At 44.5% G+C, this 122,330-nt stretch overlaps 1 protein-coding gene across 2 annotated transcripts; it reads right to left on the bottom strand.

The window, feature by feature from the left end:
- Positions 1-26,915: 26,915 nt before the first annotated feature.
- GSG1 (germ cell associated 1) lies at positions 26,916-116,239 on the bottom strand. 2 transcript variants are annotated; one of them, XM_069737058.1, is made up of 6 exons: positions 113,691-113,888; positions 107,644-107,956; positions 67,679-67,726; positions 37,769-37,921; positions 28,831-28,942; positions 26,916-28,745 (listed from the first exon to the last, which is right to left on the bottom strand). In XM_069737058.1, exons 1-6 carry the CDS (start codon positions 113,745-113,747, stop codon positions 28,457-28,459), a joined length of 972 nt encoding a protein of 323 aa, XP_069593159.1. In that variant the 5' UTR covers positions 113,748-113,888; the 3' UTR covers positions 26,916-28,456. The 2 variants fall into 2 exon arrangements, with proteins under 2 accessions (XP_069593159.1, XP_069593160.1); XM_069737059.1 differs by lacking the exon at positions 113,691-113,888 and adding an exon at positions 116,160-116,239 and having other exon boundaries at positions 28,316-28,745.
- Between the last annotated feature and the right edge of the window lie 6,091 nt (positions 116,240-122,330).

The raw sequence follows: 122,330 nt of genomic DNA, 5'->3' as shown, positions 1-122,330 counted from the left end.
CCAAAGCGTCCTTCACATGGTCAGCCAGCCCTCTCCAAAATACCGGGATAAGGGCTTTATCCAACCATTCCAGCTCAGATGCTTATGTCTGGAAGTGGACAGCAAAATGGCTGACCATGGACGAACCCTGAGTCAATGCCAGCCATTGGAGCGCCATATCATGGGTGACTTGAGGTCCTAAAAAGACCTGTTTCAGAGTGCTCAAAAACCGAGGAGCACTCTGCACCACATGATCGTCGAGCTCCCACAGCGGCGTAGCCCACTCCAATGCCCTGTCTGACAGCAGAGAAATTATGAATCCCACCTTTGCACGCTCTGTGGGAAAATGTGCAGCCAAGAGCTCGAGGTGTATACCGCACTGGCTCACGAAATCCCTACAGGATTTACTGTCACCAGGGAATTTCTCTGACAGCGGGAGGTGAGATAAGGTCAGAACAGAGATGGCAGTGGGTAAAGCTGCCGCAGCCACGCTAGCAGCCTGAACAGCTATTGCTGGATGTACCCCTGCAATCGCTGTTCGTCCGTTATTACTTAGCCCGACCCTGGCGCTCGTATAATGTTAGGGCTAGAGGAACGCACCAAATAATTAGAGAAAAGGAATAAGGTGTGTTCGCAGCCTGGGGTCCACCGTGCATAGATGGAACCTGCTGCTAAGCAATGACGGACTATATGACGGTACAATGAGAATACACACACAGGTTAGCTTCACCCTGTGTGAAAGAAGCAAACCCTGTTGCGTCACAGGGCCGCAGTACCGCACGTAATGGAAATTATAATAATAAAGTAGCATGAGAGTGCATGCGGTGCCGCACTGACGGACGCCACTAACCACCCAGACTTGGGTTTGGAAAACGCTGTGATAGCGCACGGCACCACACTGGCGGTCACAGCAATAGACCCGGTTTGTGTACTAATGTTGGTAAAGTCGGGCGCTAGATTACAATCATCCTCCTTACGCAAGCATTCAAACACAAGGGAGGGGATGATTAAAGAGCGACGTTCACTCACAACACACACACGTAAAAAAGTGTATACGTGCAGCCATGCGATCCTTTTATAGCTGCAGCAAGTTCAGGACCTTCCTAGAGGACCAATGAGAACTGCTAAAGTAACTGAGCAACTTCAGGACCTTCCTGGAGGACAAATAGGAGCTACTGCAGTATCTGAGCATGTGACCCCAGACCTCCACCGAGAGGTCTTCCTTTGGGCATGCTCAGAAGGGGAAAAGCAGGACTTAGTCCCAGAGACGTCTGCTCGCCGCTGATCAGTACAGGCTGTCCCATGTCCACTATGTGTGCACCGGAGCCTGAAGATCATCCACAATGACGGACATGCGGTGCATCTTTCCAGACCACAGCATGTCAATTTATCTTGCGAGTAATATGCCATGTATGAAAGAAAAAGCGCAGACAGTTTCTTATCTAACAATTTAAGGGAAGATTCACCAGTAATGTAACTCCTCACCTGATGTAAAATATTCACAAGCATATAGTGCCGGCTGCCGCAGATCTACCGGTTGACATGCGACCATAGCTAAATCGCTGAATAGGAAGATTAGTGGGTTATGGTCCACGCTGCCAGCTCAGCCAAATCAGACAAAATGTACAATTGAACAGTGGTTTATTCTACGCACTTCGGAGTGCATATGACTCCTCCTTCAGGATAATACCACAAGAAGGTATTGTGGCAAATTTCCTGAAGAAGGAGTCATATGCACTCCGAAAGGCTTAGAATAAACCACTGTTCAATTGTACATTTTGTCTGATTTGGATGAGCTGGCAGCACGGATCATAACGCACAAATCTTTATATTCAGCAATTTATCTTGTGGAGACGCAGTGAATCCGCACAGTTCAGTGATCGCATGTGGATTTACCTGCGTTAAAAAGGTGGCAGCACTTTGGACGCGGCAGACATGTGCTGAGTCCAAAACGCTGCTGATTGGGAACATACCCTAATTCTGCCATTTCCTGCTGTAGACGGGCACAAGAAATAAGCATATAATCAGATACAAATGGGACAAAAATGTCCACATTTATAGGTGTGTCTTATATTGGCCATGGAGACTATGTATATTTTGCAAAGACAAAGTATAACATTATGTTCATATTAATAGAACATAATTAGAAACGAAGAATAAATGTATCCAGCTAAACTGTTATGATCATACTAATTGCCAGGCCCGGATTTAGGGGTGCCCCAAGGGGCCCGGGCCCTGGGCCACCCACCAAGCGGGGGCCTCCCACCAATATAGGGATAAATATCCCAAAACATGTAAAATACACGTCTTTGTAACATTCATGGCAAACAAAGGCCATGGTGCTCAAGACATGTTCAATGCCTTGTTGGAATTTTTGAAGAGATATGACCTAGACCTGGGAAATTGCCGAGGTCAAGGTTATGACAATGCATCTGCAATGAGTGGCAAATACAACAGCCTGCAAGCCAAAGTGGGAGAGAACTACTTGCATCCTGGATTCCTTGTACGGCAACTCGTCAGGTCTTATTCAGATGACTTGATACAGGAAAGATATATATCTTGGTACCTATTCTCGAAAGCTTGCAATTTGTTACCATCTTTTCAGTTAGCCATTAAAAGCTATCAACCACTGAGGACTCTCAATTCTAAATATTTTTCAGATGACTTGGACATTACATTTATCGATGAACTGTGTCAGTTTGTAACATTTGCCAATTTGTTCACAGACGAGGAGCCAAAAGATATCAGATCTGAACTTTTCATGTACAAGCTTATCATGGAAAAAGGTGTGCAGGACACTTTCCCAAATATTGAGATAGCTCTAAGGATATATCTCATTTTGATGGTAAACTGCAGTGTGGTGAGCGTTCATTGTCAAAACTCAAATTAGCTGAAAACCGATTAAAGACATCCATGAAGCAGGAACAACTTGTAAATTTGGCAATCATGAGCATCGAGTCAGATATGCTGCGTGAATTGTACTTTACTGACATCATTAGTGAGTTTGCAGCACAAAAATCAAGGAAAGTGCCTGGATTGTAAAACATGAATGATTTTACCTGAATTACTCTGCGTAAATGATTTCTGTAAATAAACTTGCATTCGTTTCATTTTGTGTTTTTGCATTACATATTGCAACACCTGGAAAAATGGCCCTCCCTCCAAAATTGTCCCTGGGCCACCCACGTCTTAAATCCGGCCCTGCCAATTGCTAGGTCACGACTGCAAAGAAAGGAAAAAGCAATGGATTATGGGAATCATCCCAGATCCTCCTCCATTAATCTGTGTCTTTCATTTAGTGGTTTGAATCCCTTTTTCATAACTAATTTCCCTAGAGTTTTTTTTAAGGAAACGCCTAATCCCTGGATTACAGATAAGGCCTTGATTTGTTTATTGGAGATTATGCAGTCAAGGTTAGCATGTCTTGAACATGTGCAGGGCCAGGGTGGAGAAGAAACCTGCGCAAGAAGCCTGGCATAGGTTCCAATGAATAGAATTACCCTGAATCACGATCTGCATCATCCGCCATCAGCATTTACTCTAAATGTAAAAAGTAAATGAGTTTTGGTGGCCGCCTGGGATGAATCTATAACCATGTCCGCAGGAGACAAAAAAAAGCTATAAAAACAGAACAGTGTCACGTTAGTATGTCAGCCCATACAGCAGCATTTAAATCCTAAATATGTGCAGATCTTTAGAATTAAAGGTTAAAAAAAACATTAATTATAAGAACAAAATTTGTAAACTGTTTTCCCTCTTGATCCATGAAGACTGAAAGGAGTAATTGGCAGACATAAGGGCTGCAATGTAAACCCTGGCGGAAATCTAACTGGATATGACGGCTTAATGTGGCAGAAGGAGAAGCCAACAGGGGAATTGTGGAGCTCAGAGAAGGGCAGTCGTTTAGGAAAAAGAGTGACTTCAATGGCTTGCAGGATATAAAAAGTGGCCATAGCGGCTCATGAATAGTGTGAGAAATAAGGACATTCCTCGCAGTGTGACATCGGCCTTACAAACAGTGTCCATGACTCTGGATCAGAGTATACCTTCTTATCTTCTCAGTCAGGGGCCACAAGCTATACAAATATCCCTGGGAGACCTTGCTGAGTAAATATATCCCCATGTTCCTAAATATTCCCACACTCTCATTTCCTCTCTTTTACTGGCTGCTAAACAGACCATGGCCTCAACCTGGAGAAAACCAGGATTAGACTTCATAGAAGTAAAGAAGAGGATCTCATGGGATATAGTCAACTCAAATTGTCAGCCATGTTGCCTGATAACATAGACAAAGTCAATCAAATGTGGGCTCCATGGATGGACTACAATAATCATGCCCCTCTGCTCTACCACCGTGACTCGTACAGGCTTCCACAGCCTCGGGTTCTCCTTAATCTCTGCCCTTTCCCGCTAGCTAGGATTCCTTTGCCTCTCACCCCCATGTCCCTCTCCTTCTTTAGCTAAGCCCTCCCCCACCCAGGACACATTTCTCTTATATTGTTTTCTTTTTCCTATAATCAAAATGTTGTACTTTTGTCATTTTCTACTGTTGTTTCTGTGTTTGTTCCAGAACTATCACTAAATATTTATAGTTAAAAAAAAAAAAACCCTGTCCATTGTAACTGCGTACGCTCTTTCTACACACTGCAGAATACGTTGGCACGATTTATAGGAAACAAAGTCAAAGTTAAAGAAAGCAGCATAGCCCATAGATGGGTGTGAAAATAGAAGAAATACTTTCTAATTTTACCTAAACCTTTCTTACCCTGAGGATGTATCCAGAAGCTTTCTGTTCTGCTGAGCAGCAAAGTCTCATGATAGGAACTGGTACAAAACTGCAGCGACAGGAGTGTTCAGCACTAAATACTACTGGAGGAAGGCAATCTGTCATCATGTTTTTGCTGTGTAACCTGAGAACAGCATGATGTAGGGCAGTGTTCCCCAACTTCGGTCCTCAAGAGCCACCAAGAGGTTATATTTTGAGGATTTCCTTAGTATTGCACAGGTTATTGAATACTTGCCTGTCCAGGTGATGCTGTTATCACCTGTGCAACACTAAGGAAGTCCTGAAAACATGACCTGCTGGTGGCTCTTGAGGACCGGAGATGGGGAACACTGATGTAGGGGATGAGACACTGATTCCAGTTGCTAGTTTTCTTGCTGTCATTTTGATAATATCACAGTTTTCTCTGCTGCAGGTCTAGCAGTGCTCAGAATACAGAGCTCTCGTTCGGTGGCCCCATCGGGCCCCGCAATAGGGGATTCGAACTCACGCGCCGACAGGGCCATAGACTATAATGGTGCTGGCAGAGCAAATGTGCACTCCGCTGTGCATCTTTTTTTGGGCTTGTACACCTACTGGAGGCAGACACCAAGATGCAGCACTGAGAGTCCGCCTGCAGAGGGCGTATGTGACGCCCCAAGGTCCTGGTCATCACACTGGCATTGCTTTCCTCATGGGGAGAGTGAAGTCATGCTTGGAAGTGAAGGAAGATCTCTTTTATCAGGTAAACACAAAGCACACAACATGTTCACACTCCAGGCCAGAAGGGGGAGCTCTGAACCCGGATTAAGGGGAACTTGCCTAATATGGACTCTGGCTTGGAGAGAAAGTTAGACAGTTAGTGCCAGACAGCAGACTGAGCAGTCTGACGCAGAGAGACGTGTATGAGGCCGTGCAGCCAGAGTTGCTGCAGCTCCAGGATTGAGAGATACCGAAGGAAGAACAGCAGGGCCGGACTGGGAGTAAAATTCAGCCCTGGCATTTGAAGTTACACAGGCCCACTTGTCACATGGTGACTGTATAATATCTTTGTACACTTGTAAGCAGGGCCAGTTTTAGGCAAAGTGGGGCCCTAGGCAAAGTTTAAAATGGGGCCCCAAATGCTAACATATTGCACATCACACAAAAGCATTTCGGTTGTATTTACATGCGCTGAGTTTGATCGACAATACTGAAGTTGTTCAACGTTTGTTTCCCGGCCTCTTTCCACCAGCTGAGGAATAATAATGGGACAGAACGATCACTAATAGATCACTAACAGATCACCATACAGTATCATGTTATCAGCAGCACATCTACAGTTTACACCTGCGATGTGCTGCTGAGAAGAATGATTTTTGTTCCGGCAAAAACAATATGCATATGCAGCATTTTACTTGTTTAGTAAAACACACCCCATAGTCCTTTATCTATAATATAACGCTGGGAGCGTTACTCTGTCCGAAGCCTTTATAGACTGCACAAGCGCAAGCGCCGGCGCAGTCTGGCCCCCACAGAGTGACGCACGCAGGAGATCGCGGTATGCGTAAACACTGAACGCACACCGCGATCTCCACCGGAGAGTCAGGGACCGCCAGGAGGGTAAGTATATTCACCTTCCCCCGTTCCAGCGCTGCGTGCGGCTCCGTCTCCCGGGTCCTCTGCTGTGGCGTTCCCAGTTCAGAGCATTTCAAAAACCTGACCAGCACATCCAAACATAGACTAAGTGTGAACAGGTGCTGAACCCAGAGTCGCCAACTCTTATATAGTTAAATATATAAGGCAGCACACTGCAGCGCTAAAACATGCAAACTTGAAAACACGAAATTTGAACTGCATTACTGCACTAGAAATATGAAAAATGAGAGCTTTTAGCACATAAAAATGGCCAATTTTATGTGTACCTGGTAGCCCCTTTACGGCATCTCTCTTATACCAGGTCCTACGCTTGCCTTACCTCGCTGAGAATAAACGTCTCCATCTGAATGGGTACATGTTAAACCTCTTCTTAGACTAAAATTCTCTCTCTGTGGAGGGGTATTGGACCTGCTGTAATTAAAACACCTGAAGCTAGGAGGTGGAGTGCACGATCAGAAGGCTAAAGAATACATTTCAAAAACCTGACCGGCACATCCAAACATAGACTAAGTGTGAACAGGTGCTGAACCCAGAGTCGCCAACTCTTATATAGTTAAATAAATAAGGCAGCACACTGCAGCGCTAAAACATGCAAACTTGAAAACACAAAATTTGAACTGCATTACTGCACTAGAAATATGAAAAATGAGAGCATTTAGCGCATAAAAATGGCCAATTTTATGTGTACCTGGTAGCCCCTTTACGGCATCTCTCAGTTCCCAGTTCAGAGGGCGCGATGACGCGCTTAATGCGTGCCGGCGCCGCCCTCTGACTGAACAGTCACAGCCAGAGAACCGGGAAGATGGCGGCGCGCAGCGCTGGAACGGGACAGACAGGTGAGTATAGCAAGTGCTGGGGGCCTGAGCTATCGGTGATATCGGCACCTGACCCCCACAGCGCGCCGGTGTCCCCGCCTGCTCAGGCCCCCAGCACTCGGCGCCCAGCGACGATAGGTGAGTATGGTATTTTTTTTTTTTATATATATGGCAGCATACGGGGCATATATAATGGAGCATCTTATGGGGGGCATATAATACAATGGTGGCTGTTATGATAAGGTAATTCAGTACCACAATGGACATAGAGGTCAGAGCACATACAGTGACCTGACAATAACCCAAAAACATAGAACGAGCTCTGAGACGTGGGAACTCTGCTGACCGCAATCCCTAATCCTCTCCAACCACACTAGAGGCAGCCGTGGATTGCGCCTAACGCTCCCTATGCAACTCGGCACAGCCTGAGAAACTAGCTAGCCTGAAGATAGAAAATAAGCCTACCTTGCCTCAGAGAAATACCCCAAAGGAAAAGGCAGCCCCCACATATAATGACTGTGAGTTAAGATGAAAAGACAAACGTAGAGATGAAATAGATTTAGCAAAGTGAGGCCCGACTTTCTGAACAGAGCGAGGATAGGAAAGGTAACTTTGCGGTCAACACAAAACCCTACAAAAACCACGCAAAGGGGGCAGAAAGACCCTCCGTACCGAACTAACGGCACGGAGGTACACCCTCTGCGTCCCAGAGCTTCCAGCAAGCAGGAAAAAACAAATAGACAAGCTGGACAGAAAAAACAGCAAACAAAATAGCAAAGCAGAACTTAGCTATGCAGAGCAGCAGGCCACAGGAACGATCCAGGAGGAAACAGGTCCAATACTAGAACATTGACTGGAGGCCAGGATCAAAGCACTAGGTGGAGTTAAATAGAGCAGCACCTAACGACTTCACCACATCACCTGAGGAAGGAAACTCAGAAGCCGCAGTACCACTTTCCTCCACCAACGGAAGCTCACAGAGAGAATCAGCCGAAGTACCACTTGTGACCACAGGAGGGAGCTCTGCCACAGAATTCACAACAGTACCCCGGGCGGGGGCGGTTTTGTCACAGAGAAGCTCCGATGGCTCAGTGATGAAGCCATGCGCATTTTTTTCTAGAAAGTTTTCGCCGGCTGAGCGGAATTATGATGTTGGTAATCGGGAACTTTTGGCCATGAAGTGGGCATTTGAGGAGTGGCGTCATTGGCTAGAGGGTGCTAGACATCGTGTGGTAGTCTTGACTGATCACAAAAATTTGATTTACCTTGAGTCTGCCAGGCATCTGAATCCTAGACAGGCTCGTTGGTCACTGTTTTTCTCTCGTTTCAATTTTGTGGTTTCATACCTGCCAGGTTCAAAGAATGTGAAGGCGGATGCTCTTTCTAGGAGTTTTGTGCCTGACTCCCTTGGAAATTCTGAGCCCTCTGGTATCCTTAGGGATGGGGTGATTTTGTCTGCTGTCTCCCCAGACTTGCGACGTGCTTTGCAGGAGTTTCAGGCGGGTAAACCTGATCGTTGTCCGCCTGAGAGACTGTTTGTTCCGGATAATTGGACCAGTAGAGTCATCTCCGAGGTCCATTCTTCTGCGTTGGCAGGTCATCCTGGAATATTTGGTACTAGAGACTTGGTGGCCAGGTCTTTTTGGTGGCCTTCTTTGTCGAGGGATGTGCGTTCTTTTGTGCAGTCTTGTGAGGTTTGTGCTCGGGCTAAGCCTTGCTGTTCTCGGGCCAGTGGATTGTTGTCACCTTTGCCTATCCCTGTCTCTCAAAAAATGTCCGTCATCTGGGTTGTGTGTGATCGCTTTTCTAAAATGGTTCATCTGGTACCCTTGCCTAAGTTACCTTCCTCCTCTGAGTTGGTCCCTCTGTTTTTTCAGAATGTGGTTCGTTTGCATGGGATTCCTGAGAACATCGTTTCTGACAGGGGATCCCAGTTTGTGTCTAGATTTTGGCGGACGTTCTGTGCTAAGATGGGCATTGATTTGTCCTTTTCGTCTGCATTCCATCCTCAGACGAATGGCCAGACTGAACGAACTAATCAGACCTTGGAAACTTATTTAAGGTGTTTTGTTTCTGCTGATCAGGATGACTGGGTTACCTTTTTGCCGCTGGCCGAGTTTGCCCTTAATAATCGGGCTAGTTCTGCTACCTTGGTTTCTCCTTTCTTTTGTAATTCGGGGTTTCATCCTCGTTTTTCCTCTGGTCAGGTGGAACCTTCTGATTGTCCTGGAGTGGACATGGTGGTGGATAGGTTGCATCGGATTTGGAGTCATGTGGTGGACAATTTGAAGTTGTCCCAGGAGAAGGCTCAGCAGTTTGCTAATCGCCGTCGCCGCGTGGGTCCTCGACTTCTGGTTGGGGACTTGGTGTGGTTGTCTTCTCGTTTTGTTCCTATGAAGGTCTCTTCTCCTAAGTTCAAGCCTCGGTTCATCGGTCCCTATAGGATCTTGGAAATTCTTAACCCTGTGTCGTTTCTTTTGGATCTCCCGGCATCGTTTGCTATTCATAATGTGTTCCATCGGTCGTTGTTGCGGAAGTATGAGGTACCTGTTGTTCCTTCGCTTGAGCCTCCTGCTCCAGTGCTGGTGGAGGGAGAATTGGAGTATGTTGTGGAGAAGATCTTGGATTCTCGTGTTTCCAGACGGAAACTCCAGTATTTGGTCAAGTGGAAGGGTTATGGTCAGGAGGATAATTCTTGGGTGGTTGCCTCGGATGTTCATGCTGATGATTTGGTTCGCGCTTTTCATAGGGCTCATCCTGGTCGCCCTGGTGGTTCTCGTGAGGGTTCGGTGACCCCTCCTCAAGGGGGGGGTACTGTTGTGAGTTCTGTTTTTGGGCTCCCTCTGGTGGTTACTGATGGTACTGGGTGACTTGTCTTTCCTGGGTCTCTGGGTTCCACCTGTTCCATCAGGATATGGGAGTTTCCTATTTAACCTGGCTTTGCTGGCATTTCCTCGCCGGTTATCAATGTATCCAGTGTGTCTTGTTACCTCTGCTCCCTGCTCCTAGAACCTTCTGGTCAAGCTAAGTTTGGATTTTCCTGTTTTGGTGTTTTGCTTTATTTGGTTTTTTAGTCCAGCCTGCAGATATGTGATTCTTGCTGCTGGTTGCTCTAGTGGGCTGAAATTGCTCCTCATGTACCATGAGTTGGCACATGAGTTCAAGTAATTTCAGGATGGTTTTTTGAAGGGTTTTTCGCTGACCGCGCAGTTCACTTTCGTATCCTCTGCTATCTAGCTTTAGCGGGCCTCATTTTGCTAGAGGTCTGTGTTTCTTCTAATAGGGGAAGTTAGATCTTCGGCTGGAGCGAGACGTCTAGGATCATCGTAGGCACGTTCCCCGGCTACTTTTATTTGTGTGTTAGGTTCAGGGTCGCGGTCAGCTCAGGTTCCATCGCCCTAGAGCTTGTTTGTATCTGTGCTTGTCCTTTAGTGATCCCCTGCCATTGGGATCATGACAACCCCCCTCTTGAGGAGGGATCACCGAACCCTCACCAGAGCCCCCAGGATGACCAGGATGAGCCATATGAAAGGCACGAACAAGATCAGGAGCATGGACATCAGAGGCAAAGACCCAGGAATTATCTTCCTGAACATAACCCTTCCACTTAACCAGATACTGGAGTTTCCGTCTTGAAACACGAGAATCCAAAATCTTCTCCACAATATACTCCAACTCCCCCTCCACCAAAACCGGGGCAGGAGGATCAACAGATGGAACCATAGGTGCAACGTATCTCCGCAACAATGACCTATGGAATACGTTATGTATGGAAAAAGAATCTGGAAGGGTCAGACGAAAAGACACAGGATTAAGAACCTCAGAAATCCTAAATGGACCAATGAAACGAGGTTTAAACTTAGGAGAGGAAACCTTCATAGGAATATGACGAGAAGATAACCAAACCAAATCCCCAACACGAAGTCGGGGACCCACACAGCGTCTGCGATTAGCGAAACGTTGAGCCTTCTCATGGGACAAGGTCAAATTGTCCACTACATGAGTCCAAATCTGCTGCAACCTGTCCACCACAGTATCCACACCAGGACAGTCCGAAGACTCAACCTGCCCTGAAGAGAAACGAGGATGGAACCCAGAGTTGCAGAAAAACGGCGAAACCAAGGTAGCCGAGCTGGCCCGATTATTAAGGGCGAACTCAGCCAAAGGCAAAAAGGACACCCAGTCATCCTGATCAGCAGAAACAAAGCATCTCAGATATGTTTCCAAGGTCTGATTGGTTCGTTCGGTCTGGCCATTAGTCTGAGGATGGAAAGCCGAGGAAAAAGACAAGTCAATGCCCATCCTACCACAAAAGGCTCGCCAAAACCTCGAAACAAACTGGGAACCTCTGTCAGAAACGATATTCTCTGGAATGCCATGTAAACGAACCACATGCTGGAAGAACAATGGCACCAAATCAGAGGAGGAAGGTAATTTAGACAAGGGTACCAAATGGACCATCTTAGAGAAGCGATCACAGACCACCCAAATGACTGACATCTTTTGAGAGACGGGAAGATCTGAAATAAAATCCATAGAGATATGTGTCCAAGGCCTCTTCGGGACCGGCAAGGGCAAAAGCAACCCACTGGCACGAGAACAGCAGGACTTAGCCCGAGCACAAATCCCACAGGACTGCACAAAAGTACGCACATCCCGCGACAGAGATGGCCACCAAAAGGATCTAGCCACTAACTCTCTGGTACCAAAGATTCCAGGATGACCAGCCAACACCGAACAATGAACCTCAGAGATAACTTTATTCGTCCACCTATCAGGGACAAACAGTTTCTCCGCTGGGCAACGATCAGGTTTATTATCCTGAAATTTTTGCAGCACCCGCCGCAAATCAGGGGAGATGGCAGACACAATTACTCCCTCTTTGAGGATACCCACCGGCTCAGATAAACCCGGAGAGTCGGGCACAAAACTCCTAGACAGAGCATCCGCCTTCACATTTTTAGAGCCCGGAAGGTACGAAATCACAAAGTCAAAACGGGCAAAAAACAGCGACCAACGAGCCTGTCTAGGATTCAACCGCTTGGCAGACTCGAGATAAGTCAAGTTCTTATGATCAGTCAAGACCACCACGCGATGCTTAGCTCCTTCAAGCCAATGACGCCACTCCTCGAATGCCCACTTCATGGCCAGCAACTCTCGATTGCCCACATCATAATTTCGCTCAGCAGGCGAAAACTTCCTGGAAAAGAAGGCGCATGTTTTCATTACCGAGCAATCAGAACTTCTCTGCGACAAAACAGCCCCTGCTCCAATCTCAGAAGCATCAACCTCGACCTGGAATGGAAGCGAAACATCTGGTTGACACAACACAGGGGCAGAAGAAAAACGACGCTTCAACTCTTGAAAAGCTTCCACAGCAGCAGAAGACCAATTGACCACATCAGCACCCTTCTTGGTCAAATCGGTCAATGGTTTAGCAATAATAGAAAAATTGCAGATGAAGCGACGATAAAAATTAGCAAAGCCCAGGAACTTTTGCAGACTTTTCAGACATGTCGGCTGAGTCCAATCATGGATGGCTTGGACCTTGACAGGGTCCACCTCGATAGTAGAAGGGGAAAAGATGAACCCCAAAAATGAAACCTTCTGAACACCAAAGAGACACTTTGATCCCTTCACAAACAAAGAATTAGCACGCAGGACCTGAAACACCGTTCTGACCTGCTTCACATGAGACTCCCAATCATCCGAGAAGATCAAAATGTCATCCAAGTACACAATCAGGAATTTATCCAGGTACTCTCGGAAGATGTCATGCATAAAGGACTGAAACACTCATGGAGCATTGGCAAGTCCGAATGGCATTACTAGATACTCAAAATGGCCCTCGGGCGTATTAAATGCAGTTTTCCATTCATCGCCTCGCTTAATACGCACAAGATTATACGCACCACGAAGATCTATCTTGGTGAACCAACTAGCCCCCTTAATCCGAGCAAACAAATCAGATAACAACGGCAAGGGGTACTGAAATTTAACCGTGATCTTATTTAGAAGGCGGTAATCTATACAAGGTCTCAGCGAACCATCCTTCTTGGCTACAAAAAAGAACCCTGCTCCTAATGGCGACGATGACGGGCGAATATGCCCCTTCTCCAAGGACTCCTTCACATAACTCTGCATAGCGGCGTGCTCAGGCACAGATAAATTAAACAGTCGACCTTTTGGGAATTTACTACCAGGAATCAAATCGATAGCACAATCACAATCCCTATGTGGAGGTAGGGTATCGGACTTGGGCTCATCAAATACATCCCGGTAATCAGACAAGAACTCTGGAACCTCAGAAGTGGTGGATGACGAAATAGTCAGAAATGGGACATCACCATGTACCCCCTGACAACCCCAGCTGGACACAGACATGGATTTCCAATCTAATACTGGATTATGGACTTGTAGCCATGGCAACCCCAACACGACCACATCATGCAGATTATGCAACACCAGAAAGCGAATAACCTCCTGATGTGCAGGAGCCATGCACATGGTCAGCTGGGTCCAGTACTGAGGCTTATTCTTGGCCAAAGGCGTAGCATCAATTCCTCTCAATGGAATAGGACACTGCAAGGGCTCCAAGAAAAACCCACAACGCCTAGCATACTCCAAGTCCATCAAATTCAGGGCAGCGCCTGAATCCACAAATGCCCTGACAGAATAAGATGACAAAGAGCAGATCAAGGTAACGGACAGAAGAAATTTTGACTGTACCGTACCAATGGTGGCAGACCCAGCGAACCACCTAGTGCGCTTAGGACAATCAGAGATAGCATGAGTGGAATCACCACAGTAGAAACACAGCCCATTCAGACGTCTGTGTTCTTGCCGTTCAACTCTGGTCAAAGTCCTATCGCACTGCATAGGCTCAGATTTAAGCTCAGGTAATACCGCCAAATGGTGCACAGATTTACGCTCACGCAAGCGTCGACCGATCTGAATGGCCAAAGACATAGACTCATTCAGACCAGCAGGCATAGGAAATCCCACCATGACATCCTTAAGGGCTTCAGAGAGACCCTTTCTGAAAATAGCTGCGAGCGCACCTTCATTGCATTGAGTGAGTACGGACCACTTTCTAAATTTCTGACAATATACCTCTATCTCATCCTGACCCTGACACAGAGCCAGCAAATGTTTCTCTGCCTGATCCACTGAATTAGGTTCATCGTACAGCAATCCGAGCGCCAGGAAAAACGCATCGATATTACTTAATGCAGGATCTCCTGATGCAAGAGAAAATGCCCAGTCCTGAGGGTCGCCACGTAAAAAAGAAATAATGATCCCAACTTGTTGAACTGGGTCACCAGAGGAGCGAGGTTTCAAAGCCAGAAATAGTTTACAATTATTTTTGAAACTCAGAAATTTAGTTCACTCTCCAAAAAACAAATCAGGAATAGGAATTCTCGATTCTAACATAGAATTCTGAACCACAAAGTCTTGAATATTTTGTACTCTTGCCGTGAGCTGATCCACACATGAAGACAGACCTTTAATGTCCATCGCTACACCTGTGTACTGAACCACCCAAATGTCTAGGGGAAAAAAAAGGCAAAACACAGTGCAGAGAAAAAAAAATGGTCTCAGAACTTCTTTTTTCCCTCTATTGAGAATCATTAGTACTTTTGGCCTCCAGTACTGTTATGATAAGGTAATTCAGTACCACAATGGACATAGAGGTCAGAGCACATACAGTGACCTGACAATAACCCAAAAACATAGAACGAACTCTGAGACATGGGAACTCTGCTGACCGCAATCCCTAATCTTCTCCAACCACACTAGAGGCAGCCGTGGATTGCGCCTAACGCTCCCTATGCAACTCGGCACAGCCTGAGAAACTAGCTAGCCTGAAGATAGAAAATAAGCCTACCTTGCCTCAGAGAAATACCCCAAAGGAAAAGGCAGCCCCCACATATAATGACTGTGAGTTAAGATGAAAAGACAAACGTAGAGATGAAATAGATTTAGCAAAGTGAGGCCCGACTTTCTGAACAGAGCGAGGATAGGAAAGGTAACTTTGCGGTCAACACAAAACCCTACAAAAACCATGCAAAGGGGGCAAAAAGACCCTCCGTACCGAACTAACGGCACAGAGGTACACCCTCTGCGTCCCAGAGCTTCCAGCAAGCAGGAAAAAACAAATAGACAAGCTGGACAGAAAAAACAGCAAACAAAATAGCAAAGCAGAACTTAGCTATGCAGAGCAGCAGGCCACAGGAACGATCCAGGAGGAAACAGGTCCAATACTAGAACATTGACTGGAGGCCAGGATCAAAGCACTAGGTGGAGTTAAATAGAGCAGCACCTAACGACTTCACCACATCACCTGAGGAAGGAAACTCAGAAGCCGCAGTACCACTTTCCTCCACCAACGGAAGCTCACAGAGAGAATCAGCCGAAGTACCACTTGTGACCACAGGAGGGAGCTCTGCCACAGAATTCACAACAGGTGGCGCAGGATGGGAGCAGCACATGACAGAACGGGGGCACAGGATGGCAGCAGCACATGACAGAACGGGCGCAGGATGGCAGCAGCACATGACAGAAGGGGCGCAGGATGGTAGCAGCACATGACAGAACGAAGGCGCAGGATGGGAGCAGCACATGACAGAACGGGGGCGCAGGATGGGAGCAGCACATGACAGAACGGGTGCAGGATGGCAGCAGCACATGACAGAACGGGCGCAGGATGGTAGCAGCACATGACAGAACGGGGGCGCAGGATGGCAGCAGCACATGACAGAATGGGGGCGCAAGATGGGAGCAGCACATGACAGAACAGGGGCGCAAGATGGGAGCAGCACATGACAGAACAGGGGCACAGGATGGCAGCAGCACATGACAGAACGGGCGCAGGATGGGAGCAGCACATGACAGAACAGGGGCGCAGGATGGGAGCAGCACATGACAGAACGGGCGCAGCATGGTAGCAGCACGTGACAGAACGGGGGCGCAGGATGGGAGCAGCACATGACAGAACGGGGGTGCAGGATGGGAGCAGCACATGACAAAACGGGTGCAGGATGGCAGCACCACATGACAGAACGGGCGCAGGATGGTAGCAGCACATGACAGAACGGGGGTGCAGGATGGCAGCAGCGCATGACAGAATGGGGGCGCAAGATGGGAGCAGCACATGACAGAACGGGGACGCAGGATGGGAGCAGCACATGACAGAATGGGGGCGCAGCATGGGAGCAGCACATGACAGAACGGGTGCAGGATGGCAGCAACACATGACAGAACAGGGGCGCAGGATGGCAGCAGCACATGACAGAACGGGCGCAGGATGGTAGCAGCACATGACAGAACGGGGGCGCAGGATGGGAGCAGCACATGACAGAACGGGGGCGCAGGATGGGAACAGCACATGACAGAACGGGTGCAGGATGGCAGCAGCACATGACAGAACGGGCACAGGATGGTTGCAGCACATGACAGAACGGGGGCGCAGGATGGCAGCAGCACATGACAGAATGGGGGTGCAAGATGGGAGCAGCACATGACAGAACAGGGGCGCAAGATGGGAGCAGCACATGACAGAACGGGGGCACAGGATGGCAGCAGAACATGACAGAACAGGCGCAGGATGGTAGCAGCACATGACAGAACGGGGGCGCAGGATGGCAGCAGCACATGACAGAATGGGGGCGCAAGATGGGAGCAGCACATGACAGAACAGGGGCGCAGGATGGGAGCAGCACATGACAGAACAGGGGCGCAAGATGGGAGCAGCACATGAAAGAACGGGGGCACAGGATGGGAGCAGCACATGACAGAACGGGGGCGCAGGATGGGAACAGCACATGACAATGGGCGCACGATGGCAGCAGCACATGACAAAACGGGTGCAGGATGGGAGCAGCACATGACAGAACGGGGGTGCAGGATCGCAGCAGCACATGACAGAACGGGCGCAGGATGGGAGCAGCACATGATAGAACAGGGGCGCAGGATGGGAGCAGCACATGAAAGAATGGGGGCACAGGATGGGAGCAGCACATGACAGAACGGGGGCACAGGATGGGAGCAGCACATGACAGGATGGGAGCAGCAAATGACAGAATGGAGGCGCAGGATGGGTGCAGAACATGTCAGAATGGAGGCGCAAGATGGGTGCAGCACATGTCACAATGGGGGCGCAGGATGGGAGCAGCACATGACAGAATGGGGTGCAGGATGTGTGCAACACATGACAGAATGGGGGCGCAAGATGGGTGCAACACATGGCAGGATGGGGGTGCAGGATGGGTGCAGCACATGACAGGATGGGGACGCAGGATGGAGCAGCACATGTCAGAATGGGGGTGCAGGATGGGTGCAGCACATGTCACAATGGGGGCGCAGGATGGGAGCAGCACATGACAGAATGGGGTGCAGGATGGGTGCAACACATGACAGAATGGGGGAGCAAGATGGGTGCAACACATGGCAGGATGGGGGTGCAGGATGGGTGCAGCACATGACAGGATGGGGACGCAGGATGGAGCAGCACATGTCAGAATGGGGGTGCAGGATGGGAGCAGCACATGTCAGAATGGGGGTGCAGGATGGGTGCAGCACATGTCAGGATGGGGACGCAGGATGGAGCAGCTCATGACAGGATGGGGACACAGGATGGAGCAGCACATACCAGGATGGAGACCATATACCAATATAGATGCTCGCCACCCGGGCGTAGAACGGGTTCAATAGCTAGTATATTATAATGTGCACCACAGTCCTCCATATAGTATAATACACTCTCTATAGTCCTCTATATATTAAAATACACTGCTCAGTCCTCCACATAGTATAATACACTATTCATAGTCCACCATATAGCATAATACACTCCTCATAGTGCTCCATATAGTATAATGCACCGCCATAGTCATCCATGTAGTACAACTCACTTCCCATAGTATAATGCACCCTATAGTTCTTCATATAGTATAACATATTCCCCATAGTCCTCGATACAGTATAATGCAGCCCACATACAGTATAATGCAGCCACCACCCTACAGAGAATAATGCAGCCACCCCAGAGTATAATGTAACCCCCCATAGAATATAATGCAGCCTCCTCATAGTTTAATTCAGCCCCCTCATAGAGTATGATGCAATCACTCTTCATAGAATATAAATATAATACAGCCCCCCATAGAATATAATGTAGCCTTGAATAGAATACAGCCCACCTCCCCATAGAATATAATGCAGCCCCATCAAAGAGTATGATGCAATCATCCCTCATAAAATCTAATACAGCCCCCCTCCCCATAATATATAATGTAGCCCCCTATAGAATATAATGCAGCCCCTCATAGTACATAAGACAGCCCCCCCATAGAATATAATATACCACCCATAGCATATAACACATCCTCCCCCATAGAATATAATATACCCCCGCAATAGTATATACCACAGCCACATAGTATATAACACGGCCTCCCCCATAGAATATAATATACCCCCCCATAGTATATATCTAAGCCCGCATAGCATATAGCACAACCCGCATAGTATATAGCACAGCCTGCATAATATAGCACAGCCCGCGTAGTAGTATACAGCACGCGTAGTAGTATACAGCACAGCCCGTGTAGTAGTATACAGCACTGTGCACACAGTAGTAGATGCAGCACAGCCCACACAGTAGTATACAGCACAGCCCACACAGTATACAGCACAGCCCACACAGTAGTATATACAGCACAGCACACACAGTAGTATATACAGCATAGCCCACACAGTAGTATATACAGCACAGCACACACATTAGTATATACAGCACAGCCCACACAGTAGTATATACAGCACAGCCCACATAGTACTATATACAGCACAGCCCAAATAGTAGTATATACAGCACAGCCCACACAGTAGTATATACAGCACAGCCCACATAGTAGTATATACAGCACAGCCCACACAGTAGTATATACAGCACAGCACACACAGTAGTATATACAGCACAGCCCACACAGTAGTTTATACAGCACAGCCCACATAGTAGTCTATACAGCACAGCCCACATAGTAGTATATACAGCACAGCCCACCCAGTAGTATATACAGCACAGTCCACATAGTAGTATATACAGCACAGCCCACACAGCAGTATACAGAACAGCCCACACAACTGTAACTGAGGTAATGACAGACTAGCACAGCTTACATCTCACATCTCCCCCCCTCCACGATAGTAGCCCCACAATCCAGTAAAAAAAAAAACACTCCTCACCTCTCCTCTTGCCCGCGCTGCTCCCTGCTCCGGTCTCAGCAGCTGCAGTCTGCCCAGGACACAGCAGGTGCGCGATGATATGACATCATCGTGCACCCGCAGTGTCAGAGGCAGAGTGGGGAATGATGGGAGAGGGAGCATCAGCAGATGCTCTCTCCTCCATAATTGCATTAAACTGTAGGGGGTCATAGATGCCGGTATATTTGAATGCGGCGGCGGCACTGTGAGGGGTGAGTGCAGCGGCCCACTACTGGCACCGGCCCTTCTGGCATTTGCCAGAAGAGCCCGATGGCCAGTCCAGCCCTGAAGAACAGTGTTAGTGAGCATGCAGGATAGCAAAGCACTAGAGAGTGACATCTGAGGAGAATAGCAGCATTTGGGCAACCTCCCTGGCTGAGCGCAGATTCCAGTAGCCGGAAGACCAAGTTTGTGTTGGACTCTTAGAGGCACAGCAAAAACCGTATTATAAATCACCTGTCTGCCCTAATACCCAGGAGGCACAGTGGCACATAGATCATGATAGAGACCCTATAAAAAGGCTCAAGTCATACGGGTTTGTGTCCTAACCTTCATGGAGGACAGAGAGAACTGTGAGGACCTTATCAGAAGCCATAGGCAGTAAGGGACTACAACATCACCGTGCTAATAAGAAGGCTTTTAACTCCATCTGGTAAAGGGGACTCTGAATTCACGTCCAAGCCAGCTGGACCCTGCCTGTACCTGTGATCCGGTGCCCTGGACTGTGGATACCTGAAGTCTTCAGTAAACCAGGTAAATAGACTGCAAACCTGTGTCCTCGTTCTTTACTGCACCACTCACCATCCTCATCTATACACTGGGAGCTGTTGTGAATTCTGTGGCAGAGCTCCCTCCTGTGGTCACAAGTGGTACTTCGGCTGATTCTCTCTGTGAGCTTCCGTTGGTGGAGGAGAGTGGTACTGCGGCTTCTGAGTTTCCTTCCTCAGGTGATGTGGTGAAGTCGTTAGGTGCTGCTCTATTTAACTCCACCTAGTGCTTTGATCCTGGCCTCCAGTCAATGTTCTAGTATTGGACCTGTTTCCTCCTGGATCGTTCCTGTGGCTTGCTGCTCTGCATAGCTAAGTTCCGCTTTGTTATTTTGTTTGCTGCTTTTTTCTGTCCAGCTTGCTTATTTGTTTTTTTCTTGCTTGCTGGAAGCTCTGGGACACAGAGGGTGTACCTCCGTGCCGTTAGTTCGGTACGGAGGGTCTTTTTGCCCCTTTGCGTGGTTGTTTGTAGGGTTTTGTGTTGACCGCAAAGTTACCTTTCCTATCCTCGCTCTGTTTAGTAAGTCGGGCCTCACTTTGCTAAATCTATTTCATCTCTACGTCTCTCTTTTCATCTTAACTCACAGTCATTATATGTGGGGGCTGCCTTTTCCTTTGGGGTATTTCTCTGAGGCAAGGTAGGCTTATTTTCTATCTTCAGTCTAGCTAGTTTCTCAGGCTGTGCCGAGTTGCATAGGGAGCGTTAGGCGCAATCCACGGCTGCCTCTAGTGTGGTTGGAGAGGATTAGGGATTGCGGTCAACAGAGTTCCCACGTCTCAGAGCTCGTTCTATGTTTTTGGGTTATTGTCAGATCACTGTATGTGCTCTGACTTCTATGTCCATTGTGGTACTGAATTACCTCATCATAACAGTACTGGAGGCCCAAAGTACTAATGATTCTCAATAGAGGGAAAAAAGAAGTTCTGAGACCATTTTTTTTTCTCTGCACTGTGTTTTGCCTTTTTTTTCCCCTAGACATTTGGGTGGTTCAGTACACAGGTGAAGCGATAAACATTAAAGGTCTGTCTTCATGTGTGGATCAGCTCTCGGCAAGAGTACAAAAGATTCAAGACACTATTGATCAGAAATCTATGTTAGAACCAAGAATTCCCATTCCTGATTTGTTTTTTGGAGATAGAACTAAATTTCTGAGTTTCAAAAATAATTGTAAACTATTTCTGGCCTTGAAACCTCGCTCCTCTGGTGACCCAGTTCAACAAGTTTTGATCATTATTTCTTTTTTACGTGGCGACCCTCAGGACTGGGCATTTTCTCTTGCGCCAGGAGATCCTGCATTAAGTAATATCGATGCGTTTTTCCTGGCGCTCGGATTGCTGTACGATGAACCTAATTCAGTGGATCAGGCAGAGAAGAATTTGCTGGCTCTGTGTCAGGCTCAGGATGATATAGAGGTATATTGTCAGAAATTTAGAAAGTGGTCCGTACTCACTCAGTGGAATGAAGGTGCGCTCGCAGCTATTTTCAGAAAGGGTCTCTCTGAAGCCCTTAAGGATGTCATGGTGGGATTTCCTATGCCTGCTGGTCTGAATGAGTCCATGTCTTTGGCTATTCAGATCGGTCGACGCTTGCGTGAGCGTAAATCTGTGCACCATTTGGCGGCATTATCTGAGTATAAACCTGAGCCTATGCAGTGCGATAGGACTTTGACCAGAGTTGAACGGCAAGAACACAGATGTCAGAATGGGCTGTGTTTCTACTGTGGTGATTCCACTCATGCTATCTCTGATTGTCCTAAGCGCACTAAGCGGTTCGCTTGGTCTGCCACCATTGGTACGGTACAGTCAAAATTTCTTTTGTCCGTTACCTTGATCTGCTCTTTGTCATCTTATTCTGTCATGGCATTTGTGGATTCAGGCGCTGCCCTGAATTTGATGGACTTGGAGTATGCTAGGCGTTGTGGGTTTTTCTTGGAGCCCTTGCAGTGTCCTATTCCATTGAGAGGAATTGATGCAACGCCTTTGGCCAAGAATAAGCCTCAGTACTGGACCCAGCTGACCATGTGCATGGCTCCTGCACATCAGGAGGTTATTCGCTTTCTGGTGTTGCATAATCTGCATGATGTGGTCGTGTTGGGGTTGCCATGGCAACAAGTCCATAATCCAGTATTAGATTGGAAATCCATGTCTGTGTCCAGCTGGGGTTGTCAGGGGGTACATGGTGATGTCCCATTTTTGTCTATTTCGTCATCTACCCCTTCTGAGGTTCCAGAGTTCTTGTCTGATTACCGGGATGTATTTGATGAGCCCAAGTCCGATACCCTACTTCCGCATAGGGGTTGTGATTGTGCTATCGATTTGATTCCTGGTAGTAAATTCCCAAAAGGTCGACTGTTTAATTTATCTGTGCCTGAGCACGCCGCTATGCGGAGTTACGTGAAGGAGTCCTTGGAGAAGGGGCATATTCGCTCGTCATCGTCGCCATTAGCAGCAGGGTTCTTTTTTGTGGCCAAGAAGGATGGTTCGCTGAGACCTTGTATAGATTACCGCCTTCTAAATAAGATCACGGTTAAATTTCAGTACCCCTTGCCGTTGTTATCTGACTTGTTTGCTCGGATTAAGGGGGCTAGTTGGTTCACCAAGATAGATCTTCTTGGTGCGTATAATCTTGTGCGTATTAAGCGAGGCGATGAATGGAATACTGCATTTAATACGCCCGAGGGCCATTTTGAGTATCTAGTAATGCCATTCGGACTTGCCAATGCTCCATCAGTGTTTCTGTCCTTTATGCATGACATCTTCCGAGAGTACCTGGATAAATTCCTGATTGTGTACTTGGATGACATTTTGATCTTCTCGGATGATTGGGAGTCTCATGTGAAGCAGGTCAGAACGGTGTTTCAGGTTCTGCGTGCTAATTCTTTGTTTGTGAAGGGATCAAAGTGTCTCTTTGGTGTTCGGAAGGTTTCATTTTTGGGGTTCATCTTTTCCCCTTCTACTATCGAGATGGACCCTGTTAAGGTCCAAGCCATCCATGATTGGACTCAGCCGACATCTCTGAAAAGTCTGCAAAAGTTCCTGGGTTTTGCTAATTTGTATCGTCGCTTCATCTGCAATTTTTCTAGTATTGCTAAACCATTGACCGATTTGACCAAGAAGGGTGCTGATGTGGTCAATTGGTCTTCTGCTGCTGTGGAAGCTTTTCAAGAGTTGAAGCGTCATTTTTCTTCTGCCCCTGTGTTGTGTCAACCAGATGTTTCGCTTCCATTCCAGGTCGAGGTTGATGATTCTGAGATTGGAGCAGGGGCTGTTTTGTCGCAGAGAAGTTCTGATTGCTCGGTAATGAAAACATGCGCCTTCTTTTCCAGGAAGTTTTCGCCTGCTGAGCGAAATTATGATGTTGGCAATCAAGAGTTGCTGGCCATGAAGTGGACATTCGAGGAGTGGCGTCATTGGCTTGAAGGAGCTAAGCATCGCGTGGTGGTCTTGACTGATCATAAGAACTTGACTTATCTCGAGTCTGCCAAGCGGTTGAATCCTAGACAGGCTCGTTGGTCGCTGTTTTTTGCCCGTTTTGACTTTGTGATTTCGTACCTTCCGGGCTCTAAAAATGTGAAGGCGGATGCTCTGTCTAGGAGTTTTGTGCCCGACTCTCCGGGTTTATCTGAGCCGGCGGGTATTCTCAAAGAGGGAGTAATTGTGTCTACCATCTCCCCTGATTTGCGGCGGGTGCTGCAAAAATTTCACGCTAATAAACCTGATCGTTGCCCAGCGGAGAAACTGCTTGTCCCTGATAGGTGGACGAATAAAGTTATCTCTGAGGTTCATTGTTCGGTGTTGGCTGGTCATCCTGGAATCTTTGGTACCAGAGAGTTAGTGGCTAGATCCTTTTGGTGGCCATCTCTGTCGCGGGATGTGCGTTCTTTTGTGCAGTCCTGTGGGATTTGTGCTCGGGCTAAGCCCTGCTGTTCTCGTGCCAGTGGGTTGCTTTTGCCCTTGCCGGTCCCGAAGAGGCCTTGGACACATATCTCTATGGATTTTATTTCAGATCTTCCCGTCTCTCAAAAAATGTCAGTCATTTGGGTGGTTTGTGATCGCTTCTCTAAGATGGTCCATTTGGTACCCTTGTCTAAATTACCTTCCTCCTCTGATTTGGTGCCATAGTTCTTCCAGCATGTGGTTCGTTTACATGGCATTCCGGAGAATATCGTTTCTGACAGAGGTTCCCAGTTTGTTTCGAGGTTTTGGCGAGCCTTTTGTGCTAGGATGGGCATTGACTTGTCTTTTTCCTCGGCTTTCCATCCTCAGACTAATGGCCAGACCGAACGAACCAATCAGACCTTGGAAACATATCTGAGATGCTTTGTTTCTGCTGATCAGGATGACTGGGTGTCCTTTTTGCCTTTGGCTGAGTTCACCCTTAATAATCGGGCCAGCTCGGCTACCTTGGTTTCGCCGTTTTTCTGCAACTCTGGTTTCCATCCTCGTTTCTCTTCAGGGCAGGTTGAGTCTTCGGACTGTCCTGGTGTGGATACTGTGGTGGACAGGTTGCAGCAGATTTGGACTCATGTAGTGGACAATTTGACCTTGTCCCAGGAGAAGGCTCAACGTTTCGCTAATTGCAGACGCTGTGTGGGTCCCCGACTTCGTGTTGGGGATTTGGTTTGGTTATCTTCTCGTCATATTCCTATGAAGGTTTCCTCTCCTAAGTTTAAACCTCATTTCATTGGTCCGTATAGGATTTCTGAGGTTCTTAATCCTGTGTCTTTTCGTCTGACCCTTCCAGATTCTTTTTCCATTCATAACGTATTCCATAGGTCATTGTTGCGGAGATACGTGGCACCTATGGTTCCATCTGTTGATCCTCCTTCCCCGGTTTTGGTGGAGGGGGAGTTGGAGTATATTGTGGAGAAGATTTTGGATTCTCGTGTTTCAAGACGGAAACTCCAGTATCTGGTTAAGTGGAAGGGTTATGCTCAGGAAGATAATTCCTGGGTCTTTGCCTCTGATGTCCATGCTCCCGATCTTGTTCGTGCCTTTCATATGGCTCATCCTGGTCGTCCTGGGGGCTCTGGTGAGGGTTCGGTGACCCCTCCTCAAGGCAGGGGGTACTGTTGTGAATTCTGTGGCAGAGCTCCCTCCTGTGGTCACAAGTGGTACTTCGGCTGATTCTCTCTGTGAGCTTCCGTTGGTGGAGGAGAGTGGTACTGCGGCTTCTGAGTTTCCTTCCTCAGGTGATGTGGTGAAGTCGTTAGGTGCTGCTCTATTTAACTCCACCTAGTGCTTTGATCCTGGCCTCCAGTCAATGTTCTAGTATTGGACCTGTTTCCTCCTGGATCGTTCCTGTGGCCTGCTGCTCTGCATAGCTAAGTTCCGCTTTGTTATTTTGTTTGCTGCTTTTTTCTGTCCAGCTTGCTTATTTGTTTTTTTCTTGCTTGCTGGAAGCTCTGGGACACAGAGGGTGTACCTCCGTGCCGTTAGTTCGGTACGGAGGGTCTTTTTGCCCCTTTGCGTGGTTGTTTGTAGGGTTTTGTGTTGACCGCAAAGTTACCTTTCCTATCCTCGCTCTGTTTAGTAAGTCGGGCCTCACTTTGCTAAATCTATTTCATCTCTACGTCTGTCTTTTCATCTTAACTCACAGTCATTATATGTGGGGGCTGCATTTTCCTTTGGGGTATTTCTCTGAGGCAAGGTAGGCTTATTTTCTATCTTCAGGCTAGCTAGTTTCTCAGGCTGTGCCGAGTTGCATAGGGAGCGTTAGGCGCAATCCACGGCTGCCTCTAGTGTGGTTGGAGAGGATTAGGGATTGCGGTCAGCAGAGTTCCCACGTCTCAGAGCTCGTTCTATGTTTTTGGGTTATTGTCAGATCACTGTATGTGCTCTGACTTCTATGTCCATTGTGGTACTGAATTACCTCATCATAACAGGGAGCCCTGGGGATGTACTTCACCTGTGGGAAGTTATACCATCTAGCTGCCATAACATCACCCCAGAGGACTCCTTTAAGCAGCGTCAGTCCCCACTGACTGAACACCACAGGTGGCTTCACAAACACAAACTTTATTAAACTCTTAAAAGACCTTTCCCTTTATTTGGGCACCCAGGGCCACAGACCGTTTCGCAGCCACCGTGACATCCCCTTTAAATACTGGACCTGGTACCGAGTACCCCACGGCCCTGGCGGCCGACTCACATACGCCCCAAAAATGATGCACAGCAAACTTCACGTTTGCTCAGCCAGCACGATTATAGTCTATGGCCCTGTCAGCGAATACTTCCAAACCCGTTTTGCAGGGGTGAATTGGGCGTATGCCCCAAAGGGGCCACCGAGAATGTACTAAACTCTATGTGAGAGCACCCTAATAAGCACAAGACACCTAGTACTGTAGCGATCATATACTGCTGATAAAACACTGATTTTATTGAAACAACAGCACACAGCCCAGTAACTGATACATCACTTGGTCATGGTATCTGTACCGACATTATGCTGCTCTTAGATTACATAGTATCTTGTAGAATGTAAGCCCGCAAGGGCAGGGTCCTCGCCCCTCTGTATCAGTCCGTCATTGTTAGTTTGTTTACTGTATGTGATATTTGTAACTTGTATGTAACCCCTTCTCATGTACAGCACCATGGAATCAATGGTGCTATATAAATAAATAATAATAATAATAATAACAACAATCTGCCGACTGATTCAATTTCAATGAGGTAAAGACAAATTTTGGTGATCAAAAAATTGGCAAACTATTTTTTATTATAATGGGCAATGGGATCCAGAAACAGGAAAGTGATAGCACTGGCTGGTTAAAGAAAGGGCTCCTTGTTTTAATAGTTGAAATAGGTATCACCCTATAAAGTGTGATAATGTTGTACATATGTGATAAAGTGGTACAGCTACCTGCGAAATTATAAAGTGCTGTGGAATATTAATAAAAATAATCTTTTTATTCCAAAGTATGTTTTCTATCACATTGAAGAGTATTGTACAACATGAAAAGTCTTATAATAATTAAATGAATTAGACAACGCTTGTTCATATTGAAAAATGAAATGTATAATCAAAGACAAAAGCACATAGACCATACGGAAGAAAATAAGGGGCACAATAGGGATGTAGAGGAAGAAAAAAGTGATTGCCAGGGAGAATTAGGTAAAGACCATTGTAATTAGTAGGGGACTAGGTAGGATCCCAAAGGAGTCAGCTTCGTTCCTAACTACCTTATGTCTGATGTGTCGATTAAAAGAGGAAGACGGAGACGGAGAGGTCTATTTCCACTGACTTGCTACAGGACAACTTGCGGCTGATAAATGAGTAGAAGGAATTTCATGGTGTGTTTACTTATGGGAGGGAGATGAAGCAAAGTTCAAGAGGTATAGTGAAGGTCAATGGGGATTTCCCAATCAAGAACACTTAAGGTAAGGGCTTCCAGAATGATCAGATATTCACAAAAAATGTGGAAAACAGTTCCTATGGATCCATTACATCTCCAACAAGCAGACATATGGTTGGGGTACTTTTCTGAAAAAGTTGAGGGACCACTGCATAAGCAACTTCTATTAGTTCTCTCTGGAAATAAAGTAGATGGAAATCTTGGCCGCTGTTGTCTAGGTTATACTTCAGATGTTATCAAAGTCCGGCACAGAAATTCCTTCTATCTGTTCATGTATTTGTGATGGGTAAGATGTTCCAGTTCAAGTTCAATAGAACATCGTAGATGTCACGTAAGTTCCTGTGTGGAAGTACTAGGTATAGGGACCTGTGCGCCTCTGAAGAGTGGCTGCACATAATGTCTGATTTGGGAATATCATAATCCAATTTTGAATGATGAGTAAAGGAACTGTGTCCCTTCCTCCTGAGTGACCTTGTGGAAGGTGGGTATTCTAGTGGTATCCAGTTATTATTTTGTTCTGCTGTGTTTTAGGAATTAAAATAAAAAAAATACGATAAAATAGAGCCATGTCTTTGTATTCTTATTGCTATTGTTTCTATGAATCCATACAGTGTTAATGAAACACAAGTTATGATTGTCTTATACAGTATTCTCCACACTTATAACTACTTAGCACAGCAGTTTTGGAGAAGAACATGGCTGGTGGATGTAAAGTTCATGAGAGAATTATCTCTATGATCTACTGCAGACTGTCCAGCCCTGTTACATGTAATCCTTATCACAATGCATTCTTCATTTTCACCCATGGTACCTACAGAAATCTTCACTAATCTTATCAGACTTTCCAAAGAGTGTAGCATTCCAACTGATTTTCTAGCAATGTTCTTCCATGGATTCTTCAACATCCTCAAGATCTATTGAATGGTCACGTAGAAGGACTTTCTTTTGAAGTTCAGTGTAGAAGTCCACACTTTCTGACACAGAATGGATAGGTTTGTCTCTATAGAAATCCACCCCTTTGTGATTCAAAAAGCAGCTATGCTCCTTCAAGTTTTGATGAAATGCTTTTTGATTCCTCCTGAATTCCAGGACAGTTTTGGTGTAAGTGTTGAGTGTTGTAACAGCAGAAACCATACAGCAGGTGAAAGAAGCCCATGCAGTGCTAAAATACACAAAAAAGGTTTCTCTTAATTAATTTTAGGAGTATTTATTTAAATAGAAGCATTTTGAATTATTCATGGACTTACTAAAATGCCCAACCATAATCCCATGAATGTGGCCTCCAGTCCTCTGGTCCAAGGCTTACAGTGGCTTGGAAAACCTGAGTGTACATCATGTGTGCCACCATCCCAAGAAGTCCTGCAGAAAATAGAGCTTCTTATTAATTCTGAAAACCTAGATGAATCCTGAGTCTTAATTTTACTAGAGATGAGCGAACATCGTTGGTTCCCTCCTTATTCGGCAAGTTATAGGCCTTACCGAAGAAGCTGCATCGGGAACCTGGATACCTGGACCATTCCCAATAATCAGTAGTTCGGTGCCGCAGCTGCATGTGTAACTGCTGTGTGACAGTCACAACACATACATGGAGAGACTGTTGTGGGCTCTCCATGCATGTGTTGTGACAGTTAAACAGCCGCGAGACATGCAGCTGCAACGCCAATCAGCTGATCACTCAGCGTGCTCCAGGTTGCCGGTTTCCCTCTGCAGCTTATTTGGTAAGCGCTTTAGCTTGCCGAATAAGGAGGGAACCGACGATGTTCGCTCATCTCTATAGGGTGGGCCATTTATATGAATACACCTGAGTGGACCATTTATAAAGTTGGATCCAAAATGGACAACTTCAAAATGGCCGCCTTGGTCATCACCCATCTTGAAAAGTTTCCCCCCTCCCATATACTATTGTGCCACAAACAAGAAGTTGATATCACCAACCATTCCCATTTTATTTTGCTTTATCCATATAAATGGCCCACCCAGATGTATCCATATAAATGGCCCACCCTGTAGAACCGATGATATTCGCTCATCTCTAATCATTACTTATTATTATTATTATCACTATTATCATTATTCAATTGTTTCATGCTACCTGGAGCTTAAAAGCATGATCACTAATGATTCGATCTACGATTAGGATTTTGTCCTGATGAAGAGGTGGTGTAGGACCTGAAATGCGTTGACCTGTAAACCTATACAAATACAATTCTCTTGATTTTATCCCGTCAACGAGCTTTTATCAGTAGAGCATTGAACGACACCTCCATTCTGCTCTCTAATGTTTCATCTAGAGCTTACGGCCACAGCAGCCAATCACTGACTTAGCTTGATGCTGAGGTAGACAGCACAAGACACTCAGTGATTGGCTGTGGCTGTCAAGTGTTGTAGACATGACTGTATTCTCACCCATCCCTTGTAGATTGTGAGCCTTCGCGGGCAGGGTCCTCATTCCTCCTGTACCAGTTATGACTTGTATTGTTTAAGATTATTGTACTTGTTTTTATTATGTATACTGTTGTGAGTTCTGTTTTTGGGCTCCCTCTGGTGGTTACTGATGGTACTGGGTGACTTGTCTTTCCTGGGTCTCTGGGTTCCACCTGTTCCATCAGGATATGGGAGTTTCCTATTTAACCTGGCTTTGCTGGCATTTCCTCGCCGGTTATCAATGTATCCAGTGTGTCTTGTTACCTCTGCTCCCTGCTCCTAGAACCTTCTGGTCAAGCTAAGTTTGGATTTTCCTGTTTTTGTGTTTTGCTTTATTTGGTTTTTAGTCCAGCCTGCAGATATGTGATTCTTTGCTGCTGGTTGCTCTAGTGGGCTGAAATTGCTCCTCATGTACCATGAGTTGGCACATGAGTTCAAGTAATTTCAGGATGGTTTTTTGAAGGGTTTTTCGCTGACCGCGCAGTTCACTTTTGTATCCTCTGCTATCTAGCTTTAGCGGGCCTCATTTTGCTGAAACTGTTTTCATACTGCGTATGTGCTTTCCTCTCATTTCACCGTCATTATATGTGGGGGGCTGCTATTTCTGTGAGGGATTTCTCTGGAGGCAAGAGAGGTCTGTGTTTCTTCTAATAGGGGAAGTTAGATCTTCGGCTGGAGCGAGACGTCTAGGATCATCGTAGGCACGTTCCCCGGCTACTTTTATTTGTGTGTTAGGTTCAGGGTCGCGGTCAGCTCAGGTTCCATCGCCCTAGAGCTTGTTTGTATCTGTGCTTGTCCTTTAGTGATCCCCTGCCATTGGGATCATGACAGTATAACCGGCCCACAAAGTGTTAATTGTATTGGCTGAAGTAGGAGGATAAGTGGTCTGAGGAAGTTTTTTTTTTTTTTCTCTTTCCCTCAGAGTTTGCTGCCTAGCCTTATTGCAGCCTGGCTACTTCCTCCTCCTCTTAATCTTTGAATGGCTCTGATCCCAGCTGTTTATCATGGACGTCCAGAGTTTGGCTTCCAGCCTGAATAATCTTGCCGCTAAGGTTCAAAATATACAGGATTTTGTTGTACATGCTCCTATGTCTGAACCTAGAATTCCTGTCCCAGAGTTTTTTTCTGGAGATAGATCTCGTTTTCTGAATTTTAGGAACAATTGCAAGTTGTTTCTTTCTTTGAAATTTCGCTCCTCTGGAGACCCTGCTCAGCAAGTCAAGATTATTATATCTTTCCTGCGGGGTGACCCTCAGGATTGGGCATTTGCATTGGCACCAGGGGACCCTGCGTTGCTTAATGCGGATGCGTTTTTTCTGGCATTGGATTTGCTCTATGAGGAACCTAACCAAGAGATTCAGGCTGAAAAAGCTTTGTTGGCCCTCTCTCAGGGGCAAGATGAAGCAGAAATTTATTGTCAAAAATTTCGGAAGTGGTCGGTGCTTACTCAGTGGAATGAGTGCGCCCTGGCTGCAAAGTTCAGAGATGGCCTTTCTGATGCCATTAAAGATGTTATGGTGGGGTTCCCTGCGCCTACTGGTCTGAATGAGTCTATGACTATGGCTATTCAGATTGATCGGCGTTTACGGGAGCGCAAACCTGTGCATCATATGGCGGTGTCGTCTGAACCGTCACCTGAGATAATGCAATGTGATAGAATTCAGTCCAGAAGTGAACGGCAAAATTATAGGCGGAAAAAAAGGTTGTGCTTTTATTGTGGTGATTCAGCTCATGTTATATCAGCATGCTCGAAACGCACAAAAAAGGTTGATAAGTCTGTTGCCATTAGTACTTTACAGTCTAAGTTCATTCTGTCTGTGACTCTGATTTGTTCATTATCATCCATTTCCGTCGATGCCTATGTGGATTCAGGCGCTGCCCTGAGTCTTATGGATTGGTCATTTGCCAATCGCTGTGGGTTTAGTCTGGAGCCTCTGGAAGTCCCTATTCCTTTGAAGGGAATTGACTCTACACCTTTGGCTATGAATAAACCTCAGTACTGGACACAAGTGACCATGCGTATGACTCCTGTTCATCAGGAGGTGATTCGCTTCCTGGTACTGTATAATTTGCATGATGTCCTAGTGCTTGGTCTGCCATGGTTACAAACTCATAATCCAGTCCTTGACTGGAAATCAATGTCTGTGTTAAGCTGGGGTTGTCAGGGGGTTCATGATGATGCACCTCCGATTTCTATCGCTTCATCTACTCCTTCTGAGATCCCTGTGTTTTTGTCTGACTATCGGGATGTTTTTGAGGAGCCTAAGCTCAGTTCGCTTCCTCCTCACAGGGATTGCGATTGTGCTATAAATTTGATTCCAGGCAGTAAGTTTCCTAAAGGTCGTTTGTTCAATCTGTCTGTGCCAGAGCATACTGCTATGCGGGATTATGTTAAGGAGTCCTTGGAAAAGGGACATATCCGTCCATCTTTGTCCCCTTTGGGAGCAGGTTTTTTTTTCGTGGCCAAAAAAGATGGTTCCTTGAGGCCTTGTATAGATTATTGTCTTTTGAATAAGATTACCGTAAAATATCAGTATCCTTTGCCATTGTTGACTGATTTGTTTGCTCGCATTAAGGGGGCTAAATGGTTCACTAAGATTGATCTTCGGGGTGCGTATAATCTTATACGAATAAAGCAAGGTGATGAGTGAAAAACCCTTCAAAAAACCATCCTGAAATTACTTGAACTCATGTGCCAACTCATGGTACATGAGGAGCAATTTCAGCCCACTAGAGCAACCAGCAGCAAAGAATCACATATCTGCAGGCTGGACTAAAAACCAAATAAAGCAAAACACAAAAACAGGAAAATCCAAACTTAGCTTGACCAGAAGGTTCTAGGAGCAGGGAGCAGAGGTAACAAGACACACTGGATACATTGATAACCGGCGAGGAAATGCCAGCAAAGCCAGGTTAAATAGGAAACTCCCATATCCTGATGGAACAGGTGGAACCCAGAGACCCAGGAAAGACAAGTCACCCAGTACCATCAGTAACCACCAGAGGGAGCCCAAAAACAGAACTCACAACAGTATACCCCTCCTCACATGTAAAGCGCCATGGAATAAATGGCGCTATAACAATAAATAATAATAATAATAATGACATCACCACTGCAGGCCTTTAAAAAAACAATTGAGGAGCTGCAGAGAGCTAGCACTAAATGGCAGTAGCTTCAGTAAGTACAGCTGGTGAAATAAGTATTTAAGATGTCACCAATTATCTAAGGAAATATATTTCTAAAGGTGCTACTGACATAACCGAAGTCGGTAACAACCCATCCAATCCACACAGACACAGGAATCAAACCCTAGATGCCCTTGAATTAAATTATGTATAATAATGATAAAGAACACGGGGAATAATAGCACACTCTTACTGAAATTTATTGAACACTTTGTAAAAAAGCCTTTGTTGGTGGTGACTAGAGTTGAGCGAACATGCTTGAGTCCTTGCTTATTTAGCAAGCTATTTTGCTTGCCGAATAAGCTGCAGAGGGAACCCTGCTTATTGGATCACGCCGGCTGACAGTCACGACACATGCATGGAGATTATGTTTGTTGGGCTCTCCATGCATGTGTTGATCCTGTCACACAGCCACGGCACATGCAGCTGCGGAGCCGAACAGCTGATCAGCCGGCATGATCCAGGAAGCTGGGTTCCCTCTGCAGCTTATTCAGTAAGCGAAGTAGCTTGCCAAATAAGCAGGGACCCAAGCAAGTTCGCTCAACTCTAGTGGTGATAGCTTGAAGATGCCTCCTGTAAGGAGAAACTAGTCACATGCATTGCTGAGATGTGAATTTGGCCTATTCTTCCACACAAACACTTTTCAAATCCAGAAGGTCCTGTGGTCTATGAACTCTTAGCTTTAGCTCCTTCCATACATTTTCTATTGGATTCAGGTCAGGTGATTGGCTTGGCCATTCTAGCAGCTTTATTTTCTTTCTATAAAATCAAATGGGAATTTCCTTGGCTGTGTGTTTAGAATCATTGTGTTGCTGAAATATCTACCCTTGTTTCATCTTCAACATCCTAGTAGATAGCAGCAGATACTTTTAAGAATGTCTTAGTACATTTTTCTATTCATCCTTCCTTCAATCTTATGAAGTTTTCCAATGCCGTATGCTGAAAAACAGCCTCTTACCATGATATTCCCACCTCCAAACTTCACTGTTGATATGGTGATATGCAGTGTATTCTGGTCTCCAAACATGGTGTGTATTATTGTATCCAAAGAGTTTGATTTTGCTCTCATCTGACCAGACTATATTGTCCCTATATTTCCCAGCTTTATTAAATGTTGTTGAGCAAAATGTAAGCGTGATTGAACATGTCTTTTGTTCAGCAATTGAGTCTTGGTTGGTGAGCATGCGTACAGGTCATGGAGATTGAATGCATTACTTATGGTTTTCTTCAAAAGCAATTGTACCTGATGATTCCAGGTCTTTCTGTAGTTCTCCACAGGAGGTCCTTTGAAGAACTCTTTTGATAATTTTCACTCCTCTGACTGAAATCTTGTAAGGAGCACCTGGTCATAAGCAAAGTAGCTTGCTAAATAAGGCAGGGACTCAAGCAAGTTCGCTCATCTCTAGTGGTTCATGGTGGAACAATGTTCTTTCCACTTCCGGATTATGGCTCCAACAGTGCTCACTGGATTCTTCAGTAGTTTAGACATTCTTCTGTAATCAATGCAATCAGTATGCTTTGCAACAATAAGGTTGCAAAGGTCTTGAGGCAGCTCAATGGTTTTACCCATCATGAGTTGTTTCTTGTGTAGCACTTTGGTAATGAGACATCTTTTTATAGGTTATCAGTTGAACAAGTTGATATTATATTTTACTAAGTGGCAAAATTGCTTTCTAATTAGTGATAGATTTCAGCTGGTGTCATGACTTTTAGCACCTCTATTCTTCATGTGTTCAATCCTTTTTTTCCTGTGCCATTTTTCCTAAATATACATAACTTAATTTATGGACATCTATGGCTTGATTTCTTTGCCTGTGTGGATGGGATGTGTCCTTACCAACATCTGGTAAAATTCATTCTTACCCGCAACTACTTTGAATTTGACAATAAGATATATCTACAGAAGACTGGCACAGCAATGGGAAGTAAAATGGCCCCACGGTATGCAAATCATTTCATGGCCAAGCTTGAAAGCGACTTTTTGTCCTCATGTCCCATCAGGCCTCTGGCCTACTACAGCTACATTGATGATATTTTAATCATCTGGACGGAGTCTAAGCCACAGCTAAAGACATTCCATGAACAGTTTAATCAATTTCATTCTACCATCAACTTAACACTCAACTACTCCTGCGCTGAAGTTAACTTTTTGGATACCATCATTAAGCTTCAGAACAATTAAATAGAAACATCCCTGTATCAGAAGCCAACCAACATACCTTAAATGGGACAGTTTCCATCCAAAACACATAAAAAACTCTATTGTCTACAGCCAAGCCTTCAGATACAATCATATATGTTCCAACCCCATGGATAGAGATGAACACCTTGGTCACCTCAGAAAGACCTTTTATAATCAGGGCTACCATCCAAGAACAATTGAAAATCAGATCACAAGAGCAACTAGAATATCAAGGAATTACCTGCTACATTACAAATCTAAAGAATAAAATAATCGGGTACCTCTAGTAGTCACCTACAATCCAAATCTAGAGATGATAAGGGGAGATGCACGGAAATTACAACCTCTACTACAAAAAGATGCCCGCTTACAATCCATTTTTCCAGAACCCCCACTACTGTGTTTTAAGCAGCCCCCAAATCTAAGAAGCATCATTGTCAGAAGCTCGCTGTCCTCTCCTACAGCTGCAGGAACCTTTTCTTGCAACCCGGAAAAAATTAAAACCTGTCCATTTATAATGACCACGGACAAGATAAAGTTCCCCAATTGACATCAGGACTACAAGATACCAGGTACTTTCAGCTGCATCACTTCTAATGTGGTGTACCTAATTATTTGTACTAAATGTCCAACTGGGGGTCTGTATGTGGGGGAGACAGGGCAAAAGCTTAGAACAAGAATGAATTCTCATCACCACACAATAAGAGAAAAAAAGATTGGATCTACCTGTGGCAATATATTTTTGTCTCCCTGATCATAGCATTATGGACATGAAATTAATTGTATTAAAAGGTAACTTCAAATCTCAGAGAGACAGAAGAGTTTGGGAGTATAGTGCAGGAATGAATGTGTCGCATGGATTTATGTCTTTTTACAAGGAATTTGCTTCTCAGACCATGTGGGGCCATCATAACAGAACCAGACCCCAATCAGAGGACAACAAAACATTCACACTCCTTATCTATGAACTGTCCCAATATTTATGGACATAACTGTTTATCACTCACATAATGGTAGTTCTGCTTCATTTCACCTGTCTTATCTATGGCATTTATCTGTGCTGTGTTGTGCATAAATATGTGATTCTTCAGAATTTCTATTAGTCTATGCCTGATGAAGAGACCTGAGTAGATTCGAAAGCCTGCAATTTGTTACCATTTTTTTTAGTTAACCATTAAAAGGTATCAACCACTGAGGACTCTCAATTCTAAATATTTTTCAACATCTGGTAAGAATTTCATGTCAATTATACCTTTATAATTTGATTTTCTTAGAAAATTGGTGATATGTTCAATACTTATGCTTTTTTCTTTAATGCTTTGTTTATTAAACCATAAGCAGCCTTGTCTCTGCTTTTTACAAAAACCTTACAACCCCGTTAAGAAAAATTAAGGTCAAGCATCTGCCAGGACCTGTTCACCTAGTATTTCAGGAATTCAATAAAAAACATTCACATGCTGCAGAAGAAAATTCTGTGAGGCCAATTCATCAAAGCTTTTCCACCAGAAATCTGGGGTAAAAGCTGTAACATTTTTGAGTAATGGAGAGTTCGGAAAACTTTTCAAACATTTCTTGTTTTCAAAAGTCATCAAATTAATTGCACATTGCATACTTGTGGTTACGCACTTGTCTGCTCCTCACGCTGTCACCAGAGAATGCTCACAGCCTGCAGTGGACGTGATGTGAGGATTCACAAGTCTGCAGTCACACAGAGTGACTGCAGACGTGTAGCCTAAGGCTGGACAACCCCTTTAACAACGAATGCAGTTTGCATTGTGACATTTGGTGATAGTTTCCTTTTAAAGCTTATCCTCAAACCGCTGGATACATGGATCAGAAACTAGATGTGTGGCTGCTGCCAGGTATGTTTCATTCTGAAATGCCGCAGCCTAGTCAGCAGAAACATCCTTTGGAAGCCTCCGGGGGCTGTGTGTCTCAGCTGACTAGTCTATTTCAGGTCCCCGATTGGCTTCTTCCCCCTGACTTCAGGTGACTGACAGGTCTTTCTCTATTTATGTACATAGGGCGAGAGCAGAGCAGTAAAGCTGAGCTAGGAGAAGCAACCGGGGACCTGCCTCAGACTAATCATGTCTCTACTTAGAGTCCCCTGGTGGCTCTTCAAAATATGTTTACTCTGGAACACCCCAGCATTTCAGAGTAAAAATATACATCTGTAGTGGCACAAACGGCGTCTGATTCATGCTGCCGGTGGTTCAGGCAGCATGAATTTAATGACAGGTTTACAAATGATGCAAAATTGTCTCTTCGAAAGAACCTATTAAGCACATTTCACATATCACCCGAAAGAACCTATTAAGCACATTTCACATATCACCCGAAAGAACCTATTAAGCACATTTCACATATCACCTTGTGGGAAGCAGGTAAATTACCTGAAAGCACCGAGGACATTGCAGCAAATGCGTTCAGCTTCAGTCCACAGACAGGGTTTCCAGTGTAAATAATTTCCAGTAGCAGCAGCACAAAGCTAATGACCAACAATGTAATGTACGCCAGCTCTGATCCTAAAGAAAGCCATAGAATCCCTGAAACAGAGAACACAATGGTAACGGTAAAGCGAATCTAGCACTAGATTAACCCTTTAGTGACAGAGCCAATTTGGTACTTAATGACCGGGCCAATTTTTACAATTCCGACCACTGTCACTTTATGAGGTCATAACTCTGGAACGCTTTGTGGCATATTGTACTTCATGATGGTGGTAAAATGTCTTCGATATAATTTGCGTTTATGAAAAAAAAACAAATTTGGCAAACATTTTGAAAATTCTGCAATGTCACGCAAAATACTTAATAAGCAACATTTCCCACATGTCTACTTTACATCAGCACAATTTTGGAACCAAATTTTTTTTTTGTCAGGGAGTTATAAGGATTAAAATTTGACCAGCAATTTCTCATATTTACAACACCATTTTCTTTTTAGGGACCACATGTCATTTAAAGTCATTTTGAGGGGTCTATATGATAGAAAATAACCAAGTGTGACACCATTCTAAAAACTGAACCCCTCAAGGTGCTCAAAACCACATTCAAGAAGTTTATTAACCCTTCAGGTGTTTTACAGGAATTTTTGGAATCTTTAAATAAAAATTAACATTTAACTTTTTTTCACAAAAAATTTACTTCAGCTCCAATTTGTTTTATTTTACCAAGGATAACAGGAGAAAATGGACCACATACGTTGTTGTAAAATTTGTCCTGAGTACGCTGATACCCCACATGTGGGGGTAAACCACTGTTTGGGCGCATGACAGAGCTCGGAAGCGAAGGAGCGCCATTTGACTTTTCAATGCAAAATTGACTGGAATTGAGATGGGACGCCATGTTGCGTTTGGAGAGCCACTGATGTGCCTAAACATTGAAACCCCTCACAATTGACACCATTTTGGAAAGTAGACCCCCTAAGGAACTTATCTAGAGGTGTGGTGAGCACTTTGACCCACCAAGTGCTTCACATAAGTTTATAATGCAGAACCGTAAAAATAAAAAAAAATTTTCACAAAAATTATCTTTCGCCCCCAATTTTTTATTTTTCCAATGGTAAGAGAAGAAATTGGACCACAAAAGTTGTTGTACAATTTGTCCTGAGTACGCCGATACCCCATATGTGGGAGTAAACCACTGTTTGGGCGCATGGGAGAGCTCGGAAGGGAAGGAGCGCCGTTTGACTTTTCAATGCAAAATTGCCAGGAATTGAGATGGGACGCCATGTTGCGTTTGGAGAGCCACTGATGTGCCTAAACATTGAAACCCCCACAAGTGACACCATTTTGGAAAGTAGACCCACTAAGGAACGTATCTAGATGTTTGGTGAGCACTTTGACCCACCAAGGGCTTCACAGAAGTTTATAATGCAGAGCCGTAAAAATAAAACAAAAAATTTTTCCCACAAAAATAATTTTTTAGCCCCCAGTTTTGTATTTTTCCAAGGGTAACAGGAGAAATTGGACCCCAAAAGTTGTTGTCCAATTTGTTCTGAGTGCGCTGAGACCCTATATGTGGGGGGGAACCACCGGTTGGGCGCATGAGAGGGCTCGGAAGGGAAGGAGCGCCATTTGGAATGCAGACTTAGATGGAATGGTCTGCAGGTGTCACATTGTGTTTGCAGAGCCCCTAATGTACCTAAACAGTAGAAACCACCACAAGTGACCCCATATTGGAAACTAGACCCCCCAAGGAACTCATCTAGATGTGTTGTGAGAACTTTGAGCCCCCAAGTGTTTCACTACAGTTTATAACGCAGAGCCGTGAAAATAATTTAAAAAAAATTCCCACAAAAATTATTTTTAAGCCTCCAGTTTTGTATTTTCCCAAGGGTAACAGGAGAAATTGGACCCCAAAAGTTGTTGTCCAATTTGTCCTGAGTACGCTGATACTCCATATGTTGGGGTAAACCCCTGTTTGGGCACACGGGAGAGCTCGGAAGGGAAGGAGCACTGTTTTACTTTTTCAACGCAGAATTGGCTGGAATTGAGATCGGACACCATGTCGCGTTTGAAGAGCCCCTGATGTGCCTAAACAGTGGAAGCCCCCCAATTATAACTGAAACCCTAATCCAAACACACCCCTAACCCTAATCCCAACAGTAACCCTAACCACACCTCTAACCCAGACACACCCCTAACCCTAATCCCAACCTTATTCCCAACCGTAAATGTAATCCAAACCCTAACCCTAACCTTAGCCCCAACCCTAACTGTAGCCTTAACCCTAGCCCCAACCCTAACCCTAGCCCTAACCCTAACCCTAGCCCTAACACTAACCATAGCCCTAACCCTAACCCTAACCCTAACCCTAGCCCTGACCCTAGCCCTAACCCTAGCCCTAACCCTAATGGGAAAATGGAAATAAATACATTTTTTAATTTGTTATTATTTCCCTAACTAAGGGGGTGATGAAAGGGGGTTTTATTTATTATTTATAGCGGGTTTTCTAGCAGATTTTTATGATTGGCAGCCGTCACACACTGAAAGACGCTTTTTATTGCAAAAAATATTTTTTTCATTACGACATTTTGAGAGCTATAATTTTTCCATATTTGAGTCCACAGAGTCATGTGAGGTCTTGTCTTTTGCGGGACAAGTTGACGTTTTTATTGGTAACATTTTCGGGCACGAGACATGATTTTTGTGAGGCAGAATGACCAAAAACCAGCTATTCATGAATTTCTTTTGGGGGAGGTGTTTATGCCGTTCCGTGTTTGGTAAAATTGATAAAGCAGTTTTATTCTTCGGGTCAGTACGATTACAGCGATATCTCATTTATATCTTTTTTATGTTTTGGCGCTTTTATACGATAAAAACTATTTTATAGAAAAAATTATTATTTTTGCATCCCTTTATTCTGAGGACTATAACTTTTTTATTTTTTTGCTGATGATGCTGTATGGCAACTCGTTTTTTGCGGGACAAGATGACGCTTTCAGCGGTACCATGGTTATTTATATCTGTCTTTTTGATCGCGTGTTATTCCACTTTTTGTTCGACGGTATGATAATAAAGCGTCGTTTTTTGCCTCTTTTTTTTTTCTTACGGTGTTTACTGAAGGGGTTAACTAGTGGGACAGTTTTATAGGTTGGGTCGTTATGGATGCGGCGATACTAAATATGTGTACTTTTATTGTTTTTTTTTATTTAGATAAAGAAATGTATTTATGAGAATATTTTTTTTTCATTATTTAGGAATTATTTTTTTATTTTTTTTTTACACGTGTGGAAATTTTTTTTTTTTTTCACTTTGCCCCAGGGGGGGACATCACAGATCGCTGATCTTACAGTTTGCACAGCTCTCTGTCAGATCAGCGATCTGACATGCAGCACTGCAGACTTGCCAAGCGCCTGCTCTGAGCAGGCACTTGGTAAGCCACCTCCCTCCCTGCAGGACCTGGATGCCGTGGCCATCTTGGATCCGGGCCTGCTACAGGGAGGGAGGTAAGGAGACCCTCGCAGCAACACGATCACATCACATTGCTCCGGGGGTCTGAGGGAAGCCCGCAGGGAGCCCCCTCCCTGCGTGACGCTTCCCTATACCGGCGGCACACCGCGATCATGTTTGATCGCGGTGTGCCGGGGGTTAATGTGCCAGGGGCGGTCCGTGACCGCTCCTGGCACATAGCGCCAGATGTCAGCTGCGATAGGCAGCTGACACCCGGCCGCGATCGGCCGCGCTCCCCCCGTGAGTGTGGCCGATCTCCCTGGACGTACTATTCCGTCCATGGGAATTAAGGCCCACCCCACATGGACGGAATAGTACGTCGGATGGCAGAAAGGGGTTAAATCTGAGAGTGGTGTCACACAAAAAAAGTTAATAAATAACATTTCCTACTTGTTAACTTTACATAAGCACAATTTTGGAAACATAATTTTTATAAGGGTTAAAAGTTGACCATCGATTTCTAATTTTTCCAACAAAATTTACAACACCATTTTTTAGGGACCACCTCACATTTGAAGCGAGTTTAGGGGGTCAATATAACAGAAAAGGTGCGCAAAACCACATTCAAGAAGTTTATTAACCCTTCAGGTGCTTCACAAGAACTAAAGCAATGTGGAAAGAAAAAAATTAACAATTTACTTTGGAACACATTTTTTTTTATTTTCACAAGGGTATCAGGAGAAAATTAACCACAAAATATGTTGTGCAATTTCTCCTGAGTACGCCGATACACCGTATGTGAGGAAAAGCCACTGTTTGGGTGCATGGCAGGGCTTAGAAGGGAAGGAGCACTGTTTGACTTTTTGAACGCAAAATTGGCTGGAATCAATGGTGGGTGCCATGTTGCATTTGGAGGCTTCCTTATAAACCTAAACAGTGGAAACCCCCCAATTCGAACTCCAATCCTAACGCCAATACTCCCCTAACTCTAATCCCAACCCTAACCATAACCCTTACCACAATACTAGCCCCAAAACACCCCTAATCCTAATCTCAGCCCTAGTCATAACCCTAACCACCACCCTAACCCTAGTCCAATCCTAACCCTAGTCCAACCCTAAACCCTAACCCTAGGCCCAACCCTAACCCTAGCCCCAACCCTAACCCAACCATAACCTTACCCCAACCCTAAACCTAGCCCCAACCCTAGCCCAAACCTAAAACTCAGTACGATTACAGCGATACCTCATTTATATCTTTTTTTATGTTTTGGCGCTTTTATACGATAAAAACTATTTTATAGAAAAAATTATTATTTTTGCATCGCTTTATTCTGAGGACTATAACTTTTTTATTTTTTCGCTGATGATGCTGTATGGCGGCTCGCTTTTGAGGGACAAGATGACGTTTTCAGCGGTACCATGGTTATTTATATCAGTCTTTTTGATCGCGTGTTATTCCACTTTTTGTTCGTTGTATGATAATAAAGCGTTGTTTTTTGCCTCGTTTTTTTTTTTTTTCACGGTGTTCACTGAAGGGGTTAACTAGTGGGACAGTTTTATAGGACGAGTCATTACGGACACAGCGATACTAAATATGTGTGTTTTTACTGTTTTTTTTATTTAGATAAAGAAATCTATTTATGGGAACAATATTTTTTGGGGGGGAATTTTTTTAAATTTGTTTTTACACATCTGAATATTTTTTTTACACTATAACATTGCCCCGGGGGGGGAAGGGGAGGGCATCATGTTATAGTGTGAGATCGTTGATCTGACACTTTGCTGTGCACTGTGTCAGATCAGCGATCTGACGTGCACTCCTGGAGGCTTCCCGGCGCCTGCTCTGAGCAGGCGCTGTGAAGCCACCTCCCTGCAGGATCCGGATGCAGCTCCGTGGCCATTTTGGATCCGGGCCTGCAGGGAGGAGGAGGTAAGAGACCCTCGGAGCAACGCGATCACATCGCGTTGCTCCAAGGGTCTCAGGGAAGCATGCAGGGAGCCCCCTCCCTGCGCAATGCTTCCTTAAACAACTGGAACTGGAACCAATCATGTTTGATTGTGTTGGGGGTTAATGTGCAGGGGCGGTCTGTGACTACTCCTGGCACATAGTTCTGGATGTCAGCTGCGATAGTCAGCTGACACCTGGCCGCAATCGGCTGCGCTCCCCCCATGAGCGCGGCCGATTGCTATGATGTACTATACCGACGGTGGGTATACGGGACCACCGCACCTCGACGGGATAGTACATCTAATGTCAAAAAGGGGTTAACCCTAGCCCCACTCTAACCCTAGCTCTAGCCAAAACTCTAACCCTAGCCTCAACCCTAACCCTAGCCCCAACCCTAAACCTATCCCCAACCGTAAACCTAGCCCCACCCTAGCCCAACCCGAACAATATCTCTAGCCCAGACATTAACTCTAGCCCAAACCTAACTCTAGCCCAACCATAACCCTAGCCCAACTCTAACCCTAGTTCCAGCCCCAATCCTATCCCAACCCTAGCAAAAGCTTTAGCCCCAACCCTAACATTAGTCCAAACCCTAAACTAGCCCTAACCCTAACCCAACCATAACCCTACCCCACCCTTAACCTAGCTTCAACCCTAGCCCAACCCTAAAACTAGCTCTAGCCCCAACCCTAACCCTAGCCCCAACCATAACCGTAGCTTAACCCTAACCCTAGCCCAATCTTAATCCTAGCCCAACCCTAACCCTAGCTCTAGCCAAAACTCTAACCCAAGCCTCAACCCTAACCCTTGCTCAAAGCTAACCCTAGCCCCAACCCTAAGCCTATCCCCAACCGTAAACCTATCCCCAACCGTAAACCTAGCCCCAACCCAAACCCTAGATCAACCCTACCCCTAGCTCTAGCCCCAACCCTAGCCCAACCCTAACAATAGCTCTAGCCCCAACCCTAACCCTAGCCCAAACCTATCCCTAGCCCAACCGTAGCCCAACTCTAACCCTAGCCCAAATCTACCCCTAGCCCAATCCTAACCCTAGCTCCAGCCCCAATCCTAGCCCAACAGTAACAAAAGCTCTAGCCCCAACGCTATCCCTAGCCCCAACCCTAACCCAACCATAACACTACCTCAACCCTAAACCTAGCCCCAACCCTAGCCCAACCCTAAAACTAGATCTAATCCCAACCCTAACCCTAGCCACAAACCTAACCCTAGCGCCAAGCCTAACCTTAGTTCAACCCTAACCCTAGCCCAATCTTAACCCTAGCCCAACCCTAACCCTAGTTCTAGCCAAAACTCTAACCCTAGCCTCAACCCTAATCCTATCCCCAACTGTAAACCTAGCCCCAACCCTAGCCCAACCCTAACAATAGCTCTAGCCCCCACCTAACTCTAGCCCAAACCTAACCCTAGCCCAATCCTAACCCTAGCCAAACCCTAACCATAACCAAACCCTAACCCTAGCCCAACCCTAACCCTAGCTCTAGCCCTAATCCTAGCCCAACCCTAACTAAAGCTCTAGCCCCAACCCTAACACTAGCCCCAACCCTAACCCTAGCCCCAACCCTAACCCAACCATAACCCTACCTCAACCTTAAACCTAGCCCCAATCCTAGCCCAACCCTAAAACTAGATCTATCCCCAACCCTGACCCTAGCCACAACCCTAACCCTTGCCCCAAGCCTAACCCTAGCCCAATCTTAACCCTAGCCCAACCCTAACCCTAGTTCTAGGCAAAACTCTAACCCTAGCCCAACCCTAGCTCTAGCCCCAACCCCAACCCTAGCTCAAGCCTAGCCCTAGCCCCAACCCTAAACCTATCCTCAACCGTAAACCTAGCCCCAACCCTAACCCTAGCCCAATCCTACCCCTAGCTCTAGCCCCAACCCTTGCTCATCCCTAACAATAGCTCTAGCCCCAACCCTAACCCTAGCCCAAATCTAACCAAAGCCCAACCCTAACCCTAGCCCAACTCTATCCCTAGCCCAACCCTAACCCTAGTTCCAGCCCCAATCCTAGCCCAACCCTAACAAAAGCTCTAGCCCCAACCCTAACACTAGCCCCAACCCTAACCCAACCATAACCCTACCTCAACCCTAAACCTAGCCTTAACCCTAGTCCAACCCCAAAACTAGATCTAGCCCTGACCCTAACCCTAGCCACAACCCTAACCCTAGCCCCAGCTCAAAACCTATCCCCAACCATAAACCTAGCCCCAACCCTAGCCAACCCTAACCCTAGCTCTAGCCCCACCCTAGCCCAACCCTAACAATAGCTCTAGCCCCAACCCTAACCTTAGCCCAAATATGACCCTAGCCCAACCCTAATCCAACCCTAACCCTAGCCCAACTCTAACCCTAGCCAAACAACCCTAGCCCAACCCTAACCCTAGCTCTAGACTCAACCTTAATACTAGCTCAACCCAAACCCAACCTTATCCCTAGCTCTAGACCCAACTCTAACCCTAGCCTCAACCCTAACCGTAGCTCAACCCTAATTCTAACCCTATCCCCAACCCTAACCTTAGCCCCACACTAACCCTAGCTCTAGCCCCAACTCTAGCCCTAGCCCAACCCTAACCCTAGCTCTAGCCCCAACTCTAACTCTAGCCCAACCCTAACCCTTGCCCAACCCTAACCCTAATCTAAGCCCAACCCTAATCGTAGCCCAAACCTAAGTCTAAACCAGGGGTCTCAAACACGCAGCCACTTCAGCTGCTTCATGCGGCCTGCCGGCACATAGACTCCGTAACAATCGCGCTTGCTCCAGTAGCCGCCGACATCCGCGCTGTAGTGCAGTGTATTGCGCCGCAGAGATCGGCTCTCTGCACATAAATACTAGTGTCAGCCACCGGCCTATCAGGGGCCAATAGCTGACATCTGCACATGGCAGTGACATCATAAGTAACATAGTAACATAGTAACATAGTTAGTAAGGCCGAAAAAAGACATTTGTCCATCCAGTTCAGACTATATTCCATCATAATAAATCCCCAGATTTACGTCCTTCTACAGAACCTAATAATTGTATGATACAATATTGTTCTGCTCCAGGATAGTAACATAGTAAGCGCCGTGACGCGGATGTCAGATGCTGGCCTCTGATAGGCCGGCGGCTGATACTAGGATTGCTGTGCCGAGAGCCAGTCTCTGCGCGGCAATACACTGCACTACAGCGCTGATGTTGGCGGCTCCTGGACTGGGCTACGATCATCAAGGGGTCTATGTGCCTGCGGGCCACAGGAGTAGAAAGGACGCCGAGGGAACGGAGGACAGGTGAGAAGAATCTTTTTTTTTTCTTCTCTGTTATGTCTATGTGAAAATGGGAGGACATGGATGGGAGATCTGTGTGCAATATATGGGGGGACCTGGATGAGGGACCTGTCTGCAATTTGTGGGGGAGCTGGATGGGGGACATGTCTGCAATATATGGAGGGGACCTGGATGGGGTACCTGTCTGCAATATGGGGGGGGGACCTGGATGGGGGACATGTGTGCAATATATGGGGGGGATCTGGATGGGGTACCTTTCTGCAATATGGGGGGGGACCTGGAGGGGGACATGTCTGCACTATGGGGGGACCTGGGAGGGGACATGTTTGCAATATGTGGGGGAACCTGGATGGAGCACATGTCTGCAATATATGGGGAACCTGGATGGAGCACATGTCCGCAATATATGGGGAACCTGGATGGAGCACATGTCTGCAAATATGGGGGAACCTGGATGGGGCACATGTCTGCAATATATGGGGAAACCTGGATGGAACACATGTCTGCAATATATGGGGGAACCTGGATGGAGCACATGTCTGTAATAAATGGGGGAACCTGGATGGAGCAAATGTCTGTAAAAAATAGGGGGAACCTGGATGGAGCACATGTCTGCAATATATGGGGAACCTGGATGGAGCACGTCTGCAATATATGGGGGAACCTGGATGGAGCACGTCTGCAATATATGGGGGAACCTGGATGGGGCACATGTCTGCAATATATGGGGGAACCTGGATGGAGCACATGTCTGCAATATATGGGGGAACCTGGATGGAGCACATGTCTGCAATATATGGGGGAACCTGGATGGAGCACATGTCTGTAATATATGGGGGAACCTGGATGGAGCACATGTCTGCAATATATGGGTGAACCTCAATGGGGCACATGTCTGCAATATATGGGGGAACCTGGATGAGGCACATGTCTGCAAATATATGGGGGAACCTGAATGGGGCACATGTCTGCAATATGTGGGGGAACCTGGATGGAGCACATGTCTGTAATATATGGGGGAACCTGGATGGAGCACATGTCTGTAATAAATAGGGGGAACCTGGATGGAGCACATGTCTGCAATAAATGGGGAACATGGATGGAGCAGATGTCTGCAATATATGGGGGAACCTGGATGGGGCACATGTCTGCAATTTATGGGGAACCTTGATGGGGCACATGTCTGCAATATATGGGGGAACCTGGATGGAGCATATGTCTGCAATATATAGGGGAACCTGGATGGAGCACATGTCTGTAATATATGGGGGAACGTGGATGGAGCACATGTCTGCAATATATGGGGGAACCTGGATGGGGCACATGTCTGCAATATATGGGGGAACCTGAATGGGGCACATGTCTGCAATATATGGGGGAACCTGAATGGGGCACATGTCTGCAATATATGGGGGAACCTGGATGGGGACATGTCTGCAATATATGGGGGAACCTGGATGGGGCATAGCAACAAGAATGGGAACTGGATGGGGTCATATCTACAAGATAGGGACTAGCCTGGGGCATTACTACAAGATAGGGACCAGCATGGGGCATTACTTCTAGATAGGGACTAGCGTGGGGCATTACTACAAGATAGGGACCAGCATGGGGCATTACTACAAGATAGGGACCAGCATGGGGCATTACTACAAGATAGGGGCCAGCATGGGGCACATTACTACAAGATAGGGACCAGCATGGGGCATTATTACAAGATACGGACCAGTTCAAAAGGTGTATAGAGAAAAAAATGGTATCACTAAAAATGTCATTTTGTCATGCAAATAATGCGGCCTGTTGTGAATTCTGTTGTCGGGCTCCCTCCTGTGGTCATGAATGGTACTTCGGCTGGTTCTGTCCATGGACTTTCTCTGGTGGCTGTGGGTGTTTCTGAGTTTCCTTTCACAGGTGACGAGGTTAATTCATTAACTGGCTACTCTATTTAACTCCACTTAGATCTTTGCTCCAGGCCACCTGTCAATGTTCCAGTATTGGTCTAGTTCACTCCTGGATCGTTCTTGTGACCTGTTTTCCCATCAGAAGCTAAGTTCCAGCTTGTATTTCTTTGGTTTGCTATTTTTCTGTCCAGCTTGCTATTTAATTTGTTGTCTTGCTTGCTGGAAGCTCTGGGACGCAGAGGGAGCGCCTCCGCACCGTGAGTCGGTGCGGAGGGTCTTTTTGCGCCCTCTGCGTGGTCTTTTTGTAGGTTTTTGAGGTGACCGCAAAGTAACCTTTCCTATCCTCGGTCTGTTCAGTAAGTCGGGCCTCACTTTGCTAAATCTATTTCATCTCTGTGTTTGTATTTTCATCTTTACTCACAGTCATTATATGTGGGGGGCTGCCTTTTCCTTTGGGGGATTTCTCTGAGGCAAGGTAGGCTTTATTTTTCTATCTTCAGGGCTAGCTAGTTTCTTAGGCTGTGCCGAGTTGCATAGAGAGCGTTAGGCGCAATCCACGGCTAATTCTAGTGTGTTTGATAGGTTTAGGGATTGCGGTCAGCAGAGTTCCCACGTCCCAGAGCTCGTCCTATATTATCAGTAACTATCAGGTCATTCCGTGTGCTCTTATCCACCAGGTCCATTATTGTCTTGACCACCAGGTCATAACAGTACAGGTGGCCCAAAGTACTAATGCATCTCAATAGAGGGATAAGAGAAGTTCTGAGACCATTTTTTTTTCTTTGCAGTGTGTTCTGTCTCTCTTTTCCCCTTTACATCTGGGTGGTTCAGAACACAGGTGTAGACATGGACATTCAAGGTCTGTCCTCTTTGATGGATAATCTCACTATAAGTGTACAAAAAATTCAAGATTTTTGTGGTTCAGAATCCGATGTCAGAGCCTAGGATTCCAATTCCTGATTTGTTTTTTGGTGATAGATCTAAGTTCTTGAATTTCAAAAATAATTGTAAATTGTTTCTTGCCTTGAAACCTCGCTCCTCAGGTGACCCTGTTCAACAAGTAAAGATCATTATTTCTTTGTTACGCGGTGACCCTCAAGACTGGGCATTTTCCCTTGCGCCAGGAGATCCGGCATTGCGTGATGTTGATGCGTTTTTCCTGGCGCTTGGATTGCTTTATGACGAACCTAATTCAGTGGATCAGGCAGAGAAAATCTTGCTGGCTCTGTGTCAGGGTCAGGATGAAGCGGAGATATATTGTCAAGTTTAGAAAGTGGTCTGTGCTCACTCAGTGGAATGAATGTGCCCTGGCAGCAATCTTCAGAAAGGGTCTCTCTGAAGCCCTTAAGGATGTCATGGTGGGATTTCCCATGCCTGCTGGTCTGAATGAGTCTATGTCTTTGGCCATTCAGATCGATCGACGCTTGCGTGAGCGTAAAGCTGTGCACCATTTGGCGGTACTATCTGAGCATGGGCCTGAGCCTATGCAATGTGATAGGACTTTGACCAGAGTTGAACGGCAAGAACACAGACGTCGGAATGGGCTATGTTTTTACTGTGGTGATTCCACTCATGCTATCTCCGATTGTCCTAAGCGCACTAAGCGGTTCGCTAGGTCTGACACCATTGGTACGGTACAGTCTAAATTTCTATTGTCCATTACTCTGATTTGTTCTTTGTCATCCTATTCTGTTATGGCATTTGTGGATTCAGGCGCTGCCCTGAATTTGATGGACTTGGAGTTTGCCAGGCGCTGTGGTTTTTTCTTGGAGCCCTTGCAGTATCCTATTCCATTGAGAGGAATTGATGCTACGCCTTTGGCCAAGAATAAGCCTCAGTACTGGACCCAATTGACCATGTGCATGGCTCCTGCACATCAGGAGGATATCCGCTTTCTGGTGTTGCATAATCTGCATGATGTGGTCGTTTTGGGGTTGCCATGGCTACAGGTTCATAATCCAGTATTGGACTGGAAATCTATGTCTGTGTCCAGCTGGGGTTGCCAGGGGGTACATGGTGATGTTCCATTTTTGTCTATTTCGTCTTCCACTCCTTCTGAAGTTCCAGAGTTTTTGTCGGATTATCGGGATGTATTTGATGAGCCCAAAGCCAGTGCCCTACCTCCTCATAGGGATTGCGATTGTGCAATTAATTTGATTCCTGGTAGTAAGTTTCCTAAGGGCCGATTGTTTAATTTATCTGTGCCAGAACACGCCGCTATGCGAAGTTATTTAAAGGAATCCTTGGAGAAAGGCCATATTCGCCCGTCATCATCACCGTTAGGAGCAGGGTTCTTTTTTGTGGCCAAGAAGGATGGTTCTTTGAGACCTTGTATTGATTACCGCCTTCTCAATAAAATTACAGTCAAATTTCAGTATCCTTTGCCGTTGCTGTCTGATTTGTTTGCTCGTATTAAAGGGGCGAGTTGGTTCACCAAGATAGATCTTCGAAGGGCGTATAATCTTGTGCGTATTAAACAAGGCGATGAATGGAAAACAGCATTTAATACGCCCGAGGGCCATTTTGAGTACCTGGTTATGCCATTCGGGCTTTCCAATGCTCCATCAGTATTTCAGTCCTTTATGCATGACATCTTCCGAGAGTACCTGGATAAATTCCTGATTGTGTATTTGGATGATATTTTGGTCTTTTCGGATGATTGGGAGTCTCATGTGAAGCAGGCCAGAATGGTGTTCCAGGTCCTTCGTGCGAATTCCTTGTTTGTGAAGGGGTCAAAGTGTCTCTTTGGAGTTCAGAAGGTTTCATTTTTGGGATTCATTTTTTCCCCTTCTACTATCGAGATGGACCCTGTTAAAGTCCAAGCCATTTACGATTGGACTCAGCCGACATCTGTGAAGAGCCTGCAAAAGTTCCTGGGCTTTGCTAATTTTTATCGGTGCTTCATCGCTAATTTTTCTAGTGTTGCTAAACCGTTGACTGATTTGACCAAGAAGGGTGCTGATGTGGTCAATTGGTCTTCTGCAGCTGTAGAGGCTTTTCAGGAGTTGAAGCGTCGTTTTTCTTCTGCCCCTGTGTTGTGCCAGCCAGATGTTTCGCTCCCGTTTCAGGTTGAGGTTGATGCTTCTGAGATTGGAGCTGGGGCTGTTTTGTCGCAAAGAAGTTCTGATGGCTCGGTGATGAAGCCATGTGCTTTCTTTTCTAGAAAGTTTTCGCCTGCTGAGCGCAATTATGATGTTGGTAATCGAGAGTTGTTGGCCATGAAGTGGGCATTCGAGGAGTGGCGTCATTGGCTTGAGGGAGCCAAGCATCGCGTGGTGGTCTTGACAGATCACAAGAATTTGACTTATCTTGAGTCTGCCAAACGGTTGAATCCGAGATAGGCTCGATGGTCATTATTTTTCTCCCGTTTTGATTTTGTGGTTTCGTACCTTCCGGGCTCTAAGAATGTGAAGGCTGATGCCCTGTCAAGGAGTTTTGTGCCTGACTCTCCGGGTATTCCTGAGCCGGCGGGTATTCTCAAAGAGGGGGTAATTTTGTCTGCCATCTCCCCTGATTTGCAGCGGGTGCTGCAAAAATTTCAGGCTGATAGACCTGACCGTTGCCCAGCAGAGAAACTGTTTGTCCCTGATAGATGGACTAGTAGAGTTATCTCTGAGATTCATTGTTCTGTGTTGGCTGGGCATCCTGGAATCTTTGGTACCAGAGATTTGGTGGCTAGATCCTTTTGGTGGCCGTCTTTGTCACGGGATGTGCGTTCTATTGTGCAGTCCTGTGGGACTTGTGCTCGGGCTAAGCCCTGCTGTTCTCGTGCCAGTGGGTTGCTTTTGCCCTTGCCGGTCCCGAAGAGGCCCTGGACGCATATTTCTATGGATTTTATTTCGGATCTCCCCGTCTCTCAAAAGATGTCGGTCATTTGGGTGGTTTGTGATCGCTTTTCTAAGATGGTCCATTTGGTACCTTTGTCTAAATTGCCTTCCTCCTCTGATTTGGTGCCATTATTTTTCCAGCATGTGGTTCGTTTACATGGTATCCCGGAGAACATCGTTTCTGACAGAGGTTCCCAGTTTGTTTCGAGGTTTAGGCGATCTTTTTGTGCTAGGATGGGCATTGATTTGTCTTTTTCCTCGGCTTTCCATCCTTAGACAAATGGCCAAACCGAACGAACTAATCAGACTTTGGAAACATATCTGAGATGCTTTGTTTCTGCTGATCAGGATGATTGGGTGTCCTTTTTGCCGTTGGCTGAGTTCGCCCTTAATAATCGGGCCAGCTCGGCTACTTTGGTTTCGCCGTTTTTCTGCAATTCTGGTTTCCATCCTCGTTTCTCTTCAGGGCAGGTTGAGTCTTCGGACTGTCCTGGTGTAGATACTGTGGTGGATAGGTTGCAGCAGATTTGGACTCATGTGGTGGACAATTTGACATTGTCCCAGGAGAAGGCTCAACGTTTCGCTAACCGCCGGCGTTGTGTGGGTCCCCGACTTCGTGTTGGGGATTTGGTTTGGTTGTCGTCTCTTTATGTTCCTATGAAGGTTTCCTCTCCTAAGTTTAAGCCTCGTTTCATTGGTCCGTATAAGATTTCTGAGGTTATCAATCCTGTGTCATTTCGTTTGGCCCTTCCTGCTTCTTTTGCCATCCATAATGTGTTCCATAGGTCGTTGTTGCGGAGATACGTGGTGCCTGTGGTTCCATCCATTGATCCTCCTGCCCCGGTGTTGGTCGAGGGGGAGTTGGAGTATGTGGTGGAGAAAATTTTGGATTCTTGTATTTCGAGACGGAAACTCCAGTACCTGGTCAAGTGGAAGGGTTATGGTCAGGAGGATAATTCCTGGGTTTTTGCCTCTGATGCTCATGCTGCCGATCTGGTTCGTGCCTTTCATTTGGCTCGTCCTGGTCGGCCTGGGGGCTCTCGTGAGGGTTCGGTGACCCCTCCTCAAGGGGGGGGTACTGTTGTGAATTCTGTTGTCGGGCTCCCTCCTGTGGTCATGAATGGTACTTCGGCTGGTTCTGTCCATGGACTTTCTCTGGTGGCTGTGGGTGTTTCTGAGTTTCCTTTCACAGGTGACGAGGTTAATTCGTTAACTGGCTACTCTATTTAACTCCACTTAGATCTTTGCTCCAGGCCACCTGTCAATGTTCCAGTATTGGTCTAGTTCACTCCTGGATCGTTCTTGTGACCTGTCTTCCCATCAGAAGCTAAGTTCCAGCTTGTATTTCTTTGGCTTGCTATTTTTCTGTCCAGCTTGCTATTTAATTTGTTGTCTTGCTTGCTGGAAGCTCTGGGACGCAGAGGGAGCGACTCCGCACCGTGAGTCGGTGCGGAGGGTCTTTTTGCGCCCTCTGCGTGGTCTTTTTGTAGGTTTTTGTGCTGACCGCAAAGTAACCTTTCCTATCCTCGGTCTGTTCAGTAAGTCGGGCCTCACTTTGCTAAATCTATTTCATCTCTGTGTTTGTATTTTCATCTTTACTCACAGTCATTATATGTGGGGGGCTGCCTTTTCCTTTGGGGAATTTCTCTGAGGCAAGGTAGGCTTTATTTTTCTATCTTCAGGGCTAGCTAGTTTCTTAGGCTGTGCCGAGTTGCATAGGGAGCGTTAGGCGCAATCCACGGCTATTTCTAGTGTGTTTGATAGGTTTAGGGATTGCGGTCAGCAAAGTTCCCACGTCCCAGAGCTCGTCCTATATTATCAGTAACTATCAGGTCATTCCGTGTGCTCTTATCCACCAGGTCCATTATTGTCCTGACCACCAGGTCATAACAGCGGCCCCCGAAATTAAACATTTTTCTGTGTGCAGCCAATAAACGCAGCCGAGTTTGAGACCCCTGCTCTAAACCAACCCTAACCATAGCTCTAACCCCAACACTAACCCTAGCCCAACCCTAACTCTAACCCAACCCTAACCTTAGCACTAGTCCCAACCCTATCCCTAGCCCAACCCTAACCCTAGCCCAACCCTAACTCTAGCCCAACCCTAACCTTAGCACTAGCCCCAACCCTAACCATAGACCAACCCTAACCCTAACTCTAGCACCAACCCTAGCCCAACCTTAACCCAACCCCAACCCTAGCCCAACCCTAACCATAGCCCAACCCTAAGCCTGCCCTAACACTTGCTTAACCCTAACTCTAGCCCAACCCTAACCCTAGCTCTAGTCTCAACCATAACCCTAGCCTCAACCCTAGCCCAAGAATAATGGAAAAATGGTAATACATTTTTTATTGTGCTATTTTTACCTAACAAAGAGGGTGATAAAGGGGGATTTGATTTACTATTTTTTTTATTTTGATCACTGTGATAGGGGTGTAGCTCTAGCCCCAACTCTAACCCTACCCAACCCTAACCCTATCCCAAACCTAACCCTTGCCCCAGCCCTAACCCTAGCCCTAATCCAAGCCCAACCCTAATCCTAGCCCAACCCTAACCCTAGCCCAAATCTAAATCAAAATGAACCAATAGGAAAAATCTATTGTCGCCGGGTGCCGGATGGCAGATCCCGGCGGGCATACTGCGCATGCACTCGCCATTTTCTTCCCAGAAGAAGACGCCGCTGGCCGGGGGACATCATGGAGGGATGCAGGAGGGTCTAGGGAAACTGGAGGTACCAGGGGGGATCGGGGGACCCCATTTCTCTCTTCTCTGATGTACGATCACATCAGAGGAGAGAGAAATTAAATGGGAAATTGGACTTTTTTTTTTGAATAATGGCGATTGCAACACTGGTGTCGGTAAAAACCGACCCAAATCATGTTCTCTGGGGTCTCGGCTACCCCTGGTAGCCGAGACCCCAGAGAATTTCCTACGCTGGAGGGGCACTATCCACTTATTTCTCAGCGCCCTTAAAAAGTGGCACTGAGGCATAAGTACCCTTAACAGCAGCCATTAAAAGGCATATCGGTGGCTGTTAAGGGGTTAAGATAAGGGTAATCTGAGGGCAGCATTATGTAGAGGCAGGGACCCTGATTCCAGTGATGTGTCACTTACTAGGCTGTGCTTTCCGGTTTCAATACAATCGTTTTTTTTTATCAGCAATAGGTCACTACAGCACTAGGTGTCTTGTGACTCCTAGTCCAACCATGCCTCCAGCACTGATTAGCAGCTTTCTCTTACTACACAATGTACACATAAACATGTGGTGTAGACACAGCTCTACCATAGAGCTTTGCTAGATCTGCAGCAAAGAAAATTGAAACTATCATAATTGCATAATTGCTGCAAGCTAAACCAAACATCGCTGGAATCAGGGTCTCTGTCCCTACGCCATGCTGCTATCAGATTACATAGTGAAAAAAAAGCTGCTGACAGATTCCCTTTAATTAGAAAAATAGTGGTTTGGTTACAGTGATTGGATTTACAAATGACAGCCCCAGCCGGCTATGAGGCCCAATAGACAATTTTTTTAGAAAACCAAATAACATATCACTATGTTTCTGAGTGAGGAAACCCCATGATAACATATGAAGAACAAATACCATGAACATCAGATACCATCCCGAGACACTAGTACTACAAGCCTAAAGTACTGAGCAATATGATGTGATGGCTATAGAAAACAGCAATGCTGCAGTGCATATAACACTGCATCATTATGTCAAATTTGTCATTTATGTGAGTTTCCATTGTATATTGTTACTCGTAAATCATAATGATTAGATAATCGATCACAGCTCCTCGGAAAAAATCTGTCATAAAATGTAATGTGTAATTTAGAGAAAATCTGCATAAAGCATAACTGACACTTTAGCCCTAGATCGAGGGCTTATTTAGACTTCAGTGCTTTTTTTGCCCGCAAAACAACAGTCTGAGTGTCATCAGTGTCTAATTTTTATTTTCACAGTTTGGTCAGAGTTTTATCAACTTTTTTTTATTGGGTGAAAAAAAATTATAAATGTTTCTCCAGCTTTTTTTATTAAACAGTCTGTGAACAATGGACAGCACACAGATGATATCCAAGTGCTGTCCTATTTTTCTCGAAAGGCCAGGGTCACACTTGCAAGTGTGATGCGAGAAACTCACGCGAATCTCTCGCATCAATACCTGGCACTGCCGCCGGCACTCAGGTAGAAATCCATTGAAATCCATGCAGCCGCATGCTCCGGTCCCGCGTGCCGGTGGCAGTGCCAGGTACTGATGTGAGTGTGATGTGAGAAACTCACGCGAATCTCTCGCATCAATACCTGGCACTGCCGCCGGCACTCAGGTAGAAATCCATATAAATCCATGCAGCCGCATGCTCCGGTCCCTAGTGCCGGTGGCAGTGCCAGGTACTGATGTGAGTGTGATGTGAGAAACTCACGCGAATCTCTCGCATCAATACCTGGCACTGCCGCCGGCACTCAGGTAGAAATCCATTGAAATCCATGCAGCCGCATGCTCCGGTCCCTAGTGCCGGTGGCAGTGCCAGGTATTGATGTGAGTGTGATGTGAGAAACTCACGCGAATCTCTCGCATCAATACCTGGCACTGCCGCCGGCACTCAGGTAGAAATCCATATAAATCCATGCAGCCGCATGCTCCGGTCCCTAGTGCCGGTGGCAGTGCCAGGTACTGATGTGAGTGTGATGTGAGAAACTCACGCGAATCTCTCGCATCAATACCTGGCACTGCCGCCGGCACTCAGGTAGAAATCCATTGAAATCCATGCAGCCGCATGCTCCGGTCCCGCGTGCCGGTGGCAGTGCCAGGTATTGATGTGAGTGTGATGTGAGAAACTCACTCGAGTCTCTTGCAAGTGTGACCCCGGCCAAACCCATAGACTTGCATTAGCAATTCTGATTTAAAAAAAAAAAATCAGATGAATATCGGACGTGTCTCCAAGATTTTGTGCATAACACCCAGTCTGCAAAACTATCCAGACAAGTGAAAAGCCCCATAGACTATAACATGTATGAGTTCTATCCCTATGAAAAATACTTATCTCGCAGTGCAGTGGCTCTATTCTGCAGGAAACTGAGAGGTAGAGTGTCACTCCAAGGATTTCTTTATTATTTACCCAAATAGCTATAGTAATTACAGGTATTAAAATACTAACTGATCGTCAATTTATGCTAACAGTTCTGGCTGTCAGTCCTACATCACAAGAAGGCAACTCTGATTAGTTCACTCACACAGTGCCTTATGTGCGGAAGTTGTATTCTCAATGCAAGTCTATGAGAGCCTAAATGAGAGTCGGCAAGTAAAACTGAGTTCACAAGGTGCAAAACAACGGTACTGAGAATGGGAGAAGACGTCAATCAGTAAGTTATTTAAAGGGAACCTGTCAGCAGGATTGTGCTCAGTAAACTACAGACACTGTCAGGTCGACTCTGTTATACTGATTAAAATGATACCTAGATGACTAAATCCGTCTTGTGGTTGTTGTTTAGTCTGTATTTTCAGTTTTCACTTAATGAGATTTGGGGTGGTCTGTGGGGGGTCTTCATGCGGTGCTCTGCTTACATATTCATCTGTATGGCTCTTGACATGTCACTGATCCCTCACTAACCTGTCCCGTATGTCACATACTGCATATAATATGGTTTGAAAAAAAAAAATTCACATTCATCAGGCCCCCGCCTGCGCTGTATGTAACATGAGGCCAGTCTCACACGTCCAGATAATTCCTGTACCGGAAAAATCGGTACCGGAATTATCCGTGTCCGTGTGTTTATGTGGCACATCAGTGTGGCACACGAGCAGCACACGTGTGCCGCCCGTGTGCCGACTGGGTACCACACGGAGCGTGCAGGAGACAGCGCTAGAGATAAGTGCTGTCCCCTGCATCTGGTGCTGATGCCACCATTCATATCTTCACTCCAGCAGCGTTCGCTGGAGAGAAGATTTGAAAAATCCTTTTTTTTTTTTTTTTTTCGTATTTAAAATAAAGATCCCTGTCCCCACCCCCTGTGCACCTGCCCGCTGTTGATAAAATACTCACCGGCTCCCTCACAGCGTCCTGTTTTGGCCGCAGCTTCTCCTGTATGAGCGGTCACGTGGTGCCGTCCATTACAGTGATGAATATGCGGCTCCACCGCTATGGGAGGTGGAGCCGCATATTCATGACTGTAATCGGCGGCCCCACGTGACCGCTCATACAGGAGAAGGTACGGCCAGGACAGGACTGCGAGGGAGCCGGGTGAGTATTTTATTAACAGCGGGCGGGTGTACAGGGGGTGGGAGGGGGGTGGGGAGAGGGATCTTTATTTTAAACACACACAAAAAAGGATTTTTCATATCTTCTCTACAGCAAACGCTGCTGGAGAGAAGATATGAATGGCAGCTTCAGCACCACGTGGGGGGGACAGCGCTTACTGTAGCGCTGTCTCCTGCACGGCACACGGACTGCACACGGGCAACGTCCATGTGCGGTACGTGTTTTACACGGACCCATTAACTTTAATGGGTCCGTGTAATCTGTGCGCTCCCACGAACACTGACATGTCTCCGTGTTTTGCACACGGACACACGGTCTGTGAAAACACGCTGACATGTTGCAGAGACACATTGATTTCAAAGTGTCTACGTGAGTCAGTGTCTCCGGTACGTGAGGAAACCGTCACCACACGTACCGGAGCTACTGACGTGTGAAACCGGCCTGATACGGTGAATAATGTGGCTTTTTTAATTTTATTTAGACATATAGTTTTGTTTCAATAAAAAAAATTTCTTAATCAAAATCACATTCTGATAGATGCTACTGCGCAGGCGCCGCTGGTCCCAATTTGGTACAGAAAAAAAAATTAGGCTCCATCAACATGGCACCTGCGGCACTTGCACAGCAGCATCTATCGGAGCAAGATACATTCTACTGTACAAGCACCACCACGGCACCATTTTGGCAGAGAAAAAAAATTAAATGCTGCACTGTGCAGGCACCGCCAGCACCATTTTGATGAAGCTTAATTTTTTTTTTCTTTACCAAATTGAGTCCAGCAGTGCCGCAGTAGCATCTATTGGAACATCATTTTGATTAAGAAAATAAATAAATCAAATGAAAACAGGCCGCTCCTGCCTGACTAATGTGATTTTTTTTTCAAACCATATTATATTCAATATGTAAAATAAGGGCAGGTGACTGAGGGATCAGTGACCTGTCATAAGCAATCAGCATGAATACCTAATCACAGCACCACATGAAGACCCGCCAACAGGCCGCCCTGAAGCACGAAAATCTCTAACTAATAAAGATTAAACAACAACCACAAAACGGATTTCATCAACCAAGGTATCATTTTAATCAGTAAAATGGCGCCGACCTGACACTGTGTGTAGGCTACTTAGCACAATACTCCTGACAGGTTCCCTTTAAATACTGCGACAAAGTCACTGGCAAGGTGTTGGAGGGGAGATATGTTTAGCTGAGGTTCATGACTTCAGTGATCTAAAAATTGAGAAGTTTTTCCTTCAGCACACAAAGTGTTGCAAGGAGTTAACAGCCAATTTAAATAAAGGGCTGGGTTTTTTGTGGATGACCAAAGAGTGGATGGGAGGTTTTCCACCTTATCTCCACCCCAAGGTGTGGTCTAAGGCTTAAATAGCTGGCCTCCAGTGGCAGTAGGTGTTCAGTGACTGGACCTTGCTACCCCAGGCTGATCCCTGCGAGCAGAAGAACTGTGTTTTGATGTATTTTGTTTTGCTGTTTTTGTCCAGAGGGCTATGTCCAGCAGAGAGAGCCGATCTACCAAAATACATATATTCTGCACATAATGGCTTTGGTTAAGGGGTAAAGAATGAAAAAACAAACTCCATAATGCAAGTACAAGGCCAGGGACACCCTAGCAATTAAAATTGGTCCGATTTCTTTTCTGAAACGTAGGACTAAAATCATGCAAGTGCGCTTTTCATGCATGATGCAATGTGCGCTCTACATCCTAATGCAATATGAATGCGATCCGATTGCAATGTGATTTTAGCATGAGCTTTTACATAGAGCAATTCTCCATGTCATTTACACATAGTTTTCAAAGGAAACATTCTTCGAGATTTATATGTTTATATATACATAGAGATAGAGAAATAGAGAGCGTGATAGATACAAAAACTATATGAATATGTGAGTGAGATATATAATCAGTGCTTTGTGCGTGCAGTTTACTGTACATGTATTTAATTAATAAAAAAAATGGCATGGGCTCCCACATAATTTTGATAACCAACACAAGGAAAGCCGATAGCTGGGGGTAACTGTTTATAGCCTGGGAAGGGGGTAATACCCATGGAGCTTCCCAGGCTATTAATATCAGCTCACAGCTGTATGCTTAGCCTTTACTGGTTATTAAAATGAGGGTCTCCCAAAAAAATAATGTAGGGTCCCCCTATAATTAACAACCAGCGAAAGCTAGGCAGACAGCTGCGGGCTGATATTAATAGCCTAGGAATGAACCATGGATATAGGCCCTTTCTGAGACTAAATACATCAGCTCTCAGCCACCCCAGAAATGGCACATCCATAAGATGAAGCAAATCTGGCACTTAGCCTCGCACGAGCAGTTAGAAGTTTTCCCACCGTGATCGCACTGACGTCAGGTACCTGAAGTGAGTTTATTTAGTAATAAAATACATGTTCAGTAAGCTACACAAGCACTGTACTAATTGTATGTGTGACTGCCATCTTTAAATCTATCTGTTCTACCCGTATGAGTGAGACGGTCTGTTTTTACTATCCATTTGGTTTTCTTACTGCCGAATGTGTGTACCAATCAATGTGCCATCAGTGTATACATAACAAACAGAGAACACACAACCGAACAAATGCCCAAAAATAAATTAAATTCAAAATAGATTTATTTATACAAAAATATATACCAATTGGTAGGGGGAAAAAGAAACCAAAAGAGAGGCACAACAACAAGGAGACAGGGCAACATACAATCCTGTACTGGTAGAATAATGGCCAAATATAAAATAGAAAAAATATATAATAAATATATATAAAGCCAACTACAGAATTGAAAGATTAAATATAAATATATATATATATATACACAAAAAATATTTCTTGTAGAAAACATATATATATGATCATAAAAGGATATGTGTACACATATATATATATATATGTATATTATATGACCGCACACAATAATATTAAATAATGAAAAAATAAATAAATAAATGAAAGAATAAAAAAATGAAAAATTAGGTGGTACACCTTTAAGAGAGACCCAAAGGGGTTGATATAATATCCATAGCGGTAGGATGTGAAAACCAATATTAGAAAATGTGGAAATGTGCGGCTACATACAATATGTGCCAATATACTTAAATATTAATAAGGGATACAGGGAGCTGCTGCATAGATCAGAAGACACTATAACGTGTAACACAACAAGTAAATAATGTTATTACTGCAAATAGCAAAATGGAGTGTCACAAAGCAGGCTATACCTGTAGTGCCGCCCTCCTCCTGGATGTGCCAGTCCCCGACGCGCGTTTCGGCTGACGCGCAAAAGTTTGGACACACCTCATTTAAAAATTTTTCTGTATTTTCCTGAGTATGAAAATTGTAAATTCACACTGAAGGCATCAAAACTATGAATTAACACATGTGGAATTATATACTTAACAAAAAAGTGTGAAACAACTGAAAATATGTCTTATATTCTAGGTTCTTCAAAGTGGCCACTTTTTGCTTTGATGACTGCTTTGCACACTCTTGGCATTCTCTTGATGATCTTCAAGAGGTAGTCACCGGAAATGGTTTTCACTTCACAGTTGTGCCCTGTCAGGTTTAATAAGTGGGATTTCTTGCCTTACAAATGGGGTTGGGACCATCAGTTGTGTTGTGCAGAAGTCTGGTGGATACACAACTGATAGTCCTACTGAATAGACTGTTAGAATTTGTATTATGGGAAGAAAAAAGCAGCTAAGTAAAGAAAAATGAGTGGCCATCAGTACTTTAAGAAATGAAGGTCAGACAGTCCGAAAAATTGGGAAAACTTTGAAAGTGTCCCCAAGTGCAGTTGCAAAAACCATCAAGCAATACAAAGAAACTGGCTCACATGAGGACGGCCCCAGGAAAGGAAAACCAAGAGTCACCTCTGCTTCTGAGGATAAGTTTATCCGAGTCACCAGCCTCAAAAATTGCAGGTTTACAGCAGCTCAGATTAGAGACCAGGTCAATGCAAAACAGAGTTCTAGCAGAAGACACATCTCTACAACAACTGTTAAGAGGAGACTTTGTGCAGCAGGCCTATACCTGTAGTGCCGCCCTCCTCCTGGATGTGCCAGTCCCCGACGCGTGTTTCGGCGTCAGCCGAAACGCGCGTCGGGGACTGGCACATCCAGGAGGAGGGCGGCACTACAGGTATAGCCTGCTTTGTGACACTCCATTTTGCTATTTGCAGTAATAACATTATTTACTTGTTGTGTTACACGTTATAGTGTCTTCTGATCTATGCAGCAGCTCCCTGTATCCCTTATTAATATTTAAGTATATTGGCACATATTGTATGTAGCCGCACATTTCCACATTTTCTAATATTGGTTTTCACATCCTACCGCTATGGATATTATATCAACCCCTTTGGGTCTCTCTTAAAGGTGTACCACCTAATTTTTCATTTTTTTATTCTTTCATTTATTTATTTATTTTTTCATTATTTAATATTATTGTGTGCGGTCATATAATATACATATATATATATATATGTGTACACATATCCTTTTATGATCATATATATATGTTTTCTACAAGAAATATTTTTTGTGTATATATATATATATATTTATATTTAATCTTTCAATTCTGTAGTTGGCTTTATATATATTTATTATATATTTTTTCTATTTTATATTTGGCCATTATTCTACCAGTACAGGATTGTATGTTGCCCTGTCTCCTTGTTGTTGTGCCTCTCTTTTGGTTTCTTTTTCCCCCTACCAATTGGTATATATTTTTGTATAAATAAATCTATTTTGAATTTAATTTATTTTTGGGCATTTGTTCGGTTGTGTGTTCTCTGTTTGTTATGTATACACTGATGGCACATTGATTGGTACACACATTCGGCAGTAAGAAAACCAAATGGATAGTAAAAACAGACCGTCTCACTCATACGGGTAGAACAGATAGATTTAAAGATGGCAGTCACACATACAATTAGTACAGTGCTTGTGTAGCTTACTGAACATGTATTTTATTACTAAATAAACTCACTTCAGGTACCTGACGTCAGTGCGATCACGGTGGGAAAACTTCTAACTGCTCGTGCGAGGCTAAGTGCCAGATTTGCTTCATCTTATGGATGTGCCATTTCTGGGGTGGCTGAGAGCTGATGTATTTAGTCTCAGAAAGGGCCTATATCCATGGTTCATTCCTAGGCTATTAATATCAGCCCGCAGCTGTCTGCCTAGCTTTCGCTGGTTGTTAATTATAGGGGGACCCTACATTATTTTTTTGGGAGACCCTCATTTTAATAACCAGTAAAGGCTAAGCATACAGCTGTGAGCTGATATTAATAGCCTGGGAAGCTCCATGGGTATTACCCCCTTCCCAGGCTATAAACAGTTACCCCCAGCTATCGGCTTTCCTTGTGTTGGTTATCAAAATTATGTGGGAGCCCATGCCATTTTTTTTATTAATTAAATACATGTACAGTAAACTGCACGCACAAAGCACTGATTATATATCTCACTCACATATTCATATAGTTTTTGTATCTATCACGCTCTCTATTTCTCTATCTCTATGTATATATAAACATATAAATCTCGAAGATTTTTTGTCATTTATTTAACACCTTAATTAATACATGCACAATAAATCTACATAAATGTAAAGTCTATCTATCTATCATATATATACAGTACAGAGCAAAAGTTTGGACACACCTCATTTAAAAATTTTTCTGTATTTTCCTGAGTATGAAAATTGTAAATTCACACTGAAGGCATCAAAACTATGAATTAACACATGTGGAATTATATACTTAACAAAAAAGTGTGAAACAACTGAAAATATGTCTTATATTCTAGGTTCTTCAAAGTGGCCACTTTTTGCTTTGATGACTGCTTTGCACACTCTTGGCATTCTCTTGATGATCTTCAAGAGGTAGTCACCGGAAATGGTTTTCACTTCACAGTTGTGCCCTGTCAGGTTTAATAAGTGGGATTTCTTGCCTTACAAATGGGGTTGGGACCATCAGTTGTGTTGTGCAGAAGTCTGGTGGATACACAACTGATAGTCCTACTGAATAGACTGTTAGAATTTGTATTATGGGAAGAAAAAAGCAGCTAAGTAAAGAAAAATGAGTGGCCATCAGTACTTTAAGAAATGAAGGTCAGACAGTCCGAAAAATTGGGAAAACTTTGAAAGTGTCCCCAAGTGCAGTTGCAAAAACCATCAAGCAATACAAAGAAACTGGCTCACATGAGGACGGCCCCAGGAAAGGAAAACCAAGAGTCACCTCTGCTTCTGAGGATAAGTTTATCCGAGTCACCAGCCTCAAAAATTGCAGGTTTACAGCAGCTCAGATTAGAGACCAGGTCAATGCAAAACAGAGTTCTAGCAGAAGACACATCTCTACAACAACTGTTAAGAGGAGACTTTGTGCAGCAGGCCTTCATGGTAAAATAGCTGCTAGGAAACCACTGCTAAGGACAGGCAACAAGCAGACGAGATTTTTGGGGGTTAAAGAACACAAGGATTGGACATTGGACCAGTGGAAATCTGTGCTTTGGTCTGATGAGTCCAAATTTGAGATCTTTGGTTCCAACCACCGTGTCTTTGTGCGACGCAGAAAAGGTGAACGGATGTAGAATGCCTGGTTCCCACCGTGAAGCATGGAGGAGGAGGTGTGATGATGTGGGGGTGCTTTGCTGGTGACACTGTTGGGGATTTATTCAAAATTGAAGGCATACTGAACCAGCATGGCTACCACATCATCTTGCAGTGGCATGCTATTCCATCCGGTTTGCGTTTAGTTGGACCATTATTTATTTTTCAACAGGACAATGACCCTAAACACACCTCCAGGCTGTGTAAGGGCTATTTGACCAAGAAGAAGAGTGATGGGTGCTACGCCAGATGACCTGGCCTCCACAGTCACCAGTAGGGTTGAGCGAAACGGGTCGGCCATTTTCAGAAGTCGCCGACTTTTGGCAAAGTCGGGTTTCATGAAACCCGACCCGACCCCTGTGTGGGGTCGGCCATGAGGTCGGCGATCTTCTGAATCTGGTATCGGAATTCCGATACAGAGTTCCGATATGTTTGCAATATCGGAAATCGGTATCGGAATCCATATTTAAGTGTAAAATAAAGAATTAAAATAAAAAATATTGCTATACTTACCCTCTGACGCACCCTGCTTCTTTCCGGCAGCCTTCCTTCCTAAGAATCAGCGCTTGAATGACCTTCGGTGACGTCGCGGCTTGTGATTGGTCGCGTGAGCGGTCACATGGGCGGTCCCGCGACCAATCACAAGCCGCGACGTAATCTAAGGTCCTTCATGCGCTGATTCTAAGGAAGGAAGGCTGCCGGTTAGTACCAGGGCGCGTCAGAGGGTAAGTATAGCAATATTTTTTATTTTAATTCTTTATTTTACACTTAAATATGGATCCCAAGGCCTGAAGGAGAGTTTCCTCTCCTTCAGACCCTGGGAACCATAGTATCCCATTGCACTGCATTGGGTTTCATGTTTCGGCCGACCCCGACCCCGACTTTTCTATGGGATCGGACGATTTCACTCGACCAGACTTTTGAGAAAGTCGGGTTTCGTGAAACCTGACCCGATCCTATAAAAGTAAAAGTCGCTCAACCCTAGTCACCAGACCTGAACCCAATCGAGATGGTTTGGGGTGAGCTGGATCGCAGAGTGAAGGCAAAAGGGTCAACAAGTGCTAAGCATCTCTGGGATGTGTGTGTGTGTGTGTGTGTGTGTGTGTGTGTGTTTTGACCAATTTTTCTTTTGAAAACGATGTGTAAATGACAGAGAATTGCTGTATGTAAAAGCTCATGCATTGCAATCAGATGTAAATCGGATGCTAGGTGTGAAAATTGCATTGTACTCATATGACACTGGCATGACACTCGTCCGTTTTTTCGGTCTCTTTGCAAATCTTTAACTTAAACACCTGTAATTTCTATTCTACATTCTATTCCGGTACGTGTCACACAGACAGCAAACGGAGGTTACATTTTTTGTCATCCATGTGTGGTACATATTGTCATCCGTGCTGCCGAGAAAAAAACGGACATGTCGACGTGTTGGTCATGCAGGTACACGTGTGGTTCACACATACATATGGTCTGTGTGAAAACACAGAAGAATGAGGATCATCATAGATTTCAATGTGTGAGCTTGGGTACGTGTCTCATGCGAAAATAGACTCAACACGTACCAAAAACATGTACATGTGATGGGAGCCTGGGATGACATTATATATATTCAACTTCTCATTCATTTGAAGCCTTTCTCAAAAAGGAGAAACAGTATTTCTCTATGTGCAATCAGTTTGTGTCACCAAATCTCATAATTTAGTTTTCCTTTCTTAGGCTCCTGCATCCTCGTGATATGTTTCTTGTTTATAGTCAGAATTCTCCCTCTGCACCTCTAGACTACATTTCTCAAGAGGTAGTATGCTGCTGCTGCTCTGCCAGAGGTGTATTCACCCCACAGCTCCCTCACAACCACACTCAGTGTCTGCCCACTCCAAATACAAAGCACCATCTGGAGACTGATACATAGTCGCAAGATGGGTCAACACTCCTTCCACTTCTACTCTTATAAACTATTTTGAGACACTCCTGTAGTCTCAAGATTATTGAATCCAACCTTAATTGTGAAAAGACGAATAATTTAACTTAAACTGCATCCAAACAAGCTCAACTGTAATGAATTCTACAGTAGATAGTTCTGTGAACCCTGCACTGCTACTGTGAGTGCTGCGCTCCCTTTTCACATCACTGATGTTTACACCACCCATGACATCAGCAATCTTAGAACTTCTGGCTGAGTGAGTTGCATGCAGAGACTTGACTGACAGGCCATGTTCTGTTCAAAGCACAGACAGGAAACTCATGTACTCTGTGCTTTGAGAACACCGAAACAGTAAGTAAGGAGCTAGAAGTCACATGAAAACATGTAACAGTTCAGTTCAGTTGGGATGAATCCTCCAGAAAGCAGCACCCATTTTTACATGATTCATGGGTTATTAGCACAAGTGTGGTTCCAACAAGGGAATTTTATGTGCCTGCAATCAGCAAATGACCTCAGTTGCTCTTTTTCATGTTACAGTCTTTTTACCATAATAGAAAACATAATTAGAATTGTACATTAGGGAAAGGGGAACAAAATACCCATGGCAAATGACAAAATACACTCTTCTGTATACCTCTTTCAGCTGGGGGAGTCAACTCCAAAAAACTTCTGCATTTTTCATCTGCAATGTGACAAAAAGAAATATAAGCTCACAAAGTAAATCATTTGCTATCTAAAGCATTTTTCTAAAGAAAATAACTATTACTCATAGAACTCTGGCTGCTTAAAAAGAATAAAGAAAATGATGCTCATCTTCACAGACAACCGGCAGGTCACTCTTGAAACGCTTACCTTGTTTCTGATGCTCTTTGTTTCTTGGCAATATCTTTGAAACCTGTGAAATTGCTAAAAATGCTTGCTTTGCCAGTTATATTATACATATATATATATATATATATATATATATATATATATATATATATATATATATATATATATATATATATATATATACTGTACACAAGAAAAAAAGAACTATGGCACTTCACATAATATACCAACAATTTCGGACTTACATGGGATGGCCAAGAGAAGAGGACCATATATCATTGAATAATCAAGCACAAATGTTTATTATAAGGCTGAATAAAATACCTATAAGAATGAAGAAGGTCAAAGATATAAACAGTAAAATGTCCAGTAGGGGGGAGGCTAAGCCTGTCCAGCAATGTGTAGATCCATAGCTATCAGCAGCCCAAAAATGTAGAGTATCAAAAGGGTTAATTAATCATATATCCTAGGTGCTGCATATTATATCACAGTAACTCAACTAGGGTATCAAGCAGGTGAACGCAAGATCATAACTATCATGTAACTAATACATTAGGTCATGAATACCATATACCATATAATGAACTCTTATCAAACTATACCTAGGGAAGATGAACCACTGGAGCAACTGGCCTGGACTGGATAACCGTCCCCCTCACCCCAACGCACATTTTGCCCGTAGCTTCTTCCGCAGGCGTGTCAGGGTGAGGAGAGAGGGCCCTTTTAAATAGATCCGCATATCGGCTCACCTGATATATCGGCGCATAATGCCCTCATCCCAGCCCGTACAAAAAATCCACTTCCGGGGATCGCTTGTTGGAACGCATGGTGGAACGCACGCGATACCAATATCAAGCACATCTGGAAGTGCGTGAAGCAGGGGCACAGGTGCATGTACACAATCCGGGAGCCGATATTTATTACAATAACAGAAATTGCCAAAAACGATGTTAATTCTAGGCATATTTGTTCAATAGATGCTGCATTTTGCCTGCTGACTCCAACCTGTCCTAATTATTGAATATACAATATAACCTCAGATGCTCATATGAATAAACAAATCAAATAATTAAATAATTAAAACTATAAAAAAAAGGGCAGAGATCACTATCCAATCTTATAATATCAATTACCGTAAATCAATTAACAAATCAATAGAAAATATAGTGAATAGTGACTTATAAGTTGATTGTATATTAATTAGTGTGCATAATGCTGCAAAATGACATATTAAAAGTGATAGAGGAACATATATGGAAAAGAAGTGCTACTGTGCTTATAAAAGCAAGTTTGTTAGGCATCAAGATCCCACCGCTGCACAGGGGGAATCTCGAGCCACATCCTCTATGGTCTCCCATTCTTTTTCTGCCACAGCGGATCCTGCTCGGCAGAGATGTCAGTCCCATTGTCTTGCTCAGGCTAATGCTGTGCGCTTGTTTGCTGCTGCTGTCCCAGGTCCAGCTATAGCAATCAGCATTAGTCAGCGGCGAGCAGACGCTTCTGAAACTAAGTCCTGCTTTTCTCCATCTGAGCATGCCCGTGAGATGACCGCTCATTGGTGGTCGGAGGTTACATGCTCAGGTACTCAAGCAGCTAGGATTGGTCCATCAGCAAGGTCCTGGAAGGTTGCGACTATAAAAGGATTGCACGGCCGTGCGCTAGTATATCCTATAATCATGGTTTGTGTGTGCAAGCGTGTATGTCTCAGGTGAAAGCTCCTAATGATCCCCTACCCTCTGGTTGTGTATGTGAATTGGGTTATTTGAGTCAGATACAGCACCTAGTAGTGGCATTGCCTGTACTCCACTGTGTTCTCAGTCCGTACTCCACTATAATTAGGTCAGTTTGGCATTCACCTGTGAGATGCCGCGTGCACTCTGTGTGCTAAATCCTCTAGTTAGCGTGAGTAGTGGCAATCGCCAGTGCAGCGCCGCACACACTCTGTGCGCTAAATATAATTAGCGGTTCTGTGAATTAACAGAGCTCGCTGCAGTACACATTGGGTGACTGTTTAGCCATGTGTGTTCGGTATTGTACCGCCATATAGTGTCCGCCATTACCGAGCAGCCGTTAATATCTCTGCACAGTGGACTCTGGGCTGAGAACGCACCTTATTACTATCTTTATATTTATTTGGTGCATTCCGCCAACTCTAATATTATACTAGTGCCAGGGTCTGGCTAGTAATGGCGGACAAACAGCAACTACAGTGGTATATCCAGCAGCTGGAGGGCAGGTTGGCAGCTCTCAAGCATACAACCTCAGCTGTGGATGTGACTGCAGTAGCTGTTCAGACAGTTAGTGAGGCTGCAGCCTGTATGTCCGCTGCCACCCCTGTTCTGACCTTATCCCGCCTCCCGCTGCCTGAGAGGTTCTCAGGTGATAGCAAGTTGTGTAGGGGATTCGTGAACCAATGTGCGATACACCTGGAGCTACTGGCTGCACGTTTCCCCTCAGAGCGGGCTAAAGTGGGTTTATTATTTCCCTTCTGTCGGACAGGGCATTGGAGTCGGCTACGCCGCTGTGGGAGCGTGACAATCATGTGGTGCAGAGTGCTCTGTGGTTTCTGAGCACTCTGAAACAGGTCTTCTTAGGACCCCGAGTCACCCATGATACAGCGCTCCAAATACTGGCATAGACACAGGGCTGATCAATGGTCAGTCACTTTGCCGTCCACTTCCGGACTTTAGCATCTGAGCTGGAGTGGCTGGATAAAGTCTTCATCCCTGTCTTTTGGTGGGGACTGGCTGACCATGTGAAAGATGCTCTGGCCTCCAGGAAAATTCCGGCCACACTGGAGGAGCTAATATCCAACTCTACTCGCATCGACCTTCGTTTCTCCGAGACTTGGAGCAAGCCTGGTGTCAGCAGAGGTTTCGGCTGGCTCCTAACTTCGCCGAGCCTCTGGAATCTCCGGTCCAGGCACCAGAGCCTCAGGAGGCCATGGAGGTGTCATGAGCGGGATCTAAGTCCCGGATCGGTTGTGCACTCGTGGTCTGCCATGTCTGCCAGCAGCCAGGACATTTTGCATCCAGATGTCCCCAGCGGTCGAGAAAAAGTATGTGGAGCGCCCCCAAGGGCAGCGGGGTACTCATCATTGGGTCTTTCAGTTCACAGGGAGATGTCACGGTGGCTGACCCGGTCCGTGGCCCTGGGACGTTTATTTTAAAAGGGAAAGGTCTTTAAAGGGGAAATGTTCTTAACGCCACCTGTGGTATTCGGTCAGGGTGACCAACACTGCTTTAAGGGGTCTGCTGGGGTGATGTTATGGCAGCTAGATGGTATACCTTCCCACAGGTGAAGTATGTCCCCAGGTCTTCCCAGTGTGTAGATGGTGGATGGTGAGAGGCGCAGTGAAGAACAAGGACACAGGGTTGCAGTCTCTTTACCTTTACTGAAGACTTCAGCCACAGTCCCACTCCACAGTCCAGGGCACCAGATCACAGGGCAGACAGAGTCAGGCCGGTTTGAAGGCAAGTCCAGAGTTCCCTTGTCCAGGTGGAAATCAGTAGCCTTCCTCTTCCACTGCGGTGTTGTAGTCCCTTACTGCTAAGCTTCTCATAAGGTCCTCACAGATGTTATAGATGTTATGTCTCTCTCTCTGTTCCCCGGATAGGATAGGACAAACCCATATGACCAGTGGCTTGAGGCGTTTTACAGGGACTCTATCATGCTTCAGCCTCTAAGGGGTGCCACCTTGCCTCCTGGGTATAGGGCAGGCAGGTAACGTGAAATTAGACGTCCTGCCAGTCTCTGGAGCAAGGCATAAAGGATCGTTGCTCCCTTGGTGTTCTGGCTACCGGGATCCTGCGCCTCAGAAGGAGGCAGCCTGTGTAGGGCTGATCCCCTCCTGGAATCCACTCCTTTGCTACAACTTCTTTCACCCTCTCTGCAATACAGTTCACCTTCAGTGTCTCTTTCTAGACGCTGCAGCTCTCAGGGCATGCACAGCTCCATGTCCTTCTTTGATCTCTGACAGGATCCCACCCCTGCCAGGGACCAACTACCTGAGCTTAGCTCAGCCAGCGACTAACTAACTTTCCCTGCAGGTCACCAGTTTTACCTAAGTGTGGGGAGTGACCTAATAAATAGGAGCAGAGCTCCCCCTGGTGGCCCAGAGTGTGAAATGTGTTGCATGTTTGTGATACCTGGATGCAGTTGTCCTTCTTTGCCTCCAAACGTAACACCACTCCCCCTAGAGGAGAATGATATGACTGCAACGACCAGGACCCCGGGGCACTGCATATGATTTTTGGAGGTGCGGTTCATTCTCTTTTTTTTTCAGCTTTTTTGCATGATCTGTCCTTTTTTTTCCTTTGGATGTGCACTCCTCCCATTTGGCACAGATGACTTTAATTAGCAGGAGACTGCAAAGTAAGGGATTTAGCCCATTTAAGCTCTCACTGAAGAGCTGGAGGAAGGTGAGTTTCAGTTCTCCTTTCATATTGGTATGGGTGCTGTGTGGTGGCCATTGTTGCGGTGGCTTTGTGCTGGTGGGGCACCCCGGTCTGGAGTCATGGGGACTCAGTCTTGCAACATGGGTGCTGTGGGGCAACAGGCTGTCTGCCCTGCTGGTGATTTGCCGCTGTGGCTGTTGTCGCCGCATGGCTCCTCTCTGTTAGGGAGGTAGGACCCACTACAAGGTTTGCCGTGACATGTCAATAAGCTTCATACAGTGTTATCAGAATGTTAAACTAAGAACCTCATGTTCAGTTATATAAATTTTTGCCTAGCGGCTTTAGATCAATGTATGATTTTTGGAGGTGCTGTCCATTTTCTTTTTTTCAGCTTATTGCATGATCTGTCCTTTTTTTCTTTGGATGTGCACTCCTCCCATTTGGCACAGGTGACTTTAATTAGCAGGAGACTGCAAGGTAATGGGTCTTGCCCATTTTGTCTCTCACTGTAGAGCTGGAGGAAGGCGAGTTTCAGTGCTCTTTTCCTTTTGATGTGGGTGCTGTGTAGTGGCCATTGTTGTTGTGGCTTTGTGCTGGTGAGGCAGTGCAGTCTGGAGTCATGGGGAATCAGTCTTGCAGCATGGGTGATGTGAGGCAACAGGCCGTCTGCCCTGCTGGTGCATTGCCGCTGTGGCTGTTGTCACCGCACGGCTCCGCTCTGTTAGGGCGGTAGGACCCACTATGAGGATTGCCGTTACGTGGTAGTGGCCTTCATACAGTCTGATCAGAATGTTAAACTAAGAACCTCATGTTCAGTTATATAAATTTTTGCCTAGCGGCTTTAGATCAACGTATGATTGTTGGAGGTGCTGTCCATTCTCTTTTTTTCAGATTACTTACTAAATTAGATCTGCAGGGTGCCTATAACTTGAAATGTATCTGCGAGGGGGACGAGTGGAAGACGGCATTTAACACCAGGGACGGCCACAATGAATACCTGGTGATGCCCTTGAGGATCTGTAATGCCCCTGCTATTTTCCAAGACTTTGTGAACGATATTTTCTGCGATATGCTATCCACCTCGGTCGTAGTCTATCTGGATGATATTCTCATCTACTCTCCAGATATAGACTCCCACCGGAGAGATGTTTGCAAGGTCTTCGAACTCCTACGGGCAAACTCCCTCTATGCCAAGTTGGAGAAGTGTGTGTTTGAGCAGGAGCCCTTGCCTTTCCTGGGCTATATCATCTTGTCCCAGGGATTGGCCATGGATTCAGCCAAACTAGAGTCTGTAATGAACTGTCAGGAACCTCACTCTCTTAAAGCGGTGCAACACTTTATGGGGTTCATCAATTATTATCGTCAGTTCATTCCCCACTTCTCAACTTTTGGTAGCTCCCCTGGTTGCCCTCACGAAAAAGGGAGCCAACCCCAAATTGTGGTTGGAAGAGGTCTCCAAGGCCTTTCTGTCCATAAAGACACACTTCACTAGCACTCCCATTTTACATCGCCCCAATGTTGATAAGCCATTTACCATGGAAGTGGATGCCTCTTCCGTTGGTGCTGGATCTGTCCTCTTTCAGAAGGATGCTCAAGGTCGGCAGCATCCTTGCTTCTTCTTTTCCGAGACCTTTTCACTGGCAGAGAGGAATTATTCCATCCGGGATAGGGAGTTGCTAGCAATGAAGTTGGCCTTTTTTGAGTGGAGACATCTCCGGGATGGGGCCCGTTATTCCTTCCAGGTTTTCACTGACCACAAAAAGTTGGTGTATTTGCATACTGCCCAGCAGCTGAGCTCTCGCCAGGCCAGATGGCCCCTGTTCTTCTCCCGTTTCAACTTTATCCTCCACTTTCTCTCTGGGGAGAAGAACACTTGCGCCGATGCTCTCTCCTGTGTTATGAAAGGCAATTCAGTACCACAATGCACATAGCGGTCAGAGCACATACAGTGATCTGACAATAACCCAAAATCATAGAACGAGCTCTGAGACGTGGGAACTCTGCAGACCGCAATCCCTAATCCTCTCCAAACAACACTAGAGGCAGCCGTGGATTGCGCCTAACTCTGCCTATGCAACTTGGCACAGCCTGAGAAACTAACTAGCCTGAAGATAGAAAATAAGCCTACCTTGCCCCAAAGGAAAAGGCAGCCCCCCACATATAATGACTGTGAGTAAGATGAAAAGACAAACGTAGGGATGAAATAGATTCAGCAAAGTGAGGCCCGACTTTCTAAACAGAGCAAGGATAGGAAAGATAACTTTGCGGTCTACACAAAACCCTAAAGAAAACCTAAAGAAAACCACGCAAAGGGGGCAAAAAGACCCTCCGTACCGAACTAACGGCACGGAGGTACACCCTTTGCGTCCCAGAGCTTCCAGCAAAACAAATAGACAAGCTGGACAGAAAAAATAGCAAACAAATAGCAAAGAAGCACTTAGCTATGCAGAGCAGCAGGCCACAGGAATGATCCAGGGAAAAACAAGTCCAACACTGGAACATTGACAGGAAGCCAGGATCAAAGCATTAGGTGGAGTTAAGTAGAGAAGCACCTAACGACCTCACAAGATCACCTGAGGGAGGAAACTCAGAAGCCGCAGTACCACTTTCCTCCACAAACGGAAGCTCCCAGAGAGAATCAGCCGAAGTACCACTTGTGACCACAGGAGGGAGCTCTGCCACAGAATTCACAACAGTACCCCCCCCCCCTGAGGAGGGGTCACCGAACCCTCACCAGAGCCCCCAGGCCGACCAGGATGAGCCACATGAAAGGCACGAACAAGATCGGGAGCATGGACATCAGAGGCAAAAACCCAGGAATTATCTTCCTGAGCATAACCCTTCCATTTAACCAGATACTGGAGTTTCCGTCTTGAAACACGAGAATCCAAAATCTTCTCCACAATATACTCCAACTCCCCTTCCACCAAAACCGGGGCAGGAGGGTCAACAGATGGAACCATAGGTGCCACGTATCTCCGCAACAATGACCTATGGAATACGTTATGTATGGAAAAAGAATCTGGAAGGGTCAGACGAAAAGACACAGGATTAAGAACCTCAGAAATCCTATATGGATCAATGAAACGAGGTTTAAACTTAGGAGAGGACACCTTCATAGGAATATGACGAGAAGATAACCAAACCAGATCCCCAACACGAAGTCGGGGACCCACACCGCGTCTGAGATTAGCAAAACGTTGAGCCCTCTCCTGGGACAAGGTCAAATTGTCCACTACATGAGTCCAAATCTGCTGCAACCTGTCCACCACAGTATCCACGCCAGGACAGTCCGAAGACTCAACCTGTCCTGAAGAGAAACGAGGATGGAACCCAGAGTTGCAGAAAAATGGCGAAACCAAGGTAGCAGAGCTGGCCCGGTTATTAAGGGCGAACTCAGCCAAAGGCAAAAAGGACACCCAGTCATCCTGATCAGCAGAAACAAAACATCTCAGATATGTTTCCAAGGTCTGATTGGTTCGTTCGGTCTGGCCATTAGTCTGAGGATGGAAAGCCGAGGAAAAAGACAAGTCAATGCCCATCCTACCACAAAAGGCTCGCCAAAACCTCGAAACAAACTGGGAACCTCTGTCAGAAATGATATTCTCTGGAATACCATGTAAACGAACCACATGCTGGAAGAACAATGGCACCAAATCAGAGGAGGAAGGCAATTTAGACAAGGGTACCAGATGGACCATCTTAGAAAAGCGATCACAGACCACCCAAATGACTGACATCTTTTGAGAAACGGGAAGATCTGAAATAAAATCCATAGAGATATGTGTCCAAGGTCTCTTCGGGACCGGCAAGGGCAAAAGCAACCCACTGGCCCGAGAACAGCAGGGCTTAGCCCGAGCACAAATCCCACAGGACTGCACAAAAGTACGCACATCCCGCGACAGAGATGGCCACCAAAAGGATCTAGCCACTAACTCTCTGGTACCAAAGATTCCAGGATGACCAGCCAACACCGAACAATGAACCTCAGAGATAACTTTATTCGTCCACCTATCAGGGACAAACAGTTTCTCCGCTGGACAACGATCAGGTTTATTAGCCTGAAATTTTTGCAGCACCCGCCGCAAATCAGGGGAGATGGCAGACACAATTACTCCCTCCTTGAGGATACCCGCCGGCTCAGACAAACCCGGAGAGTCGGGCACAAAACTCCTAGACAGAGCATCCGCCTTCACATTTTTAGAGCCCGGAAGGTACGAAATCACAAAGTCAAAACGGGCAAAAAACAGCGACCAACGAGCCTGTCTAGGATTCAACCGCTTGGCAGACTCGAGATAAGTCAAGTTCTTATGATCAGTCAATACCACCACGCGATGCTTAGCTCCTTCAAGCCAATGACGCCACTCCTCGAATGCCCACTTCATGGCCAGCAACTCTCGGTTGCCCACATCATAATTATGCTCAGCAGGCAAAAACTTCCTGGAAAAGAAAGCGCATGGTTTCATCACTGAGCAATCAGAACCTCTCTGCGACAAAACAGCCCCTGCTCCAATCTCAGAAGCATCAACCTCGACCTGGAACGGAAGAGAAACATCTGGTTGACACAACACAGGGGCAGAAGAAAAACGACGCTTCAACTCTTGAAAGGCTTCCACAGCAGCAGAAGACCAATTGACCACATCAGCACCCTTCTTGGTCAAATCGGTCAATGGTTTAGCAATACTAGAAAAATTGCAGATGAAGCGACGATAAAAATTAGCAAAGCCCAGGAACTTTTGCAGACTTTTCAGAGATGTCGGCTGAGTCCAATCATGGATGGCTTGGACCTTAACAGGATCCATCTCGATAGTAGAAGGGGAAAAGATGAACCCCAAAAATGAAACCTTCTGCACACCAAAGAGACACTTTGATCCCTTCACAAACAAAGAATTAGCACGCAGGACCTGAAAAACCGTTCTGACCTGCTTCACATGAGACTCCCAATCATCCGAGAAGATCAAAATGTCATCCAAGTACACAATCAGGAATTTATCCAGGTACTCTCGGAAGATGTCATGCATAAAGGACTGAAACACTGATGGAGCATTGGCAAGTCCGAACGGCATCACTAGATACTCAAAATGACCCTCAGGCGTATTAAATGCAGTTTTCCATTCATCGCCTTGCTTAATTCGCACCAGATTATACGCACCACGAAGATCTATCTTTGTGAACTAACTAGCCCCCTTAATCCGAGCAAACAGATCAGATAACAATGGCAAGGGGTACTGAAATTTAACCGTGATCTTATTAAGAAGGCGGTAATCTATACAAGGTCTCAGCGAACCATCCTTCTTGGCTACAAAAAAGAACCCCGCTCCTAATGGCGACGATGACGGGCGAATATGCCCCTTCTCCAGGGATTCCTTCACATAACTGCGCATAGCAGTGTGCTCAGGCACGGATAAATTAAACAATCGACCTTTTGGGAATTTACTACCAGGAATCAAATTGATAGCACAATCATAATCCCTGTGCGGAGGTAGGGTATCGGACTTGGGCTCATCAAATACATCCCGGTAATCAGACAAGAACTCTGGGACCTCAGAAGGGGTGGATGACGAAATTGACAGAAATGGAACATCACCATGTACCCCCTGACAACCCCAGCTGGACACCGACATGGATTTCCAATCCAACACTGGATTATGGACCTGCAGCCATGGCAACCCCAACACGACCACATCATGCAGATTATGCAACACCAGAAAGCGAATAACCTCCTGATGTGCAGGAGCCATGCACATGGTCAGCTGGGTCCAGTACTGAGGCTTATTCTTGGCCAAAGGTGTAGCATCAATTCCTCTCAATGGAATAGGACACTGCAAGGGCTCCAAGAAAAACCCACAACGCTTAGCATACTCTCAGTCCATCAAATTCAGGGCAGCGCCTGAATCCACAAATGCCATGACAGAATACGATGACAAAGAGCAGATCAAGGTAACGGACAGAAGAAATTTTGACTGTACCGTACCAATGGTGGCAGACCTAGCGAACCGCTTAGAGCGCTTAGGACAATCAGAGATGGCATGAGTGGAATCACCACAGTAGAAACACAGACCATTCAGACGTCTGTGTTCTTGCCGTTCAACTCTGGACAAAGTCCTATCGCACTGCATAGGCTTAGGTTTAATCTCAGGTAATACCGCCAAATGGTGCACAGCTTTACGCTCACGCAAGCGTCGACCGATCTGAATGGCCAAAGACATAGATTCATTCAGACCATCAGGCATAGGAAATCCCACCATGACATCTTTAAGGGCTTCAGAGAGACCCTTTCTAAAAATCGCTGAGAGCGCAGCTTCATTCCATTGAGTGAGTACAGACCTTTTTCTAAATTTCTGACAATATACCTCTATCTCATCCTGACCCTGACACAAAGCCAGCAAATTTTTCTCTGCCTGATCCACTGAATTAGGCTCATCGTACAGCAATCCGAGCGCCAGGAAAAACGCATCAATATTACTTAATGCAGGATCTCCTGGCGCAAGGGAAAATGCCCAGTCTTGAGAGTCGCCACGCAAAAAAGAAATAATAATTCTCACTTGTTGAGCTGGGTCACCAGAGGAGTGAGGTTTCAAGGCCAGAAACAGTTTGCAATTATTTTTGAAATTCACAAACTTGACTCTATCACCATAAAACAAATCAGGAATAGGAATTCTTGGTTCAAACATAGGCTTCTGAACCACCAAATCTTGAATCTTTTGTACATTTATAACGAGATTATCCATTGAAGAGCACAGACCCTGAATCTCCATGTCCACACCTGTGTCCTGAACCACCCAAATGTCTAGGGGAAAAAAAAGGCAAAACACAGTGCAAAGAAAAAAAATGGTCTCAGAACTTCTTTTCTCCCTCTATAGAGAATCATCAGTACTTCTGGCTTCCTCTACTGTTATGAAAGGCAATTCAGTACCACAATGGACATAGCGGTCAGAGCACATACAGTGATCTGACAATATCCCAAAATCATAGAACGAGCTCTGAGACGTGGGAACTCTGCAGACCGCAATCCCTAATCCTCTCCAAACAACACTAGAGGCAGCCGTGGATTGCGCCTAACTCTGCCTATGCAACTTGGCACAGCCTGAGAAACTAACTAGCCTGAAGATAGAAAATAAGCCTACCTTGCCTCAGAGAAATACCCCAAAGGAAAAGGCAGCCCCCCACATATAATGACTGTGAGTAAGATGAAAAGACAAACGTAGGGATGAAATAGATTCAGCAAAGTGAGGCCCGACTTTCTAAACAGAGCGAGGATAGGAAAGATAACTTTGCGGTCTACATAAAACCCTAAAGAAAACCACGCAAAGGGGGCAAAAAGACCCTCCGTACTGAACTAACGGCACGGAGGTACACCCTTTGCGTCCCAGAGCTTCCAGCAAAACAAATAGACAAGCTGGACAGAAAAAATAGCAAACAAATAGCAAAGAAGCACTTAGCTATGCAGAGCAGCAGGCCACAGGAATGATCCAGGGAAAAACAAGTCCAACACTGGAACATTGACAGGAAGCCAGGATCAAAGCATTAGGTGGAGTTAAGTAGAGAAGCACCTAACGACCTCACAAGATCACCTGAGGGAGGAAACTCAGAAGCCGCAGTACCACTTTCCTCCACAAACGGAAACTCCCAGAGAGAATCAGCCGAAGTACCACTTGTGACCACAGGAGGGAGCTCTGCCACAGAATTCACAACACTCCTGCTACATAGTGTCATCTGAGGAGGAAGAGGAGCCTCGGCTAATTGTCCCCTCAGAGAGCCTGAGAACTGTGGCTCTGGATTCGTTAGAGTCTGGGCCTCGGGGAAGACTTTTGGTTCCTCAAAAAACGCTCCAAAAAATGCATCAGAAGAGGTGGGAGAAAACATCTTAAAATGTTCCCCCCATCTTTCAGAACCGATTGAGGAGTCACAACAAGACACCCCATTAGATGTAATAAATTTGTCATCTTTGGTCTTCTCTGACATGGAAATAAAATTGCTATCTCATGGTCTAAATTTTTCCCCTACTAACACAGACCTTGATGTTTTTTTCACACTAAAGGATATTAACACATTTTTTCGAGATCTAACTGTTAAGAGACACTTTTTCACAGAAGAAGAGGAAGTCCCTGTTTCCTTCCATCCTCCCATTAGAAATGAATTTACAGGAAATAATTTTTCTGAACAAAATGGGCTTTTAAGTCTTATGCATTTGGACACTGAAGATGAAACTCCAAAGGACATTAACACGATCCCCTCTTTCAGGACCAAAAATCCCTCATTTTACACAGTTCACACAAGAACCGACTCCATGGATCGGTTCCAAGAAAATGTTGAAAGGAATATACGGAACCTTATATCGGGATCCGTTTCTTGCTCTCGCAAATTTAATTTGTCTAAATCAGAATGTAAATCCTTTAACAAAATTAAATCTTATACAGATATTGCTATAAAAATGTCGGATAAGGTGGGATCTGTAGTTGTTCTAAATGAATCTGACTATATCAAAGCTATTTATGACATGTTGTCAGATAATAATGTGTACCATCAGCTTAAATCAGATCCGACTTTAGAATATGTGACATCCTGCAAATGTATTATTGATAATGGTTTTGGTCAAGGTTTTTTCACCAGGAAGCAGGCAGAATATATATATGTTGATCCTGCATGCCCTACCCAAAACACATAAAAATACCTTTCCACCTCCAATGCGTCCCATAGTTTCAGGAATAGGTTCATATAGTGAAAATTTGGGGGAATAGCTTGAGCACAAAGAGTTCCCGGCTATTTAAAAGATTCTAGGGACGTATTAAGCATGTTTGATAACACAATTTGGAATTCATATTGGTCATGGCTAACCTGTGACATTGTTGCCTTATATACGTCCATCCCACATAAGATAGCTTTATACGCTGTACAATTTCATCTGCAGAAGTATAGCTCCTTTTCTCATGATTTACAGTTGTACATTGTTTCAGTTCTTTCATTTTTACTTTCACACAATTATTTTTTGTTTGACAAAATAAATTTTCTCCAGAACAACGGAGTTTCGATGGGAGACAAATTCTCTCCATCAGTAGCCAACTTAGTGATGGCATGGTGGGAAGAACATTATATCTTTTGTCCCGATAACCCATTTTGTGATTCTATTAAATGGTATTCCAGATATATAGATGATTTATTACTTGTATGGGAGGGCGATTCTAATTTGTTAGCTTCTTTTATATTCTACGTTAATAACATTCCATTTAATCTGAAATTTACCCATAACTTTGATTAAAAAAAAGTATACATTTACTGGATTTATGTCTATCAGGTACACCCTGTGAAATCATCAGGAGCTACACTTATCCCAAACAAACCGCAGGTAACACCATACTTCATGCTTAGAGTTTTCACCCATCTCACACAATTCACTTGACTCCCGTGGGTGATGCACTTAGGGCAAGAAGGAATTGCAATAATGATTCAGCCTTTATTTGTGAAAAATCTATTATCAAAAAACGGCTTACCACTAGAAAATATCCTAACTGGACCATCGAGCGAGCTTTTGATATAGTGGATACTAAATCAAGGTCGGAGCTTATAGGAACAAGTACTGCTCCTGTCATAGATTCTTCTATTGATAATAAAAATAAAAATGCAGTTAAAAGAACAAATTATTTTCTTTCAAATCAGCCAGTTCTTGTACTTACATATAGTACTCATTTCAGATCCATCTCAGAAATTGTACTTCGCAATTTGAAGATACTGAGAGATGATGAAATTATGAACACGAGTCTTCAAAGTGATATTAGGATAGTGTCCAGACGAGCTCTTACCTTGGGTAGTTTTTTTGTCTCCAAGTTTTTTGGATACAAATAGAAAAAAAAATGTCTCAAATTGGTTGTCAGTTACAAGCTTTTTTAAATGTGGACAACATCCTTGCAAAACTTGTCAATGCACTAAAAAAACTTCAACTTTTTCTTGTTCAAAAAAAAAAAAAAAAATTACCTAATAAAACGTTTTCTAAATTGCAATACCGACTATGTAGTCTACATAATAGAATGTTTAGACTGAAAATTATCTTATGCAGGATCTACAATTAGAAGACTCACAGACAGATTCAGAGAACATTTGCACGACATTCTTCAACCAACATTTCGTCACATCTCAAATGCATCCAACCATTTTATTAAAATACACAACAGACAGACATTGCACCTAAGAGTTTTTATGATAGAACAGGTCCACAAAAATATACATGGAGGAGATAGGGAGAAAAAGTTGCGAGATAGTGAGGCCTTTTGGATTTATCTCTTGAACAATCGGGCACCCCTAGGATTAAATCTTAAAAAAGAAATTATGTTGCACTATTAGTATTTCGATGTGATTTTTGCAATTTTGTATGTGTTTTTTGTATGATTTTTTTCTAGGTATATGCTTGCAGAGATCGCATTTATGTTTCCTGTGTTTAATAGTAAGGTGATTTTGCTCAATGACGACTATGTAATTATTACTAATGTTACTCACCTGCCAGGATTTCTTCTTCAACCAGACTGCTCACCTTCATATTGAGGACTAAGAACACCACGTGTGTTCGAAACGCGTTCAGTGGTTCATGGCTGTTCTTCAATGCGAATTGTCAATTATATGTAAGCAGCTTTCCATTTTAAATATGTTGAAATAAAGACTTTTAATTAAAAATAAACGGAGCTGGATCCCCTTTTTCTTCACACAAGACATTTGTTCCACCTAATTTGTGACCAGAGGTTCTCTCTTGGGTTCATTCGTCCAGGGTGGGTGGACATTTTGGGACCAAGAGGACATCTGAGCTCCTGGTGAGGATGTGCTGGTGGCCGCACATGGCCCTTGACGTCGGAGACTATATTCGGGCATGTGTCTCCTGCGCCAAGAATCAGTCTCCTTGGCAACAGCCTACTGGTTTATTTCACCCCCTGCCAGTGGTTGATAGGCCCTAGGAAATGGTTGGGATGGATTTTGTGTTGGCTTTCCCAAGTCCCGTAATTGGACCTTAATCTGGGTAGTTCCGACCATTTCTCTAAAATGGTGCACTTGGTGCCTCTTCCATGGGTCCCTTCTGCACGGGCTTTAGCAGCGTTCTTCATCAAACATGTCTTTCGCTTACATGGCATGCCTGAGAAAATAGTTAGTGAACGAGGTCCCCAGTTTGCGTCTCGGTTCTGGAGAGAGCTTTGTCGTCTGCTCAGCATTGAGCTAAATCTCTCTTCAGCTTACCATCTCGAGACTAACGGGTTGGTAGAGAGGGCCAACCAGACCCTTGTCACATATCTGCGACATTTGGTTTCCTCCAGGCAGGATGACTGGGCATCCTTGCTACCTTGGGAAGAGTTTGCGCTGAACAACGCCGTAGCTGACTCCACTGGGCCGACCCAGTTCCTCCTTAATTACGGCATCATCTGCTTGTCCTTGTGCCTATACCCCTGTCATTCACCGACTCTAGGGTGGCAGACTGGGCGGTGGAGGCACGTGATGTTTGGGACCACATCCAGGATGCCATCCGGGCCTCCAAACAGAGAATGAGGGTCCCTGCCGATGAGCGTCAGCTCCCCGCTCCAACTTTTGCCCCTGGTGACTTACAGTAGTGTGGCTCTCCACCCATAACATCAGGATGCGAGTTGAGTCCACTAAGTTTGCTCCTCGCTACATAGGTCCCTTCAAGATCCTGGAACAGGTCAATCCTGTGGTCTATCGTCTGGCTCTTCCTCCACGCCTAGGTATCACTGACACCTTTCATGTGTCCCTCCTAAAACCTGTTCACATGTCCCAGTTTTCTGAGTCATCTGCTGGGACAAGGATAACTACAAGGCAAGAGGAATATCTATCAGTGTTTTTGACGGGATTGGAAAGCACCTAGCATAGGGAAAGAGACAGTTGTGTCACCCGATGGCACCAATCATGTACCCAGGCATTCGGCCCACCAAGCCAGGTGCTTAGATAACAAGTGCCTGATCATGGTGGTGGTGGTTAGGGTCTTAGTGGTCAGGCCCCTGCTGATTGTGGCATGGCACAGATTGCAAATGGCCTTTTTGTTTGTATCGCAACTCTCTTTAAAAAAATCCCATACTAGGGAACACCTGACTGACGGAGAAATTCAGGACTGTCGGTGCTCTGCAGAACAGTTGCCCACCTTCTCACTCTGGTCACCCCACTGCTTCTTCCTGTCTGTTTTGGTGCTGCTGATTTCTCCCCCTCAGCGCTGATGGCCTAACTCTGCATGCCAGCTTCCCTTGTTGGGTGAGTTACTTCGCCATCCAGTACCTCGTCTTCCACCCCTGCATTCTGGTCCTCCTGACTTTGTGACTTAACAACAACAAGACTTAACAGTAACGGTGTCTCATCATCTTCTTCTTTAGCAAAAATTTTCCATTCCCCATAGTCATTTTGTTATGGCCCTAGTTGCTCTAGGTTTAGTGCATCACTACACAGCATGTCATCTTGTTCTTGTTGGAGCATGCAGGTTGAGAGGCCACAATTGTGAAATGTTGTAAATATCTCCTCAGTGTGTCCTAGTGTGGGATCACTAGTCTTCTGGGACTCCAAATGGTGGGAGGAAGGAGGATAAGGGTGAGGATTAAGTGATCCAGACAGTAGGCTGGGGAGACTGGACCATGTGGAAGTCTGGCTAGTGCTACCAAGCCTGCTAAAAGCATTATCTGCTATCCAACCGACCACCTGTTTCCACTGCTCTGGCTTAGAAGTGGGACAGGATCCTATGTGTCTTGGAGGTTCGTGTTTATTGTGCTCTTACAACAGGCGCAGTCGTACCTGCCCCATTTCCTCGGCATCTGCATGCACCATCATCAGCACTTCCACATTCCGCCCCTTATCGCACACATTTTGTAATTGCTAAGTCTTTTGAAACCAAGTTTATTTTTAATAAAAGAAAAATATTGGTCACCTGCAATGGTCAAAGCGGTTTTTGGGAGTTTAATACCACCACAATATAACAGAAAGTGTCAAAGATTGTCAATCAAATTCAATCTAGAAAAAGCTGTTTCAACACTTTTTGGACATCTTATATGCCACAGAAATGTACCACAAAGCACCTAATACTGTATGGGTGAGAAAATTAACCCAGAAAAATTTTGGAACTCTTTTTGGAGTGTTAGATATCACAGAAATGTACCATAGAACACCTGAAACTATGACTGAGAAATTTAAGACCGCAAAAAATTGTAACTTTTTTTTCAGTTTTATAGATTACAGGAAGTGTCCCCCAGACCATGGAGTAGTAAATGGATGAGTACTGTAATGCAGCTAATTTTTATAACACTTTTTTGGAGGGTAAGTTGTACCACAGAACATGTGAAATGTCTTTTTGGAGTGTTATATATAACTAAAAAAAAAGTGTATGGGTAAGAAATTTAACCCAGGGAAACTTTTTAACGATTGTCTGGAGTGTTATATAACACAAAAAAGTAACGCAGAGCACCTAATATTCAATGGATCAAAATAAATTGTATTTTTTCATCCCCCCAATAAAATGCAGCAGCTACATACAGTGGGGCAAAAAAGTATTTAGTCAGTCAGCAATAGTGCAAGTTCCACCACTTAAAAATATGAGAGGCGTCTGTAATTTACATCATAGGTAGACCTCAACTATGGGAGACAAACTGAGAAAATCACATTGTCTGTTTTTTTATCATTTTTTTTGCATATTATGGTGGAAAATACATATTTGGTCAGAAACAAACAATCAAGATTTCTGGCTCTCACAGACCTGAAACTTCTTCTTTAAGAGTCTCTTCTTTCCTCCACTCATTACCTGTAGTAATGGCACCTGTTTAAACTTGTTATCAGTATAAAAAGACACCTGTGCACACCCTCAAACAGTCTGACTCCAAACTCCACTATGGTGAAGACCAAAGAGCTGTCAAAGGACACCAGAAACAAAATTGTAGCCCTGCACCAGGCTGGGAAGACTGAATCTGCAATAGCCAACCAGCTTGGAGTGAAGAAATCAACAGTGGGAGCAATAATTAGAAAATGGAGGACATACAAGACCACTGATAATCTCCCTCGATCTGGGGCTCCACGCAAAATCCCACCCCGTGGGGTCAGAATGATCACAAGAACGGTGAGCAAAAATCCCAGAAGCACGCGGGGGGACCTAGTGAATGAACTGCAGAGAGCTGGGACCAATGTAACAAGGCCTACCATAAGTAACACACTACGCCACCATGGACTCAGATCCTGCAGTGCCAGACGTGTCCCACTGCTTAAGCCAGTACATGTCCGGGCCCGTCTGAAGTTTGCTAGAGAGCATTTGGATGATTCAGAGGAGTTTGGGGAGAATGTCCTATGGTCTGATGAAACCAAACTGCAAATGTTTGGTAGAAACACAACTTGTCGTGTTTGGAGGAAAAAGAATACTGAGTTGCATCCATCAAACACCATACCTACTGTAAAGCATGGTGGTGGAAACATCATGCTTTGGGGCTGTTTCTCTGCAAAGGGGCCAGGACGACTGATCCGGGTACATGAAAGAATGAATGGGGCCATGTATCGTGAGATTTTGAGTGCAAACCTCCTTCCATCAGCAAGGGCATTGAAGATGAAACGTGGCTGGGTCTTTCAACATGACAATGATCCAAAGCACACCGCCAGGGCAACGAAGGAGTGGCTTCGTAAGAAGCATTTCAAGGTCCTGGAGTGGCCTAGCCAGTCTCCAGATCTCAACCCAATAGAAAACCTTTGGAGGGAGTTGAAAGTCCGTGTTGCCAAGCGAAAAGCCAAAAACATCACTGCTCTAGAGGAGATCTGCATGGAGGAATGGGCCAACATACCAACAACAGTGTGTGGCAACCTTGTGAAGACTTACAGAAAACGTTTGACCTCTGTCATTGCCAACAAAGGATATATTACAAAGTATTGAGATGAAATTTTGTTTCTGACCAAATACTTATTTTCCACCATAATATGCAAATAAAATGTTAAAAAAACAGACAATGTGACTTTCTGGATTTTTTTTTCTCAGTTTGTCTTCCATAGTTGAGGTCTACCTATGATGTAAATTACAGACGCCTCTCATCTTTTTAAGTGGTGGAACTTGCACTATTGCTGACTGACTAAATACTTTTTTGCCCCACTGTATTTAGCAATGGGCTGCATGGCCCTAATCCCTGTCTACAGACAGAATTCTGTCACTCTCCCGGCTCCTGCGACACTCTCTCCTTCTCTAGGCTAAATGAAGATTGTACGTGATACAAACAGCAAAGCACAAGATTAGCCCTTAGGCCGGGATCACACATGCGAGAAACACGTCCATGTCTCGCATGTGAAATCCAAGCTCTGGTGCCGGCACTCCGGAGCGGAGCGTGCAGCTCCATGTGTTGCTATGCGGCCGCACGCTCCGCTCTGTAGTGCCGGCGCCAGAGCTTGGATTTCACATGCGAGACATGGTCCTGTTTCTCGCATGTGTGATCCTGGCCTTAGAAGGGCTTTTAGTATGATGGCTCAGCTTTAGCTTCAGTATCAACACTTTAGGCCTCTGATTCACTATACTGTGCAGACACAGACCTAGGCAAGCACTCTCTCCCTCCAATACAAAGTGTTGCAGAGCTTTGCAATGATGTCTCTTTTATAACCCCTGATGATGTCACATGGCCAGCCAGTTACAGTAATGTCACAACCAAGACGGCTACGACATTGCAGTGATATGCAGGCCATCTCCGCATGTTATTGGCTGTGTTACAGGCGCCAAACATGCGGAGTGGCGATTCAAGTTTTATGTAGAGCACCGCCCATTACTCACTGAGTAATGAGTACATCCGAGCACCATGATACTCGAGTGATAACTGAGTATCACCAAGCATGTTTGCTCGTCCCTACTGAGCATCCATCAGTTGTCAGTTCTAACTTATTCTCAGCAGGATCTTGTCACTGTGCAATATTCTTTTCAGTGCAAAGTGACAGTGCGCTACCTCGCTGGCTCTGATGAGTAAGTAACAAGTTGGAAAAATAAAGCTGCAGGTACTTATTTGTTGGGTTTGCAGAGACTATTAAAAGACAACAACTACAAAAGTTATGCGATTTAGATCTCCTGGACTCAATGGCGCCCCGTTTTGGCTCTCATATATTTGTTAAAGAAACCAAACAAACTAACTCAGCACAAATCATTATATTATACTTGGTCCATAATAATTCACATCTTAGAGATTTCAACTCTAAATTGGAAGATAGAGATTCTAAAGTAACCCTTTTCAGTGACCATCGGCAAAGGTGACTTGTAAAAGATGAGGTTTATGAACCTTTTTGGACAGAACTAAAGCTTTAGTTACAGTTTAATGCTATTCAAAACACAATCCAACAAGACTGAAATGTCATTGTTTTCCGCATTGGCAAGAAGCAACAACATACCATAATGATTGTGATCATAAGACTCAAGGAGAATTTAGTGTGACTGGGACTTCACCACGGAAGTCTAAGCCCATGATTACCAATGGCGAGGAATTAAGACATTGTTGAAGAACAAATTGAAGAGCTTCACCATATCATACCTTAAAGTTCGATTTTGCTCACCTGTAATTGCCCAATCATGAGATATTCGTCTATGGCCAAGCCAGTTACCTGACCTCAATCTGATTGAGCATGCTTTTTGATTACTGAAAAATCTGAAGGCCAAAATACTCACAAACAAGAAATACGAGAAAAATGGCTGCAGTAAAGGCGAGGAATGTCATCTCAAGTGAGAAAACTCAGCATTTGGTCCATAAGCCTATATTCAGTCACTCATTAACTGCAAAGTATTTGCCATGAAGTATTAAAACAAATGTTTCTAATTAAAACTGTTTGTCCATTTACTTCTGAGTTTGTCATTTTACACAAAATTGTCATTATATACAAAATGTCTGTATTTACAAAATGGCCAGTGGAATATTTTTGGAAAATCCCGTGTAATAAAACTGAGAATCTACACTTCATTCATATACTGTATTGATGGCTTTCCTTTAAGTCCATGGCACCTATGGACAGAAGCTAAATTATAAAAATTATAGGACAGTCAAAATATTTTTGGCCCAAACCATATCTATAATGTATGCTCTATTGAAATCTATATTCAAATCGTAAAATTAATAGGCTTAAAAGCCTAATAATTGTAACAAAAAAAACTATGTCTACTGGTAAATGTGCACTAAAAGACCTTTTCAATATCCCTCTGATAATTCTAGCATTAGAAAGACACAATATACTTGTAGAAAGACCTTGGATTTAAAATAAGTGCACATGTTGCAGAATTGCCGCAGAAATTTCCACGGCAATTCTGCAATTCCTGCCGCGGGTATATCGCATGTGGAATTGGCATGTGTTTTCCCGCTAAACACTAGCGTTTTGCAAGCGTAATTAGCTTTCAGAATGCTAGCGTTTTTTAAACGATCTGTAGCATCGCTTGGAAAACTGATTGACAGGTTGACAAGCGTGACCATCTTTTTACTATTGATGCTGCCTATGCAGGAAAGCTGCGCGGGACGCCGGACGGTGAGAATGTCATGATTTTTTATTTTAATTCTATTTTTTTAACAATTATATGGTTCCCAGGGCCTGCAGGAGAGTCTCCTCTCCTCCACCCTGGGTACCACCCGCACATGATCCGCTTACTTCCCGCATGGTGGGCATAGCCCCATGCGGGAACTAAGCGAATCATTGCATTCCTATGTGTGCGGAATCATTGCGATTCAGTACTTTTATGAACATGCTGCGTTTTTTTCCGGAATGCGATTCTGCTGTGGAAAAAAATGCAGCATGTGCACAAAAAATGCGGAATGCATTCTAAAAATAGGATGCTTAATGTATGCGTTTTTTCGCGGCCCTGCGCTTAGTAACCCGATGTTTACCCTGGTTACCAGTGAAGACATCGCTGAATCGGCGTCACACACGCGGGAGGTCCAGCGACGAAATAAAGTTCTGGACTTTCTGCGCCGACCAACGATGGCACAGCAGGATCCTGATCACTGCTGCCTGTCAAACTGAACGATATCGCTAGCCAGGATGCTGCAACGTCACGGATTGCTAGCGATATCGTTCAGTGTGAAGGTACCTTTAGTGATCCAGTATTCCTCAAGGTTGAAGATCATACTAAAGGCAGGACCAAATCTAACTGTCTCAAAGTCAGCTTAGTCAGGTAAGCTGAAGGGGCAAACGGAGCAAGGTGAATCCTCTAAGCCTAAGGTCCGGTTGGGCACAAGGGCAACAGACCTCAGGGCAGCAGGTTGATGAATAGAGGGACTGGAAACCGTAGGTAGACAGGTGGAATGCTGGAAACCACAGGCAGACTTCACAGACAGGTGAAGTGCTCCGCTTTGTGCCCTGTGATTGACGCAATCAATGTAATCGTCGATCGCACCAACCAGAGTGGGTTCAGGCGATGCCTGGCGTTGCCAGGTGGCAGCCTATGATCGGTGCTCTTAGGGAACCGATCATAGGTTGGGACATCAGTGTTTCAGGCAATCTGATTGCCTAAAACGCTGAGAAATGTTGCAATTGGCTGTTAAGAATGGACCAGCAATCACAGCGAACGTGGTTGTGGGTGGGCAGTGACACCCCCCAGGATGACGACACCATCTACCCAGAGGTAAGATGGCACTGGAATTTGAATATGATCACCATGACTTCGGTCGCAGTGTTGCATTAAATAAATGATGTAATGATCCGTCCCTGGTCAAATAGGACCAGGGCACATGGACGGATCATTACGTACGATGTCAGAAAGGGATTAATGGTTGCACATCTAATTTGTAGAGTGTTTCAAGTGGAGTACCATAAGCCTATGTCCTGTCCCCAGAGTTGTTCAACATTTTTATAAATGATTTAGATAAGGGAACTAAAGCTAAACAAATCAAATTTGCAGACGAAGCAAAGCTAGGTGGGAAAGCTAACACTAGAAAAGACAGAAATAATTCTAAATTATCTAGATAAGCTTGAACAATGGGCAGTGACTAATAGAATGGTATTTAACAGGAAGAAATGCAAAATTCCACATCTGGCAAGAAAAATTAAAATTACATCTACAGAATTGGAGGAATAGAACTACGCAACAGCACGTGTGAAAAAGACTTGGGTATACTAATAGATTTCAGACTGCACGAGTCCACAGTGTGATGCAGCAGCAAAAAAAGCAAACAGTTCTAGGATGTATTAAGAGAAGCATAAAGTCTAGATCACATGAAACAATTATCCCCCTTTACTCCTTGGTCAGACCTCATCTGGAACACAGTGTTGAGTTCTGGACACCACGTTTTAAAATGACATTGAAAAAACTGGAGCAAGATCAGAAAAGAGCTGCCAGGATAGTGAGCGGACTGCAAAGTATGTCCTATGAGGACCGGATAAAGGATCTAGAAATGTTTAGTTTGCATAAAAAGAATGCTAAGAGGAGACTTAATAGCTGTCTATACATATCTGAAGGGATGTCACAGTGTAGAGGGATCATCCTTATTCTCATTTGTACATGTAAACACAAGAAGCAATAGAGTTAAACTGAAAGGGAGAACATACATATTAGATATTAGAAAAAAACTTTTTGACAATGAGGGTGATCAATGTGTGGAACAGGCTGCCACAAGAGGTGAAAAGTTCTCCTTCAATGGAAGTCTTCAAACAGAGCAAACAGAGGCTGGACAGACATCTGTCTGGGATAGTTTAGTGAATCCTGTATTGAGCAGGCGGTTGAATGCAATGACTCTTGAGGTCCCTTCCAACTCTAACATTCTATTACTCTATGATTCTCTACAGATGAAAAGGTGATCACTACCATGAGTCCTGTGTCACTCCAACAGTAAAGCATACTGAGACTTTTCATGTATAAATTCATCCAAGATAGTGGTGTCACTCACAATTTTGCCTAATAACACAGCCATGGAAAATTAATGGTATCTTAACATCCTCCAAGAGGAACTTTTTCCAACCATCCAGTAGAAATTTGGTGATGAACAATGCTTTTTCGAGAACAATGAATGGTGAACAAAACATTGAAATTTTGGATCTATCTCCTGGAAACTCCCCAGATCTCAGTGCAATTGAGAACCTGTGGTTAAGGGGCAGCAAGGTGGCTCAGTGGATAGCCCTGCAGCCATTTAGCGCTGGAGTCCTGGGTTCAAATCCCACCAAGGACAACATCTGCAAGAAGTTTGTATGTTCTCCCCGTGCTTGCGTGGGTTTTCTCCGGCTAGTTCAGGTTTCTTCCACAATCCAAAGACATACTGATAGGGAATTTAGATTGTGAGCCCCATTGGGCACAGCAATGATAATCTATGTAAAGCGCTGCAGAATAAGATATCGCTATATAAGCAAAGCATAATAAATAATCCTCAAAAAAACAGTTTACAAAAGAAACCACAGAAACTGTAATAAACCCCAAGCACTGATTGAGCAAGAATAATAATAATAATAATAATTTTATTTATAGAGCGCCAACATATTCCGCAGCGCTTTACAAATTATAGAGGGGATTTATACAGACAATAGACATTACATCATAACAGAAATCACAGTTCAAAATATGGTAGATACCAAGAGGAGTGAGGGCCCTGCTCGCAAGCTTACAATCTGCAGGAAAAAGCGAGACACAGGAGGTGGATGGTAATAATTGCTTTCGTTGTTCGGACCGGCCATAGTGTAAGGATCGGGTGTTGATGCAAAGCTGCATGAACCAGTTAACTGCCTAAGTATGTAACAGTGCGGACACAGAGGCTATTAACTGCATGAAGTGTATGAGAACATGATGTGAGGAACCTGATTATGGTTTAAGGGTTTTTTTTTGTTTGTTTTTTTTTAATGGGCCACACAGGGATATTTAGGTTAATGCGTTGAGGTGGTAGGCCAGTCTGAACAAATGCATTTTTAGGGCACGCTTAAAACTGTGTGGGGTTTCATCATGAAAAAACATTCTCAGAATTACTGTTCTCAAAATCACTATTATAGGGACATTCCAATTTTTTATCACGTAAAATATTAAAAACTGGGACTCTGTCATTGGAGGGAATAAAGAGCCTATAAAATATAAGCAATGTACAAAAGTTTATTTACTCTTTAACACTGATTAAATTTGTCTTGTAATTTATGATGCAGTACTTGAAATTTCAATGTTTACAGGAGGAGAGATTATTCTCTAAAGGTACCGTCACACTAGACGATATCGCTAGCGATCCGTGACGTTGCAGCGTCCTGGCTAGCGATATCGTTCAGTTTGACACACAGCAGCGATCAGGCCCCTGCTGTGCTGTTGCTGGTCGGGGAAGAAAGTCCAGAACTTTATTTGGTCGCTGGACTCCCCGCAGACATCGCTGAATCGGCGTGTGTGACACCGATTCAGCGATGTCTTCACTGGTAACCAGGGTAAACATCGGGTAACTAAGCGCAGGGCCGCGCTTAGTAACCCGATGTTTACCCTGGTTACCATCCTAAAAGTAAAAAAAACAAACACTACATACTTACCTACAGCCGTCTGTCCTCCAGCGCTGTGCTCTGCACTCCTCCTGTACTGGCTGTGAGCGTCGGTCAGCCGGAAAGCAGAGCGGTGACGTCACCGCTCTGCTTTCCGGCCGCTGTGCTCACACAGACAGTACAGGAGGAGAGCAGAGCACAGCGCTGGAGGACAGACGGCTGTAGGTAAGTATGTAGTGTTTGTTTTTTTTACTTTTAGGATGGTAACCAGGGTAAACATCGGGTTACTAAGCGCGGCCCTGCGCTTAGTTACCCGATGTTTACCCTGGTTACCGGCATCGTTGGTCGCTGGAGAGCTGTCTGTGTGACAGCTCTCCAGCGACCAAACAGCGACGCTGCAGCGATCCGGATCGTTGTCGGTATCGCTGCAGCGTCGCTAAGTGTGACTGTACCTTTACACTTGGCTAATCTTCTATGAATTTAATGGGCTTGTCAATACCCTTTTGAGTACACAGATTACACAGAACACTAAACTAAGAATTCCAGACTTCTTGCTAGGCCTCAGGGCAGGGAGTCACTCAATCCATGCTTTACAAGGTGTCCAGCCTTTCACTATCCTTTCACTATCTGCTATTTCTCCAAATCCAGACTGAGATCCCTGAGCCAAAATTATCCCAGCAATGGATCTCAAATAACACTGTGTGCAGAATTATTAGGCAAGTTGTATTTTGATCACATGATACTTTTTATACATGTTGTCCTACTCCAAGCTGTTCAAGCTTGAGAACCAACTACAGGTGAAGTAAATCAGGTGATGTGCATCTCTGTAATGAGGAGGAGTGTTGTCTAATGACTAGTGTTGAGCGATACCTTCCGATATTCGGAAATATCGGTATCGGATTTGATCGGCCGATATCCCAAAAATATCGGATATTGCCGATACCGATACTAATGCAAGTCAATGGGACACAAATATCGGAATTAAAATAAGCCCTTTCTGTCCTTGACATCCTGTTCTGGAGGGGGAAAGAGTGTGGGCGGTGCGTGGGTGGAGACTGCGTGAATGTGTGGGACCATGGGGGGTCTGTGCGGGCCTGCCGGGGGTCTGTGCGGGCCTGCCTGAGGTCTGTGCAGGCCTGCTGGGGAGCTGTACGGGCCTTTTGGGGGTCTGTGTGGCCTGCCGGGGGTCTGTACGGGCCTCTCAGGGGTTTGTGCGGCCAGCCGGGGGTTTGTGCGGCCGGCCGGGGGTCTGTGCGGCCTGCCGGGGATCTGTACGGGCCTCTCGGGGGGTCTGTGCGGCCTGCCGGGGGTCTGTACGGCCTGCAGGGGGTCTGTACGGGCCTCTCTGGGGTCTGTGCTGCTTGCCGAGGATCTGTACAGGCCTCTAAGGGGGTCTGTGCGACCTGCCGGGGGTCTGTGCGGCCTGCCGGGGGTCTGTATGGGCCTCTCTGGGGTCTGTGTGGCCTGCCGGGGATCTGTACGGGCCTCTCGGGTGTCTGTGCGGCTTGCCGGGGGTCTGTACGGGTCTCTCTGGGGTCTGTGCAGCCTGTCGGGGGTCTGTGTGGCCTACCGGGGGTCTGTACGGGCCTTTCTGGGGTCTGTGCGGCCTGCTGGGGGTCTGTGCAGCCTGCCGGGGGTCTGTACGGGCCTCTCTGGGGTCTGGGTGGCCTGCCGGGGTCTGTGCGGGTGTGCAGGCATCGTCTGATGGGACTACAAGTCCCATCAGGCTATGCCTGCTGCAATACATACATACATACATACAACATACTGCATACATTCAACATACTACATACATACATACATACTACATACTACATGCATACATACATACTACATGCATACATACTACATACTACATGCATACTACATAAATACATACTACATACATACATACATACTACATACATACTACATATATACTACATACTACATACAGTACAGACCAAAAGTTTGGACACACCTCATTTAAAGATTTTTCTGTATTTTCATGACTAGGAAAATTGTACATTCACACTGAAGGCATCAAAAGTATGAATTAACACATGTGGAATTATATACTTAACAAAAAAGTGTGAAACAACTGAAATTATGTCTTATATTCTAGGTTCTTCAAAGAGGCCACGTTTTGCTTTGATGACTGTGAAGCGCCCCCAGACGCAGGGCCGCGGGGTACTCGGTCCTGGGTTGTCACGTTGGCTAGACCCGGTCCGTAACCCTGCTAAGGGGCGTCCAATGAAAGGTGATGGTGCGTGGTGCAAGATGCGAGGAATAACAAGGACGCAGGGTTGCAGTCTTTTTACCTTTTTACTGAAGGCTCCGGGGTCCGCAATCCAGAGCACTGGTAACAGGGCTGGCTGAGACCGGCCGGTCCGAAGGCACATCCAGAGTTCCCTTTGCAGGTGGAAATCAGTGTCTACCTTCTAGCGCCTGTGTGTTGTAGTACTTCCCTGCTGAGCACCACGGGATAGTCCTCACAACTCTCATATCAGTTCTTTCTCTCTCTCCGTCCCCCAGTATGATATGGCTAGGAAGCACCCGTATGACAGGTAGGCCTGGAGTTATTCTGGGACCCTAGCGACACCCCTCTCCCACGATTGCATCCTATGTCTGTTCAGGTGATTTAGGTCAGACAGCCAACTAACTGTCCCGCTGCTGTTTGAAGTAATGCGTGGAGTCTGTTACTTCCTCGGTTTTCCGGCCACCAGCTACGCGCCTCAGAAGGATGTTGCCGCAGTCTTAGGGGCACGACTCCTTCTGGTTCTATCTCCTTCGTACTCTGATCCCGTTTCTCACTTCTCCACAATATACTTCGCTTCGCTTCCTTTCTTAAGATGCCGCCGCAAGGTAATGCAGGCGCGGCTCAGTAACAATCTGTACTTTCTGCTAGGTACCTACCAGGAACCCACTTCTGACAGGTCCTCCCTGGAGCTCTCCCAGGCTGCTTTCTCCTGACTTCCTATCCAACCCCCAGTTTTAACAGAGTGTGAGGAGTGGCCAAATACATAGTGCCTTTTGCTCCCCCTGGTGGCCGGAGTGTGAAGTGTAATATGTGACTGTAATTGTTATAACCTGGTGGTCAGGACAATAATGGACCTGGAGGTTAAGAGCACACGGAATGACCTGATAGTTACTGATAATAAGGACGAGCTCTGGGACGTGGGAACTCTGCTGACCGCAATCCCTAATCCTATCAAACACACTAGAAATAGCCGTGGATTGCGCCTAACGCTTCCTATGCAACTCGGCACAGCCTAAGGAACTAGCTAGCCCTAAAGATAGAAAAATAAAGCCTACCTTGCCTCAGAGAAATTCCCCAAAGGAATAGGCAGCCCCCCACATATAATGACTGTGAGTAAAGATGAAAATACAAACGCAGAGATGAAATAGATTTAGCAAAGTGAGGCCCGACTTACTGAACAGACCGAGGATAGGAAAGGCTGCTGTGCGGTCAGCACAAAAACCTACAAAAAGACCACGCAGAGGGAGCAAAAAGACCCTCCGCACCGACTCACGGTGCGGAGGCGCTCCCTCTGCGTCCCAGAGCTTCCAGCAAGCAAGACGGCAATAAAAATAGCAAGCTGGACAGAAAAATAGCAAACCAAAGAAAAACAAACAGGAACTTAGCTTCTGTTGGGAAGACAGGTCACAAGAACGATCCAGGAGTAAACTAGACCAATACTGGAACATTGACAGGTGGCATGGAGCAAAGATCTAAGTGGAGTTAAATAGAGCAGCCAGCTAACGAATTAACCTCGTCGCCTGAGGAAGGAAACTCAGAAACACCCACCAGAGGAAGTCCATGGACAGAACCAGCCGAAGTACCATTCATGACCACAGGAGGGAGCCCGACAACAGAATTCACAACAGTACCCCCCCTTGAGGAGGGGTCACCGAACCCTCACCAGAGCCCCCAGGCCGACCAGGATGAGCCAAATGAAAGGCACAAACCAGATTGGCAGCATGAACATCAGAGGCAAAAACCCAGGAATTATCTTCCTGACCATAACCCTTCCACTTGACCAGGTACTGGAGTTTCCGTCTCGAAATACGATATTCCAAAATCTTCTCCACCACATACTCCAACTCCCCCTCAACCAATACCGGGGCAGGAGGATCAACGGATGGAACCACAGGCGCCACGTATCTCTACAATAACGACCTATGGAACACATTATGGATGGCAAAAGAAGCAGGAAGGGCCAAACGAAATGGCACAGGATTGATAACCTCAGAAATCTTATACGGACCAATGAAAGGAGGCTTAAACTTAGGAGAGGAAACCTTCATAGGAACATAACGAGACGACAACCAAACCAAATCCCCAACGCGAAGTCGGGGACCCACACAGCGCCGGCGGTTAGCGAAACGTTGAGCCTTCTCCTGGGACAATGTCAAATTGTCCACCACATGAGTCCAAATCTGCTGCAACCTATCCACCACAGTATCTACACCAGGACAGTCCGAAGACTCAACCTGCCCTGAAGAGAAACGAGGATGGAAACCAGAATTGCAGAAAAACGGCGAAACCCAAGTAGCCGAGCTGGCCCGATTATTAAGGGCGAACTCAGCCAACGGCAAAAAGGACACCCAATCATCCTGATCAGCAGAAACAAAGCATCTCAGATATGTTTCCAAAGTCTGATTAGTTCGTTCGGTTTGGCCATTTGTCTGAGGATGGAAAGCCGAGGAAAAAGACAAATCAATGCCCATCCTAGCACAAAAGGATTGCCAAAACCACGAAACAAACTGGGAACCTCTGTCAGAAACGATGTTCTCCGGGATACCATGTAAACGAACCACATGCTGGAAAAATAATGGCACCAAATCAGAGGAGGAAGGCAATTTAGACAAAGGTACCAAATGGACCATTTTAGAAAAGCGATCACAAACCACCCAAATGACCGACATCTTTTGAGAGACGGGGAGATGCGAAATAAAATCCATAGAAATATGCGTCCAGGGCCTCTTCGGGACCGGCAAGGGCAAAAGCAACCCACTGGCACGAGAACAGCAGGGCTTAGCCCGAGCACAAGTCCCACAGGACTGCACAAAAGAACGCACATCCCGTGACAAAGACGGCCACCAAAAGGATCTAGCCACCAAATCTCTGGTACCAAAGATTCCAGGATGTCCAGCCAACACTGAACAATGAATCTCAGAGATAACTCTACTAGTCCATCTATCAGGGACAAACAGTTTCTCCGCTGGGCAACGGTCAGGTCTATCAGCCTGAAATTTTTGCAGCACCCGCCGCAAATCAGGGGAGATGGCAGACAAAATTACCCCCTCTTTGAGAATACCCGCCGGCTTAGGAACACCCGGAGAGTCAGGCACAAAACTCCTTGACAGGGCATCAGCCTTCACATTCTTAGAGCCCGGAGGGTACGAAACCACAAAATCAAAACGGGAGAAAAATAATGACCATCGAGCCTGTCTCGGATTCAACCGTTTGGCAGACTCAAGATAAGTCAAATTCTTGTGATCTGTTAAGACCACCACGCGATGCTTGGCTCCTTCAAGCCAATGACGCCACTCCTCGAATGCCCACTTCATGGCCAACAACTCACGATTACCAACATCATAATTACGCTCAGCAGGCGAAAACTTTTTAGAAAAGAAAGCACATGGCTTCATCACCGAGCCATCAGAACTTCTTTGCGACAAAACAGCCCCTGCTCCAATCTCAGAAGCATCAGCCTCAACCTGAAACGGGAGCGAAACATCTGGCTGGCACAACACAGGGGCAGAAGAAAAACGACGCTTCAACTCCTGAAAAGCCTCCACAACTACAGAAGACCAATTGACCACATCAGCACCCTTCTTGGTCAAATCAGTCAACGGTTTAGCAACACTAGAAAAATTAGCGATGAAGCGCCGATAAAAATTAGCAAAGCCCAGGAACTTTTGCAGGCTCTTCACAGATGTCGGCTGAGTCCAATCGTAAATGGCCTGGACTTTAACAGGGTCCATCTCGATAGTAGAAGGGGAAAAAATGAACCCCAAAAATTAAACCTTCTGAACTCCAAAGAGACACTTTGACCCCTTCACAAACAAGGAATTCGCACGAAGGACCTGGAACACCATTCTGACCTGCTTCACATGAGACTCCCAATCATCCGAAAAGACCAAAATATCATCCAAATACACAATCAGGAATTTATCCAGGTACTCTCGCATAAAGGACTGAAATACTGATGGAGCATTGGAAAGCCCGAATGGCATAACCAGGTACTCAAAATGGCCCTCGGGCGTATTAAATGCTGTTTTCCATTCATCGCCTTGTTTAATACGCACAAGATTATACGCCCCTCGAAGATCTATCTTGGTGAACTAACTAGCCCCTTTAATACGAGCAAACAAATCAGAGAGCAACGGCAAAGGATACTGAAATTTGACTGTGATCTTATTAAGAAGGCGGTAATCAATACAAGGTCTCAAAGAACCATCCTTCTTGGCCACAAAAAAGAACCCTGCTCCTAACGGTGATGACGACGGGCGAATATGGCCTTTCTCCAAGGATTCCTTTATATAACTCCGCATAGCGGCGTGTTCTGGCACAGATAAATTGAACAATCGACCCTTAGGAAACTTACTACCAGGAATCAAATTATTTGCACAATCGCAATCCCTATGAGGAGGTAGGGCACTGGCTTTGGGCTCATCAAATACATCCCGATAATCCGACAAAAACTCTGGAACTTCAGAAGGAGTGGAAGATGAAATAGACAAAAATGGAACATCACCATGTACCCCCTGGCAACCCCAGCTGGACACAGACATTGATTTCCAGTCCAATACTGGATTATGAACCTGTAGCCATGGCAACCCCAAAACGACCACATCATGCAGATTATGCAACACCAGAAACCGGATATCCTCCTGATGTGCAGGAGCCATGCACATGGTCAATTGGGTCCAGTACTGAGGCTTATTCTTGGCCAAAGGCGTAGCATCAATTCCTCTCAATGGAATAGGATACTGCAAGGGCTCCAAGGAAAAACCACAGCGCCTGGCAAACTCCAAGTCCATCAAATTCAGGGCAGCGCCTGAATCCACAAATGCCATAACAGAATAGGATGACAAAGAGCAAATCAGAGTAATGGACAATAGAAATTTAGACTGTACCATACCAATGGTGGCAGACCTAGCGAACCGCTTAGTGCGCTTAGGACAATCGGAGATAGCATGAGTGGAATCACCACAGTAAAAACATAGCCCATTCCGACGTCTGTGTTCTTGCCGTTCAGCTCTGGTCAAAGTCCTATCACATTGCATGGGCTCTGGCCCATGCTCAGATAGTACCGCCAAATGGTGCACAGCTTTACGCTCACGCAAGCGTCGATCGATCTGAATGGCCAAAGACATAGACTCATTCAGACCAGCAGGCATGGGAAATCCCACCATGACATCCTTAAGGGCTTCAGAGAGACCCTTTCTGAAGATTGCTGCCAGGGCACAGTCATTCCACTGAGTGAGCACAGACCACTTTCTAAACTTCTGACAATATATCTCCGCTTCATCCTGACCCTGACACAGAGCCAGCAAGATTTTCTCTGCCTGATCCACTGAATTAGGTTCGTCATAAAGCAATCCAAGCGCCAGGAAAAACGCATCAACATCACGCAATGCCGGATCTCCTGGCACAAGGGAAAATGCCCAGTCTTGAGGGTCACCACGTAACAAAGAAATAATGATCCTTACTTGTTGAACAGGGTCACCTGAGGAGCAAGGTTTCAAGGCAAGAAACAATTTACAATTATTTTTGAAATTCAAGAACTAAGATCTATCACCAAAAAACAAATCAGGAATAGGAATCCTAGGCTCTAACATCGGATTCTGAACCACAAAATCTTGAATGTTTTGTACCCTTGTAGTGAGATTATCCATCCAAGAGGACTGACCTTGAATGTCCATGTTTACACCTGTGTCCTGAACCACCCAGAGGTAAAGGGGAAAAGAGAGACAAAACACAGTGCAAAGAAAAAAAAATGGTCTCAGAACTTCTCTTATCCCTCTATTGAGATGCATTAGTACTTATGGCCACCTGTACTGTTATGACCTGGTGGTCAGGACAATAATGGACCTGGAGGTTAAGAGCACAAGGAATGACCTGATAGTTACTGATAATAAGGACGAGCTCTGGGACGTGGGAACTCTGCTGACCGCAATCCCTAATCCTATCAAACACACTAGAAATAGCCGTGGATTGCGCCTAACGCTCCCTATGCAACTCGGCACAGCCTAAGGAACTAGCTAGCCCTAAAGATAGAAAAATAAAGCCTACCTTGCCTCAGAGAAATTCCCCAAAGGAATAGGCAGCCCCCCACATATAATGACTGTGAGTAAAGATGAAAATACAAACACAGAGATGAAATAGATTTAGCAAAGTGAGGCCCGACTTACTGAACAGACCGAGGATAGGAAAGGCTGCTGTGCGGTCAGCACAAAAACCTACAAAAAGACCACGCAGAGGGCGCAAAAAGACCCTCCGCACCGACTCACGGTGCGGAGGCGCTCCCTCTGCGTCCCAGAGCTTCCAGCAAGCAAGACGGCAATAAAAATAGCAAGCTGGACAGAAAAATAGCAAACCAAAGAAAAACAAACAGGAACTTAGCTTCTGTTGGGAAGACAGGTCACAAGAACGATCCAGGAGTAAACTAGACCAATACTGGAACATTGACAGGTGGCATGGAGCAAAGATCTAAGTGGAGTTAAATAGAGCAGCCAGCTAACGAATTAACCTCGTCACCTGAGGAAGGAAACTCAGAAACACCCACCAGAGGAAGTCCATGGACAGAACCAGCCGAAGTACCATTCATGACCACAGGAGGGAGCCCGACAACAGAATTCACAACATGTGATACCTGATCAGGTGAACTCCTTTAGTGCAATCAGACATAACATCACTCCCCTTAGTGGCAGAGCGACATTACTGCAACGACCAGGACTCTGGGGCGCTGCAACTCCTTTGCACACTCTTGGCATTCTCTTGATGAGCTTCAAGAGGTAGTCTTGAACTCGAGCCTGGGAACTTTTCAGAATATTTTCCCACGCTCGAGTTCATATGAGGACATCCAGCAGAGGGCGCATCACCGCAACTCGAGGTAACTACAGGTCATTCACCTACATTCCATTCATTCGCCAGGGTTTTACAGGCAGGAGCACAGCTGCATTAGCAGAGCTCCTGCTTGTAAAGTTAGTTAACCCCTTCAGATGGATTTACAGCGTGGGACGAGACTGATCATCGGAAGGTATGGGATATTGTTTTTTTTTTATTTTATCTTTTTTACAGAACGAGGGTCTTCAGGTGGATTACCAGTATAATAAAATATTACAATAATCTGTGTATTTATTTCATTAAAATACTTTGTAATAATGTGTGTGTGTGTTTTTTAACCATTTCATACAATTGGATTAATAATGGATAGGTGTCATAATTGTAGCCTCTCCATTATTAACCTGGCTTAATGTCACCTTACAATAGCAAGGTGACATTAACCCTTCATTACCCCATATCCCACCGCTACGCGGGAATGGGAAGAGAGTGGCCAAGTGCCAGAATAGGCGCATCTTCCAGATGTGCCTTTTCTGGGGTGGCTGGGGACAGATGTTTTTAGCCAGGGGGGGGGGGGCAATAACCATAGACCTTCTCCAGGCTATTAATATCTGCCCTCAGTCACAGGCTTTACCACTCTGGCGGAGAAAATTGCGCGGGAGCCCACGCCAATTTTTTCCCCGATTTAACCCTTAAATTTAATAGCTAGAGCGCCCAAATTTTGTACATACACACTGCTAACATTAGTAGTGTTGAATATGCAAAACAAAGGGGATATGAGATGGTTTACTGTATGTAAACCAGGTCTCATATCATGTCGGGTTTGTGAAGGAGATAGGAAAAGCCGGCAATTGAATTACCGGCTTTTCTGCTATCTAGCGTTGCATTAAATATATATATAGGTGTCTCCCTGACATATATATATATGTATATATACCTATTCTATGTGTATATATCTACTCTCATCTAACCTGTCAGTGTGATTTTACTGTACACTGCGCTGAATTGCCGGCTTTTCAAAGGACACCGGTGCGTAAAAATTGGACAGCACTCGCATGATGCGAGTGCTGTGCGTTTTTTTGTCGCACCCATTGACTTGCATTGGCGAGTCTCGTCCGAGAATCGCAGCAATACGCAGCATGCTGCGATTTTTTTCTCAGTCCGATTTCGGCTGAGAAAAAAAAAATCGCAAATGAAAAGACACCTATTGACTAACATTGGTCCGAGTGCAATCCAATTTTTTATCGCACTGCTCTCGTCCGTTTTCCTCGCAAGTGGAAAGGAGCCCTTATGAAGATAAATTAATTCCAACTTTTGACCAAAAATTAACAATGTTGTATTTTTTGCAATAGCAGCGGACAACATTGGTTTCCCGTCGCAACGTGAAACCATTGACAATTATTTGATTGAAATACAACACCATGATTTATATGACCAGTGTCGCCCTAGCCTTTCTCCTTAATAACTTCCCATCCCAGGTAATTTTAGGTTTTGTGCTTTTCTTGTTCCTTCCCCTATATCAACGGTCATCACTTTTCTTTATTTCTACATTGACTCAGTCGTATGAGTGTGTGTTTTTTTACAAAATAAGTTGTACTTTTAATGACACCATATATTTTACCATATAAGCTGGAAAAAAAGTACAAAAAGTGTGAAGAAATGGTGAAAAAAACAAAATTCCATCACTGTTTCTTTAAAAGAAATATAATAACATTCACCGTGCAGTAAAAATAATCTGGCAACCTGGTTCTTCAGGTCAGTAAGTTTATGTTGATACCAAACTCAAGGTATGTGGACACAAAGTTTCTTCAAGCACATTTCGCCTGGAACCCACCTAAAGAAACGCTCAATAAATGTTAAAAATCATGAACACATGCACGGCAATGGAAAAACGACTTGGTGAACATTTGGTCCATCTTTTATAACCTCTTTTATCCACTTCAGACTTCCAAAGCCATGATGCAGCCAAAAAAAGTAATCTGACCAATTGTCAAACTTCTTCCACTTGGAAGCTGACACTTTCTTACATATAGAATGAAAAATATATACACTGCTCAAAAAAATAAAGGGAACACTTAAACAACAGAATATAACTCCAAGTAAATCAAACTTTTGTGATATCAAACTGTCCACTTAGGAAGCAACAATGTTTGAAAATCAATTTCACATGCTGTTGTGCAAATGGAATAGACAACAGATAAAAATTATTGGCAATTATCAAGACACACTCAATAAAGGAGTGGTTCTGCAGGTGGGGACCACAGACCACATCTCAGTACCAATGCTTTCTGGCTGATGTTTTGGTCACATTTGAATGTTGGTTGTGCTTTCACACTCATGGTAGCATGAGAAAGACTCTATAACCCACACAAGTTGCTCAGGTAGTGCAGCTCATCCAGGATAGCACATCAATGCGAGCTGTGGCAAGAAGGTTTGCTGTGTCTGTCAGCGTAGTGTCCAGAGGCTGGAGGCACTACAAGGAGACAGGCCAGTACACCAGAAGACGTGGAGGAGGCCGTAGGAGCGTAACAACCCAACAACAGGACCACTACCTCCGCCTTTTTTGCAAGGAGGAACAGGAGGAGCACTGCCAGAGCCTTGCAAAATGACCTCCAGCAGGCCACAAATGTGCATGTGTCTGCACAAACGGTTAGAAACCATCTCCATGAGGATGGTCTGAGTGCCATATGTCCACAGATGGGGCTTGTGCTCACAGCCCAACATCGTGCAGGACTCTTGGCATTTGCCACAGAACACCAGGATTGGCAAATTCGCCACTGGCACCCTGTGCTCTTCACAGATGAAAGCAGGTTCACACTGAGCACATGTGACAGACGTGACAGAGTCTGGAGACGCCATGGAGCGCGATCTGCTGCCTGCAACATCCTTCAGCATGACCGGTTTGGCAGTGGGTCAGTATTGGTGTGGGATGACATTTCTTTGGGGGCCACACAGCCCTCCATAAGGTAGCCTGACTGCCATTAGGTACCGAGATGAGATCCTCAGACCCCTTGTTAGACCTTATGCTGGTGCGGTTGGCCCTGGGTTCCTCGTAATACAGGACAATGCCCGACCTCATGTGGCTGGAGTGTGTCAGCAGTTCCTGCAAGATGAAGCTATGGACTGACCCACCCATTACCCAGACCTGAATCCGATTGAACACATCTGGGACATCATGTCTCACACCATCCAGCAAGTCACGTGGCACCGCAGACTGTCCAGGAGTTGGCGGATGCTTTAGTCCAGGTCTGGGAGGAGATCCCTCAGGAGACCATCCGCCGCCTCATCAGGAGCATGCCCAGGCATTGTAGAGAGATCATACAGGCACATGGAGGCAACACACTTTACTGAGCATCATTTCCTTGTCTTGTGGCATTTCCACTGAAGTTGGATCAGCCTGTAACTTCATTTTCCACTTTGATTTTGAGCATCATTCCAACTCCAGACCTCTGTGTGATATTAGTTGTGATTTACGTGGATCATTTTTAGGTTTTATTGTTCTCAACACATTTCACTATGTAATGAATAAAGATTTACAACTGGAATATTTCATTCAGTGATATCTAGAATGTGAGATTTTAGTGTGTCCTTTATTTTTTTGAGCATTGTATAATGGTGACAAAGTCACTCAAAAAACAATGAAAAAAGACATCAAAGAAGGCACTTCAGGAAATACATCGCCATTACTTTCATAAACTGTCTTCTGATTCTATAACAGTGTGAATTCGAAAGCACAAACATTCATAAACATTTTTTTAAGTTCCAGCAAAATTCAGAACTTTGTAAAAAATAAAATATGTGTGTTGCCATTTTCTGAGACTTGCAACTGTATTATATTTTACCCAATGGAGCTGGGTCAAGCTGTAGGTTTTATTGGTATCATTTTATCATTTTTGTGTACATCCAGTGTTTTGATTATATATAACAGGAGAATACTGTAGTGGCCAAATGGTGATTCTGGGGTTTAGATTTTTTATCAGGCATATCTGAAATACATTTAGGCTGGAGTCACACTGCCGTATAACTCGTGCGATAATCGCATGGACTGGCGAGCTCCTCTCCTGACCTGAGCATGACAGCATGAAGGATTACTATGCAGCTGTCAAGCTCAGATCAGGAGTGGCGACAGCGAGTACGAGTTTTACAATGCGATTATGCGGCAGTGTGTCTCTGCCCTTATATTTGAACAAGACCAGTATTTCTGAAATGTATTTAAGGGCAGGTGCAGACAATTGCATTTTCCCTTATCTGAGAGAATCGGGTCGATTATGCAAATCACACTCTGATCAGAGTGTGATCACTGTGTGCTCCAATTCTCTAGGATGAGGAGAAGATGGAGAAAAAATGTCTCCATCTTCTCGATTCCATTCTGTGAGGATGAGGAAATCTCACTGCACTCAGGTGTTATCCAAGCGTAGTGCATTGTTTGCCACAAACTCCAACTCAAGTATGCTGCAGGCAGATTCTGTTCAAGGAAAAGATTGGACATGTGCATGACACCGTAGCATAATATTGGTCCGAGTGCGATCCGGTGCTTTGTCGGATCTTATTCGAACCAAAGATACGCACATGTGCTCCTGCCCTAATGCATACATTCCAAACAACTGGTCAAAAATGGCATCTGAGTTTGGTATTTCAACTTCCTACCTTTAGAATAGTAGAAAGTAGAAAAGTCTTTCCACTTAAAATGATCTGGGGTTTATAATTGAATTGTTCCTAAAAAAGTGATCAATCTTCTAATAGTATAGGAACTGTCACTGTTCAAGGTATAGCTATAATGTTCCCGTAATCATCATGCCCGGCTACTGTGAAAAAGAATTACTCAGTAGCCATTGAAACCAGTGAGTCTTCCGCATAATGCAAGTATATCATGTAAAGGATCTGATATTGACATTGATCTTGTTTTATATATAACAAAACAGCATTTCTTACCTGCTCCCAAAATATTTTCTTCACAAGAATACCAGATTCCAGTGTGGAAATAGCGGAAAGCAAATCTGTCATCTCCCGTCTCCCAGCTGTAGTGTACTACGTCTTGCCCAGAAGCATTGATGTTCTCCACATGTATGGGAACCACTATGCATTTAGTGGCCTTTCCATTTCCACAAAGAGGTTTAGGAACTTTTTGTGTCCCCTCACACCAGTAGCTACTAAGAAGGGCTGTGGTGGAGAGAGTGAGAGACACCAAATTGAAGCCTATGGCCAGTAGAGCTCGACGCCAGGGAACTACCTCTGTGATCTCCATCTATAGAAGAGGAAATTATCAGATGTTATCACTAGTGCAGCCACATACTAAATGGTCAACATTGCAAAGAAAACCAATTAATCTCATTGTTTAATTCCCCAGAACCATATCTGACTTTAATTGCTTACTTGCACTAACATAGATTGTTAAAGGGACTCTGTCACCTGAATTTGGAGGGAACAATTTTCAGCCATAGGGGCGAGGTTTTGGGGTTTTTGATTCACCCTTTCCTTACCCGCTGGCTGCATGCTGGCTGCAATATTGGATTGAAGTTCATTCTCTGTCCTCCGTAGTACACGCCTGCGCAAGGCAATCTTACCTCGCGCAGGCGTGTACTATGGAGGACAGAGAATGAACTTCAATCCAATATTGCAGCTAGCATGCAGCCAGCGGGTAAAAAAAGGGTGAATCAAAAACCCCAAAACCTCGCCCCTATGGCTGAAAATTGTTCCCTCCAAATTCAGGTGACAGAGTCCCTTTAACAAATAAAAGCTGTCAACCAATAGTGTTACTTAATGGAAAATGTTGTTCATGATCTATTGTAGGGATGGTGGGATCCAGCCTCCTAACATTCATCTGTCCTAAGATTGGTGCATCCCCCTCAAAGATTTCCCTGCACAGTGATGAAGGGGCCACACTTCCAGGATATTCACCCAACCTTTACTTGGCAATACTGAGCTGATAACACCACACCCACTGAGTCCTTGGCTCATAATTTCAGAGCGGCCCATCAACTCATTAGGTAAATGAGGTTTCTCAATGAACAGTGAAGGTGATTAGGAGGTCGGACATCGTACATAGTTCATTATTCTTCTACTCATCTCACTGTGATTCCTTGTTACACTACCAGATTTGGGGTGTTAAACGACTGTCCATCATCTACTTTCTTGCCGATCAGTGGTTGTTTAATATTCTGCTTAGCTAGGTAGACCTTATATCTGATGCACACATAGTGACCAGTAAAAGATCGTTCTGTGCACATTCAGGTTGTCATTGTTTTCGGCAGCACATGTCATTGTTCTCGGCAGCACATGTCCTGTTTGCACAGCATGATGATCTGCTAAAAACAATGACTTTTACACCTACATTTCACCTGATGAACGAGCGGGTGATTAGCAGCCTGCTTACATTGCATTATTATGGGAAAGGAACACTTGATCAGCCAATGAAGATCCACGTTAGGTCTGGGATTGTGATGTCTATTGGCCCACTGAAGGGAAAAGACCTAGGTGTCAGATTACGTTATGACTACTCCATGTGACATTCCCTAAAAACTGGTCACTATTATAAACTGGTTGCTATTACAGTCATCTGAAAATACATAAATTATTGTCCCTAATTAAATGCAAATTGTCTCTTCAGAGAGGAAGAGGACTAGAACTCTAGTGCCACCTATTGGAAGTAGCAATCCTAACAGTCAATGTCGACCCTTTAACGAGCCTTGTCACATGACTTAGGATAAAAGCCAAACCAGAATCTCAGTTTGCAGACACTGTGTTTCGGGGTACTGCCCCTAATTGAGAGAGTTTATTGCCTTTACTGCATTGTGGCCAGTTACATATAGTCATATTACATCATGCTTCTGGTAGCATGTAATATCTCAATAGCATGCCCACATTATTCTCCATAGCATGCCCACATTATTCTCCATAGCATGCCCACATTATTCCCTGTAGCATGCCCATATTATTCTCAATAGCATGGCCATATTATTATCCGTAGCAAACCCATAAAATTCTCAGTAGCATACCCATATTATTCTCCATAGCATGCCCATATTATTCTCCATAGCATGCCCACATTATTCTCCATAGCATGCCCACATTATTCTCCATAGCATGCCCACATTATTCCCTGTAGCATGCCCATATTATTCTCAATAGCATGGCCATATTATTATCCGTAGCAAACCCATAAAATTCTCAGTAGCATACCCATATTATTCTCCATAGCATGCCCACATTATTCTCCATAGCATGCCCACATTATTCTCCATAGCATGCCCACATTATTCTCCATAGCATGCCCACATTATTCTCCATAGCATGCCCACATTATTATCCATAGCATGCCCACATTATTCTCCATAGCATGCCCACATTATTCTCCATAGCATGCCCATATTATTCTCCAGAGCATGCCCATATTATTCTCCATAGCATGCCCATATTATTCTCCATAGCATGCCCACATTATTCTCCATAGCATGCCCATATTATTCTCCATAGCATGCCCACATTATTCTCCATAGCATGCCCATATTATTCTCCATAGCATGCCCATATTATTCTCCATAGCATGCCCACATTATTCTCCATAGCATGCCCACATTATTCTCCATAGCATGCCCACATTATTCTCCATAGCATGCCCACATTATTCTCCATAGCATGCCCATATTATTCTCCAGAGCATGCCCATATTATTCTCCATAGCATGCCCACATTATTCTCCATAGCATGCCCACATTATTCTCCATAGCATGCCCATATTATTCTCCATAGCATGCCCATATTATTCTCCACAGCATGCCCACATTATTCTCCATAGCATGCCCATATTATTCTCCATAGCATGCCCACATTATTCTCCAGAGCATGCCCATATTATTCTCCATAGCATGCCCACATTATTCTCCATAGCATGCCCACATTATTCTCCATAGCATGCCCATATTATTCTCCATAGCATGCCCACATTATTCTCCATAGCATGCCCATATTATTCTTCATAGCATGCCCATATTATTCTCCATAGCATGCCCATATTATTCTCCATAGCATGCCCATATTATTCTCAGTAGTATGCCCATATTATTCTCAGTTGCATGCCCATTTTATTCTCAGTTGCATGCCCATATTATTCTCAGCAGCATACTCATATTATTCTCCAAATAATTGCAAATATTATTATCCATAGCATGCCCATATTATTCTCTGTAGCATGCCCAAACTATTCTCCGTAGCATGCCCATATTATTCTCCATAGCATGCCCATATTATTCTCCGCATCATACCGATATTCTTCTTCTTAGCATACCCATATTATTCTCAGTAGCATTCCCATATTATTCTCCATAGCATGCCCATATTACTCTCCATATCATACCCATATTATTCTTCTTAGCATACCCATATTATTCTCTGTAGCATACCCATATTATTCCCCATAGCATGCTCTTATTATTCTCAGTAGCATACCCATATCATTCTCCATAGCATGCCCATATTATTCTCAGTAGCATACCCATATTATTCTCCGTAGCATACCCATATTATTCTCCATAGCATGCTCTTATTATTCTCAGTAGCATACCCATATCATTCTCCATAGCATGCCCATATTATTCAGTAGCATACCCATATTATTCTCAGTAGCATACCCATATTATTCTCAGTAGCATACCCAAATTATTCTCCGTAGCATACCCATATTATTCTCCATAGCATACCCATATTATTCTCAGTAGCATACCCAAATTATTCTCGGTAGCATACCCATAATATTCTCCATAGCATGCCCATATTATTCAGCTGCCTGCTCATATTATTCTAAGTAGCATGCCCATATTATTCTCAGTAGCATACCCATATTATTCTCAGTAGCATACCCATATTATTCTCAGTAGCATGCCCATATTATTCTCAGTAGCATACCCATATTATTCTCAGTAGCATGCCCATATTATTCTCAGTAGCATACCCATATTATTCTCAGTAGCATGCCCATATTATTCTCAGTAGCATGCCCATATTATTCTCAGTAGCATACCCATATTATTCTAAGTAGCATGCCCACAATATTCTCAGTAGCATACCCATATTATTCTAAGTAGCATGCCATATTATTCTCAGTAGCATACCGATATTATTCTCCATAGGATGCCCATATTATTTTCAGTTGTATGCTCATATTATTCTCAGCAGCATACCCATATCATTCTCCATAGCATGCCCATATAATTCTCAGTAGCATACCCATATTATTCTCCGCAGCATACCCATATTATTTTCCATAGCATGCCCATATTATTCAGTAGCATGCCCATATTATTCTCAGTAGCATACCCATATTATTCTCTGCAGCATACCCATATTATTCTCCATAGCATACCCATATTATTCAGCTGCCTGCTCATATTATTCTAAGTAGCATGCCCATATTATTCTCAGTAGCATACCGATATTATTCTCCATAGGATGCCCATATTATTTTCAGTTGTATGCTCATATTATTCTCTGCAGCATACCCATATTATTCTCCATAGCATACCCATATTATTCAGCTGCCTGCTCATATTATTCTCAGTAGCATACCCATATTATTCTCAGTAGCATGCCCATATTATTCTCAGTAGCATACCCATATTATTCTCAGTAGCATGCCCATATTATTCTCAGTAGCATACCCATATTATTCTAAGTAGCATGGCCACAATATTCTCAGTAGCATACCCATATTATTCTAAGTAGCATGCCATATTATTCTCAGTAGCATACCGATATTATTCTCCATAGGATGCCCATATTATTTTCAGTTGTATGCTCATATTATTCTCAGCAGCATACCCATATCATTCTCCATAGCATGCCCATATAATTCTCAGTAGCATACCCATATTATTCTCCGCAGCATACCCATATTATTTTCCATAGCATGCCCATATTATTCAGTAGCATGCCCATATTATTCTTAGTAGCATACCCATATTATTCTCTGCAGCATACCCATATTATTCTCCATAGCATACCCATATTATTCAGCTGCCTGCTCATATTATTCTAAGTAGCATGCCCATATTATTCTCAGTAGCATACCGATATTATTCTCCATAGGATGCCCATATTATTTTCAGTTGTATGCTCATATTATTCTCAGCAGCATGCCCGAATTATGTGACTAAGTGAAGAAGCTCAAATTACCCTTCCCACTGCTGACAATTTTCGCTATTTCACTTTTGCTTTTTCGCCCTTTTACAAAACACATAAGTTTTTTATTTTTCCCTCGACATAGCCATAGCTTGTTTTTTTGCTGTTATCAGTTGTGTTTTCATTTTATATATAATTTATGGATGGCGTCTGTATAATAGAGTTCCGCACACTTGCACCCAACATCGGATACACCGTTATATCCGACTCCATGAAGGGGTTTAAAGAAAAAAGAAAAAAATCTAATGTGTATGGTTACAGATTTCTCATATGTAAAAGAAGCATTTCTATCTTAGTAAAAAAAAAATTGCATAACAGGTATACAAGAAGTCTGTGGTCATAAAAAGGACACATAGCTGCTCTGCCTATTGAAATATCCCGCTCTAACTGTCCTGTAATTCTAGGCTGCCATGCCTCTGTGTCCATCTTGTGACCATGGACAGAATATCATCTCCAGGGAGTAAACTGAAATCTTACTGAATGGCGGCAAAACGGGATTTTGAACATCATGAGAAACTGATGCAAAAAGTATACTGGAAAGTGATATAACTTTTTATTAGACAAATAATATCTATAATTGCGGAGACATTTTACCCCTTAATTTACCAAATACAAATGAAAGAAAGAAAGAGACCAAAAAATCAGCACCAGATGTAATAACCATGAATTAATTTATAGAAGATGTATATGCAGCAGTAGCAAACGCCCGACTTCATTAAAATATTCTGTTTCTTCGAGACTCAACGACTGTACATTATACACAAATACAATGTAAAGTCACCATAAATGTAGCAATAGGCACTTACTGATGTAGTCTTCTGCAGAAATCTTGCAGACGATGCAACTTCTGATGAAAGGTGCATGATGACAACGTATTAGGACACATACAATAGTTTTTATGGCATGCAGAGCGGAGATACAAGCCAAGCACAAAGCATTAAAAAGAAGAAACTGCTGGTAATACTCTTGTGTTTCCATCTAATCACAATACCCACAGACCAACCCCGAATCATTGCTGTGAAATCACCAACATCTGCTGCACAGAAATGGAGGTTCCTAATCCTCAAAACAATCAAGTCCCAGCTGTTCCATCTAAACCCTTCTCATTCATTGCGATCTCAGCTCTTCTGCATAGTGATAACCAAACGACTCACATTTTATTATAATAAGGAAGTCGTGATGGTGTCTGCAATTAATATCGTCAGATTCTGACTTAAAGAAAATAGGATCACTGGAAAATGAATGATACATTTCTTTAGTATTCAAGTGATGCGCTAAAATCAATGGCAAGAAAATAATTGTCTGAAATAAAATGCATACAAGTTCTATTTAGTCACTTCCTAGTAAAAAAAAAAACAATTTCTGAAAAAGTTTAGAAACTACTATTCAAAATTCCTTCATGGCTTCTTCACACACATTTTTTAAAAATAAACAGCTCTGGCAATAATTAAGAGACTACCGCATCAAAACCCTGTCATGACCAGCCCAATCTCCAGACCTGAACCCCACTGAAAACCTCTGGAATGTAATCAAGAGGAGGATGGATAGTCACAGGTCCTCAAGCAAAGAAGAACTGCTCACAGTTTTGCGCTAGAAGCAGTGTGAAAGACTGGTGGAAAGCATGCCAAGACGCATAAAAGCTGTTATTACAAATTATGGTTATTCCACAAAATATTGATTTCTGAACTCTTCCCGAGTTAAAACATTAGTATTGTTGTTTCTAAATAATTATGAACTTGTTTTCTTTCCATTATTTGAGGTCTGAAAGCACTGGGGTTTTTTGAATTTTTGACCATTTTTCTTTGTCAGAAAAAAAATACAAAATCTATTGCTTGGAAATTTGGAGACATGTTGTCAGAAGTTTATAGAATAAAAGAACAATTTACATTTTACTCAAGAATATACCTATAAAGGGAAAAATCAGACAAAATTAACATTTTGTAGTGGTCTCTTAATTTTTGCCAGAGCTGTATGTAAAATGCCATGTTTTTAACATTTTCAAGAGAATAGGAGCTGATCTGCAGAGCTCGGCAGATGCCACTATTAGTGATGAGCGAGTGTGCTCGTTACTCGAGTTCTCCAAGTATCTTGGGCATGCTCGTATATTATATTTGAGTCCCCGCAGCTGCATGATTTGTGGCTGCTAGACAGCCTGAATACATGTGTGGATTCCCTAACAAACAGGCAATTCCTGCATGTGCTCAGGTTGTCAAGCAGCCACAAATCATGCATCTGCGGCGACATAAACTTAATCTACAAGCACGCCCAAGATACTCGGAGAACACCCGAGCATGCTCGGAAAACTCGAGTAACGAGCACACTCGCTCATCACTAACCACTACACATTACATAGAGTTATGCTGCTCAGCTTAGTTTAATGTTTTCGAGCTAATAACAGCTGGTCAGTGAGGTGCCAGGTGTCAGACACCAATCGATTTGATATTGATGACCTGTTCTGAGAATATATCATCAATACTAGTTGTCTGGACCATTTTATGAATGTGAAAATTAGTACTTTCTCTTCAAACTAAACCTGAACCTAATTAAACGGCTTATTGACTCCACATCAATGATGTTTAATGAAGTCCGGAACAAGAAAATAATTCACATGAATCACATACACCACACACATCAATGAAATGTTTAGTTCATACAGGGAAAGGAAAACAATCTCTCGCCGCTGTGGCCATTTTCCAATTTTTTGCTTTAACTTTTTTTTTCCTCTTGTTCCAAAAGCCGTAAGTTTCAGATTTTTCTGTTGACGAAGCCGTAATAGATGAATTTTTGGAAAATGAATTGTAGCTTTGACGCAATTTATTTTATGTACACAAACATACAATGTTAATACACGTATATATGACCATATAATGCTCTGAAAACGGAAAAAAAAGAAAATTCCAATAGGTGAAATGATGAAAACTATGCAATTCCACCTATTTTTTTTTTTTCATTTTGTTTTCATAACGTACAGAGTACTATAAAAGTAATATTGTAACATGATTCACCAGTTCAGTATGATTATAACAATACCAAACATAATGTAACATGCTCACCTATCCGTGCTCCTGACGCTGTCTCCATTGCTGTAGGCTGCTCTGTGTGCACTCCTCCTGCTTGAATCCACATGAGACGCCATACTCTTGATTATTATTGTATTGGTTATATTACAGTAGGCATTGGCAAAATAATATTTGCATGTAAATGAACAGTAGACCCCAGTGTCAATGCTACTGATAGGCCCTTGCCACCCCAGTCTGACGCTGGTCATGTCGTACCTATACGTCCAAGATCATGAAGGGGTTAAAGTTCACTGAAACTCCCAAAAATCCCAGTCATCTCTACCACTTCATCAATGGTCCGATTGTGATCATTAGCTCAATGTGTGTTTAGTTTCATATATTGCTTCGTCAGAGGGTGGTACCCATGCCTGCCCCAGGAGTAAAGGTGGGATTGTCATTTCCTGCATACCATAAACTGTATGCTCAGCAAACAAAACTGTTATGGGACCTCAATGATATTTGATGACATTTTTTATCACTTGCAATTGCCTTCGTGACCAAGCCACATTTTTACATTCTTATATTAAACAATAATTTTGTAATGCAGTTTTGTGACAAATTATACAGTCTGTTGGTGCTTAATTTAGGTCAAAGTGTTTTGCATGTGGGAAGCATGGTGGCTCAATGGTTAGCACTGTAGCCAGGGCCACGTTTGGAGTTCACACTGCCCTAGTCAAACACTTGTTCGGCTGAAAAATACAGTCTAATTTAGACTGCTGTATCAAAAAGGATTCACAATAAATTAACCACAAGGCACTTCAACAATACATACCCACAAAAAAGACCTTCAATAAAGTAGTCAAAATGAAGCAAACCAAATTATTAAAATAATCCATATTTATTAAAGACACATTTTATATATAAAAAAGATGACAGACAAAAAACATGATCCAAGATATTCAACAGGAGGGGCTCCAGAAAGTATAACAAAACTTTGCTAAATAAATCACACGCCCCCGGAAGAAGCCAGGGCGAAACGTGCGTTGGGGTGAGGAGGGTCTCCGCGGCAGTCCTGGGCATTCCCGCAGACATTGGCACTTTATCACAGCGCTCCTGACAGGTAATGGAATTTTAGATTTATGCTATTTAGCTGACACTGTTTGTTCATAGTACTGGTCTATGGTGTTTCCGGGCCCTTTGTGTGGATATTATAATCTTTCTGACAGAGTTAAGTGTCCTTTACTTACCTTTGGTATAGCGCTGTGTGTGATTTTTTAAGTGCTTTGTGCCTGCGGTTTTTCCCTTTTGTTTAGCTCTAGGCCTTTGTTCATAAATATTGGGTACTATTTATTATTCCTGAGAATGTCTCAAATACACAAATTATGTCTAAGGAGTAATTACACTATATGACATTTTGGTTGGAGCTATAGATTTACCATCTTTAATACAAAGTTTTGTTATACTGTCTGGAGCCCCTCCTGCTGAATATCTTGGATCATGTTTTTTGTCTGTCATCTTTTTTTATATCTAAAATGTGTCTTTATTAAATATGGATTATTTTAATAATTTGGTTTGCTTCATTTTGACTACTTTATTGTAGGCATCATGTCTAATATATTAAAGATTAAAACATCTATAGAAATAGATCACTAGAATCATCATCAGTACACAAATACTTTCACAAAACCACCATCAGTACACAACTACTTAACCAAAACCATCATCAGCACATGACTACATCACCAGAACCACTGTCAGCACATGAGTACATACTAGAACAACTGTCAGTACCTGACTACATCACCAGAATAATTATCAGTTGAATACATCACCAGAACAACTGTGAGCATATGACTACATCTCCAGAACCACTATCAGTAAATGAATACATCACCAGAATGATCATTAGTACAGGTCTATGAGTCGCCCGCAGAGCAGAGGGGTACTCGGTACTGGGTCCGGTCGCAAAGGGGGATGTCACGGTGGCTGTGACCAGGTCCATGTCCATGGGCCTCAATGTTAAAGGGGAAAATGTTCAAAGTTTGTAGTGACGCCACCTGTGGTGTTCGGTCAGTAGTGGGACCGACGCTTCATTAAAGGGGTCCCCTGGGGGATGTTGCGGCAGCACGGGTGTTACACTTCCCACAGGTGAAGCAGGGTCCCCATGGGTCCTATGGTTTAAGGCACGGATGGTATGTGCCAGTGAATAAATGGAGGAGACAAGTTGTAAGTCTTTGGAAACAGGAACACATGGGCTACTTGCACAGTGAACAAGTCTGTAGGATCATGTTCACACACCACCAAGAAACCTGAAGACACAAAAGAGAATAGTAAAACCAAAAACACTCAGTTTGAAAAAATGTTGCAGTAATCCGCAAGTGCTAGTAAAAGATGTAAAAAAAAACAGGGTATTTGGTTGATACGTTTTTTGCAAAAAATGTATACTAAGCTGCTCTACCAAACTTCACGGTATACCCTTATCAGAGCAGTCCTAACTAATGTATGCAATCCCTATCTGATGTATTTAAAAACCTGATCATCTGTATATTACCTGTGTGAACAGGGTTCAGAGAGGAAAAATCCATGTGTGCGTACAGAGTAGAACAGCTTTTGTGCAGCTAGCCCAAGAGGAGTGGTGGGTAGCTCCCCAGTCTTGTAGACACAAGAGAACAATTATGGAAACAGGAACACATGGGCTACTTGCACAGTGAACAAGTCTGTAGGATCATGTTCACTGTGCAAGTAGCCCATGTGTTCCTGTTTCCATAATTGTTCTCTTGTGTCTACAAGACTGGGGAGCTACCCACCACTCCTCTTGGGCTAGCTGCACAAAAGCTGTTCTACTCTGTACGCACACATGGATTTTTCCTCTCTGAACCCTGTTCACACAGGTAATATACAGATGATCAGGTTTTTAAATACATCAGATAGGGATTGCATACATTAGTTAGGACTGCTCTGATAAGGGTATACCGTGAAGTTTGGTAGAGCAGCTTAGTATACATTTTTTGCAAAAAACGTATCAACCAAATACCCTGTTTTTTTTTACATCTTTTACTAGCACTTGCGGATTACTGCAACATTTTTTCAAACTGAGTGTTTTTGGTTTTACTATTCTCTTTTGTGTCTTCAGGTTTCTTGGTGGTGTGTGAACATGATCCTACAGACTTGTTCACTGTGCAAGTAGCCCATGTGTTCCTGTTTCCATAATTGTTCTCTTGTGTCTACAAGACTGGGGAGCTACCCACCACTCCTCTTGGGCTAGCTGCACAAAAGCTGTTCTACTCTGTATGCACACATGGATTTTTCCTCTCTGAACCCTGTTCACACAGGTAATATACAGATGATCAGGTTTTTAAATACATCAGATAGGGATTGCATACATTAGTTAGGACTGCTCTGATAAGGGTATACCGTGAAGTTTGGTAGAGCAGCTTAGTATACATTTTTTGCAAAAAACGTATCAACCAAATACCCTGTTTTTTTTACATCTTTTACTAGCACTTGCGGATTACTGCAACATTTTTTCAAACTGAGTGTTTTTGGTTTTACTATTCTCTTTTGTGTCTTCAGGTTTCTTGGTGGTGTGTGAACATGATCCTACAGACTTGTTCACTGTGCAAGTAGCCCATGTGTTCCTGTTTCCATAATTGTTCTCTTGTGTCTACAAGACTGGGGAGCTACCCACCACTCCTCTTGGGCTAGCTGCACAAAAGCTGTTCTACTCTGTATGCACACATGGATTTTTCCTCTCTGAACCCTGTTCACACAGGTAATATACAGATGATCAGGTTTTTAAATACATCAGATAGGGATTGCATACATTAGTTAGGACTGCTCTGATAAGGGTATACCGTGAAGTTTGGTAGAGCAGCTTAGTATACATTTTTTGCAAAAAACGTATCAACCAAATACCCTGTTTTTTTTACATCTTTTACTAGCACTTGCGGATTACTGCAACATTTTTTCAAACTGAGTGTTTTTGGTTTTACTATTCTCTTTTGTGTCTTCAGGTTTCTTGGTGGTGTGTGAACATGATCCTACAGACTTGTTCACTGTGCAAGTAGCCCATGTGTTCCTGTTTCCATAATTGTTCTCTTGTGTCTACGAGACTGGGGAGCTACCCACCACTCCTCTTGGGCTAGCTGCACAAAAGCTGTTCTACTCTGTATGCACACATGGATTTTTCCTCTCTGAACCCTGTTCACACAGGTAATATACAGATGATCAGGTTTTTAAATACATCAGATAGGGATTGCATACATTAGTTAGGACTGCTCTGATAAGGGTATACCGTGAAGTTTGGTAGAGCAGCTTAGTATACATTTTTTGCAAAAAACGTATCAACCAAATACCCTGTTTTTTTTACATCTTTTACTAGCACTTGCGGATTACTGCAACATTTTTTCAAACTGAGTGTTTTTGGTTTTACTATTCTCTTTTGTGTCTTCAAGTTGTAAGTCTTTACCTGGTTTACTGTAGGTTGCTGGCCACAGTCCAGGGTACCAGGCATGGATGATGGTGGTCCGGCCAGCTCAGAGGCAATGGAGAATTCCCTTGTTCTAGTAGATGTCCATGAGCCTTTTCAACTACTGCCATTAAAGGTGATGTCCCTGCTGCCTGAAGCTTCCTACAGGGTCCTCCAGATTCCCCCCTGTCCTGGGACAGGTACCTGCATGACAGGCAGCTTAAGCCGTTTTACAGGGACTCTAACATGCCCTGGGCTCCTTAGGTACTGCTGCATCTCAGGCGTGGTGCGGGCAGTTAACATGTAGTGTCGTGCCCTTTGGTTCTGCTCTATGTTGTACAGTTCCACTAAGGCCTCAGGCTCCCGACACCCGGCTTCTGCGCTATGGCTCTGAGAGTGCCCAGTCACAGTTCCCCTCTGAGCCCTGTTCCTCTCCTTTGCTTCTTACCTTCCGACTCCTCCACATTCAACCCCTCAGGTCTTCCTCCTTCCAGAGGCTGCAGCTCCCTTCTGGCTGCCAGGCCTCTCTGTCTGCACTCAGTTTCAGAAATCCTTCTGCTTCAATGTCTCTCAACAACTGCTCTCCTTGGTCTCCTAGGACCAACTGACTAGCTTCTCCTCCAGGTAAGGATAAATAAAGCCCAGGGAAGCTTCCCTGAATCCGGGTCTTGAGCTCCCCCTCCTGGCCTGGATTCAGAATGTGTTGCATGTATGTGCCTTACCTGGTGAAGAGAACTCCATTGCCTCCGAGCATGACATCACCTTCCCCGAAGGAAAAGCAACATCACTGCAGCAACCGGCCACCTGGGGTGCTGCATCTGCATCACCAAATTTAATACAGTGATCAATTGCAAAGTTAGGTAATTCCGCGGCATATAACCTTATATCAGATGAAATGCAGAGTATGTCCTTGATAATTGTAATGGGAGTTGTTATTGTTACCAGTCACCAGCAGACTGCAGATCATACAAAAACCACATTACTGATTAGTTGCAGGCAGTAGCCTATTAACCATTTAAAGAGTAACTTAAGTGTAGGGAAATATCTAAGATATTTTAGGTTAATTAATTCTGAAGAAATTGGTGCAATTTGGGGACTGGAGCCCCCCATTCGTTGTTCAAAAGACCTCTTAGAAGTGTCCAACTTAGGAGACAGGACTATGACTTTTCATTGCATCTGTTCTGTGTGCTTCTGTCTCAAACTTTTCTAACAAGTCTTTTGAGCGATTTCTGGGGGACTCATGACTGAGTTCCCCACAGATCTGCTTAGAATTATTGACTCTAAAACAGGGGTGGGGAATTGGGGACCGCAGCTCTCAGGCCAGCAGTCACGTTTTGCCAGCAATGTGCCCTTTTATTGCTCCTGAGACTGCGAGCGGGATGCTGCAGGGCGTGTACTGAAGATGCTGACGTACCTTGAAGTCAGCGTGCCCTGCGCTCCGCGCTCAAGTCCCACCGAGTTGATGACAGTAGTGGCAGCTCCAGCCCGTCTTGTGATGTCTATATGCCCCCAGCCCCTCCTGTGATGTCTTCATGCCCCCAGACAGTCGCATGATGTCTATGTGATGTCTTTGTGCAGGGTAGGATAGAGTGCTGTTCACTTGCATGCACTGTTTGAAAATCTGGAGCAGAGGAGGAGTCGGTGCCTTCGATGTGGATAATTGCAAAGAAAGAGGAAACCAGCTCCACAGAAATACAAAACTTTTCTTTATTGGTGCTAATAAAAAACACTTCAGTAGGTAAGTCTAAAATGCCATGGTAATGGATAAAGCAATGCGTTTCAGGGAGTAAAACCCTTAATTCTGTCATCATACAATAGGAAAGGTTGGAACATACAGGTGCATCTCACAAAATTGGAATATCATCAAAAAGTTAATTTATTTCAGTTCTTCAATACAAAAAAGTGAAACTCATAATATAGAGTCATAAAAAACAGAGAGATCTATTTGAAGTGTTTATTTCTGTTAATGTTGATGATTA

The sequence above is a fragment of the Ranitomeya imitator genome, chromosome 8, assembly GCF_032444005.1.
Source record: "Ranitomeya imitator isolate aRanImi1 chromosome 8, aRanImi1.pri, whole genome shotgun sequence".
Taxonomy (NCBI): Eukaryota; Metazoa; Chordata; class Amphibia; order Anura; family Dendrobatidae; genus Ranitomeya; species Ranitomeya imitator.
This window is presented reverse-complemented; position numbering and strand designations above follow the sequence as displayed.

Bases quoted from the DNA above. Each gene is read 5' to 3' on its own strand.
- GSG1 (XM_069737058.1), bottom strand. From the start codon at position 113,747: ATGCACCTTTCATCAGAAGTTGCATCGTCTGCAAGATTTCTGCAGAAG. The intron at 37,922-67,678 runs GTATACAGAAGA...TCTCTGTTTCAG, and splicing joins GACTCCCCCAGCTGAAAGAG to GGATTCTATGGCTTTCTTTA. The intron at 28,746-28,830 runs GTAAGTCCATGA...TGTGTATTTTAG, and splicing joins GATTATGGTTGGGCATTTTA to CACTGCATGGGCTTCTTTCA.